General features: G+C 40.7%; 1 protein-coding gene across 1 annotated transcript; it reads left to right on the top strand.

Moving 5' to 3' along the window:
* Positions 1 to 62,789: 62,789 nt before the first annotated feature.
* On the top strand, positions 62,790 to 132,723 carry LOC117456107 (ephrin type-A receptor 5). The gene is made up of 19 exons (XM_034095848.1): positions 62,790 to 63,034; positions 68,046 to 68,110; positions 75,928 to 76,645; positions 94,348 to 94,503; positions 94,959 to 95,297; positions 104,774 to 104,898; positions 106,029 to 106,118; positions 106,705 to 106,774; positions 106,928 to 107,030; positions 111,553 to 111,620; positions 113,041 to 113,166; positions 115,180 to 115,365; positions 115,827 to 115,888; positions 118,945 to 119,012; positions 119,099 to 119,240; positions 121,037 to 121,186; positions 125,380 to 125,573; positions 126,673 to 126,837; positions 127,444 to 132,723. The coding sequence occupies exons 1-19, from the start codon at positions 62,935 to 62,937 to the stop codon at positions 127,553 to 127,555; spliced, it is 3,039 nt and encodes a 1,012-aa protein (XP_033951739.1). The 5' UTR covers positions 62,790 to 62,934; the 3' UTR covers positions 127,556 to 132,723.
* The last annotated feature ends 11,456 nt before the right edge of the window (positions 132,724 to 144,179 follow it).

Here is a 144,179-nt window from a genome sequence, read left to right as displayed (position 1 = left end):
CATCACAGCAGCGCACCATTAGCTTGTACTGACTTACAGTGGTGGATTAGTAACAACATTTTTACTCACGTACCATAATTAAGTACTATTGAAACATTCTACTTTACTTGAGTATATCCAATTATCTTAAATTGGACTCACATTGACGATATAAAACATTAAAATGCCCTGACATGTATATGTTAGTGTTTAAAAACAGGATAATATCGTATAAAATATATATTATTGTGAAGGGGCCATTGTGCATATTGGATACCTTTACTTTACTTTTAAGTATATTTTTCACATATTATTGATGTACTTCTACTTAACCTTTTGCATTCAATATTTGTACTATAAGTATTTTAAGACCATACTATTTTTACTTACTAAAGGATCTGAGTACTTCTTCCACCCTGGATTACAGATAACTGTTGTGTAAGGGGTTCAAATTTGGAATTCAGTAGGCATTAGAGTTGCTTCATCTGGCCTAGATTTATTTTGCTGTCTCCGTGAGTTTCACTGAGGGTTGATATTAAATCAGTGTATTCTGTATCGACTGGTCCTGGACCTGTAAGTGTGGTGTCTGTGCAGGTGGTTTTGTGGAGGCGGAGGCAAAATGCTTTCCACGTTGGGTCTTATTAAGTTGCTTGTTAATGTAAGCGGTAAGCTTACATTGAGAAGTCTCCCGAGTGTTCACAGCTTTTAAGGGTGTGTGAACCCTGCAGCTTCCCTGTGAGGGCCGCACTTGTGATGTGCTGCATGCAATTAATGTTAAGTAAGCAGAACCTCCCGCCTGCAGCCTGACTGCTACTACATAACACTTATTGATATTCTCTACATGTTCCATATTCAAACGTTTTTTATAATATATTTCACAGTGATATAAAAGATTGTTGAGTGTTTAGGCATCTTTTTTCCTGAGCTGTGTTGGCTCATAATAAGTAATTTAACACATTACTTTTTTCTTTGGAGTTATTATTCAGGTTATGTCATGACATAACTGTTTAGTTTTCTCTTTAGTTTTTGTATTACTGATGCAATTCACTAGACTGCCAGAGTCTCAGAAATATATTCATAACTGCAAATTACGTGTCCTCTAACCACTATTAAATACACTGAATATCTGGGTATATTCAATAAACGGCAAAATGTCTGAAAACATATTTGCTCCTTTTGAAAAAGAGGTATTTTGATATATCCAAAAGGATGAGCATCAGGAAGTCCACACAATATTCATATTGGTATCAGAGTTGAAATTCCATGGTATATGTCAAGTTTGATTGATTCAAATCAGAACACATAGCCTGAGAACAATTAATACCTATGATAAAATTAGTAATGAGTTCAAGTTTGTCTCCTTGACCTGTTAGAGCTGAGACTGACAGCAAATATGAGCCAAACAGCATGAGATTAAAACAGAAACAGATCTTTTCTATATGAGATATCTGACATTTCTGGAAATGAAAAGCGATGTGATTCATTGCATCCATTAAAAAAAAGTAATTAAAACAAATGGTGCACCTTCACTTGCCAATGTATGACTTTTTCAGATTAATTCCCTAGGATTTTCAGGATACTTCAATAAGAACTCTAATTAGGGCCTGTCATTTTGGATATAAACTATTATAAATACTGCATTTCATAAAGCAGAAGGGTTGTACACTGTTCTGCTACCATCTGTGTAAACAGTTGTTACGCTGACTTAACGCTAAGCAGTTTGGCTTCTGCAGCCATTACCAGCTGGTGACTAATGGACCTAGTATGGTTGCTAATGAGAATTGACTTCTTACTGGGGAAACTGTTGCACTGTGGTAGCTGTGTGTATGTTTTTGAGCTTTAGCGGGTGATCTACACATGTGGCCAAGCATGTTTCAATCCCACATATTGGAATTTTGTTCGGAATACCAATATTTCCACAGATACTGTAACTCCAATTGTAGGTTATGCCAAAATTAAAGGGAAATGCATGTACAAGTAATGGACAAAAGATCCAAAAGTGTCCAATACGTTTAGACAAGAAGCAAAAACAAGGGCTTATCAAATCAATTGTGTGTGATCTATTCCTAACAGTATCAAACAGACCTGGATGTAAAAGTCACATTTAAGCTTTTGTAATTAAAGTGAAGCTCTAACAGAGACATCTTGTGACGGGGTGGATTTGAAAAATGGGAACCCCCTTGAGTTCTGTTCAGGTTGGGCTCAGCTGATTGAAACTTCACAATCACATTTTGCAATTTGAATTATCTGCAATATCCAAAACATTTTACCCTTACAAATTGAAAGAAATGGCTTTATCCAGGAAAACATCAACACCGTCAGTAGTAATGCGATAACGCACTGCTTATTTCTTTTGGATTAAACATCTTATTAAGGCCAGGCACATTTTTTGGTAAAAGAAAAAAACCATGATTTGCTGATACAATGACAAAAAATAACCTCTTAATAACATTGCATTTTCCCTGTAAGCTTCGATTATCATGATTGTTCTTAGATCTTTGGTTTCCAAATAGTTATAAAGGATGTTTTCCTGATAAATAAGTGTTTCTAGGAAAGGGGTTGGAATACATTTATCTTTCCCTTTTTTTCTTTTATACCCTTCTGTGTTAAAATCCTCGTCATTCATTTTCATTTCCCCATATTTTTATTTCCTTTTTGTCTGTTGGTCCTAGTGACAGAGCTGCAGTGTTCACATTCTCCACATGTCCACATCTGCTTTACTGTATGACTGACCCACATAATCTCTCACATGTGAAACCCTCAAGATTTAATCCGGCAAGTGCTTCCCTTTTCAATGCATGCAAATGTCCAATTTGTCGTTGCACATGATGTGCAATTAAAGTCAAATGTGTCTGTTTTTGTGCCAGACAACTACAGTTATGACATGCACATTCCAAATCGGACGGAAGCAGTGAATAGATTTCTTGAGGGGAATTTGCTGTCATAAAACATGACTCAGTCAGGGCTAGTCCTTGAAGTCCACAAAGGGAACCAGGCCACCGGTTGATCTGCTGTTCAAATCTGATAAACTGGCTGGGTCTGACATCTAGTGGTGAACACAGCTGTAGCATTGTGTCTGATGTGTAAAGGTGGTTAGACAATTTACATATTAGTTGAATGGATGACAATAGATGGATGGATATATTCATCTGGGAATGGATGATGTGTGGACACAGAGCTGTCAGTTTGGAAAAGAGATGTAGGGAAGGAACATCTTTGTTCTCGTTGTTGTGGGTATTTTTTATTCAATGAGACTGATCTTTCTTAGACAAATGCTATAGACAAAAGTACAATTGTGGCTGAAATCAAAGTGACCTTTGCTTAAAAATAGCCTTTTTCTTTCTATAAAACTGAGATTATATTGTGGCAAGGTTTCCTTCTTTAAGCTATAGTTTTCTCGGAGAGGCTATCTAGAGTTTTAAAAGGTTATCGCCTAATTGGCCATCTACGTCATGTCACAGTTTATAAGTGATGTGCTCCATATTGTCCCTTCAAGTTGATCACCAGGCATTTTCCCAGCGAACTTCCCTTTAAGGCTTGGATCTAGAAGGCCCCAGCCTACCAATTCGGGTCAAAGTAGCTCTTACCAGTAGTCACAGATTCACATGGTTTACGAAAATGCTTCTGACCCCCTGCCTCAGACCAATTTGTCTTGGTTGACCCTAACTGGGAGAATGGTAGCTCCCAGGGTCATGTGGGTACACTTGAGGATGAGATTGAGGTGGTAGGCGCATGTTATTCAGGTTGCTCCTACATGCCTCCCTGTGGAGGTATTCCAGACATTAAATTAGTTTCATATAACTTTGACATGAACTAAATGTATTTGGTATACCTTCTTGGCATAAGGGCCACATTAAGCATATCATTGGAACAATATAGTCCAGCTAGTATTTATAATACAAACATGGAGGTCACAGGATATAGACTCCATCTAAATACAGGAGGCAGCAAGTTATATAAGCAGCTGTTGGTAATGTATGAGGTTTTTCCCCACTTAAGGACATATACTGTAGAGTTCAGATTAATGTTTTAATGGACAAAAAAGAAAATTCAAAAGCCAGTCAGTGCCACAAAGAGATGTATAGTTATTCGGAATCTATCTTCCACTCAAAACGGGAACGGGGTTTAGTTAAACCTTTCAAAGCAGTGTTGTATTTCTTAGAGCTATATGCACTGTGATGCACTTTGATGAACAACAGTTAATGTTTGGCTGTGGCTAATACTTTACCTAACTTAGGTCTACACGTAGGTCAATTTTAACACAATGATATAGGTCATTTGGAAATAAAACCCATAACATAGATTACATAACCCTAACCCAAAGCCTATAGTGTTCGAGCAGCAGGAAATTGTACTAGGGTGACTATAAAGAACCTTAAAGGCAAGACAGTAGTACAGCAAATGTATCGAACAGTGGAGTCTTTAGCAGGATTTCAGGTAAATATATATTTTTTTAAGGCACAGTCACTTGAGGCTTCTTACCAGAAGAGGGAGCTAGCTGCATGTGCTTGTATCTCCTCTCAGGCACCTACTTTTACCAATAATAGATATTTCTCACAGAGGTATAGATCACAGGTGTTTAAACTAAATTGATGATGGATGTATTCCTCTTTTAGCATTCTGGCTCACTGGCTTGGAAACTGAATGGACCTGAGCCAACCTTAATGTTATCAATATCACCTGTGCTTTTCCTACTGTGAAAAATGTATATTGTATATAATAGAAAACATAAAGATTTTTTTTCAGGATTCTTTAGTAACAATAGTGGTCAAATGACACATCAGCTAACATATTGGTTAAATACTTTTGCAATTACGTGTACAGCTACCAACTCGAAAAGATAATGTTTTGCCGTCCTTAAGATCCCTCATATAAAAAACAACAACAATCCTTGTCTAGAATATTATTTTGTATTTAAAAGTAACAATTCTGTCTGAAAATACAGCAGGTTTGGTGCCACATATTCTCATTGCCAACTACTCTCTTTGGCAGTTTAATCTCCATTCACACACGGACAGTATTATATTTTATTGTGTAGACTTTTTTTCCCCACCTCGTAGTAATTAGCCTTTAATATAAGAAAATGACCTCGGTGTAATGTACATGTACAATAGACCAAAATGACACATATATCCAACACTCTAGACAGACCATTTCATCGGCATGCATCTCACTGGACCGGGCTAATTAATGGATCTAATTAGTATTTTATGGTTAAAAGCGGGTCAGTGGCTGATCTTCTGAACAACGATCATGGACAATGAGCATCACTGTTTTAATGTTCTCAAGAGATCAGTTCTCGTGGTATATGGTGCCTTATAGTGGTAGGAAAATGATTCACGTCAAGTACTTTGAATAAAACATATGGTTAAAGCTACATTTTTATAATCTTTGTAAAGGGTTTTTGCTCTGTCAGACAATCGTCCCACTACTTCTCCTCCTCTGGAAGGTTTATCACCATAATAAGAATTTAAAATCACTAAATAACAACAAACTATATGCTACCGCATAAGTACAACTGGCAGAATAATAACGATTAAATTGTGTAATTAATTAAATGACAACTTAATATGACTTTTCAAATGTGTGCACGTTATTCTGCATTTACCTTAACATAGTGATTGCATCTTAAACGTCGTCTACACCCGTGATAAACACACATGTTTTTGCTTATTTTGAAATAAATTACTCTGGCTGTGTGTGTGTGTGTGTGTGTGTGTGTGTGTGTGTGTGTGTGTGGTGTGTGTGTGTGTGTGTGTGTGTGTGTGTGTGTGTGTGTGTGTGTGTGTGTGTGTGTGTGTGTGTGTGTGTGTGTGGGTATGTGTGTGTGTGTGTGTGTGTGTGTGTGTGTGTGTGTGTGTGTGTGTGTGTGTGTGTGTGTGTGTGTGTGTGTGTGTGTGTGTGTGTGTGTGTGTGTGTGTGTGTGTGTGTGTGTGTGTGTGTGTGTGTGTGTGTGTGTGGGTGTGTGTGGGTGGGTGGGTGTGTGTCGGTGCGTGTGGGTGCGTGTGTGTCTGAGGATGTCCATGTGTTTATGGTTTCAAGTGACAGTTAAAAGGCCCATTGAAGAACTCCATCTGGATGAATGACATATGAGCCAGTAAGTCTGTGTGTGTGTGTGTGTGTGTGTGTGTGTGTGTGTGTATGTGTGTGTGTGTGTGTGTGTGTGTGTGTGTGTGTGTGTGTGTGTGTGTGTGTGTGTGTGTGTGTGCGTGCATGCGTGCGTGCGTGCGTGCGTGCGTGCGTGCGTGCGTGCGTGCGTGCGTGCGTGCGTGCGTGCGTGCGTGCGTGTGTGTGTGTGTGTGTGTGTGTGTGTGTGTAGGCAATTAAACAGACCAGTTATTGCTAAATTGACTGATTGCTTTACACCCACAGACATATTGCAAGTTGAGAATTATAAAATCCATACATTAAGACATGCATCCGTTTGTCTTCTGCACAACACTATGCATAATAATCTCACGATGCATGTCTGAAGAAGGAGAAAAAAGAAAAACAGGGCATTCAATCATGAGCCGGGAGACATGGGATATGGGACTCAGACATATGAGCTCTGGAGACTGGGATGCATGATAAATGGAGAAAACTTGTTATATCTATTAATATACCTTTGATAGGAAATGTTCCTACCTGTTCATTTGTCCGACAATCCTGAGGGGTTAGAAGATAATTATGGCCTTACTGTTGGACAACGTGATTGGGAATGGGGGATTGCACACAAAATTGGAAGAGTGGCACAGAAATATATATATATATATAATATATATATATAAGATATTCAACCCTTTGGGTATCAGGACATTAATGACTACTGGGGTCACTCAGATCCACATACTACTATGTAATATATTCTACTTGGGGATGAATACACTAATCAGTCCACGGTCTCATTATCAGTTGATGAACCTTTCCGTTTGAACGCTCAATGGAGTTGACCCAGAAATCTTTTTAGAATACCATTAACAGTGGAGGAATAAAGTTTTCTTGACATAAGTTGAGTTTCAGACTAGTAGTTCTCAGCTTCATTAATGGTATGTGATACATTGTCATTGCCTTAATATGTTGTATGGCCTGGCCAGGGTTTGATTCTGATGCCAGGAGCTCTACTGTACCTCCTGGCATCAATATCACACCCTGTGGGAGCTCCTCGTCTCCTTCAGCCTCACAGCCATGCCTCACACCTTTGACTTGTGACACCCTCTTTCAGACACTGTCTCACACTGACTAAACACATGTAGAATTAAGGCTACTTTGATTCTATTAAATATCTCTGGCCATCACACTGAATCAAGATCAATGCGCATGTCTCCAAATTGAGTTACTGTGTCGATTTAAAGAAACCGTAACTAGGTTGATTAATCACCACCCTGTCACCTACAAAAGTACTTTTCATACATATAATTAAGTATCGGAAAAATGTATACATTTCTTTCAGTTTTATACATGAGGTTAACAGTGTACGTAAATGAATAAAAAACTGAAACGTAATGCTAAGGAAACAAAACCGGGTTATGTTTAGAAAAGACACCATGTAATCAACGTTAAGGGGGACCTATCATGCAAAATGCACTTTGTGATGTTTTTTATACATAAATATGGAAACTCACGCAGCTTCAGAAAATAAAACCCTTTTTCTGTTCCTCCGTACCCGTATCTTTTAAAAACGGGGGTACAACGAGCGGATACAGATTTGCTGCCGATATGACGTAATATCGGCGGCGGACCCACAGAAAGTTTCTATCAGAAACAATGCCTGACGTGTTTTGGACATAATATGGTATTAGCAAGCCTCGCTAACACTCAGAGCTAACCTGTACTGTAGAGCATGGGTTTCCAACCCCCGGTCCGCTGACCGGGAGGTGTTACTGCCAGGCCGCGAAATAGCTGTGAGTTTATCGTAATATTTGCAGAATTATAAACATATAAAAAAAATTATCATAATATTTTTTTTAAAAAGTGTTTAATTTTCGCACCTATAGGCCTACCAGTCATATTATTTCATCCAGTAGCCTAGTTAATCTTCCACCAGAAAACCGTTGAAAATGGCGTTTATGATGTTCCGAGGGATTCGGCGGCTCAGCCTGGTCTCAGCCTCTTGTGCACACGAGAAAGTTACCGGTGCGCAAAGTAGGAAGAGGAGCGCACACAGTGGCGGCGCCAGGGTATGGCTGGGGTAGGCTATAGCCATACCAAGATACAGTGGCGAGCCGTGACTTTTATACCTAGGCCCTCTGACCCCCCCTTCCCTCGAAAGAAAATAAGAGATATTACGTCACAGCGTATACTTCAGCGGAATATCAAAACAGCGGTCCGGGGTGCAAAACGCATCAATGACAGCGACCCTCTACCACACAAAACAACATCATTTATATAAACACCTATCATGACAGGGCACCCACAGCCAAGTAACAATTACAAATGAATGAAGTCGGCACGGCAGCCCACATTGAAAATGACTTAGGCCTACCTTTGATGATAAATCACTGAAACACAAAGTCCATCCTCCTGTCCTTTTGGATGAAGCTATTGCTGGTCATGCAGCTGATCCTTTGCCACTCCAGTTTATCATTGTAACTCAATCTTGAAAATGACTCGGTTAATAATTTCGCAACGATGTCACCACTATCACTGACATGAGCCATCAAGAACGAACTTATGCTAATCATAAATCTATCCATCATAAATCTATTGATTAGATTTATGATTCGAAAATAATAAAAATAGGGTAGACATGTGGATATTATCCGGCTGAACAAAACGTGCATTTATCTAACAGGTTAGTTTTCCACAGACCTTATTTCGAGCTATTTTCCAAAATCCTATGGAGAAATTCCATTGCTTTCTGTCGAGGGAATCCGAGCGTAGCTTACTTCCGGGTTTTAGGGCGCGTCACTGCACCCCTTGCATAGACCTCACAGCGGGCGGAACTTGTCATAAAGTCCGCGAAAATAAAGCCCGCCCATTTAGAGGGAAGATATGATTGGTCAATTGTACTGTCATTTGACATTACTCTCTCATTGAGTTACTATAGCGGGCCCTCTGTGAATGTAGAGAGGGACCAACAAGCTCTCCCGTCTTCACAGTAACGGAGCGTCCACACTACAGCTTCAAAAAAAGCTTGGAGCTGAGCGTGTCTGGAGCTTGGGGATTTTATTCAAGCAACACGACCAACAACCAATCACATGCATCTCCCGCCCCCGACATACAAAGCAAAAAACCCCGGGGATTTTATGGGAGCAATATATATATAAACTCCCCAAACAGGCGAAAACCTACCAGTTTCACCCACTGTCTCTGCCACCTCCCTCCATGCCTGGTTCCTCTGGTTTGTATCCCGGTAGGTGAAGAGGGTCTGGTCATACAAAACCGGGTGATTGCTACGGCGATAGTTAGTTTCTCCTCCAACTTTTTTTGAAATATAGAAATGAACGGCGGGATATCTCTCCCAGCTTAGACGCGGTTTGATTGGCTACGGCTTCAGCTGTCAGATTTTCAGAAACGGGATTTGATTGGCTGGCGCTGGCTACTCCGGCGTCTCCGGCGTCAGAAGTTGAACATTGTTCAACTTCTGACGCCGGAGACGGCGGAGACGGACCGCTCTGCTACCCACAATTCAGTTCGGCGAAAAAGCGAGGCAAAGTGACGTCACCCCATTGAAAGTGAATGGGCAGATTGGAGTTTTCGACGCTGTCGACGCTGTCGACGCTGTCGACGCTGTAGTGTAGACGGGCCGTAACTCGCAGAGATGGCATTTAACCCTTCACATTCCAACAGAAACTGAACAGGCAGATTCGAAGGATTTATTTCTTTGGAAATATTATTTTAAATATAATTAAATCAAGTTATTTTGGTAAAACTAATGAAAAATGTAACAACAAAAAAATATGTAATGTAATTTTTTGAATATCTTAGGCCCTCACAGAGGGCCTAGAGGGCCCTGACGGCTCGCCACTATGGCTTAGCCCCACCTTAGCCCCACCATGAACAATTATGTTAAAGTAAGCAAAATAAAGTCCACCAACTCGCACGGAGTAAATTGCACAGACGGCAGTTAGTAAGATTGATTTCAGTAGCCACTTGTCTGGAAATACCGAAGCCCAGAAACGGTTTTGAAAACTTTTGTCACGTAGTGATCGTCTTCTCGATAGAACATCTTTGATAATGTCTTCTGGCCAATCAGAATCAAGATAACGGCGTGGTGTTGTTGCAGGAAGTCCCGACGGAGAATACTTTTGCGGTAGTACATCTCTATATACATCGATACAACATTACGTGTTGATAGAAATCAACACGTAATGAAATAAGACCCCACGGTTTGATAATTGATAGGTGTGTGGACCGTCTTTCATTTTGACACACAGAACAATGTGGGCTATCCACCCTTATCCAGAATGTAAGTAATTCACACAGCCTCTTCCCTCTTCTCTCTGTGAGGAGCAGCAGGTTCAGCTTTCAGAACAAAGTAACAAAAAACTAAAATGGCATTCATTTTTTTAAATATGTCGTGTAGTAATAGATTTATTTATTTTTCTTCTCAAGAGAGAATGTGTATTTTATATTAGTATTTCAAAAAATCTCCTGGGGGAGAATCCCCCCAGACCCCCCTGCAGGGGTTGGGTTTTCAGCATGTCAACTCTTTCACCTGTGGGTAAATTGCAGGATTGGCTCCAGGTCGCCCTTTTTATGTACTACAAGACAAATGTGCCGTTCTATTTCATACAGTTCAATTTGGATTGAGACAGGGAAATAATCTAAACCTCACGCGTGGCGTTTCACTGTCACGGGGGCGATATAGTGTGTATGTAATTACATTGCATTACATTACATTACATTGACTTGAGCCCCACCACTGTATGGGTTAGCCCTACCATAGATTACCCAACAAAAATACCCTGGCGCCGCCACTGAGCGCACAGGAGACAACCGTTTAATTACAGACTGTTATGTTAATGTGGGGAAATGGCAGTGCATACATTATTTGAGATATATTCCAAACTCGGACTTATAGAAGGAAAGCCTCCTTCACTTCATGAAATGGCTGCAGCATCAGGAGGCAGCGGGACGTATACTCCGCCTCTGAGAAGTGCAGCACCAGCGGGTAAAGAGCTGTGCCTTTTTACGCACCGCCTTCACTGTGTTTACCTTCATCAGAACAGCGAGTGACTGCAGGGTGCTACGTGTTAACCACACACACCTCTACACACATCTCTACGCACATCTCTACACACATCGAACTGCCCGATTACTGCCCCTTTTAATAGTTTTATGAAGGAGATGTCCAGTCACCAAGGCGCATGATGTGTGTGTGTGTGTGTGTGTGTGTGTGTGTGTGTGTGTGTGTGTGTGTGTGTGTGTGTGTGTGTGTGTGTGTGTGTGTGTGTGTGTGTGTGTGTGTGTGTGTGTGTGTGTGTGTGTGTGTGTGTGTGTGTGTGTGTGTGTGTGTGTGTGTGTGTGTGTGTGTGTGTGTGTGTGTGTGTGCTCAGCTCAGCTCTGTGTGTTCGGTGTGTTTGTGTCTGTCCGACACCGGCATTTGTTTTCAAATGACCATGAACAGTAATCTCCATAGGTATATGCGGGTGTTCCCATAAGAAGTTAGTTTAATCTTAATCTCGATGTAGTGCTAAATGCTGTCGGAGTGCACCGGAACGAACGACACTATCATAATATCTTCTGAAAACAAATGCCAGTGTCACACAGACACAGACACACACACACACACACACACCCTGGCGACCAGACATGTCCTTCATAATGCGCCTTCTCCTCGTTTTTCCTTCACTGGATTATCCGTAAATCATACAAACAAAACCAAAACGTTGATTTATCTGTTTTCCCGTTTTGGTTTAAAAACTGAATAACGTCGGTTTTTTAGTTTTCCGTTTTTCAGAAAAAACAAAAAATATGGAGTTGTTAATATGTTTTGGATTGTAGTGCCGAGATATATGGAGTCAGAGGCGGTGCAAGGAAGGTGCAAGAATAGTAATTTATTCACAAGCTGCAAAGGACATGTTGTCGGGTCGCAGCCCGGGTCGACAAGAGAGAGAGCCAAGAGGGCACACACTATTTATAGGTAACCCATAACATGTCGGTGTGGGAACAATAACCGCAACTGTAGTTCCAAGTTTGAATTATGTCCCAGTGGTTAAATAGGTGGTCACCACACAAGCCCCCCCAGAATTCAAACATGGCAAACAAATATATCCCCACGTCCGTGGAGGAAGCACCACAAGGGCCGAGGAGGGTGGGGCCGCAGGTGAGGACCGGGCCATGGAACGGGCCATGGAACGGGCCATGGAACGGGCCACGAAAGGGGGCCACAGGAGAGGGCAGGGGCCCTAATGAGGGCGAGGGCACCCCCACCGGGGGTGGCGGCCGCAAGCAGACGCACAACGGCGGCGGACACGAAGTCCTCGGCAGGCGTCGAGGTATCCCCGGAAGAGAGGAGCAGTCCCCCCGGGAGGAAGGAGCGCAACCCGGCTGCAGGCAGACGTGCAACGGCGGCGGGCACGAAGTCCTCGGCAGGCGTCGAGGTATCCCCGGGAAGCAGGAGAGCAACCCGGTAGCAGGCAGACGTGCCGCGGCGGCGGGCATGAAGTCCTCAGCAGGCGCTGAGGCATCCCCGGGAAGCAGGAGAGGCCAGACAGGATCCCGGAGCGCGCCACCCATGGGCCGATGGAGCATGGGCGACGTCCGGAACTGTCGAGGCGAGAGGAGGTCCAGGAGTGCGCCACCCATGCGCCGATGAACGTGAATGGCGTCTGGATATCCCCGGAAGGCAGGAGAAGCCAGACAGGCTCCGGAGCGTGCCACCCACGGGCCGATGGCAGCATGGGCGATGTCCAAAACCGTTGAGGCGAGACGGGGTCCAGGAGTGCACCACCCAGGCATCGATGAAAACGTGAGTGGCGTCTGGAACCGCCGTCGAGGTGGTGAAAAAGGTGAGAGTGTCCACATGAGGTCAACCGGCTGGTCGAACCTCCTCTCCGGCACCAGAAAAAAAAAACTCAAAAGGGCCGATAGCCGTTAGCACTAGCCGTCGTTAGCCCCATGTGGTTAGCCGCTAGCTGGCAGCCAGGGGAACTGCCAGCCATCGTTAGTCCCACGTGGTTAGCAGCCGGGACATGCAGCCGCACGCCCTGAAGAACAAACCCACGAGGTAGCAATGGGGTTGCTGGTCGACCCAGCAGGTCGTGCATCGTCCCCCCGTTGGATAGAAAGCCGATGCGGGAACGGCGAGCAACGTCCGTTGCACCGAGCCTCAATCCGCGTGCCGGTGGCAGCCACGGACGTCTCCAATCAAACCCCGGCATTTCGAGAAAGGAACTCAAGTTCCTTTTGCCGTGTTCGGCTCCGTCCCGGAAACTTCTCAAGACGTATCAGGGTCACAAGTGTAGTGTCGAGACATATGGAGTCAGAGGCGGTGCAAGGAAGGTGCAAGAATAGTAATTTATTCACAAGCTGCAAAGGACATGTTGTCGGGTCGCAGCCCGGGTCGACAAGAGAGAGAGCCAAGAGGGCACACACTATTTATAGGTAACCCATAACATCTCCGTGTGGGAACAATAACCGCAACTGTAGTTCCAAGTTTGAATTATGTCCCAGTGGTTAAATAGGTGGTCACCACAGGATGCATATTGTTCTAGTATTTGTTCAGGCTGTTACATAAAATTAGCCTCTGTTGCTACCTGCTGGTGGTGAGTAAATATTAAAATCAGTTAATATTGACAATCGGTCCGCGATTTTTTTTTTATTGGATCTGCCGGTCCTTGTTACAATAAAGGTTTGGAACCCCTGCTGTAGAGCATGTGTTTAAAAAGCAGGAAATAAAAAAAGAACTCACCTTGTGATAAACCCGCAAGAGAAAAAGCATTTGAGCTCCATATGTTTCAGAAATAATCTTTGATGTGGTTTAGAACAGGATGGCGTTTTATCACAGCAGAATTTAACTTTATCTCCGGTAGAATTCTGATCAGGCATTAGCTCCGCCTCCTCTTTTTCTTTTTTTTTTAGCTAATATGCATTTCTCTAACAGGGCTGCAAAAGAGGGGTATGAGCAGTCTGAGCCATGGCTACAATGGGTGATCTGTTTGGTATTTGAAACAAAAAACTTCACAGACATGTTTTGTATAGGTATGGCCCTATAATATATGTTTCCAATATAGCATAATAGGTCCACTTTAACTTATGGACGTAAATTAGAAAAGCCTACATTGACTTGTTTTGGCTCGTGATTTTTTATTTTTTTATTTAACCTTTCTTTAACCAGATAAAAGCATTGAGATAAAATCTCATTTACAATGCTGACCTGGCCAAGAAGGCAGAAACGTTACACATTATTACAAATAACACAGACATGTAACATACAGAGAACACAACTAAGTAAACAAAAGACAAAAAGCAGTCACTACGACTTAAACTGGTTAGTTGCCTGTTCATTTCATGAGGACTTCTGCTGGCTGATTATAAAAGTATCTGGAAAAGTTCAACTGCATTGTCAATCACGTTGTGTGGGAATCAATTGTGTCCTTGACTACATTTGTTGTTATTTGTATGGGATTGTAGTTTATAGGAGACCAAGCTGGGCATTTGGGGCTTATGGTGGCCCTATATAGCTAAATGCCAGGAAACAGGTTGAAAAAGTTGTGAAACCATTGGGCACAAGGCACATCCCAACACAACTAAACCCAGACTGACCAACACCTTAATTAGACAAAAGTTACACCAAATTTATAATAATTATAGTGTCTGTATTTGAGAATACTACTACTCTTTAAATGTGTCAATCGCCAGAATTTACTAAACCCGAATGTTTGTTCCCATCCACAGTTTTTTGATGTGTAGACTTGCATTAGCCCTCATTAGAAGGTTTGACTCATCACCCTGACAACAACAACACCACCATTTGACATAATCTGTCATCATTATCCAAGTCTCCGTTGTCGTCTAGGAAACGCCTCTCTGGTCAAAGTGGAATGACGGCATTGTGTAGAGACAAAAGACCCGAGATGAAACGCAACATCAATTATGCAGACTCTCATTTTGATGTTTTGGAAGTCCATACATTTGTCATATATTTTAAAATAAGTGCAATTTCTGGATTCTGACAATATAAATTAGCAGCTTAATATGTGTATTAAAGCCGTGACACATGTTTTAATACATTCCTTTAATACTAATATGATGTTGCCATGTTTTACAGAGATTAACACCATTCTGTTCCCTAGATAAAAATGTTGCAAAGTCTAAAAATAACACGTTTGTTTTCAGTAGATCACAACCTAATAAGTTAATTGGAAAATGGCAACATTGTGTAATTATCTTGAAATACCAGGCTCGAGATGAAAATAATTGCAGTAGAATGATAAGTATTCGGTCACTTTATTGCAAGACAGAAGACAGACACACAAAACTGAATTGTAATTACATGTGTGGCCTCTTCAGGCTTCCATAGATGGTGTTCATAGAAAAAAACAAATAACGAGCAAAAGAAAACCCGCCAACAATAACAATTGCTACACTGAATGAGCATCTGCTATGATGAATACAGGCCTATTTAATGAACACTGATCAGTGTCCAGAAGCAATTAACATATTCCGAGAGAGAGGCGGAGGGTCTTACAAAGGGAAGAAGAGAGGAGGCGATTGCCAAGCCCACTGAAGGAGACCGCTCTCACCTGAGACCCAGCACAACACACGGTGGAGGAAATTCACGGTTCACACTCTCAGATGACAAGAAATGAGGCGAGGAGGGTAGAAAAACAGAGGAAGTTAGGGGATGAAAGAAAAAAGAAGCAGATAAAGAGGCTGGGAGAGGGAGAACAGAAGGATGAAACAAAGGGAGGAGAAAACGTCCCCAGATGGCGGGGCATACGGTGAGATGTGTAGAAGACAAAGCTGGCAAGCTTCGGAGAGGAATAAAGGGACAGGAGTGTGTGTGTGTGTGTGTGTGTGTGTGTGTGTGTGTGTGCGTGTGTGTGTGTGTGTGTGTGTGTGTGTGTGTGTGTGTGTGTGTGTGTGTGTGTGTGTGTGTAGGACTGGGTAAGTGAAGGTCTTTCATCGCTCCTCAAAGAGTTATCACTCACTTTAATGAAGATATTCACAGAAATAGACATCATATTCACAATGCAGGATAATCCATATAAACCCAACCCTATATATTATTATATTTATGTTGATCTAAAACGTATTAATTGTCTTTTATGTATTTCATTTTAATTAGCCTGCAGAGGGCAATGAAACACTACCCTCTTCCCACAATGTGTTTAAGCTCAAGAGATATTTCACACAGGAAAAATACACATAACAATTGTTTTTGAGCTTTCTATTTGCCAATATATGTGGTTACATGCAAGTATGCATCCGTGTGTAGGAATAGGTTTAAGGACTCTATCCTCTTGACTCATGACAGCAGAGAGTTTCTTGGCAACAAGGTTTGATCCCTTTGAAATGCCAACAAAATGTAGAATGTTCTTCTTCTATGGTGTCTATTTCTCTCTTGTCTCCCTTTCCTTGATCTCTCTCTGGGGTATATTTACCAGCTTGGTCTGACTGACAGCTGTACTGTAAAGACAGAACCCCTAATCGATCCAACACTGATCGAGCTGCTGCCTAATTAATAATATATCAAATTTTGGTCAACTGGAATGCTCTTAGGTGCTCTGGTTTGCCTGACTGAGAACAGATCACAGAACCAAAGTTGAGATAGAACATATTTTATCATCGGACCCCATGTTTACTTTTTTATTTTATGGCAGGTTTTCTGATCCAGCATGTGTTATAGCAAAGATAATTAACAAAAAATATACCTTTTTCTGACCGAATACCACTAAGGTTTAGGTTTTTGTTGCTGGTTTGGGATCAAAAAGAATGTTTAGTTTGAATTTAGTTGTGAAACATCGTTTGAGTTCAGTAAGTATTTCTTTTTTTTTAGCAGACTATTTTGGCTTCTTCTCCATGCTGGTCCCCCACATCTCTGGGGTGTCCAAAAGTGGTCTTCATTAATCTAAAAGTGGAACAAAGCTTAGACAAAAGGTCAAGTGGTGTCAATGTGGCCAGGAAGTGGTGTAACAGAAGTCAATTATTGATTAACCCAGTGTATTGATATGGAGACAGACACCTCACACTGTCTGACATCCAGCTTGTTTGTCAAGTGCGTGTGTATGTCTTCTATTTTTACTTTATAGTAACAATAGAAGAGGTATTTTCTATTTTTCTATTGTATTCCGTTAGTTTGAATATGTCTTGTGGTCCCCCGTTTGTGTATTTATTTTCCTCTATTGAGGTTTTTTTCGAACAGAAATGTACGTACTCATTATAATCAAGATTTGATTGGAAACAGTCATTAAACACGGTGCAGCGAGAGATCGTCTGTATCCTCACTGCAGCTTGAGTCGTTTAATGACACTCCACACCAGATGGAGCACCATGCAGATCTAATTGTTAAGTATTGTCTTTGAGGTCACTGCTTGGCACTTATATAAATAAACACCAGCAAGACAGTCTAGAGACCCGTTCTGATCCATACTGCAAATGAGCCGAGGAATGTGGAACGTGATTGAAATTCGCAAAAGATTCCCACTTAATACGTCCAACCTCTGTCCTCTCCAGTAATTCAGCCAGGAAGTAACATGAGTGCTTTTGAGATTCTGAGCAGCTGTGCTTGCCAACTCATGTAAAGCTGATATTTTGTGACAAAACCCAGATGGTTTCACACCTGCAAGCATAACAGGTTTCATTATCATGTAGTGAAATAAATTGGAGTCAACAACACATTGCGATACTAATCTTAACAGTAAACAAGCCAAACTGTTTCTTTTGGCTATGAATTGGCAGATTTTGATTTGGTTGACATGCAATTCTCAAACCAATACAATATATACTCAACATATTACAGGGTTTTATTTCAATATGTTTCCATAGGCAGGAAACCAGGTTGTATGATGCCAAACTGAGCAGCTGTGAGCATCTTGCAAACCATGCAACAACATTTAAGAATCAGGAAGAAGATCAGTGTGTGAACAAACATGTAAGGCAGGGGGTTTGTGGGTGTGTTTCTGTTGAATTCACTAGACATCTGGCATCCCTGAACCTCCCTGCCCTTTATCCCAACATAAACATACACACACACACACACACACACACACACACACACACACACACACACACACACACACACACACACACAAACACATACACGCACGCACAGCCAGAACTGAATAATGAGGTGTCATGTCTCCCTCACACCCTGGGACCCCCACTCACGCCTCATCCATTCACTTCATCTTCTAAATCCATCTCTTGTGCTGTAACTCTCCAGTGGTACATGCTCGTTCTCCCCCTATCACACACACACACACACACACACACACACACACACACACACACACACACACACACACACACACACACACACACACACACACACACACACACACACACACACACATACAGTGTCGGGATGGAGGTCAGGTCATGGTGCTGAGATGAGACTTCTATTGAGAATAATTACAGTTGAGGATTGGCCACCCCCATGGTCTCTTCAGTATAAACATCTCCTATTGGCCAGTCTGGCTCATGTCTGGCCAACCAGCTGCCCTGTTTGTCTCAGTCAGTAAAAGCGATTATTATGACAAATGAAGATATTATTTATCATAGCAGATCATTTGACAGCAGAGCCGGCTCTAGCTGTTTGGCCACAATGGCCGCTATTGTTGAGTTTCTCATAATTAATCTACTCCGCATCTGTCTTGCGTGCTCGTGTGAAAATAACCAAACACTGAGGTGAAAGGGGAGTCATTTTACAACTATTTCTGAAATAGAACATGGGTATATCTTTGTGTTTGGTTATTTAGCGTACATGCAACAATTTGAATGAATGAGTCTTATTGTAGAGCTGCTTCAGCAGAAAGCTAACAGATGATTACACTACAAATGTGCCTCGACTGATTGTGATGACTCATTTCATCCATGAGCTTTCAGACATTATCATGAGACCAACCAGTTACTGTAACACAGTTGCATTTAGAAGGATGTCATTGTAAGTGTTTTTTAGAAGGGTAATGCAATGGGTACAGCATTAAATAAAGAAGTGGTTGTGATGAGAATGGATTCACATACAGTATCGCATCGCGTCCCTACAGATTATAAAGTACAGCGTCTTCCAAAGTCTTCCAAATGTAACTACAGGATACCTCGTTAATGCCTAAAGTTAGACATTTAAATGATAAATATTTTTCGATGTGACTATCGGAAAGGATGATCATCGTAGTTGTTAGCATTTTTCTTTAAACACAAATCCACCAAATAACTTGTTTTGAATCACTTCTAACACTTATCCTGTTGTTAAAATATTAAGCTTTTTCAACATAAAAAAATCATAAATAATGATTTAAAACTATACTGAGTGCGAAGTTATAAGGATAGCTTTGTGTTCTCTCATTAAAATATTAGGAATGTTCCTCGCGAGCATCAACATATTCCCTGTTTTCCCTTCGAAGTTAGATATAGACTTTTTTATCACATGCCAGTGACATCACTATGTTACAATCGCGCATGGGCTAGTGGTTGACCAATTTAACAGAGCTAGTCAACAAGCTATATAAAAAATATAGCACATTTTGGAACAATAAAGCATGTAAACATGTCCCAGTACAAGCACAAAATACAATATGAACCCGGAAATGAGCAGAATAAGGCCCTTTAAATTAATATATTCTCAGATCCCTTTTCCTTGCAACACAAGGAGGTAAAGCATTCACAGGTGAAGAAGGGTTTTGTATGGAGGATAATTTATTCCAACCGAATGTAAATAGTGTGAACTATAATGCTATTAACTGTGATTATATTAGACAGCTATTTCAGGAGAGAATCTGCACCCAGCTGCTATCACAGATGTGAAAGGAGAGAAGGGAAGGAAAGGAAAGAGAGGAGAAGAAAAAGAAGAGAGGAGAGGGAATGCTTGATTTAAATTATGTTGCATGCAACCAAAGGATTTATTTAAGTCAGGCAAGCCATATATAGTCCGTAGGGGAATTGATGTTATTTATTGTGGCCATGCTCATAAATAAAAACTGTGCACTTGCATCTCTTTAAAAGGAAAATGCCCTGTGCCATGGGTAACTACGTGTGTTTGCATCCCTTATTGTTCTATGAAGTTGTGTGTCTTCTGTGTGCATCCTCCCATAACAGCATCCATACAAACCATGCATTTACACACAAGCTTGCACATCCAGTACGTGTGTGTGAGAGTGTGTCTATGTGAGCGTGCACCCTCACCACGTCTTCCCAGCCCTCTTTCCCCCCTCTGTTCCTGTGTTGAGGTATCCTTCTTCTCTGTATTGTGATGTTTTTATCTGTGTATGATTGCTACAGTTCCCCTCAGCCAAAACACACAGCTCTCCGAAGGCACACACAGTGCCAGCTTTAGCCGCCCTCCGAGGAGTGCACGTCAATAAAATATGAGCCGCGGCATACACACAGCCTAACACTCATGCTAACCCACACACTAGTACACACACGGAGGCCTGCCTCAGCCTGCGCGTTTACACTGCTGTGAACATGAACACTAAGTGGAAGTTTGCACGCAAACATGGCGGCCACGGGAGTTACCTCAGGCCAGCTGCTCTGTCATCCAGTGAATCAAGCGTACCCTTGTGTTCCCTGCCCATCATCGCTGATTCTGATTTGACTGTGGGAGATGTTTAATTAATGAGCACCGTTTGTCCTTTTTATATCCGGGCCTGATCTTCAAGACCTTCCCATCACTCCCTAACCCACAACAAAGAAAAAGGAAAGAGGAAGGAAGAGTGACACGTGTAACAGAGAGTGCTTCTCACATGGGAATGTGTTGCGTGTTGTGTTCGCGTGGGAACTGTTGGTGCAGCAGGCTTGTTTGTTGGTGCATCAAGTGACAGCAACAAACTTCATGTGAAAGTCCTTCAAGCTGAAAGGCTTTAAGTGGGCATCTCGGCACAGCAGAGGGCCAGAGCGATGAGGGCACACACGGCATGCACACGCACACTGCAGCCGCTGTAAATGAGTTTGCCTCTGAACTGTCTGTGGATAGGACAAAAGAGGAAAACCGATGTGATCACGCAACAAAAGGAGATCCTTGAAACTGTTTTGCCAAGGTTGGCTTTAGATGCTCATCTTCAAAGCTTTGGTACAAGGACTGAAGGGATGTAAGAGAGAAACCAAGTTGGAGAAATATAGTTAACCAGATTTTTTTGTATATCTTTATACATATGATACAAGGTTTCTTTCCATTTCTTTGCTACACATTTCCAAACAATTCTTCCTAGAACGCCTATAAAGCCACGTTCAGTTTTTTTTAAAAGCAAAGCAGAACGACCTCCTTGGATCAATCCACGCCAGAACTGGACTACAGAGAATAATAATATCAAAGTGTCACCACATGTGTTTGCCTTGATCTCCGTCCTGCTGTCACTCGCTGGCTTTATTGTCAGGAATGGAACTGCCTCTGATCCCTTCATACAGAGAGCCCACAGAGAGCTCCAAGAGGGTTCTCTGCAATCAAATCACAACTCCCAGAACAACTCAAAGGTCGCCATTGTTCAATTTTGTTCAATCTCAATTTACCAAATGCTCCACATATGGGTTCCATATAGCCTGAGGAGAGAGTCTTTGGTCTATGCGCAAACTTTGCTGAGTTCCTAGCGGCGAGAGACAAGGTCATGATTGGCTTTCCACACTTTTTTATTTTTCCTGACACTTTAGTGTCACACTTACTTTGGTTATCAAATGGTTTTGGATTATAATCCATTTAGTCTACACATTTAGTCAATCTCACCTCTTATATAACAGATGAAATATCTATTTATATATTCTAACGGTGTGTATACTTAAGCAACACACCCAATTCATCTAACTTAGGACCCATTGAACAGCAGTAAGCTTTGCCTTATAAGTTTGAAGCTCTGTGTGCTGTAACACTTCTGTCAAACTTTGCTAATTAGTATTGACAATGAGAATTGGATTTATATTAATGAGTGTGTTATCACCTTAGATCCAGACTATTGGGGTATTTCATGGTCTGGCTGGGGGGACATCAAGCGTGGATTGACGTCGGCAGACCTTTATGAGCTTGATGCTCAGACGCAATTAAACCAGAGTCGATATGAACAGGGACGGTTTCCTTACCATGAGTAAAACTTTATAGATTACATACTTTTCTCATAGTTAATAATAGCCATTTTAAAAATGACTTATTGCTTTTGTTTACTGATGCAAAACTCATCTCAATACAGCTGCCACACATCTTTTTGCTAAACTTCATTCCTTCCTTTTCTACCCATTTGTCTTCTGCACCTGCGTCTTTACGTCCCCCCTTTATTCTTTCTCACCTCTCTGAGAATGTACGGAGGTGCTCATTAAAGCCATTCTTTATCATTTAATGAAGCCATTGGATTAGAGGTGATGCACTGACCAGTCAAAGGGGGAAAGTGAAGCAGGGAGTAGGGAGGAAGTTAAGGAAATCAGCTGCTGGCGGCACCAAGTGTATTTGATCGAGTTTGTACAAAAAAGTTTGACACCTTTATTTAATAACTTTTACTATGGAGACAAAAGGATAACAACATTCTTCATTTTATAATTCTCCATGTTGGGATTAAACTGCCCAAGAAATGTGACAATCATTGACTTTCAGTTCTCCAAAAGTACAATGTTATCCCTTTATTGCATATCTGTAGTGCTCTATAAAAAAGAATGAGTACAACTTTAATACAGTTTATCACAATGTTCCCCTTTTTGACATTGCAGTTCATTTCCGCACACTGAAGTGAAGAATGACAGATACATTTTTGTCGCTGATTGTGAGAAAATGACACCTCTTTCTGTGACTTTGGTTGCCTCTGAGAAGGTGAGGAAATACATCATATTTAGACCACATAATAAAAAGTTTTGATATTCAGTTTGAAGAAGAGCAGGACTTTGTCCTGATGTCGATACTCGGGGGGGAAAGGAACATCAATGAGGTGTTGGAGCTTTTAAGTATCAATGCAGGCTGAGCTTGTATCCTCCTGACTCCATCCAAGGAGACTGTACTGTTTGCAGCTAGCTGAGTCAATATTGAGACATCTAAGCTTAAAGAGACAAGAGAGCAGGCAGGCTAATTTTCTCTTTGTTCCTCTTCCTCTTTGTTGCTTTTTCTTTTCAATTGTTTCCACTTGTCGCCATTAATGTTCCCCTTTTAGAAGTGTAGTTATGGTCATTTGTTCTGGAAATGTCATTTTCGAGCCTGAGATCTGAAAAACAGGCTTGGGGTCTAACAGGTTAACCTAGGCCCTCTTTCTTTCTGTCTCCACTTCTGTCTTCGTTCGTCTCACTTAAACCATATGTAAGGTTTCAGCGTGAGAGTTCTTTTAGTTTATTGTTTTATGTTTATTATTGTGGCCTTGCATTTTATTTTGATATTGACTCTACCCTCTCTTTTCAGGTGTCTACACTTCCTGTCGTTGTGTGTCACCTGCCAGCTTAATTGTGGTCTCCTGCTCATGATTGTTTCCACCTGTGCCCCATTAACCGTTGTGTGTGTATATGTAGCCCTGCTCTCCTTTTGTCTTTTGTCGGTTCGTCTTGTCTCCACGTCGAGTCCATGTCTGTGATCACTAGTGATCTGTTGAGCAACCTAGTTGAACCTAGAGATCTTGTGAGAATCCTAGTAGAACCTAGTGATCTTTTGTTTTGAAAAGTCTTTTATAAATAAAAGATATTTTTGAAGTCAACCGAATCGTGCATCTGAGTTTGTGTGAGTCCTTCGTGTCACCATAGTCATAATGGACATCTCACTCACTTTCTTGAGTACTTTCTATTTGCCTGGCAATTTCTTTCTTTTCTTCTTCTATTTCTTGTACAAAGAAAAAAACAAGAGGAATGGAATCAGAATCAAAATTGTTTTATTCTAAGACTTCCTGTGTAGGACGGGTATGCAGTCAGTCGGTTGAGACCAGCAGGTGTCCAAGCCTCCTGTTACCAAAAATCAGGGAAACTGTGAAGCTTCACTTTGGCAATCTGTCTATGATGGAACCATTGTCTCAAAACTGTTGGCTGCTCTGCAAAACTTGGTTGTTTCACACAAAGTAAAGCAATGAAACTATTTCAATAAAATGTAATACAAATTGGAACTCCAAGTGTTAATAAAGAATACAACAATTTTAAAATAACAAATTCCAATACTTAGCTAGCAGGGAAAATGTCCCACTTGAGCCTCCGTAGAGCTAGACAGGTTTTTAGCACCACTGTAATTTAATCTATGTCCTGATAATGGCGTGATCTAAAGCCATTATTGTGTCAAAAAAGCAAATGACAGTTGGGCATAACAGCTTTTTCCTTTGTCTCACGCATTGTGTAGACACCATGACGAAACCCAAATAACCTTGACAGAAAGACAGCAGGTCAGAACATTTGAAACTTTCCCAATAATCTTTGACAATCATGCAAAGTGGGAGAAACCTACAACTTCCCCAGGGCTTCAGTGTAAAGGAATTGAAGGTACAATAATAACTGAAGATGATTTAGTGACTCAGGCCAGATTCATTGATGGAAGAAGCACTGTAGAAGGCCGGATCACATGCAGTGGTTGGCTGAATGGGGTGAATTGGGGGTGTGAAGGGAAGAAAAGAGGCTGTACCAGAGTGAATGAGCCTCACTTGGTCTCATTGTTGAACCTCAATCAACTTCTAGTAATCTTTATAAAACGTCATTATTAGCGCTTGTTCTGTCACCATGAAGGGCACAGCTTGCTCTTTTGTTGTGCGTTCTGCCATTAATTATTTGAACTGTGCTTTCTTCTACCCTGTCTGCTTTTAAATCACTGCTGAGTGCACATTGACTGCACACGACTGACTTCATTAGCCCACTGAGAAAAGCCACATGTTGGTTTAGTGAAACTGATCTCATAGACCATGAAGCCATGCTTAATGAAGTAGGGCTCCAAAGTGGGTCTTGCTTATCCAACCATTCCTCTATGAACATGACAATGCCAGCTGCTTAAGGCAAGACATGTACCGTGATGTGAGGCATTCATGTTGTGGTCTTTACTTATAGTGTTGGGAAGTGGCATTTGTTGCACTTTTGAGAAACTTCTCTGTTTTAAGGTGTGTGTTGCCAGGCGCCAGTGCATCCCTCAACTCTGTTCTGTATGTACATAAAGCACTTTCTTTGCTGCTCCATTATTTTAAATTAGACACCAGCAGCTATATGGCACACCATTTATCTTTCTTGTAACCTCTTACAACACTGCTTTACATTAAAAGTTAGTATTGTATAATAGAAAAAGTATTATTACATTTATTCTCTTTATTTCTTTGGTAATGTTGTTCTAGGGTGGAGGAGGTACGGTAAATGTTATATCGGCCCAATGTGTTAATGTCAGTATTAAATGAAGATATCACTTAATTACTGTTTTACATTTTGTACCACTTTTCCATCTCACATTTTCTCCCCATCACGTCTTTCTGTATTTCTCCTCCTCCTCTCTTCTCCTCCCTTCCTACTCCCCTTCCCCCACTTCTTCGATTCTGCTCTCTCTTTCCTCCTCATGAACCTCCTCTTTTCTGTTTCTCCCGCCTTTTTGTTTCTCTCCCTGACGCTCTCTTCTCACGCTTCCTATTCTTTCTCTCTCCCCCTTAAATCGTTTCTTTCTCTCCTTCTCTGCTACCTCTTCCTCTCTCACCCACCCTTCCCCCCGCACCCTATAGGGATGGAGACTCAGTAGAATTACCATCCTCTTGATCTATAATTACCACACAACTTTCTCTACCCCTGGCTCTCTTTCTCCTTGCCGGCTTTCGTGCCAGTCTCCGAATGTACACAGGATACATCATCATCATTTAAAGATTGTCCTTCCGATAACAGCCTCATCCTGTTTGTGTGAACAAATATACGAAACGTTGAGATGTTCAAAAGAGGATGTTGAACACACACCGAATAACATATGCATGACAGCATGACCTATTTATTGGATGATGTTTCACGTCACGCCTTTTCACCTTTATAACAGGTGCTCTTGATAAAAGAGATTGTTGAGTGTGACAATTTAGAACAGCAGCTTTCTCTTAAATTGTGTTGAGTATATATGTGCCTCTCTCTCTTGCTAATATTTGACAGCTTGGGTGTAATAGCAGGACTTGTACAGTTTTGGGATAAGTGTGCATTTTGTTGCTGACATCGAAACATGCAGCATGCAAGGATTCATCATTGGCTAGTGCACAGAAAAGAGTGTATCTTCTGCAGTATCTCTTGTGGAGACTGAAACATTTGTTAAAGACAAGACTGTCTAGCTCTCAAAACTGTCAGGTTATGGATAATAGGCCTGGGATAAAAAAGGGAAACCATCAAGATTTGTTAATGAATGTTAGGCAGCTCAGAAAACGTTGTGGCCCTTGTTGCTCACAGCTGCGTATGTGTGTATTCCACATTTGAAAAGTCAGAAAAAGGTGAGTTGACCAGACATCTGTAGCCCACTCCCCATCTTTGCTTGTGGCTAGCTGCTTAAGGCTCCATTAGCCGCTACTAGCATACCCAAACCTCCAACCAATCAAATAATTGTTTTACCTTTTATCGTCATAGCTTTACAATTTGCTCCATATTTACTTTTTCACTCACTAATTGCAGGAAGCTACCATCCCGACCTTACTGTTGAGAGCAATTTGGTGTTCAGTGTCTTGCTTAAGGCCACTTCCTGTGAGGTAGGAGCACAGGTTCAAACTGCCAACACTGAGATCAGTAAACAACCTGCTACTTCTGCTGAGCCTCATCTGCACTTAGGTGAAAGGTAGAACAAAATAAGTGGTAACACTGTACCAGTAATTGATAACAACGGGTGATTCTGGAAGATGTCATGTGCTGTGACTTTAAATGGGTGTCGGACAACAGAGGGTCAGTAGTTTGATCCCCGTCCTTTGCAGCAAACATGTCTCAGTGTCCTAAGGCAATATACAGTAGTACTTAACTACAAATTGCTCCCCTGGGCTACAATATTGTAGTGTATAAATTGTAAGTCACTTTGAATAAAAGCATTTTCTAAATAACATGATATAATGAAATGATGCCAAAATAGTGAGGGAGGACCAATATGCCTGGAAACAAAACTGAATTCCTAAATCTACGGGTGTTTTTAGATGTTAGACACAATAAAATGAGTGAGACCTTTGTATGATGGAATCAATAAAGCAGTGTGAAGCAGTGACCCATAGGAGTACTTCCCACACTAGCTGGCTGTTTCTAACTAGCCTTCTTGCTTGATGAAATGTGTCAGTCAGTCAGTTGTTTAACTATGATGAAATTAATAAGGCAGTAGATGAGGCAGCGAGGGTAAACACAGTTTGTAACCTACACTTCTATTCTCCTCAACATCCATTATTCATCGTCCAAGATGATTCTTTCATGAGGGCCGCTAGTTGCACATAATTCATAACGCAGGCTGTGGAAACTAGGACAGAGTGAGATACAGGCAGAGAAGGGGGAGGGGGAAGAGGAAGAAGGATGAGAGGGCTGAGTGAGAAAGAGGGTGACGAAAAGGATATAGACAGAGAGAGTGTCGGGATGAGGATGTGAGAGAAAAGAAGAGGCTACAGGATTTGGGTTTTACAGAAGTGCAATTGAATGAGGGGAAACATGCTGCAGAGTGTTCAAGTTCACGGAGAAAAAGATGGAAAGGGCATGAAAGAGGGAGAGAGATGGTGATGAGAGAAACATATAGGAGGGAAAGACACTCTCACTCTTTGGTGGGGGGGAAAAGAGAGTTTAAGACAGGGAAGAGGAGTGATAGACATCTCTATCAGGCGGAGGGGGAGGAGTCTGCACTAAAGAGAGAAGTTTATCATTGGTCCTTTGTCTTACCACAGAAAGAGGAGAATACATTTGTTGAAGTGTAACTGTGCTTCCTAGTGGGGAGACAAATGTCTTCCCGTCAATAGATGTTACAAGGGGAGTCCATTTTGGAAAATATAATATGAGTACAAGCTCTATTATCCTCATTATCTTTCGATTATGCAGCACTTTTAGTTAACCCTGCATGTTTCATCAAGTTGGTGAAAATGTTTCTTCATTTGCATGTTTTTAAACACATTTGGGTTTTCATATTTGCATAGTTTTTAGAAATGCAGTACATTTCTCCTCAAGGAAGTGATGTGGGCCGTTGCAGCGCGTTGGCACCTTTCGGCTAAAATGTATTCCAAAATGCTGCCTGTAAAACTTGTTTCAAAATGTCTGTTTGGTATGAAACATTTCACTTACTGTTTCGTGTGACCAAACCTGCCAAAAGCTGAGAGAAAGACAGCAAGAAGGGAAGATGAAAATGAGGAGATAGGTAGGTGTAATTCTCTAGATGGAGAGGTGAAACATCAAGACCAATCTGTGCTGTTGTATTTGCTGTAAAGTGTCTCTACTGTAGGCTATTTTTATTATATGTACAGCACGTTGGCTCGACCAAAAATGGTTTATAAATGTGCTATATAAATAAAACTTGATTTGATTTGACAAAGGTTTGGACTGCTTCTCTTTGGTCTGATGCTGCGAGCGAAATTATCTGAATTCAAACATCATTTAGCATCTGTGTGATAGAGAGAGAAGGTAGGCAGAGGGACTGACAGACGGACGGAAAAAGAGGGAGAGATATCACAGAGAGAGTGTGCACTTTCTCCCCTTTTTTATAGCTCTGGGCCGTGTACACTGGAGAAAGTCACGACCCTAAAGCAAAGAGCATGGTGTGAATAACAATGACTTTTGGACTGAGATGGAGCATTTGTGATGGTGCATGTGTGTCTCTTAGTCTTTGTTTGTATGCTGGAGGACGGGCTCGTGTTAACGTATGGAGCACAGTATTCCTTTGGGAACTGAGCGGAGAAAAAAACCCAGAATGCTGAATTGCGACAATGACACACAACCCTGATACACAGCAAACCACCCTTGGAAGAAGTGCAAGTGTAGGGCAGAGCAAGGTGACCATGTTTAGAGCTGGAAAAGGCTAAGCATCTTGGCACCTGCTTCCATATTGCCATGCCATTGTGTTGGAAAGAAGTGCATAAAAACGCTTGGAGATGTCCTCGGAACGTCTTGTTTTCATGTCTGACAATCCAGCTTGAAGAGGTGCTCTCTTCAACAGGCTGAAAAATAAATAGCAGCCACCATCTTGAGGTGTTGTAAAGCACAGACACAGTTGACTCATGTATCACATCCTCCATATAATTATTCAAACTTAGATGTACCTTCATACTGTATGTTTGAGTCTGACTCCATGTTGTTTTGCCCAGACACATTGCAACATGTTATCGCCACCTAATCGTCTCAAACGGACATTTGGGCAGGACCTGTTGGCGACATCTTTTAACGCATTGCACCTTTCAACGTGCAGATCAACACATGGTTGTGGTGTTATGTTTCTCGGGTGCCAAACAGAAAATACTTACTAAATGGATAGTCATTACTTCATGGTTTAGTTATTCCGCACCAAGACCTGCTTAGTAAGAGACCATGGCATTGTAATCCCATGAGCACATCTCTGTGGTTTGCAAAAGCTTCCTGATTCCTGATCTCTTTTCCATTTAATATGTTTCCATGTATACACGTATTATTCTATGCCCTGTATTGTATTTTGAATGCATGCATATTGTATAAGTCCTCGCCTGTGTGCTATGCAATATGAAGACACTGTTCCACATTTGAATATTTCCATTTTCTGTTTATGATAATGTGTGTGTGAGACACAGTGAAGCATTAGGGAAAGTGCACTGTGTTTTTCGCTCATATTACAGTGTTAGTTACACATAACAGCGCTGAAAGTAAGCAGTGTCAGGTGGCTTCACTGAATGCCATTAAAACAAAGCAAACAATAATTACTGTGATCAATAATCCTACATGACAATTAAATAGTCTTTGAATCCTATGGGAAATAGGAAAATATACATATAGATTTTAACATGTAGCAATCCTGCATTATATCTGCTATCGTAGCTTTCTTATGATGTCTAAGGTTATATGCCAGGGGGCTGTAATTATTTATGTTGGTGTTTTTGGGCTTGCTATTAAATTATAATTTTACAATGCTTTCATCAATAATTGTCAAGGACACTCATTACAGTAGGTCATCTCCAAAAGAGGCAGATCTTGGGGTCATCGTGGGTCATTAATCCTTAGAAAAGGTCACATGGAGAGACAGAATGCACCTTAGGTCACGAGTAAAACTCCAACCTTCACTTGATTTCTCTTGTGTCATTTGAGAAGTGCTGTTTCTTCCGTCATTTACCTAAAAACCCTCGGATCTGCACTCAGCTGAAACTTTAGAGGATCCTCTGCCCGCATACCCATTTGGAATCAATAGCAGGAGACACTGCCACTAGATCAATAGAGGCACTTAATGGAGGCTTTTGGTGAGGTCTTATTTTAAGTTTGGCGCTCCATCCTTTTTTGCATTTTTGCAGAAAAAAAGACTGAAGTAAATATATATATAACAACCAATGATAATTGAAAACTAATTCAATGTATGCAGATGTGTATGGTTTGGGATATACATCTTATTTTTTTCATTATACTAGACTCTATATTTCACGTTTTATGACCAATAACCAATGCATTGAAAATGTGACATACAGTAATGTTCTTTGAAATGGAGTTGGCTGCCCTCCAAACTCTGCTACAGACTATAACCCCAGCAGGGCATGTATTGCACTTCATAGGGAGTGAGAACACAGCTTTAATGTAATATGCTAGGTAAAATAAGAGTTTATTCTCTCACCCTCAGATTCATTTAAACAGATTTGCCTTTGCATCAGTGTATCCACTCAGACAGGAGAAAGAGCTGATGGCGAACACCATACTGGCTCCTGCAGGGCTTTACTTGGTTGAGCTTTAGAGCGAAGATTGTAAATGTAACCACTAAGAACACTCACATTTGAACATAGATATGGAGCAAAATGTGCACGCTGTAGATTATAGTGATGATCGCTCTCAAATGATATGTATAATAACAAAAAAACACACATAATACAACATGATAAACAAAAGACATAACAAAAGACATGATTAAGAAGTGTTGACGTTTCATTTATTGAGCAACCAAGTGTCAACCTCCAGGTTTGAAAAGTGGAGAAAATACAGAAGTGCGTTACAATTGCATTGTTTGTTTTTTTAATAAGTGATTACAGTGAAGACACATACAGGGTCACAAATACAGACAAAAGAGAATGTTACGAAATACCAATTGGCACCTAAGACATCCGAACAATATAACATGGACTCGGACTAATTGGTGTGTAGTATGAGGTTTGTGTGCTTGTGTTTTTGTGTGTTTGCGTGTATACAGGTGAGGGCCTTTGGTTTTTAATTTGGAAAAATGCGTTTTTTAAGGTGCAATCTTTCAGACAGCCAGCAGGGGGCGACTCATTTGGTGCAGAACAAAGTCTGAGTGTAAAGAAGTCAATGAAAAAGGACTAAAAACTAAATACTTTCACAATGAGTTTATAGTCTCAATTGGTAGTTTCTAGTCTTACAGTATATATATATCCTATAGTCATATTACGAGAAAAATAAAGAAGTATAAGGGGATTTGCTTTAATGGCATGAACTTCTAAATGTAGAAAAAAGTATATACACAGAGCTTCTTCATATCACGGCACAGTTGCGTTGAATCGTCGCCTCACTCTCACTTTCAGCTCTTTAGTGATGTTGTGTTTCTTCTTGTTGCATGATCTGCTTGGCTTCTCTGTCTTTGTTGTCTCTTTCCTTCTGTTTCAGTTATTTCCTCCCTGATCCCTGTGTAGAAGTCGGTTGGCACCCCCTCAGAGGAAACTTCATGTAGCATTTCAAATGATGACTCAGTTGTCAGAAGAAAAAATACTCCCTTCTGTGTGTGTCAGTGAAGCACATGCACAGTGCAGTATGGATGTGTGTGACTGAGGTTGTTTTAATATGAGTGTGTGTGTGTGTGTGTGTGTGTGTGTGTGTGTGTGTGTGTGTGTGTGTGTGTGTGTGTGTGTGTGTGTGCGTGTGTGTGCATGCGTGCGTGCGTGCGTGCGTGCGTGCGTGTGTGTGTGTGTGTGTGTGTGTGTGTGTGTGTGTGTGTGTGTGTGTGTGTGTGTGTGTGTGTGTGTGTGTGTGTGTGTTCATCCTTAATGAAGCTGTCACCAAACCCAGTGACTTTTCACTCTCGCAAAAAATATTTTATCTTTTACCGACTCAACATCTCTGCATGATCAACAATGTTCTGTCGCATGTCTTGTCGTCTGTTTTTCTTTGAACCTACAGATGGGTTACCCTTTTTCTTTTCAAGTCAATCTACTGTACCTCCTCTCCTGCTTCGTTTTGGTTTGTTATCTCATCTCTGACTTGATCTAATCCATCTCATGCCTTCCTCTCCCCACCATCATCTTCCTCTCAAAACCCCTCACTTTCAATGTCTATCGTTTGCTTTTTTGTTCAGTCTCTCCCTCTGCCTGACACTCAGACTCTCTCTGCCTCTCCTCCCTTTAGGAAAGGAGGGATTATGGAGATGAGAATGTGTATTGTTCGGGACAGGCCCTGTCTGTGATCCTCTGGTAAACAAATGTCTCAATGCAACAATCCAAATGGAGAAAGCTGCATCACCAGGATAAACAGCGTGTGGCTGTCAGACATGCAAACACACATACTCATTATTATGCTGCTGTTAATGTAACCTCATATTCAAAAAAGCGAAAATCATGCATATAAATCCAAGTATGGGTATAATGTATACGCACCAAGACTTCATTTACATACTTATGACAGTGAAATGTATACTAAAATAAACATACGTAAACAAACACCTCCTGCTAACAAAGCTGTCAGAGTGGCATAACTAGATGTGGCAACAACCGTGGGGGTATCAGACCACATGGGGCGGTTCTCTCTCCCTGCATTAACTCTTTTGAAGTTTTAATGTCCCTCTCCTCATGTGTGCTTCTGTGCACATGGGAGAGGAAACAAGGGAAGCAAACAGACAGAGAAATTATTTAGATGTAGTGTGTTTTATTTAGTTACAGTTACAGGCGCCACTCATGTTATGCTGTATTTTGTATATAATGTATATATAATGTTGGATGATTAAAGACGATACACGGAACATGAATCTATAACCTTTGTAATTAGGTGTGGGGCTATTCTAAAAGCCATGAAACTGAATGTGATTGTACAGGAACATAAAAGGCCTCTAACAAAACATAAAAAGTTAAACAAATTGTACGCATTCACCAGAATTGGGCAAAGGATAAAATATGGAACACCATCTTCCAAAAATAAAAGACAAAATGGGGTAAAGTGAGTTAGAATAAAGGTATACGTTCAGGATGGAAATGAACAGTCAGAAATGCATTTGGTTATATTGCATTATTTCTTAGTCTAAAGTACCTAACATTATTGAAAAAAGAGAAAGCTCATTAGAGTCTGCACACAGTTTTGTCTGAAGTGTCTAAGGAATGTAATAAGTAACCTTCTCACAAATATCTGTAAAGCTCAATTGCATGTCTTTTTGAGACGGCCCCTTACTGTACATCAGCACACAAGTTCCCATGATCTACTGTCAAGTCATCAAGGCTCCAACATCAGAACCGTAGGTAAAGAATAAAGCTCACTCATGTGTTGTATAATATATGAAAAGTAGGAAAATAGAATATATACCTTACATTTTCCCCAAAACAGTCAACAGTGTAACAGGAAGTTGATATTAATGTCCTGGCCACAGTGTGTCTTTTGGACTCAACTGCCTTATGTTAGACTCAAGGCCTAAATGTGGCACTTCCATTTGATTCTACACATAATGACTAGTTAGTGTTATTGACACATTGGATCCATGGTTTGTAATACAGATGAATGTTCCCCTGGTGTTCAACAACTCTTTGTGCAACAGGAAGTGTATAGTAAATCGGTTTCTGCACAACTGACTCGTTTTATGAGAGCGTTTGGTAGCTGCAGAGCAAAACATAATAGAGGGCGACATAAGAGGGTCCAAGCTGGTATGTGAATTGTTGATGAGGCATTTCATCTTCTTCTCTCCTGTTCTTGTCAAAATGATGGAAATGAGCATGACATTCCAATTTGGTTTACATATAAGGATCAATAATATAATCTGGCATGCTTAGACTTTTAATTTTTCTACGCTCAGACACGGTTTAATTCCACATGCACCCCTAATTAGAACAAGTAGAACCATCTATCTGTCCATTTTCTAATCCACATATCCTGTTCAGGACACACACACAACCAGTGGCAATGTTCTTTGTTGTTTTTGTTATTTATTAAGAACATATTGGACGGTAAATTGGAAGGAGAGCTCATCAGCCACCTCTTTTATACTTGGGTAGCGAGGACAGATCCCTGCAGAGGTTACATCGAGGGGATTGGAATAAGCTGAGAGAGGAGTATGGACTGTTGTAGCTGTGAAACGTTATTCTTGTATGCATTATTCCTGGCCCTGTGCGTATCTAATTCTGTTAATAATGGAGCTTAGATGTTGATTTTATTGCAAACCGCACTGCACCACATCATTGTGCAAAGTCAGGGTAAGGAAATGTCTCAGCTATCTTTGCGGAAAGTAGATCAATAAACATTTTATCTGTATTTTCTTGGTTTAAAGGGTCTGTACGAGGGGTGAGAACCAGAGGGGCGTAAGTGACATTTTGGTCAAAAATGAGTTATATATATCAAATGAAAGCTCTCAATGAGCTCTTTCTACTGCCAAAAGGGTGCATGTGAATTCTAAACCGATCCAGAGTTATTCATCAAAAACCAAAAGACCTAACACAGAACACACTGAACTATTTGGGGCCAAAAGGACGTAAGTGCACTTACGCCCTTTTGGCCCTGAGAAATGTATTATGGGTGTGGTTATGGATTGCACTTGAGTCAAAATGGCTGACACCATATGTAAGCCAGGGTTGCCATCTCTCACGCATCTGGCGTGTGACACACGCTTTCACTCTCAATCTCACGCTCTCACGCTGCCCAAACTATTCTCACGCCAAAAAACAAGAATACCGAAGACTAGAAACGGTTTTGAAAAAACTTTTGTCAGGTAGTGATCGTCTTCTCAATAGATCTTTGATAATGTCTTCTGGCCAATCAGAATCAAGACGGCGTGGTGTTTTTGCAAGAAGTCCCCACGGAGAATACTTTTGCTGTAGTACATCTCTATAGGTCGATACATCAACACGTAATGCAATAAGACCCCACGGTTTGATGATTGATAGGTGTGTGGGCTGTCTTTCATTTTGACACACAGAACAATGGGGGCTAACCACCCTTATCCACAATGTAAAGTAATTCACACAGCTTCTTCCCTCTTCTCTCTGTGAGGACCAGCAGGTTCAGCTTTCAGAACAAAGTAACAAAAAACTAAAATGGCATTCATTTTTTTAAATATGTCGTGTAGTAATAGATTTATTTATTTTTCTTCTCAAGAGAGTACCAGAATGTGTATTTTATGTTAGTATTTCAAAAAATCACGTGGGGGAGAATCCCCCCAGACCCCCCTGCAGGGATTGGGCTTTCAGCATGTCAACTCTTTCACCTGTGGGGAAATTGCGGGATTGGCTCCAGGTCGCCCTTTTTATTTACTACAAGACAAATGTGCCTTTTTATTTCATACAGTTCAATTTGGATTGAGACAGGGAAATAATCTAAACCTCACGCGTGGCGTTTCACTGTCAAGGGTTAGCCCTACCATAGATTACCCAACAAAAATACTCTTGCAGTCGCAACTGCCGACCCGTATTGCGCAAGCGCAGATCTAAGATCCAGTAGAAATGATAAAAAAGTAAAAGTCTGCTACTTATTGTTCTACTAGGCCAAAATAGAGTGTGTTAATTAATATGTTTGGCAGTTTGGAGTAAGTCTGTAGATTTGTTTGTGTGTGTGTGTGTTTCATGTATAGGCCTCTCACGATAATTAATTTTGTTGGATAGATTTTCCCGGAAATTTTTGCGATAAACGATAATATTGTCGGCACCGTTGTATGACCATTTTAGACCCCTGACATAATGATAATATATAATAATAATTCAAGTACATCATTTCAAACTGCTAGTCACATCCTCATGTAAATGGCAATTTATCGAGTACATTTTTATTTATATAAGTCAATTAATTGCTTATCAGGCACACAATAAAATAGTGGAAACAACATACATGTGTTTGACTTTCATTAGTGAATGAAACTTTGTGCCCTTTATAGTCTATGTCCAATATTGTGTATTTGTATATATTGTATATATATCCTATATATATGCTAAGGTCCCGCTGCTGACACGATAGCAGTCATTTCGTGCGCATATGTGTAATTAAACCCATGATATTAAAATCTCACTCCAGCCAGGTACCCAAAGTTGGCAACCCTGATGTAAGCAAGCTAGGTCAACCATGAGAAGAAAGCTTTTCACTGCTGAAGAAGTGTTACTAAGCTTATTTCAAGATGCAGAAGAGCTTGATGAAGAGAATGAAATAATCCAGGATTCAAAGTCAATGCTGAGTGACAAAGGAAACTTAGTTTCTACAGATCCATCTTCAACAGAGAATTCAACTCATCAGAGATCAGCACATGCATGTTCCAGTATCTGTCAACTCTTTCAGGTACTGAGCATGGTGCTGTACTCTGACACATGTGGTGGGCAGAACAGGAATGCTGGTTTTAGTGCCATGTGTCTCTCCATGCAGTTAAAACCTTGCCCATCTCCATTATTGACCATACATTCATGAAGTCTGGACACAGCAAGATGGAATGTGACAGTGTTCATGATGCAGCCATTGAGACCGACAGAAAAAAGGCCCTTTGTATAGTTCGGAGGGGTACTACTGTACACTCTTGTGAGGATGGCAAGGAGGAACAGGCCATAGAAGGTGATTGAGCTTGGGCACAGTGACTTTCTGGATTTCAAGTCCTTCTCACAACAAACTAGGGCTGCTCAATTATGGCAAAAATCATAATTATTTTGGTCAATATTGATATCACGATTATTAACAGTTGATTACCCTGAACTTTAAGTATAACTCAACTGCAAAGTATTCAGCTAAAGCCACATCTTTTTTAACTTCCCCACGACATTTGTCATATAGGGCAGGCAGTGCAGATCTGGTGAAATGATGCCGAGATGGCATCACGTAACGCTTGTCCATAGTGTTAGCCAGTTGCTTAAACCCCTGGTTGCTAACCGGGCGGGCACATGTCTTTAGCTTTGTATAATGTGATGGCATGTGTTATATCTTTGTGTCCTTGCGAGCTGGTTGAGTAGGCCGTTGCACTGTAAAGCACGTTCTTAATTGGTGATGTGGTGGATGAAGTCGAGGGGGCACGCTCGTAAACTGTCAACAGGGGGGCGGGGGGGGGCCTCGCTGCGGGGAAACTGTGGACCTCGTTGCAAGCCAAAATCGTAATCGAGATTAAAATACGATTAATTGCACAGCCCTACAACACACGGTCCGAAACAGAACCAAAGACACAGAGGGACAAACAGTTATTTGGCAGAAAATGAAATGGCTGCGCCTGTGCTACACAAAAGAGGATCCGAAAAGGATTCAGTTCAAATATGAGCTGTCCGACCAAGCTGCAAGTTGGAAAGCAGGAGACCAGAGGTGCTCATGCAACTGAACCAAAGAAGATGCACACAGGTCCACCTGGGATCACTGCTGTGAAAAAGAAAGACGTACTCACACAAATGGGAGTATCCCTCACTCCTATGTGGACTTCTACCAGTCTTTGCAAGTCATTCAGGCAGAGTAGGCTAGTTTGTAGTTTCAAATCAATCTGAAACGTACATGATCTGCATGAAATATGCTGTTGTCGTACATAATTATATTGCTATATTTGACATTCCCAATGTTCTAAAGTCTTTTTTGATTTGCCAAACAGTTATTAGGCCAGGTTTAATGTAATTTATTGTTATTCAGTGAACTAATGTGATATTGATATGTTATATGATCACAATGGACTCTGTAGCCTATTTTCAATCGGTTATTTGGGGAAATGGCTAAATAATTAACTATTTGGCAAAATGGTTATTAATGTTTTTTTTTATTTAAATAATTACATTCAATGAACTAATATGATATAAGGATATTTTCATATAATATTATTATAACAATTGATTACTGTTACTTTTGACCTCATTAATGTAAAGCCTTTTTCCTATTTTTATCAGATACGCCCTTTTTCTTAGTTCATAAAATCTTAGTTCCAAAAAGGCGCATGTGACTTTATTCCGAATAAAAAAAAAAATAGAAGAATATTTTTTTCAATGACAAAAAAAATATTGTTCATTAAGTATATTTTCATCCACATGTTTATGAAGTTTTCATATTAAAGATTGAATTTAATAAACAAAGTCAGGACAAAGTATGGTCATTTTTTGTTTTGGCTCTCCTGTAAAGTTGGTCAAATGTCACTTACACCCCTCTGGTTCTCACCCTTCGTGTAGGTAATGTAAAAGTTTCATTTTTCTCAATGTAAATACAGTTTCAATGTGCTATTTGCCATTTTGCTGTATTAGTCGTCCCTGAAAGACCCAATTCATCTCATCTGGGTCAATGAAGGTTCCAATTGAAACCAGTGGTTTCAGCATTTTTGGGCCACGGTGTCTCCCAGCACATGAAAGAAACATAAAGCCATGAGGCATTTTTATGTCTCTTTTCATTGCTGTCCTATATGTCTGGGTGCAAGCTGTTCACCCGGCACCGCTGCAGTGTAGCCAGCTGTGCCGTTGCTCCCCTGGTACCGGACTGACGAGGCCTGATGAGACCAGATAGCGTCGTAACAGTGAGCTTTTTAAGTAAAAATGTGTTTTGCATCCCAAGTAGCTTAATTTGAATAATATATGGGTAATATAATGTGTTATGGCATATGGCATAAAGACAATATCAGAAACATGAGAGAAATCACCCTGTTGACCTTCAGGAATCCTTGACATGGCAAATAGACCAGTTAGTTGAAGCAATGGATTTCATTGCTGAAAAGACACTCCTGGAGAACAATGCCGTGCATAGTTTAATTATTTATTGTAGTGTTGAGTGTTTTCCAAGCCAATTCTCACCTTCAAAATAATCACATTTCTTTATGAGCCCTGTAGCAGCTTGTTCGACTATCTGTAAAGCAGCTGAATGCCAAGTAATGAATGACCTCTTGAGCACAACAGCCGTAATTGTTGGGTGCAATGAGAATCCATTGAGCCCATATACAATCTGCTGTGAGAGAGCCTCTAAAGTGTCAAGCAGCTGTAACAGCTCTTTTCAGGCAGGCGGCATACAGTCACAAAACCATCTGTGTCTGCGGGCATCAGGCAGCGACACTAGCACTATATATATGTCCGCCTTTACACTGGCATGGTACCATTAATCCTCCACAGCCAGGGAGATAGAACAAATGCATTTGTTCATGCTGCTTAAAAAGTCAAACAGTTAAGTACTGGCTCTGTCTTTTCTATTTTGGTTCAAGAACATTTCATATTTTTCACATTACATCATCAGATCAAGTGCAGTTTTAACCCGAAGTGCTGAGACGAATATCCTCGTCCTTCTTATTTCTGGCAATGTAAGGTGGATTGAAATAATAAAACTGCACGGCAAATAAGATCAGTTTTATTATACATGAAAGAAGAGAGGGAATGTTTCAAAAGCAATGCTGGGAGGTAATCTGCTGAAAAAGATAGCCCCTGACCTGGCTATAGTGGCCTTAATTACCGGAACTCTTTGCTACACAAAGGCGTGATGAATTCATTTTGCAAGGTGTGGAAAATATGGGACCCATGTAGAAACGACAGACAATCCTGGATATGAGATTGGAGTTAAATCCCAGACTGTGACAAATTGTAGTCTGTTGTACTCAGGAGGCTGTATATCTTATGCAATTGAGGCAATTTGTGTTAACCTTTTTTAAACAGCGGTCCCAAGTCTCCACATTGGGCGTCTGTGAAATGATAATGGGGGAAGGTGTGAGGGTGTCTTTTTATAATGGAAGGTGGGGCTTACTTATGGAGAAATTAGGTGATACATTTGAAACGAGTCAATCAATTGCAAAAATAGATGTAATATGTGGGCGCTTTACGCGTGTCATCTTCTAAACAACAGCTGTTCATCTCCTCCCATCAACTCCCCTCACCTCAATTTATGACTATAATTATGCACACAGGTCTACAAGCACTGGTGGGAAATACAAAAGACCCTCGTGTGGGACTGGAAGGCTATACTATGATATATGTTTATTCCCCAGGGAACCTCTTTCACACTCTCCCACCTTCATCTGCACACACACACACACACACACACACACACACACACACACACACACACACACACACACACACACACACACACACACACACACACACACACACACACACACACACACACACATACACACATACACGCCCACACACACATCACACCTTCTCAATAAAGGCCCGCATGTGTATGTAACATTCAAATTAAGCCGCATGTATTAGCAGGGGGTCACTATGGGAGATAAATACTGGGAATGTATTTACGTGAATTCTGTAGGAGTTAGAGGTTTGTGAAAAAATGACAGATGTGACTGGTCGGACAGAATATGCGTTTTTTTATATAGAATAAGGTTTCTGATGCTTGCATATGAAAATGAGTCCAGATAGTTACTCTACTATCACCAGTTATAAACACATGGAAACATACATATCACTTTGTCATTAGCAATATTAGCTCTTTTATGTGCTATTATGTCACCACTGTATTGCCACATTATACTATATAAAGACATCATTATGGTTACGTTTATCTGCAGTAAACTCTATTGATTGTATTTATTTTTTGGGATTCCTCTTGATGCAGATACTCTTGCTGGCATCAATTGATAAAGGAAGCTACTAAGCCAAATTAGCTTGTAAGGAAAATCTTTAAAATCAATGTGTTGTGTGGAAAGATGTCTATCGTTACTAGCCGGCGGCTAGTAAGTGTTTTGACTTAGGTGATTGTCAATTCAAGGCTTTGTTTTGCATCCACCTCATCCCCTCTGAAGCTTGTTTGGGGATGATTTCCAGCCCTTTGTACATTCTTACCTGTATATCGTATAGCCTTACTGTGTGAAGTGAAGGAGTTCCATCTGTTTGGCAGCATTCAACTGTAGAGACATTGTCAAAGTAGTGGAGCAGTGTATCCACACGTTCTCTTGGTACCTCTCAAAATCTTATGATGTACTTCAATGTACAAATCTGCTGTTTGCTGTCTGCCTCATACCTGGAAACCTAAAGCTAAGGATGCATCTGTTTGTTATATTTTCCAAAAAATATGGTATTTTGTTGAAAAGGTTTTGCCTAGAGACTGAGATGGACAGAAATGGAAAAAAAAACATTTTTTAACTCTTTATTTTAAGAGAGAAGTCAACATTATGCTAACACTATTGAACTGAACAAACATTTCATTGGATTGCCCTAGACCACCAGGGTGTGTGTACGTCCCCAGCATCATGTGGAAGTTGTAGGTTAATAGGAAGAGGAAATACAGGTCTATAGGAATGGGAGGGTGTGTGTGTATGCTTGTGTGCACTCATGAGGGCTAAACGTCCTCTCAAAGGGCTCAAATGGTGTAAATTATACACAGCGGCATAAAATGAAATGCTCAGCCTTTCCAAGATGAAGATAAAGTAAATCTACATTTACAAGATTAAAAAAAACTGCATATTCTTCGAGATTCAAGTGGTAAATTGAAAAGAAGAAACTGCTTATTTGTCAAGTTTTCAAGGTTTGCACTTTGCCACATCATCACACCCCAGACTGCTTATGGTGTATTACACTGAACAAAAATATAAACGCAACACTTTTTGCTCCCATTTTTCATGAGATGAACGCAAAGATCTAAAACATTTTCTATATACACAAAATAACCATTTCTCTCAAATATTGTTCACAAATCTGAAAAAATCTGTGATAGTGAGCACTTCTCCTTTGCCGAGATAATCCATCCCACCTCACAGGTGTGGCATATCAAGATGCTGATTTGACAGCATGATTATTGCACAGGTGTGCCTTAGAATGGCCACAATAAAAGGCGACTCTGAAACGTGCATTTTTGCTTTATTGGGGGGGTCTGGGGGGGTCCGAAAACCTGTCAGTATCTGGTGTGAGGGTTAGGGTTAGGGTTAGGGTTAGGGTAATGTTGTGAATCGAGTGGCCTGTGTTCGTCGTCCATAACATACGCCTGCCCATACCATAACCCCACCACCACCATGGGCCACTCGATTCACAACATTACCCTAACCCTAACCCTCACACCAGATACTGACTGGTTTTCGGACCCCCCAGACCCCCCCAGACCCCCCCAATAAAGCAAAACTGCACGTTTCAGAGTGGCCTTTTATTGTGGCCAGACTAAGGCACACCTGTGCAATAATCATGCTGTCTAATCAGCATCTTGATATGCCACACCTGTGAGGTGGGATGGATTATCTCGGCAAAGGAGAAGTGCTCACTATCACAGATCTTTTCAGATTTGTGAACAATATTTGAGAGAAATGGTTATTTTGTGTATATAGAAAATGTTTTAGATCTTTGAGTTCATCTCATGAAAAATGGGAGCAAAAACAAAAGTGTTGCGTTTATATTTTTGTTCAGTGTATATGCACAGGATGAACTAGTGACATTTAACAATAAGGAAATATAAATATATATTATTAGCATATTTAAGCTCAGAGAAGATTCAATTGTTTTTTTCTGAAAAGTGAGAGTTTTCTTCTTGTATATTATATATGCCACTTTAATCCCATACAAGGAATTGTGATTTTTCTTTCTATCTGAATATGACCCCTGTTTCACCGCTTTAATCTCATTGGCCTCAATATGATATAAAATGATAAAATCCCATGTATATATTTCTTAATTCCCATTATTGAATTGGAACATGAGCCAAGCTGTGCTTACATATATATATATATATAATTAAAAGAGCCTTTTATTATACGATGGATAAGAACGGTGGATAAGAAAGGTTGGCATACAGTATGAGCTAAAAATGTATTGTACGATTTCTTTTTCTAGAAAAAGCTAACTGGGAGCGAAGCAAAATGGCAGAAAAGTGCAGGGATGGAAGGGAGGGGGTTGCTGGTTGAGGAGAGGGGTTAGCTTGGAGGAGACAACAATTATTAAACAGATAAAAAGGCTGCGAGAGCGGGGCATGCCTTTGGGAAATGGAGGCAATCGATGGAAAAAGATGCCAAAGTGTTAGGGAGGAACAGAAAGGGGGAGGATTTGAGTTATATAACTTCAAAATGGCTGCCCTGAATTTTAAAGTGTTCTGTATTCAGGAGCACACACACCCCAACCGAAGTTGACTCGCATCTAATCAAACCTCACTGTCTCGTGTAAACCCCCTGAACCTGAGGCTCAGCAGAAGCAATGTTTATGCGTCACATGATGTTACTAAGGCATGCTTGACAACATTTATACAATGAGGGATTTCTGTATGGTAAATATTAAGGGGTCTGTATCAACTCTAATAGATCAATTTGATCTCACGTGTCTATGAAATGTGTTGAGCGATTGAGCAATAGATATTTTTTTCTTTATTTACATTTAAATCCAGCTCAGAAGAGTTTGGATTCTGTCTTTTCTTCACATTTTCTTTGAAAATCAAACCAACAAGCAGAATTTACCTGACATACATATTATACATTTTACTATAGTATCTACATTAAACTCACATTTGGTATACGGTTATATTTAGATATAGTGCACTTTTTTCCAATATAGGACATTTCTTACATAAAATATAAGAAAAGGGTACGAAAAATAGAACATGTTCCCGTTATTGCCGATTAAAGGAATCCACCAGTATTCATGCCGTGGCTGTTGCCCTCAGGAGTTTTTTTTTTTCTCTCCACGGATTGCACTTAGAATATGTTTCCCATCAGCCCCTTCACCCTCTTTTTCATTTAAAGTATACATTCTGTAGGTCCTGAGTTGGGAGATAAAATGTGTGAAAAGAGAGCTGTAGGATTTGGAGCAGCATGCAGAGGGGAGCAGCCAAAATAGAGAGAGAATATCAGCGGCGCTGCCTGCCAGCCTCACTGAGCGGCTAAGCAGGGCTTAACGACGCCCAGGGGGTTGTGTATGTCGGTCTACGACGTGCATGCCAGTGTAAGTGTGTGTACGTGCGAGTGTGTGTAATTTTTTGGGGTGCTTTCCGTCTTTATAAGCCCAAAACAAGAGCTTCATGTTTTGGGGTCAAATGGAGGCCAGAATCTGAAATGTAGAACTTTGTTTGAGGGATGATAACACGTCAAGTAGTTAGTAGGCTACACTGTAGTCGAGGCAATTTATTTTAATAACGGCAAGATGATGAAATGAAGACGTCCTTGTTAAATACTTAATTTCTACCTGCTATGGAGTCTAGTGCATGATTTTCCTTGGCTCGACTCGATGCAACTACTGTATATTTTCTCTATTTCGGCGGATTGCTCATCTGATCTCCATAGCGACAGGATGTAAAACAGCTGAATCCTGTAATCGGTAACTAAACAGGGAAAATGCACTGTTATTCAATATGCAATTGTGCAGTTTGTGGGTCGCCATTTTTAACAAATCTGGGTCAAGTAGATAAAGAAATTGCAGTTGCTATTGGCCGCAACTTGAATATTGAAGTTATACTGTGACGGTTATCTCTGACTAATCATTGGCCTGGTGTGTTTTTACCCTTGAGTTATTGGCATAGCTTTCTTGAAACCTTAACCAAGGTGACCTAAAGTGCAGTTAGTATCCACTACTTTTGTAAATGGAAAACCAAAAAGAGCAAAGTTGAGTTGCGTCAAGCAGTGCCATACCATGCAGTGGAAATACGGCTTTAGATTACATGGCGCCATATGGTGTCTTGCTGTGTAATCTTACAAAGAAGGTGTTTTTCACTGCAGAGACATGTTAGATTGACAGGAAAGACTTTCACAATGAGATCTGGTCAAATAATGATGTCATCTCCACGATCACCTCTTGTGTTCTCAATGAACCGTCGACAGGACCAACCAGTAGGAGTTGCAAGATATTTTTCTGAGTTCCCACTGCCATCACATCCTTTTCACGTAAGGTATTTTCTCTCAAAAAGCACAGGTGTAGCTTACAACGTGAATGATGGCTCTTTTTATTTTTAATTGCTCCAATAAACCCTGCCAGTGAGCCAGCATGCACAATAGCAGGGTTCTGCAATTGCAATGGGAATGGAAAGCTGCCACTATTCATGTTAGTAATTAGACACATGCTTTTCCTCCTATGAAATGCCAACATGTCTGCCAACAAAAGAGGTCCATCATGCTCTCTTGGAAAAAACAGGTTTGTAAACGTTTTCTCTGTCGTGCCACCCAAATATAACTCATTCAGGCTCAAATGATTAAAGCTGTGTTAGACCCAACTTGTTTCCAGTTCATTTAACTTGTTTAACTGTGAATTAAAATGTAAGCTCTGAACACTGACAGCTGATTTAATTCAGTTGTCATATCAAGCAAATGAAGGAATAATGGTAAAGAATCAGGTATGATTAGTGAAATGAATGGTATTTTTACAGTTTAAACCCTAACATGCTGATGCCTCCTGGGCCCGAGAGGAACTCTTAACCCTCTGGAGTCTAAGGGTATTTTCTCGATTTTTAGATGTTTTCTTAAATCACCTTTTAAATGTATTTCTTCTAACATGGCACCCCATGTGTTACATATCAAAATGTTCAGGACAATCTCTGGTCTTGCTATATATGATGTTGCTCACCTTAGAGCACTGTTTGATTAGATAAGTAGCTCAAAAGCTTAAAATTTGACAAACCCGATTTTCAGAAAATCTTCAAAATTCTTGTGAAAACACAAATTTACTCATGTGACCGAATTGTTTTGGTGTTTTAGATGTGGTTGGCAAAGTCTTAGGATCACAAAAGCAGTGGAATATTTGAATTACACTGTATATAAATGTGTTATTCATGTCTAAAATTAAAATTAAAAATTTGAATTTTGAGTAAAATAGGTGTTTATCACTCTACTTTCACCACAGCAGGGAATGAGATACATTAGGACTGAATAATGACGTCATATTACATACCAAGGTTCATGTGATGTGTACAAATTAGTGCTGTCAAAATGATCGCGTTAAGAAAAAAAATGAACGCCAATAATTATTTTAACCCGATTAACGCATGTGTATTTTTTTTCCTCGGCCGCCACGTAGTTTCAGAGCGCATCGAGTTTAAAATACCATCTACAAGCTGATGCTGACAGCCCCGCTCCTGCTGCCTGCTTGCGGCAGACCACACTTCCACGCTCACCGGCAGGCACCGACTGGCCATCTGGAGGACCGGGAGGGTGTGTGTATGTGTGGCCCGAGCGAGCGAGAGAGAGACCTTACGTGTATTGTTGTTGTTAGCATCTGGTGCTAGCTAGCTGCGCTAACGGATATAAGGAGCTGTTTAAATGAAAACAGAGGAGCGCTCTATCCACACAACTGCACCGAGCACTTGACTTTATGCAGGAAGCCAGACAGTGGGACATTGTACGAAAAGTCAGCACACTCAGCACGGGTAGTGCAACATGATTGCAGCGTCCAGGCAGCTCCCGTTCGAGCATATGCCTTGAGTTGCACATAGCTCCAACGATCCATCACACACACACACACACACACACACACACACACACACACACACACACACACACACACACACACACACACACACACACACACACACACACACACACACACACCATGTGTATTGTATGAGAGAGGTTCCAGGTTGAATTGAGGCGAATATTTGTAATGTTCAGAGGTTGTTGTGTTTAATATTCATGAGAATATTTGTCATTGTTCAAATGATAATAAACATTAGCATAAAGCATATTTGTCCACTCATATGTTGATAAGAGTATTCCAAACTTGAAAAATATGCCTCTAAGGTACATTTAGAACGGATCAAAAATGTGCGATTAATTTGCGATTAGTCGTGATTAACAATGGACAATCATGCGATTAATCGCGATTAAATATTTTAATCGACTTGACAGCCCTAGTATAAATACATATTGAGCATTCAACCTTTTTTTTTCAACCAACAATTTATTATAAATATGTTTTTTTCAACCAACTATTTATATAAATATAAGAAACTGGAAAATCTAACTATTTACAATATTGAACATCATAACTTTCAACCAACTATTCATTGTAAATGTCATGACAGTGTCAAGGTCTTTGTCTGTCTTCCAAGACAGTGGGTCTGGCTGCTGTGTAGGTGGGGGTGATGGTGCATGGGCTGCTGTGTAGGTGGGGTGTACAAGTGCTATACGAGACCTCCTTGCTGGCTGGGTTGAAGGTGATGGCTGTGGTGGAGCCTTTGTGCTGAGGTGTATCTTGACCTGGTGGCAGCCGCAGATGGAGGTGGAGGCAGCTGTAGTGATGCTGGTCTGCTGGTCCTTGGTGGTGATGGCTCTGGTGAAGGCCCTTGAGTCACAGTAGATCTTGACCTGGGGGCCGGCACAGATGGATGTTCTGGCTGCTGGATAAACGCCGCCTGTGGGCCACTAGGCCCAGACAGCTGTGAAACCTCTCTATAAAACAAATTAAAATGTAGGACAATAATTACAACTAATTTCATTGAAATAAAGTTCAAGTAAAATGTTGCTCAGCCTCAAGCACAAATAACAATGCACACATAAAAAGAAAGTTTGAGTGGTTGGAGAAGGAGTCTCTCTCGATCTCTCTCTCTCTCACACACACACACAGGTATTTCCAGTTACTTTACATTCAGTATACAATCACAGACACACATATACATAGGCTACATCTGATTACAAAGTCTCATCTGTAGAGGACGGTAAAATAATAACAGGCACACATCAATAAATCTATGACAAAGTCTCATCTGTACAGAACAGTATGATAAAATAATCGATGGCAAAAACATGTCACTGTAAATGTCTCCGTTGTGGGACGAATAAATGATTAATTTAAGGTTTAGGTTCTGAGGCTCTATCTTCACTGTTGCTAGCGAAAAAAATCTCTAGCGAAGTCGGCAACTGTAAAGTTTTTTTAAGCCATTTTATCTGTCTCTCTCTCTCCTCACAGGTAAACGGATGGGAGACACGTGGTTTATGTTTTGGTGGGTAGGCCCTTAGTGATTTCTCGATGTCCATTGGTCATTTCAGACTATGATGGCTGCCGGCCGAGATTTCCTTGACGGACACACAAATCCACCAATCCCACACAGTGTAAAGTCAAGCTGCTTTGAGCGGCCATATTGGCTGCTGTGCCCTGGTTACAGTCTCACAGGAGATACCGCTGGAAAGCTACTCTTCCAGCGATTCCGCGGATATCTGAATCATATTTCTACTCCTTATAATCGAAAATATATGATTAATTACGTAAAATTATGCGCACCTGGACGCGCCGGTGCATCCAACGACTCCAGAGGGTTTTAAAGCATCTGATTCAGAGAAATAAGAGCAGACTTTTATCTGCAGGCCTTAACACATATTGGAGTTTTGGAAAATCCAAGATTTCCTAGCATCAGAGGCCAGCTGGTCAAGCCCCAAAGCTGATTATTTTGGGAATGGGGGTGCAGTGATTGTGTGTATGTGTGTGTTAAGAGGGGTGTTGGGATTCCTCAACTCAAGGCCCATTTCTCCCCAGGGCTGGCTGATCTGAAGGAGTAGGAGTTATTGATCACTTCACTATCACACTCCCACAACATTTACTATTTCATAGAGGAATGTGTAACATAAGTCAAAAATAAGTCAAAAATAAAATGGCAATAAAATGTGCAATATTCCAACAAGGCCTATGTTTACTTTATGTGGGTTGTTACCCTTCAACTTACTACATTAAAATCGGGCTTGTAGTATTCACATATGTTTGCTGACAGGCAAATAAAGTTGAAAAACAAAGCTTCCTTTGTGGATGCATGTAAATGAATTATTGCTTAAAAATACTATTGCGTTTATAATAGAAACCTTTTGAAGTACATAGTAAAAGCTTAGATATGTCAACATATACAGTAGACATGATTTCATGGTATTGCTATGTTACATTGGATTTCTCAAAAGACAAGAATATGACAATAGAAATGTTAAAAAATCATGTATGTGTGTGAAGTGTTCTCAGTTGGGGGACTGGGTCAGTTTTGACTTCATTCTTATGCCACAGCCATAGATGTCCTTACTGCCAGAAACAAGGTTCTCCCTGGTACAAATGTGTGTGTTTGTGTGTGTGTTTGACAGAGGGGGAGCTGCTTGTGTACTCCACTGCCCCTGCCTGACCTTGCTCTTCCATTTCCTCCTGTCATGAGTGGGCAGACACAAAATCACAGCTGACTGTTCAGCCCTCAAGGTACCAGCTCATCTGATTGCACAAACCCTATAGGTTTTGGGAAATGTTGCTGCTGGGTCTTATAATGAAAAATATAAAATCCTTCAGTCATTTTAGCAGCAAATAAAAGGGAAATGTAATGGGTAACATTTATTTTGAAAGGCATGCAGATTTCAATTTGAAATAATAATTGTTCAAATCCCAAAAATGCATGATATGACCCTGGGTCGCCTTTATTTTTCTCATACTGCCTGTGCTGCAGCACCTATTTTCACCCTCTGTCTGAAACCAGAGCCCAGTCTGCTCTGATTGGTTAGCTGTGGCCGGCTCTGTTGTGATTGGTCAACCGCTAAGAGAGGTCCCGCCACTTAGCCTATCATCAATGTGATGAAGCGCTTGCCAAAGTGCCAGTGTTACTTAGTGATCTCGTTATGTTACAGAAGTAAACAAAGGACTACAATGATGGCACTTCAGGCAGGGGGAAAGTGTGCGGTAGAGAAACTCCCTCTGGAGGGAAAATTTGGAATTTAGCCTATGCAAACCATTCAAAAAAACTATATAACACATTACAGTAAAGGGAACAAATATAAATCACATGAGGGCCTCTTTAATATTTGGGTTGACTGCTCTTATATCGTTTTTGGTCACCAAATGCAGTCAAACAACTGAATGTAACTTGCCCAAAATGGCTTTTCACTAATACAGATATTGACATTTTACAACATTGGTATCACCACTGTTATCATGAGTCATCAGGTTTTTGATGTTGAATGCAGTCAGATAAGAGGTTTTGCTGTATGGTTTTATGATGTACCCTTGATCATGTATCTCCAACACACTCTCACTCCATAATCGCCCAGGAGCGACGTTTGGTCAGTGTCCGTGGCGTGCAGTTGTGGCGCTCCTAGGCTCCTTCAGCTTCATAAAGGGACACAAATAGCTTTCAACTGATTGCAATGTATTCCCATCTGCGGCGGGATTTGACGCTCATGGAAGCACGGCATTCGTTTGTGTCGGCTGCCCTTAAAGGCAATGTGAGCGTTCATTCTCATTGGATAATGGAGAATTGTACACCCGGAAGTAAGTATTCCCCTTACTGTCGATTGATTTTACAGTAATATCTGCACTACTCATCGACTAAAAAACACCAGATTATCCTTGTTAATTACACAACATTGATTGGTTTAAATTGTGTGCAATGCTTTTGTATTTTTCCTCTTCGATTCGGAGAGACAAATATTTTTTCGGAGAAAAGGATGGCAGAAGACGCTACACTACCCAGAATCCCCAGCTATCGTTTGGACTACACCATGTGCTCTGTTTGACAAACCCCGTGATATTCCTCAAGCTCTGTGATTGGAGTAGTAGTAGTAGTAGAACCTTTATTTATCCAGGAAAATCAATTAAGAACAAATTCTTGTTCTTGAGAGTGTGCTCCGAGGGTTACACCGAGCCTCGAACAGCACTTGAAATGGAATGGAACCACGGCAGACTGTCCAAAACTGGATTTGAACAACACACTATCACTCCCTAAGCATCCAGGAGCGACGTTAGGTCAGTGTCCGTGGCGTCCAATTGTGACGCTCCTAGGCTCCTTCAGCGTCATAAAGGGATGCAAATAGCTTTCAACTGATTGCAATGTATTCCCATCTGCGTCGGGATTTGACGCTCATGGAAGCACGGCATTCGTTTGTGTCGGCTCCCCTTAAAGGCAATGTGAGCGTCCATTCCCATTGGATAACGGAGAATTGTACACCCGGATGTAAGTATTCCTCTTACGGCCCGTCCACACAGCGGCGTGCGTGTCTGAAACTCGACCAACAACCAATCACATGAATCTCCCGCCCCTGACACACAAGCAGCGGTTTGATTGGCTAGAGCTTGTACTGGCATATGATTCGATTGGCTGACGCTTCTGCCGAGGCGTCAAAAGTTGAACATTGCTCAACTTTTGCAGCGAGCCACGCCAGCTACGCTCCGCGTCGCTTCCCACGATGCATTTCGGCTAAAAGTGACGTCACCCCATTCAAAGTGAATGGTGAAGCGTCAACGCACGCCGCTGTGTGGACGGGCCGTTACTGTCGATTGATTTTACAGTGATATCTGCACTACTCATTGACTAAAAAACACCGGATTATCCTTGTTAATTACACAACATTGATTGGTTTAAATTGTGTGCAATACTTTTATATTTTTCCCCTTCGATTCAGAGAAACAAATGTTTTTTCGGAGTAAAGGATGGCAGAAGACACTACACTACCCAGAATCCCCAGCTATCGTTTGGACTACACCATGTGCTCTGTTTGACAAATCCCGTGATAGTCCTCAAGTTCTGTGATTGGAGAGTGTGCTCCGAGGGTTAAACCGATTCTCGAACAGCACTTGAAATGGGATGGAACCACGGCACACTGTCCAAAACTGGATTTGAACGGGTCCACCGCGTCCCCCCCTCCCCCACCCCGTCCCCAGAACTACACATGCTGGCTATTCTGTTTCGCAACATGTTCTCTATGGCACGTCTCTACTGGGAGTTGTAGTTTTAAAAGACGTTTTCGTATTTCCCATAATAAGAAGTTGCCAGTATTAAACTGTGTACATCCCTGGAGGTTTAGGGGATAGGAAACACTCACATTTAAAACATATAATTAATAAATAGGTGAAAATTGCTTGTGCCCATAATGGGCAGCATTAATATATACCCACACGACAGCTAAGGTCAGAAGAGCTTTATTTAACAGCTGGTCTTATGCTTGTGACCCCTGTTGTTAATTGATAACATTACATTACATTACATTACATTAATTGATAAGCCTGAAACATGCACTTGTCAAGGTTCAGAGGCACATTTTGCAAATATGGCAGTAGCCATCGATCAGCTTAAGATAAGATATACTTTATTGATCCCAAGTTGGAACATTTGCGTTACATCAGCATGTGTAACAGTTGTATGCAGTGGTGTTTATTTTTAAATCATTTAGTATAATCACACAAATTCTGTGTTTTATATTCAACAATTCTGTGTTCTTTATTTATTGATTGTTCAATACCTGACAAGGCCGGAGATGAAATATCTACATACATCTTATAAGAGTATAATACATTATGTATAATATCAGTTAAAATAAGTGCTTCAACATAGTTAACATTGCTGGAGGTATGCACAAATATTGATAGATGTCTTGTAATGCACTATTGAGGAACCTGCGACCCAAGTTTTTCATTCAGTGCAGAACTACACCATTGTAAGGGTTTAGCCAGCATGCTGATGTTTTTGTTATTGTTCCTGTTCTCATTGTGTTTCTCTCATTTCAGTCTCAGCTTTCCTGCCCTTGATTGAACTCCACCTGCTTCCCTTCCCTAATTAGCCTCACCTGTGCCCCATTATCATCTCTCCCTCTGTCTATTTAGTCTGCATCCACAGTCCCTTCAGTGCCAGTTCGTCTTTGTTATTCCTAGCGTTCCAGCAGTGTTTTTCTAGTATCTGATTCCCGTGTACCGAACCTTGGATATAAAGACCTTTTTGCATCCTAATCCTCTGTCTCCGAGTCGTGCTATTGAGTCCTCCACTTGTGTTCATTCAGTCGTTACAGTACGAACTGGCCAGAACCATGGACTCAGCCGACTCTGAGAATTTGCGGTCTGCTATTCGATCCCAGGGGGCTCGTCTTAACCTACAAGATGAACAACTTACCGCTGTCTGCCAGGGAGTACGAGAATTGTCGGATCGGCAGGAGGGTTTCCAGTCATCCATCGGCAGCAAGGTTTGCCAGCTGGCAGATCAGATCCAGCAGCTGGTGGCACATCTCAATCCACAACGCTCTGCTACTCCGCTTCCAGCGTCGGATCCGGCTACAGCTCCCGGTCCTGTTCCTGCCACCGTGCCGACACCGCTGCCTTCGGTTCCTCACCTCTCCAGACCAGAGCGTTTTTCCGGAGACTCGGATAACTGTCGTGCGTTCCTGGTCCAGTGTGGGTTGCACTTCGAGCTGCAAGCCGCTTCCTTCCAGTCTGAACGGGCTAAGGTAGCCTACATCGTTTCCCACCTCACCGGCAGAGCGGAGGCGTGGGCTACGGCGGAGTGGGCTCGAGATTCCCCAGTCTGTAATTCCCTGAGAGGTTTTACAGAGACTTTAAGCAAAGTATTTGATCACACAACTCCAGGCAGGGAAGCAGCGAGAGCTCTAATGGATTTACACCAGAGAGGGAGACGTGTCCCCGTCTACGCCGTGGAGTTCCGCACTTTGTCTGCAGACAGCGGCTGGAATGATTCATCCCACTTCGACGCTTTTCGCCATGGACTGTCTGGCCCCATCAAGGACCAGTTGGCTCCTCTAGAGCTTCCCTCTGACCTGGATAGTTTCATTGCTATGGCAATAAGAATTGACACTCGCCTCGTAGAGAGAGAAAGGGAGAAGTCGAGAGCTGTGTTTTCTCCGCCAGGCCAGAGAGGGCAGTCTCAGGCCAGTCCTTTTTTCTCCAAGCAGCGTTTCCAGACGACCGACTCTCCAGCGCCGCCTACTGCCCAGGAGGAACCCATGCAGTTGGGAAGAGCAAAGCTGACTCCTGAGGAGCGCCAGCGCCGCCTACGGGAGGGGAGGTGCATTTACTGCTCACAGAGGGGTCACTTTGTAGCCAGATGCCCAGTAAAAGACCAGGCTCATCAGTAAGTAGGAGGGTCCTGGTGAGTGGAACTGTTTCTTTTAGTCCCTCTCGTACTCTTACCTCTGCTCAGCTAATTACTCCTGCTCAGACTTTGTCGCATGCTGCTCTAATTGACTCCGGAGCAGATGAGTTTCATTGATTGGAGATTAGCCAAGAGACTTGGACTTCATTTTGTTCCCCTGTTGACGCCTCTTGTAGCAAAGGCTCTGGATGGACGTTTATTGTGCCGAGTCACTCACTGTACTCGGCCCCTTAAACTAATCATCGCTAACGGCCACACTGAATCCCTGAGTTTTCATCTTTTTAACTCTCCTTCACACCCTCTTATTTTGGGCTACCCATGGCTGGTAAAACACAATCCCCACATGGACTGGTCCACCGGGAGAGTTTTGGGTTGGCATAAGGATTGTTTGGCCACATGTTTCCCTTCTGCTCCTGCTCCAGAGAGAGCTCTGCCCTCCACCCATGTGACTGTTGCCCTAACTACTGCTGTCTCTACCCCTCTCCAAGCTGCAGCAGACTCTGATTTTCCGGATCTTAGCAGGGTGCCCACCTGTTACCGGGACCTGAAGGAGGTTTTCAATAAGACTCGTGCTTCCACCCTGCCTCCCCATCGACCCTATGACTGCTCCATTGACTTGTTCCCTTGGACCTCTCCCTCTAAGGGACATCTTTTCTCCGGATGAGACGACCCACATCCAACATGTCCGCCAGGTGTTGCAGCGTCTCTTGGATAATCTACTCTTTGTGAAGGCAGAGAAGTGCGAGTTCCACGTCTCCACCGTCTCTTTCCTGGGATTTGTCATTTCGGAGAACAGCATTCAGATGGACCCAGCAAAGGTTAGTGCAGTCACTGAGTGGCCTACACCTTCCAATCAGAAACTCATGCAACGATTTTTGGGCTTTGCAAATTTCTACAGACGTTTCATCAAACTATAGTTCTGTGGCTGCCCCACTGCATGCTTTAACCTCCCCCAAGGTGAAGTTCCAATGGTCCCCCCTAGCAGAACAGGCTTTTCAGAGGCTTAAGAAGAGCTTCACTTCAGCCCCTATTCTCACGCTTCCTGATCCACTTCAGCAGTTTGTGGTCGAAGTGGACGCTTCAGATGTGGGCGTTGGGGCAGTCATCTCTCAAAGGTCAAAGAAGGACAACAAGCTCCACCCCTGTGCTTTCCTGTCTCGGAAACTCTCCCCAGCCGAGAGAAACTATGATGTGGGTAACAGGGAGCTTTGGAGGAGTGGCGCCACTGGCTGGAGGGAACTGAGCACCCTTTCCTAGTCTGGACCGATCATAAGAACCTTCAGTACATCAGATCTGCAAGACGCCTCAACTCCAGACAAGCCAGGTGGGCCCTATTCTTTACCCGATTCAACTTCACCCTGTCATACCGTCCCGGTTCTAAGAACGCTAAAGCTGATGCTCTATCCCGCCTGTTTGATTCCGATCCAGCTCCTCGCACTCCCTCACTAATCATTCCCCCCTCTTGTGTAGTGGGGGCAGTCACATGGGACATTGAGGAGAGGGTCAGGCAGGCGAGTGCTAATGTTTTGGTTCCCGACGGTTGCCCACAGAACCGGTTGTTTGTTCCTGACCCTCTTCTCTCACAGGTCATCCACTGGGCACATACTTCCCTCCTCTCCTGCCATCCTGGTGTTCGCCGCACCATGTTCTTCATTAAGCAGCGGTTCTGGTGGCCCTCCATGGAGAGGTCGGTCAAGGAGTACGTGGCAGCCTGTTCAGTTTGTGCCCGGAACAAGACTTCCCGTCAGCCCCCTTCTGGTCTTCTGCGCCCGCTCCCAGTGCCACATCGCCCCTGGTCTGACATCTCGTTGGATTTCGTCACAGGGTTGCCGCCGTCTCAAGGTAACACCACTATTTTGACAATTGTGGATAGATTTTCGAAGATGGTCCACTTTGTCCCGCTGCCTAAATTGCCATCTGCCAGAGACAGCAGAGGCAGTGTTGTTCCATGTTTTCCGTCTCCATGGTTTCCCTAGGGATGTTGTGTCAGACCGGGGCCCACAGTTTACCTCACAGTTTTGGAAGGCTTTCTGCTCACTCATCGGTGCCACAGTCAGCCTCTCTTCTGGACATCATCCGCAGTCTAACGGCCAGACGGAGCGGCTGAATCAGGAGCTTGAGACCTGTCTACGCTGCCTGGTGTCTCAGAACCCTGCCACGTGGAGCACGCATCTGATTTGGGTGGAGTACGCACACAACACTTTGCCTAGTTCTGCTACTGGTCTCTCACCTTTTCAGTGTGCCAATGGATACCAACCACCATTGTTCCCCGACCTGGAGAAGGAGGTCAGTGTTCCATCTGCACAAGCCCTCATCCGCCGATGTCATCGCACTTGGAGCCGGGCCCGCCAGGTGCTACTACGGAGTTCAGCCCGTTATAAAAGGATGGCCGATCGCCGACGTATCTCTGCTCCTGCCTACCAACCTGGACAAAGTGTGTGGCTCTCTACTCGAGACCTGCCCCTTCGAGTGGAGTCTCGCAAACTGGCTCCTCGTTTTGTGGGTCCCTTCCCGGTATCCAAGGTCATAAATCCTGTGGCAGTACGGCTTCGACTACCTCGATCCTTGAGGGCCTATCCTACATTCCATGTGTCACGCATCAAACCAGTTAAAGTGAGTCCACTGGTCCCCACCTCCAGACCCCCTCCACCCCCCCGGTTTATTGATGGTGGACCTGTATATACTGTGAAACGCCTCTTGGCAGTTCGACCTAGAGGCCGGGGACGTCAGTACCTGGTTGACTGGGAGGGCTACGGTCCTGAGGAGAGGTCATGGGTCTCCACCAGTAATGTCAGTAAGGACCTCATCCAAGACTTTCAACGTCAACATCCTGAACAACCTGGGACGTCAGGTGCCGTCCCTAGAGGGGGGGGGGTACTGTAAGAGTTTAGCCAGCATGCTGATGTTTTTGTTATTGTTCCTGTTCTCATTGTGTTTCTCTCATTTCAGTCTCAGCTTTCCTGCCCTTGATTGAACTCCACCTGCTTCCCTTCCCTAATTAGCATCACCTGTGCCCCATTATCATCTCTCCCTCTGTCTATTTAGTCTGCATCCACAGTCCCTTCAGTGCCAGTTCGTCTTTGTTATTCCTAGCGTTCCAGCAGTGTTTTTCTAGTATCTGATTCCCGTGTACCGAACCTTGGATATAAAGACCTTTTTGCATCCTAATCCTCTGTCTCCGAGTCGTGCTATTGAGTCCTCAACTTGTGTTCATTCAGTCGTTACAACCATAGTTGTGTAGGCCAATATGATATGTCAATACACCTTAGAAAATCTTGAAATCTTGAAAGGGATGTGCAAAATAGTCATTATATACAGTCTTTAGTTAACTATTAGTAGAGAGTAACGAGTAATGAATATACTTTATAGGATATCCTATTAATATCTAATAATAAAAATAATGAAATTCAATAACATGCTTTAACCACTAGGTGTCCCTTTATATCAGCTGTGCACCTTTATGGTTTAAATACAGCCTATCTACCAATTGTATCAAATATAAAAGTGAGCCGAATTAGTGTTGATACTGCAAGGAGACGTATTGTGTGAAAATAAATGTAAGATGTTGTTTAATGGCTGATATATTTATGATCCACGTCACGTTTTCAGTTCCTCATGTTTGTCTAGAAGTCTTCTCATCAGGGCTCTATAAATACAGAACTACGGCAGATATGTAATATTTAATGCAGCCGAACCGTGTATTACAATGCCGTTATGTGATGACTTTCAAAGAGAAAAGCAAGCACACTCGGAATAAAGTGTTATTATTATTTTTTTAAATGTTTTCGGTCTGTTTCCGGTATTTGTTAATGACGATGTGCTGTGAGATGTGAGACTGGAATTGCACAGGGGAAATAACGTAGGCTATCTTTAGATGCGGATTTTGTTAAACTAATATGTTTGCGCTGTGGACCAACACTATACATTGACGGGGAAGGGGGTAGCAATAAAGATAACACCATTAAACAGTTACACAACATAACAGAAATAATATCGATAGCAGCGTCCCTAGCAACCACCTTGGTAACAATAAAAACATCGCGATTTCCTGAAGTAATCTTCGTAATAACTAGCAAACTAAAGATCATGTACATCCACTGCACACATAATCTGAAATAACAACTCATATTTCTCGCATCAAATGACATCAAAACGCATTTTAATGGTCAAACTAACTTTAAAATAGGCATTTTCCACCGAGAATAAAACGAAGTTCGGCCATATTTTTTTTTTCTGCAGGGAGAAATTTGAAGATCACGTGACATAGCCAGCCATTGGAATGAATGGTGAAAAAAAACGGGGTTTGTCAAACAGAGCACATGGTGTAGTCCAAACGATAGCTGGGGATTCTGGGTAGTGTAGTGTCTTCTGCCATCCTTTACTCCGAAAAAATATTTGTTTCTCCGAATCAAAGGGGAAAAATACAAAAGCATTGCACACAATTTAAACCAATCAATGTTGTGTAATTAACAAGGATAATCTGGTGTTTTTTAGTCGATGAGTAGTGCAGATATCACTGTGAAATCAATCGACAGTAAGGGGAATACTTACTTCCGGGTGTACAATTCTCCGTTATCCAATGAGAATGGACGCTCACATTGCCTTTAAGGGCAGCCGACACAAACGAATGCCGTGCTTCCATGAGCGTCAAATCCCGCCACAGATCGGAATACATTGCAATCAGTTGAAAGCTATTTGCGTCCCTTTATGAAGCTGAAGGAGCCTAGGAGCGTCACAACTGCACGCCACGGACACTGACCAAACGTCGCTCCTGGACGATTATGGAGTGAGAGTGTGTTGGTATCTCCTATTTCGTAGTGAGTTCCTATCTTTACCACCTGCCTTCAAAGTCAATTTAAAACTAATACCGTCAAACTTCATTGTAGCAGATCTTGAAATAGAAACAACCCAAACATACAAAAGAACAACAAAAACACATCCCTGAAAAATAGAAAAACAAGATACTTCACAGATATCTGACTTGGTCGGGGGTGGTTTGAAGTTTGGGGGTGGAATTTTTATTGCACTTTTTCTCCGCAGACATTTTCATAGAATTAAGCTGATGACACCTCCACGAGACAACAACAGCTTCTGGCATCCCAGAACCACCTCCACACCCGCTGTCAGTGCTGATCAGACCCCTACAATATACCAGCACCACCTCGGCAATACACCTACACTTATGGTTGCTCGCAAGTGTTTAGCATTTACTGCGAAAAAGGCAACATCTGAGATTTGGAGATGCTTTAAAAAAAGAGGAGATGGGGATTTTAGCATCTATTGAGGTTGACAAGGAAGATTGCATTTGCACCCTAACCCTAACCCTAACCCCGAGCTCTCAGTGATCAACTTAATGAAGGATGAAAAATGGGGAAAAGCTGGGAGAATGACATAAAGACAAATAGAGAGGAAGACAGAAAGAAAGGCTATAGGAAAGAGAGATGTAAAAAGAGACAAAATAACTGTGTGCAATTACTTTAATGTGAATTACAGGCTCAGTTAGATGGTATGAAATGAGAGAACAGAAAGATTGAAGAGAGATTGAGATCAAAGACAAGATGCAATCACAGAATCATCCAACATCATCTTACAGATTTATGATGCCATAAATAAAAACGAATTGAACACACTTTGAGGAAACGTGAGGATAAAACACTCCCTAACGGAGACTTAAAGTGGCAAGAGTATTTTTACTTCAACACGTATTTAACAAGAAGAAAGCAGACAAAGAAGACAAGGGCATTCACAGTTATGGTGTGAAGAGTTGGCAGAAGGTATATGTGTGTTGGGGACGGGGGTGGAGGTGTATATTTAATTCATATTCACACTTCATAGATGCGTGCACCTACACTGTTATATAAAATTATCAAATGAGCCTTTGTGGGCACATTTAGTTTACTGTTAAAACATTTGAGAATAAATCATTTAGGTAATCATACAGAAGTGTATATTCACTTTTATATTAGTTTGCACTTAGTTACAGATATCTCTGTCCCAATGTGAAGAGTCTTCTTGAGTCCAATGGCATCACAGGAAAGACCCGGATGTAATTCCATGGTTTGGCCTCAATTTTGTTTCAAAATCCAACACTTTGGGATCTAGGGATCACAATTAAATGGGGTTTGCCTCAAAGCTTACTTCACAATGCAGTAAGTTAGAAAAAACAATAATCATTTTTTTTGTTTTGGATTGACTGTTAAGGGGCCTACACCCCAAACTGACATCAAATAACACGTCCCGAACAGCCAATCAGAGTGAGTTCTTTGGCTGACGGCCTGTAGCCGACAGCCTCCCGATTCAACATGTTGAATCGACTGCGGAAGGTGAAAACTACACAGCAAAACCTCTTATCTGACTGCATTCAACATCAAAAACCTGATGACCGGCAGAAAAGACACGATGGGGCGGGACACACCAATCTGAGTAGGGCGACAGGACGCTCATCGACGGCCAGACATCTATCGACGCCGAAAATCGGCTTGGTGTTTAAGGACTTTTAAGCGCTAACACACCAGGCCGAAATCGGCCGTTTTCGTTAGTCGGACGACAAAGCGTGCCCTGTCGCCCAAACTCAATTTGGTGTCTCCCGCACCGCGTCGGCCACAGGCAGTCGGACAAATAAATCACTCTGATTGGCTGTTCAGCTAGCGAATCAGTGCATGAGAAGCAAAACGGTTGCTTGAGAATGTCTTCCACAAGCAACACTCCAATGGTTGATAGCTGCAGTACCGCACAAAACATGTTTTCGATGGACGAGAGTGAAAATGGAACGCACACGCTATTTGTTGTTTGTTTATATCACGCAGTCTGTTCTTCTTCTCTGTCTTCCGGTTGTTGCCTCTTTTGAATGACGAATACACACTACCGCCGCCTGCTGGTAAGGAGAGTTATTGCCACTCACGCATGCGCAGTTCGTACGTGCTTGGCTGAAGTCTTTGCGGTGTGTTCCAGTGCGACACATGGCCAAGACGCAGGAGAACACGCCGACGCAACAGTCGGCATCGGCGAGTTCTCTGGTGACTGCTTGGTGTGTCAGGGCCTTTACACATACAAATAATTTAAATGTAAATTATACAGTGTCATTATATTGTGCCTTCATACACCAATTTGCTGCCATAGGCAAGCACGTGCACGGTTGTGGCATGATCACCAAAACAGAAAGATATGGACACAAGATGTGTGCAACTGTATTTAGTATCCTATCCATGTGAGCATGATTTAAGTGGGTGGGGGGGGGGGGGCTAACCTCCTCTAGGGGCCCTGGAAAGATTTTATTTTTAATATTGAAGTTAAAAGCATCAATCTGGTGCACTTTGAGAGCAACATGAAGAGCTCTACGGATACATCTCTCAACACCCATATGAAACAGAACTGTAAGCAGATTTTCTTTTTCTTTATGGATATTTTACAAATCACTCCCCTTTCAAACTGTATTCTTGTTTATTAATAACAACTTTTTTGTACTGTCATATCGTATTTTATACCTGTTTTTCATCTATTCTCTTATTTTTTTATAACTATAATGATCATATAAAGGTGTGCCTTTACCTCACTGAGCTGAGGTTATCAGTGCCTCTCAGTCTTTCAGGAGAGAGCTCTCTAAAGCTCTCCCCCCGCGGCCGCTTACACAGTAAATTCCAATGTTAATAAAAGCACACATAAGCTGTGTACGAGTTTGATTTATTTTAAATGAACACAAATACAAAATGAAAACCTATAATTGCACACGAAAACCATTATTTCAAAAAAAGAACAATTTCACATAAACCTCTGGTTTTTACTGGGGCTGGAGCAATATAGGCGTAGTTCTATTAGTATAAGTTAATAAGATGTACTTTGTTGATCCAAAATTGGGAAATTGTGTTGTTACGAAATTTCCCAAAAAATATTTTTTTCATTTCTAACTTTTTTTTCTTCTTTTTTCTCCCCAATTTTCGGCGCCCCCGATGGGTTGATGCGCCCTTAGCATTCGCCTGTATACTGCCTATGCCAAGGGCATGCCTTCATATATTCGAACAAACAATGAAATCCAATTAAGAGGACAGTATGAAGCATTTTACCGTGACTGCACTTCAAATTCGCCTCCTGAGGTGACATCGGTTGAAAGTAAAGACAACAACAAACAGTGAAAATGATTAAGGGAGACAGAAAATGCTGCTTCAGATGTTTTTTTCCAAATATTAGATAACAGCTTTACGTCAATGATTATTTAAAAGACTTCACGACTCATGTCTAATCTCTTTTTACTGAGTCTTACCACTATAGATGACATGTTATTGCTCCCTGGGAATTAGTTCTGCATTCAAGCAATAATTATCCTGCAATGTAGGTGACTGTCCGTCAGGGGTCCATTAAGGAATCATTTTTCTGAGTGATATTCCAATTACTGATTAAATGCTGTAGCAGTTCATTGTTTGGTTAATCTCTTCTAACCTAATCTGATGGTAATGAAATTGTAAATGTAAAAAAACAAACAAACAAAAACTCAAAAGTTTAAACATTTTTAAAGGACCAATCCCCATCTAACCAGTCAGGTGGGGGCGTGAACCTGTCAGTGCAAGGCTGTTCAAATGTCTCATATTTGTAACAAGGTTTGTAAGAAACAACCCTAACTCGTGCGTATAAGTGCAATGTAAGGAGCTTGAAAAAGTAATGTCGTTACATTTGGAACGAAAGAGGAGTATTGGACTATCATTTGGGGTTCACCTGTGGACACTGTGAATGGAGAGACCTGAGCTTCACTCCGCCCCCCTCCCTCCGGCGGGCTCCCCGCCTCCCCAAACCCAGAGCGTACTCCGCTCTCACTTGCTTCCTCTACCCGCCGCAGAACATGAGCTCCCTTCTCTCTGAGCCGACGCACACCAATACAGATGGTTTCATTACGGCGTCCCGCTTCATGCTGACCGAAACTGCTGTTGTTTAGGATAGAAGCTCCCCCCTGCCCTGTGACCGGTTGTGATTTTTGGATGCGCCATGCAATCTCGCTGGTGGAGTTGTGGAATTCGGCTGGTGGCATGGACGTGGGTTTGGAGTCTGGCGTTGCACGGAGCATGGTGCATCCCCGCAAATGAAGGTAAAACACGCACGGACACTTTGGGGTTGATGGCAGTTGTTCGGTGACACGTCTTGCCACTTTAATTGCCACTGACAGGCACGAGTGGAGGTTAAGGGTCCGTGTCTGGTGCTCCAGCCCCCCGGTCTCTTCTATCCTGGCTGACACGGCTCTGACGCTGTCTGGCCGAAAAGGAGGTCGCCTATACAATACATTTAAGCAGATAATGTTTATGACAGCTGTGTCCCCGAAGTGTTTAATGACTGTTTGTTCCGAAATAGTAAAGGCTGAGATAAAAAGAGGACCTTTGATCAGAACATGCGTCTATCCAGATAACCGGTCCTTGGAGAACCGACGGACGCACAGTGCGCTGCAGACATTCACTGTGAAGATCTTACACATCTTCCGTTGCAACTCAAACTGCTCACTTGACGTTGAAGCACCCTGTGGTGGTGTTATAAAATAAGGTTTCTCGTGTGGAATTCCAATTGCCTTGCTTTGGCAATGAGTTTTAATTTACCTCAGGTTTCTAATAATAATATAACTTTAAGCGTTTCACTGAGACATTTCTCTGCATTCCCTTTTAAAGCTTATTTTTGGTTCAGTATTTTGATACATTCTGTATTTTTACATATTCGCATTGAATCCTTTTAACCTCTGATACTGTTGAAATGGCTGACAGCTAGTGAGTTCAGACTGTAGCTTGCAGTAAAGCTACTTATCTTGTCACATATTAACAGTTTCATTTGGCACCCCCTCGTAATTTGGCACAACATTTCCATAATGGTCGGTTCAAATTGGGATTTAATCAATGTTGATGTCTGAACTATAATGCACCTGCAGCCCCCTGCACTAGATATACAATATGGACATTTACAGTCCTTACACTTTCAGGTCTCCCTTGAAAAAGAGATCATTGATCTCAATGGGATTTTACCTGGATAAATAAAGGTTTTGAATTGAATTGAATTGGTTTAAAATAAGAAAAAATACAATATTCCAATATTGTCCGCAGACTTGATATTGTAATGGCTCAAGATGAGTGCCATTGTTTAGGGCTATTTAGACAGCATTTACATCCATCAAACAGCTTATACTTCATGTGGCAGATTTATTTGGTCAAATGTACAATCACAAAAGTGTGACCACTCAGGGGTCCTAGAGCGGTTCCCAGGGCAGCCTTGGGGCAACATGGAAAAGAGTTAAAGTTTACCCAGGATGTATAGGTTCCTGTTTGGGACAGTGTCCTCTGAATTAAATAACCTCCCTAGGGATTTGTATTCTGGGCTTTATGAGATATAGCACATCAATATACTGGTGCAGACTGGCATATAGGTTCCCAAAAGGTGTGAAAAGTCGACATAACTTCTAAAAAGTGTTTGACATAAAATCCACGATAACTAAACACTCATAAGGTTTGTTGTCTGCAGCAGAAATATCCGTACTTTAAAACACTTGAATTCCTGCCTTGTTAAAGCCAAGCTTGAGGCTGTGAGAAAAAAATCAATGGCAGACTGAATCACAACTTTGTGTTTTGACTCCAGTGATGAAAAGAGATATGTCCTTTATATCCACATGATCCTCTGCTGTCTTTATTTATCACACCTATTCTTTGTTTGCTCTGCAACAGCACTTGTTTAAAATCTATTGTCTCTAAAGTGCTCCCAGTTAAATGTAACTGAAAAAAACATGTGCATAGACACCTTTCTTAAGACGCTTAAAGAGCCAAAGGCTTCAACCTTATGCACATTTTAGATTCATTTGGCTCATATTTGCATTGCATTGGATAATCATTGCATGCATAATTGGAGAGTATGGTGAAGCCCATAATTAAAACAGCCAATATTCTCTCATTGGGCTAATTTATTGTAATTGAAAAAGTAGGATTAAACAATTTTTCGGATCTTCTTAAACATCTTGGGAGGAATCATTAGGGACATTTCCCACTTACCCATCTCACATTTTGTTTTAGGCTATGCTGCATAATCTGTCCTCACATCACACTGCAGACTTACCTCGTACGACTGTTCCAGGTTGAATTGTACCTTGCATTTGCGTTGATATACTAGAAGTGTTTCCTGAAGTGAAGGGGAAATAAGTGAACAAAGAAAACTCCTGACACTTCCTTAATTATATTAAAATGACCTGCAGTACGGTTTCTGCGCTAATGGCAGACACTGAGGAAAACTGCACACACTATGCCACTTTGATTAATTTCCTCTCTTGAGGCTAATCCATTCTTATTTAAATCGATCAATTTCTGCGAACATCTCCTCGATGCAGAGCCAGGTGCCTCACATCTGTTTTAGAGATTGTCATTCTGTTCGATTAATAATAATAATGTCTGGCTAATGAGGGGTTTGTGAGCAGACACTTTAGGGAGTCCTTCACTTTTTCTTTTTGTGGGTAATGGCGTTGATCAAATGAGGGGTGGTAGATACAGTTAAACGCTTTGAAATGAAGTGCATATCTGCCCGCTGGCCTGTGGGTCTGTTTTAGAGAGACAATCCATGTAAATGCCACGTTCAAACACTTAAGATGGAAATGCGTTAAGGAAATACAAGTGGTTTGATTTAACCATTGGTTTCAAAACTAGAAGGTAAGATATGGCTTCAGACAACATTGTAGGGGTCACTGAAGTCAAGTTGGACCTTAAACCCATCACCTTAGAGTGCTTGAAAATAATAAAAAAAAGCTGCCTCAGAGCAGATATTCCATTATCAATCAAAAAAGAATTGTATTCCCAATGCTAAAAATCCACTTACTTTTGAGCACCCTTGTAATATTTCCTTGAAGTAATGTCACCTTTCATTTGATGGTGATGACTTTTAATAATAAGTTCTGTAGATCATTGTCACGGCTGAGCTCCAACTTGTTAGGTGGTTTGATCCTTAGAGAGAACGCTAGAGAGTGAAAGAGGTAACGTATCCCTTATGATCGTTCAGCATCACTTATCTCTTCTTTATGGCCTAATTAGTTGTCTAATCGCCTCCTAAGGACATCTTTTATTTTTCTCTGCAGAGCAGCGGAGACAGTAAGACTAGTGGAGTGTGTGTGTCTTTGTGTTGGGAGGGGTTTACACAGCGATTGTGTCTCAGTTAGCTAGCTAGCTTCCGCCTCAGATTATGTTCTGCCAACTGTGGATGTTCTATTCTTTAGTTGACAAGTCAAGGTTTATATGAGGATTGGCGTTTTTATGACATGGCTTATCAATGAAATAATGCACTCAACAGCTGCTTTAAGACATGGAAAGCATTTATGATACTGAACCTTTGGACGATTGATTTAATCTCTTCCATTAAGTATTATTGTTTGCTCTTCATTAATGTTTCACAGGACTTTCTTGTTGGCAGTTCCAAACAGAAATACACAAGAACATCTTCAAGGCTTATAGCTGGAAAGATGATCACTGGTTTATACCAATATGCCTTGTTTGTGATGCTTAATTACATTCAAGGGAAAATAGAAAGCAGATAGATATCTAATAATGTGAAGTCCATTGTCCTCTGTAATTAGCTGTCACTCACAGTTTTTCATTTGTCAGAACACATTTCAAAAGTGTGAAATACACACCAGTTATCGTGGATGAGGCGTAGGGCTGCTCAATTAATTTTATTTTAATCACAATTACGATTATGGCTTGCAAAGATTACGAAAACAACGTAATCGAAATAAAACGATTATTTTTGTATTGGTTTTTCAGTTGAATTATACTTAAAGTTCAGGGTGATGAACTGTTCAAAACATACTGTTCACATTTTTTTCTCCAATAAATTGATGTTTTCAAAGTAAATGGATAATCATTTTTAATAATCGTGATATCAATTATTGACCAAAATAATCAAGATTATGATTTTTGCCATAATCGAGCAGCCCTAATGAGGTTAGGCATCTTAGATTTGATAGGGAAATAAAGTCACATTATTGAGCACGTGTTTGCATATAAGATGTTTTGAATGAGAACCCTTTGCATATTTTTTCTTTGTAGTTTTTTATCCCAGCATTTGAGAGCTTTATGAACCAAGTTATGACAACAGCTACAGTTTCAAATGAACAGTGGTTAAAAACCTTTTGCACAACTTCAGGAGAAAGAGTGCCTGTACCAAGCCCCTTAGCTGGATATACCATTAGAGGAACCTATAAGTGAAAGCATGCCGTTGCTGATCAGAGTTGACTACATCACAGAGGGTTGGCTGTTGCTGTTGTAGACAAACCCAAACAACATATAACGCAGGAAAATGTCTGTTCTTCTAAGAAAGCGTTCTCCAAGTCCCTTGATTGTTTCCTTGTAAGATTGAAAAGATATGCTATAATATGCTTTTATTGGTGGTTTGCTCAATGTTTTTGCTCAAATTACAAGTAGGGTAGATTGACATTGGAGCAACCAGTTTGACTTTCTCTTTTATTGTTTGAGCACACTGTGAAAGACTAAGAACAAACCAAGCGTTATCACGGATGAGATAAAGAAAACTGAACTCCGGCCTGAAAAAACTTGAGTTTAATTTATGACAGTGCATGTCGTTGCAAACTCAGACGGGCTTTAAAGCTGTTGCAAGACAGATACACCATATGTTCACTCATGTGATTGACTGTGTTCAATGTCTGTGAAAATGCTGTCGAGGTATCTTTCATGTAAATGCAGAGAGAAATACCATCCAGTTGATGAAACGTACTTTGGAACAATTGTTATTTAGTCATAATTAACATTTTTGTGAACAGAAAATCTGTGGTAAAACGCATGTTTAAAGTGTTTCCAAAGATTCTCCTCACAGTTTCCTGTGGGATACACTTGACATTTACAATGGGACTTTGTTGTGAAAGGAGCATTTGGACACACGGATAATACAGAACTCGGGAGACTACATCGTCACCATTGCTGGAAAAGATGAGAAGGAAACATGTTCTGAGGAGTGCACTGGTCAGGATATTGCACTTGCTTACATCACAAGAAAACCTCTCAGACGTGTCCTTTTTTGTTTTGATTTATGTTTTTTTGCCTAAACTTAAGACTTTCTTTTTTTTCTTTTAACAGTGAACCTGCTGGATTCTCGCTCTGTGGTGGGTGACCTAGGATGGGTGGCCTATCCTAACAATGGGGTGAGTACAACCATTGTAAGATGTTTCAATTGTTGGCTGCATTTGGCAAATACCACACATTTATATTTTTCTTAGTTGATGTTGTCAGCGAACATAATGTCATTATTTCTTGATTGGTTGTCTTTTTAGAAACACATAGTTAGTCTTGTTTAGACATGGTTGCTACTGTAGTACTAATACCATTGCTATCAAACCACAACAACGCTTTTTTAAATATTGTTGTAGTCTTTCAATAGTTCCGTAAGACCCAGTAACCCATCATCAATGATCGAAATGAAGTGACCAAATCATTTTAAACTATACAATTATAAGCCCAGGGTTGGGGTTAGGGTGAACAAATCTGCTACTGCTGGTTAGCACAGTTGAGGTTGTTAACTCACTGTATGTGTATGACCAACGACACCTATGACTTTATTATTTTACACTTAAGCACATTTCTTTTATCAAGGTTATAGTTCATTCAATTTCCAATCCCTCTCAGTTCATTATCGGGGTCAATTGAATTCATGAGTAAGATATTGAAAGTCATGAAGGAATATATTATTCTCAAACCAGCAGTTGAGTTTCCATTACCATGTATTCCCAGGGCGAAGGCTAATAGGAGAATGACTTACTGGAGTTGGGAAATAGTTGGAATTATGTATTTTAAAGAAAAAAATAACTGGTGTTTAGTTTAGAAAATGTCTTCTGGAGTTCCAACACCACCTCCACTCGTGAGACAGTAATCTGCCACCTTTCCTGCGAACAATTTAATTCCCCATCCTCCGGGGGGTTGATTGTGTTACGGTTGGTTTTGTGCATCTATTTTATCCACATGGAAAATCTCTCATATAGTCACAACTGTTGGAAAACATTCAGCTGTACACGCCAGACCAATAGTGCTGACCGTGGCGTTTTTTCTCGGCTCTGGGTATTCAAATCACAGTCTGCTCTGTGGCTGTATGTAGATCTGAGAGATAGTGCTGACAAAAGCAGCTGTATGCGCAATCATATTAATGAAGATGTAATTATGGCCCGTGGTTTCCACAATGCAAGTGCATAAATAACTGCATTCAGGCTGGACCAATAGGAAATAAAAGACGTGATAAGGATCTCATTATGACATCCTCTCTTATTAGCTGTTGTGTTTTTATTCAGCTACAGCTTAAGGTTATTAAAATGTGTTTTTTCTTCCTTCTATTAAACCTGTCTGACAATGAAATGACAAACATGTCCCATAAAATAAATAATTGAATCACTGTTTGTCATTTTAAATAACAGATGTTATCAATGAAGACCATTATAATTCCTATCATGTTCAGCATATATTGGACAGAACCCAATCTGCAGCAAGCTCACACACACACACACACACACACACACACACACACACACACACACACACACACACACACACACACACAGACACAGACACAGACACAGACACAGACACAGACACAGACACACACACACACACACACACACACACACACACTGACATTCACACCCGGTGGCAGCAGTCTTCTGTGGCTAAATAAGATGTTGAAGAGGCACAGATTCTTTTTTTCTCTCATGTTCCAGATGGTTTTCCCCATCCCTCCTTTTCTCCTCCTCCAACCCCCCTTCGTCCCCATCATCATCTCTTCTGTCATCCTTCACTTTTTTTCTGGCTCACTGCCCATCCTTCCTTGTCATCGAACATTCATCTTACTCCTTATCCCCATTTTATTCTCATTCTTGTAATCTCCTTGTCTTTTTATCTCACTATCTCCTTTCCGCTGCTTTTCCTCTTCTCCCAGAGCTTCATTGTGCTTTTGAAAGATGAATTTAAGCAAAAAGCAGATTGAGTAAAATAAGGGGTTTTAAAAAGTGTTTCAGATTTGATGGACGACCTTGAAATGTTATGACACATTTCAATGAGCAGCATGACACTGACATAGTAGCTGAACTTGAAGACTGTAGATTAGGTTGTCACTGAAAACACTTCTCTCCTCGTCTATGACAAGCTCCTTGGAACAATATAAACGAAATGAAAATATGTCCTTTTTTAAGTCTACTTCAGAAGTCTGTCTTGAAGTTATAGCAAGCAGGAGGCCAGGGTAAATGTGGCTATGAAGCCTAGCAGGTTAGTTGAACAATCTGGAGACAGGTGTGTCAGAGGTAGAGATTGGAAAAAGACGAAGGGCTGCAGGCAGTCAGACAGCAAAAGCTTAAGACGGACAAAGTGTCAGTGTCAGAGAGAACTTGGAGAAAATCAGACTCGCTGTAACCTCTTGAGAACAGAAGTACTCATGGGCAAGGAGCTTCTGATGAACTGGAGAAAGAGACAAGATTTTTTATTTTGTACCAAGTTAAAAGAAGAGGCAATGTGTTCTGTCTCTGTCTCATTGTTGGTAGCATTAGGGCTGATGAGGTCGGAAATAGTTGTGTACAGACTAGAGTTGAATGCAATAATTACAGCTTGAAGATTTTCTGTAGATTATTCACAAGTTGTTTTGCTGAATGCTGATACAGAAATGTTAGGACGAAAACCACCAACAAAATTCAAGAACGTAACACAAGTCTTTATTTGAGCTATAGTTGGAAGACTCATGAGTTGGTAATAATTGGAATGTATGTTAGTTAATGAAAGGCTTAGCATTCATATTAATGTAGTGATGGAAAGGAAAGGGGACAAAGGGGATACAAATAAAGGTGAAGGAAAAAAACATAGCCAAATGTTGGTTCCTTGCCCATTTTGGACCATTTGGCTGTCAAGCCTTTGTCATCTAATAACTCCATTACTTCCTGTTCCAATTGCATTGGAAAGAGTGCTTGTTCGTAGATTGTGTGAGCTGCCAATCACATGTAATTTGGTGGATGCTTTTATCTGCTGCCTCCTCAAGCATCTTCAAGGGACAAGAATACAGAAAGAAAAGTCAGCATGAAAAGATGCCATTTAAAGAGATGGACCCCACAATATGGATCATTTTAGTGTCCATCTATCTCAATGACCCCCCATTTTGCTCGATCTTTATCCCTGCATTAGTAGGCAAAGTCCACTGGGCCTATAAGGATGCACACCAAGCCGAACTCAAAGAACCTCCCACTGATAAAGGATGGCTGTTGGATGGCTGTTAAAATGCTTTTAAATGTCTTGTTTTGTCCAACAACACTCGACCACACAAAGTTGTTGGTCAGTTTACAATCATACAAAACAGATACAAGCAGCAACTTGGCACATGCTAAGCACAGCCAAATAATACTTTATATTTTTACTTTTAAAAAACGACTTAACTGAGGACTTTTCCTAATAGAAGACAGTTCATTATCTGACAACAAATGGAGTAATTGTTGCAGCTGTAACTGCGACAAATATTGAGAATGCAATTTAATTGGGATTAGTTTAAACATTTTTAAATAATTGAACCCCAGTCATAGTTGTGGTTGACATATTTGTCCGTGTGTAGTAAGGGTAATGCTGCTGGGTTTGGCCTAGTGTGTCTTTGAATAATGTCTTATGACATAGTAAAACTAAGCTAAAACAAGAATGGTTGACGACAGCATTAAGATAACAAATTGGAGACCCCTAGTGATACAGTGGACAGTGGCACTTCTGCACTTAAAGTTGCTCAGACTGAAAGCTGATGAGCTCAAAGAACACTATCAAGTGCTATTAAATATTTGTCTGACAACTGTATCTGCCAGCTGTCTGTCTCTCTCCAATAAATCAACACCGGCTGAAATCGGTCATCATTTGGCCCTACTTTCACAACAGGCTAAAGTTTGTGCGATAGAACAAAAAAACTTAAAATTGTGAAATTGGTGTAATTGGATAGTCTTAAGAGTCGATAAGAAAGCTATCAAAAAAACAAAAGGGCAATCTAGCATCCAAGGTGCTAAGCATATACTCAACAATGGCCTAATTATGGCTTTTTTGGTGCAGGATCCTAAAGTGTCTGTCCCTAATGATTAAGAGAAGAGGCTCATCTGTTTGTGTTAGAGATTTGTTGTTTTGCAGCTTATATGCTTTTTAGTTGACTTTTCCCCTCGTTACACTACAGTACCATGAAGGTAGGAGGACAGGTTAGGCTAAAAGAGACAGTAGAGGAGGATTATATGAAAACGTGGAACTTAGCTTTAGAAGTTCTGACAGGAAGGCGGGAAGAAGGAGACATTGGGGACAAGGAAGAAGACGGGAGGAATTTAGGAGCTGCAATTGAACATGGTTAAAGGAAAAAGGGGACCAAAGGAAGATAGGCTAGACTTAAGATTAAATAATTAAGAAAAGAATAAAGGACAGAAAAAAATGATGATAGACATGGATGACGTGAAAAGGCATGAAGCATGAGAACTGGGATCTTGGTAGTTATTGTATAGAGGCAGGGATTGGGGGTAGAGCATGGGGGAAGGGTTCTTCCATGGATAAGGAGTGACAGGGACAGTTCTGTCACAGTGCCATGATGGTCAGCGGTAATGAGCTGAGTTGGAGACAGCTTTATAGACTTAGAGCCAGGAGGCCACTCAGCAAAGCCACATGGGGTCGGCTGAGTTGTGGGACACGCGGACGCACAGCACACCCACACACATTGTAGTCAACAAAACAAACATGCACACTAATGAGTAGCTGGGAGGATGCCTGTAGGGACAGTTCAGTTTGGAGGTGAAGTAGAGAAAAAAGTGGTGCAGAGGGTAAATATACACTAGGGCTGTGGGATCAGGACTAAAAGGAATGATACTCAGAACTTCTAATTATTAAGACTATTTCATTACCAGTGATTGAGACTGAAAACGTTCAATGTGTTGGCTTCTTGGTTTATCAGAGAAAAGCAGTAATTCACCCAAATCGCAACAAAACATTTGTTCTACTTTTCTTTTCTATGCAGTTTTCGTTTGTCGATGTGAGATATTTGCATCGTGTTCAACGTGATGTGAGCGAATCACATCTTGATCAACCTTTGAAAAACATATATCAGAAACATTCCTACTAGGAAACAATGTCCCAAACGTCACACTATGTGATCCCAACCATTTCTATAGGAGCTGCCCACAGCAAACTGGTCATTATCCTGAGAAACTGGGATATTGTTTTCTTGGAATTGGGTGAACTGACCCTTATGAAGAGGTTGTGAGAATTGCATGGTAGTGAGCAGGGCACACTGAAGCTTTTGAAATCTTTTTTATTTTAAACAAATGGATTGTGAATTAAGATAAAGAGGCTAAGCCTAACTTGACGTACTGTACAATTAACTCCAAAACATTAGGGTTTAAAATGTTGACTATTAGTGCATGCTTTTGCTTCTTCAGTGCCTCATGATAGCATGGGTGGTCCTGACCCTACAGTGTTAGTATTTTACTCGCTTAACCGAACCTTATGTTTGACCTCAGGAGGCCCCTACTTAAATCCAAGTACAATAGTTTAAAACACTGAGTGGAATAAGCGCTTGATCTTCCAATAGAGCAGCTCATGCGTGGAAAACCAGGCTCAAAGTTATCACAATCCCTTCTTTCTGCCTGTCTTCTGTACCAAATCCGACCATTTCTCCATAAATATTAACTTTTGGTTAATTCATAAAACGGGAATGGAGGCAATGAGTTAATGAGACGCGAACATGGCAAGTGGCAAACACAAATAACTGTGGGAAACAAAATGCAGCATGTCCAGTGTTGATACTGATGGTTAAGTTCTGAAAAAAAAGGAACGGGATCCGGTTGTCTTTGCGAGCGTTGCGCCAACAATAATACAGCTTCAAAATGCTAAGGATGGGTGGGGGGAAAAGTTGTTCATTTTTTTAAAAAGAAATACAACGATGAAGTAGGAATGTCATTTTGTTTCATCTCTTTAAAGCTTTAAATGTGTGAAATCCGTGCTTAAACTAACATTAATAGTGTAGTTAAAAGTGTGTGCTTCAGTGCTCTTTTCCAAGGGTATTTATATATTCACAACCAGTTCCATGATAGTTTGATGACTGATCAGTTGAATGAGTTAGCTTAAGCAAGAGTGATGTCAATCAACATTAGCAATCAAACAGTTAATACAGTAAAGCTGCATAGTAGGGGACTTCTCAGTGCAGACAACAGAAACCACGCTTTCTACACATACTGAATATTTGCTCCCAGGCAAACTTGGAGAAGGTCACCTCTTTAACTCCCTGCTGGACTAGCAACAATGATTGGTGTGTGTATGTGTTGTGTGGTGTGTGTGTTAAGCTGTGTAAAGCTCAGAGCAGGCTGGTGGATCTGTGTGATCTAACCAGTAAGAGGCTTAAGGTCTGCACTGGGACTGACTGGGCTGGACTCTTGGAGCGATAGGAAAAAGTCACACACAGATCTGTCTGTGCATCTACAGTATTCTTGTGAGGACCCTGGACAAACTGCATTTACTTTAACCCTAAGCTATGTCTAACCTCTACTCTCAAAACCAGGTGTCAACCCTGAAACAGCCTTTAAAAAGTATGAAGGTTTGTGGAAGTGACTTCAAATTGGACTGCTAAAAGATTGAAGTGTAAGAACACACTATAATCATATCAACATGGAGGCATTGAACAACAAACATGCTGTCTAATAACACAGAACTATGAGCCAAAAAAAGAAAAGTCAGACTGAAATAGGGAGGTACGAAAAAGACAGATTGAGAACAAGACAGAAGGTTTTACACAACGGCTACAGCATTGAGTAATATGGGCTATTAAGCTATAACACCAGATCATAGACTGGTCCCTCTGGCCGTATTACAGTGACATGATGAAGCGCCTGTATTAGCCATGGGAGAGTGCTAGTGATGCAGATAATAGCCACGTCCCAGGAGACCTGCAGATGGAATTAATGCTGCTGTCTGACACACACACACACACACACACACACACACACACACACACACACACACACAGGCAGGGTTGCAGACACACACAAGCTTGAACACTGACGGAATCATTTGCATATATGCACACACAGGCAGGAATTGATAGACACCGCACACACACACAGACATTATAAAGGTATGGCTACAGTACCCAGAGATAAACACACTTTTAAGTTCCTGTTAATTATATGTTTTGCTGACAAGAACTCCTCCCCTTATTCATGATAAATGCATATAAATTATATAACACTATCTCATTATATGCTGTCTGTTGCAATAGGATGAATCAAGGTGGAAAGGATGAGGATTATTCTGCCATCTATACTGTACCTAGCGACACACACACCACACCACACCACACACACCACACACACCACACACACCACACCACACCACACACACGCTTTCTGATTTCCTTGTCACTGTTAAGCCTTTCAACAAGGTTACTGTTGCTCATTCTTAGTCATTTCCCATGGTTCTCAATTCTCTGTTTGTCAGGGTGTGTGGTAGTATTCCAATACTAGCACAGATTTGACAAGACAGTTTTTCGCATTTATACTTTTCAGTATACATTTTCTCTTTCTCACCAGCATTTAAAAATACTATAAACATGTTTTAGTAAACTAAATCTTTTTTTTTTTACAAAAACAGAGAGAACAATCTGAAATCTGCCAAATGATGATATAGTCTGAAATGATTTGATGAAAACATTTAAAGAAGATTTCACATCATAGCAAATGTTATGTTTTGGTCAGGGGTGGTGGAACGCAATCAAAAAAATGTGTTCAAGTACTATAGTACAATTTTGAGTACAACATTTCTCAAATATTTTTAATTTAAATGAAGGTCCAAGGTACACAGCGATCAATGCATCCACCTAGTTGCTTACTTATATTTATATTTATATTTATATTACCTAAGGGAAGGCATCCATATGTGTTTCACCATTACCTTTTTTGGCACTCTCTTAATAATCTCCCTCTGTTCTTTGCCTCAGTGGGAGGAGATCGGGGAAGTAGACGAAGACTACGCTCCCATCCACACCTACCAAGTGTGCCGGGTGATGGAGCAGAACCAGAATAACTGGCTCCACACCAACTGGATCCTGACTGAGGGCGCCCAGCGGGTCTTCATCGAGCTCAAGTTCACCCTGAGAGACTGCAACAGCCTGCCCGGGGGGGTCGGGACCTGCAAGGAGACGTTTAACATGTACTACTACGAAACGGACGAGGGCGACGAGGAAATTGACGGAGAGATGAACGATGGGACGGGGATGACGGAGGAGGTGGACAGGGCGATGAAGGAGAGCAGATACTTCAAAGTGGACACCATAGCAGCTGATGAGAGCTTCACAGAGCTGGACCTCGGGGACCGCGTGATGAAGCTCAATACCGAAGTCCGCGATTTAGGCCCCCTGACCCAGAAGGGCTTCTACCTGGCATTTCAGGATCTGGGGGCCTGCATCGCTTTGGTCTCGGTGCGTGTTTTCTACAAACGCTGCCCGTTTTTGGTGAAGAGTTTGGCCGAGTTCCCCGACACCATCCCGGGCTCAGAAGCCTCGCAGCTGGTGGAGGTGGTGGGCCGCTGCGTCAATAACTCTCTGCCTTTATATGAGCCTCCCAGGATGCACTGCAGCACGGAGGGCGAATGGCTGGTGCCGATAGGGAAGTGTGTGTGCCAGCCGGGATTTGAGGAAGTCAACGGATCCTGTCAAGGTAAGAGGGAAACACTTGAGCGTGGAGTACTGCTTAAATAATCAAAGTCAGTTAATGATTGATACAAAAATGGTAATTTTCATAATCAGTTATTCATTTATCCAAGAAAAAAGCCAAATTAATAATTTGACGTGAGAATTGCTTAGTTTTGACCCCCTTAAATCATTACCCAGTGTTAGCATTTTGGTCTTTCTTTAGGTTTCAGGGTACACAGGCCTGTGTGTTTGCTTGTGGGTTGCCATCTTCCTCCAGTTGGTTATTTTTATACCCATGAACATGTTTGTTTTTAGTATCGTGTGCGCTCAGATCTGTTTTATTCTTTTACTTGGAGTGTTTCTCGCTGTGTCTCTGTGTGTGTGTTTCTCCCTAGCTTAGTGGAGGGTATTCCCTCGAGCCCTGCAGCACTTTGCTGCTCTCACACAGCCGTTGTTCTCCGACTCGAGGCCAAACATCCCCCCTGCCGACCTTAACTGCCATTTCCACGGGCACCCAGAGCCTCTCTGTTTTTCCTCTCCTTCACTCCTCTCCAATCTTCCTCTGCGCCGTCTGTAATTACTCAATTTTCAGACTCTACTACTCACTAGACGCTAGAGAAGCTCTGAGTGGCGTGGCGAAATTTCAGAAAAATACCAGACTTTAAAATGTGTGATTATTTGCTAGCACTCCAGTGTTTCATCTGGTCACACAGAGCCTTACCAATCGAGTGTCAGGCAATGAACTAAAAGATTGATGCTCAACCACAAATAGCAAACTGTTGAAGAGTACATGAAGAGAGATTATATTTTGCTTTTCAATTTTGCACGTCTATGAGTTGGTATGTGCACTATTGTTCTGAATTCTATAAATATACTCCATTATAAAAAAAAAACATTATGTTTCGGCTTCTGTACTCAAAGCCCATAGTTTTAGCTCAAAACTGGACCTCAAGTATTAAAGGGGCCCTATTATGCTCATTTTCAGGTTCATATTTGTATGTTTACTGTCAAATGTGTCCATGCTTTAATGTTCAAAAAGTGCAGCACCTCTTTTCCCCCTCAGTCTGAAACCAGAGCCCAGTCTACTCTGATTGGTTAGCTCTGCTGGCGGTAGCAGCGTGTACAGCGCCAGCTCTGTTACGATTGGTCTACCGCTTAGAGATGTCCCGCCCCTTACCCTATCATGTACAATGTGTTGGCCCGCTAGAACATAGGAGCGGTGTCACCATGTTGCAGAAGTAAACCAAGGTGTCCAATCAAGGCATTTCACGCAGGGGGTAGTATTAGCCTTTGCAGACCTGACGTGCATGGCAGAAGTGGTTTTCCATAGAATTTGTCACACAATGCCTGCAGAATTAAATCATTGCCTTTTTAAAACAGCACCTCTCTTATTAGCTCAGTAACTTGTAATCACATGGTAACACATAGAAGCTGTGTAACAAAGTGCGCACTATCTCTAGCTTAACTTAGTCAGACATGGAGTCTCTGTGGGGAGATCATTAGCAGTAGCTGCCAGTGGCCTGCCCGGAGTCATGCTGCCACCGACAGTACAGTCACATAGACTGTCACATATCTGATGCTGACAGGGCTAAAATATAACTCTGGTGTTCAGCAGTAATAAACAAGAGCTCATTCTGTACTGGGTATATCAGCACTGCATGGCAACAGGTTTTGGTCTTGAGTATTTAAAAATGATGACTATATTTGTGCAATTTAGGAAAGGGACCTGTGTTGTGTGTTGCACATAGACTGCATGGTATTGCACCACTGGATGAATAATATACTTATTATGTAAATACCCAAGAATAAAAAAGCGTAAACTTCAGAATAACTTATAACACAACAGGTACTGTGGATTGATTACAAAATAATGCAATCTTGTGACTTTTTGCTGTATTGGACTTGTCTTACTACATTATTGGACATATGATTTCAACTTCTTCCACAATAATATGATTTGGTCTTAAAATGGAAAACTTTTCCTACATTTATGCCTAGAAGCCACATTATTTGTGGTGTTTCCTTACTTAGACGGAAACATTCAATAACACTATTGTTACTATTTTAGTTTGAAAGCTCCAGGTTTGCTTTTTAGTCTGGACGGACAGAACCTGACCCCTTTAAAAAAAAGGATCACCCCTTGTTTTCGATTCTTTACAACGTGTCTTCCCTTCTTCATCATCACGTTAAACTTCTCCATAATAATTTAAACAACATCATGACTACTCATGGTTAACATGGATACCAATCTACAGATGTCGCTGACTTTGTTGCCAGTAATTCTCCAATAACAGGTTAGCTATTAGCATAATATCAATAAGCTTAATGCTAATGCTAAAATAAAAAATGTGGACTGCAATTTCTCTTTCTCTTAAAGGATGAACCACAATGGCCGTGTTTAACATCATGCCTTTCATACTTTGACATGGTAGATATCTAATATCTATAAATACAGCATCACAGAGCTGCTAGCATGGCTGTAGACTTTTAGTCTCGGTCGTTCTTAAGAGTATGATTCTTTGAAGTAAAGGGAACATACTTTGATGGTGCCAACATTCATGCATTATTTACCGTACATCAGCTGCATTGCATCATCAGCATGTCAGCAGCGTGTGCACTGCCTGTGTAGACTGAGGTGCAGTTTAAGAAATATGTGTTTTAAGAAACTCTACAAACTATGAAATCAAGCAATTAAATTAAGATGAACTTATTTTAACAAGGATATTGACAGTATTTTGAGTAAGTGTATATTTTTTTGGGGTAAATGTGATGTATTATCAACATTATCATCTGCAAACTGTGCAAATATGTGTCAAAGATCATGGAAGAAACCATGTGTCCCTTGTTTTTAAGTGGGAAGACGCTTAATAATTGGAATTCACAAGGTTTTGTAGTTTGTGTGAAATCTGTTTCCACTTAGCTCTGGACAAAAAAAGAGTGAAGGGCTTTTTGCATAGACAGCAGCGAAGTATTTTCTGGTGTAGACCAACCAAGCATAAAAGAGAGAGACACAAGTGGCATTCCCTTTGTACTCCTGTAGCAACAGAACAAAGTTAGAGGTGCTTTAACTGATTCCCATTTAAATGATTTCAGACTGTTGTGCATACTGTGAAGATGAAGTTGTGTGATATGCTAATTTTCCATCCAATGGTTAAACGTTTTAGAATAAAAAAACATCTCCTCCAGTGCTCACAGATTGATTGAGTTTTGTGTATAATGGTCCTCTAAAAGGAAGTCAACAAGCTCAGTAGAACACACTCCCAGCAATTAATGAAGATTTTGCTTTTTTTCCAATTTTGCATGCAGATGAAACTGATCTTTGAAGTGTCTACAGAGAGAAACATGGCAGCACTTCCTCTCTTTCTTCAGCTTTGTAACCAAACATGCTCGCTGCTTTGGAAAACACTTTTTCATGTTCATTTCAATCAGTAACGGCGGAATTCAGTGTTGAATTCTGTTTGTGAGACGTGGCTCTCATTGCTGTCACTGAGGAACTGCATACTGCCAAAGCAACATCCCTCTCCTCTGTCATCATCCTTTTGGACCTGTCTGCTGCATTCGACACGGTGAACCATCAGATCCTCCTTCGCACTCTCCAAGAACTTGGAGTTTCAGGCTCTGCACTTTCCCTCCTCACCTCATACCTCAAAGACCGTACCTACAGGGTAACTTGGAGAGGGTCCGAGTCCGACCCTTGTCAATTAATTACAGGGGTCCCTCAGGGCTCTGTTCTTGGTCCCCTCCTCTTCTCCCAGTACACAAACTCGCTCGGATCTGTCATTAGCCCGCATGGTTTTTCATACCACTGCTACGCTAACGACACCCAATTAATTCGGTCCTTTCCCCGCTCAGAGACCCAGGTCGTCGCACGCATCTCTGCTTGTCTAGCTGACATCTCTCAGTGGATATCCGCTCATCACCTCAAGCTCAACCTTGACAAGACTGAACTGCTTTTCCTTCCGGGAAAAGATTGTCCCACTCTTGACCTGACTATCAACATCGGCACCTCTGTTGTTTCCCCGACTCAGACTGCAAGGAATCTGGGTGTGATCCTAGATAACAACCTGTCCTTCACTGCAAACATTGCTGCTACAACCCGTTGCTGCAGATACACGCTTTACAACATCAGGAAGATACGTCCCCAGCTGACCCAGAAAGCGACGCAGCTTCTGGTCCAGGCTTTCGTCACCTCACGCCTAGACTACTGCAACTCCCTCCTGGCTGGTCTACCTGCATGTGCCATCCGACCTCTGCAGCTCATCCAGAATGCAGCGGCTCGTCTGGTCTTCAACCTTCCTAAATTTTCCCACACCACTCCGCTCCTCCGCTCCCTTCACTGGCTTCCGGTAACTGCTAGAATTCACTTCAAGACACTGGTACTTACGTACCATGCTGCCAATGGATCTGGCCCTTCCTACATCCAGGACATGGTTAAACTGTACACCCCAGCGTGTGCACTACGCTCTGCATCAGCCAAACGACTCGCTGCACCCTCGCTGCGAGGGGGACCCAAGTTCCCATCAGCAAAAACACGTGGGTTTGCTATCCTGGCTCCAAAATGGTGGAATGAGCTCCCCATTGACATCAAGACAGCAGAAAGCTTACACACCTTCCGGCGCAGACTGAAAACTCATCTCTTTCGACTCCACCTCGGCGATATAATTACTAACAAAGAACTGCTAACAAAGCACTTATATACTAATAAAGGACTGGCTTATCTATAGCCAGTTGAGTAGCACTTAAAATGCTTGGCTCTGTGAAACCTGATGTACTTATATGATTCTGTTTTCTTCAAGGTCGTGTCTTCCTGGTAGAATGTACTTATTGTAAGTTGCTTTGGATAAAAGCGTCAGCTAAATGCAATGTAATGTAATGTTTAAAACGTGCCTGGAATACATACCCAAGGCATTCTAATATTGGGGCTTTTTATATTTGTTTGGCTGTCCGATGTTCTGGTACTAAATATCCAGCAATATGGATGTGAGAACATGTACCAGGTTTTTAATGTCCACTCTATTATGTCAACTTTACCCTCTCTGTGCATGTCAGTGGGATGTTCCAAAGGGTAGAGCTCTTTTTAAAAAGACTCCATTGTTAATAGCCACATTTTATTTGATGGCCTGTTTTGTTGTGGGTTTTTAAGCATGTAGATGTTGTAACAGTGAGTTGCAGGTCATACTACATTACAATGTGAGAGAAAACGTCTATATCAGTGGATCCTGGCTGAATTAACGCAGCCATTGTGAATGTAGGACAAAACTCGTTACGGACAGCTATTTCCCCCCCCCCCCCTCTTTGTCTTTTTTCTTCCCGTCATTTGTACATCTCCTGTTCTTTGTCTCATTTGTTTTCTCTTTTTTTCAGTCTTTCCCTTCCTTTTCCTTTGCTCATCTTGTCTTTAAGTGACTGCCATTGCCTCTCCCTCCTTCTTTCTTTCTATTCCTCTTTATTACTGCCACCTAAATCAGCACTCTCCTGTCTTTTATACACGTCTGGCCTCATTCTTCTCCTCTTTAAGTCTCTGAATGATCCCTCAATTGTTCTCCGTCAACAATACAATTCTGTCTTATTAGCCTCCTTCCCTTCTCCCATAAACTCACTATGTTGTCACATTGGGGAAATATTGGAAAAAGGCTAAACAATACATTTTCCAACAACTGTACAGAAATGCATTGTTGGATTTGGGTTGTTATTCATTGCTTTGTTTTGCTAGGTATTTTGTCTTAACTTGAGTTTTTTGTTTATTTATATGACATTATAGGAAATGAATGACCTGTTTCCATATCATTTGTTCACGGTTAAGAGTCACGTGGTGGTCCTGTCTCGTTACGGAGATTTATGATTTTGTGTCGGGTGACATCTAAAGATATTGTATGTGCTTGTGTGAGATGTATAGACGCAGGCACAACTTTAGCTGGGATAATTGGTGCTAGCTTACAGCACTGTCAGCACAGAGAGAGTGAAGAGAGAGGCATGGGGGAGGAGGGGAGCGTCTCCGTGGGTACATAGATGGATGGAGAGAAGTAAAGATTGGAGGATTACAGAGAGCAGAAGTGATGGCAAAACAAGGGGACAGAAGATAAATGGAAGGTTTCTCGCCACAGGGTGTGAGGGCAGAGAGACACAGAGATGGATGAGTGTTGTTTCAGTGGTGATTGCGATAAAGAAAAGGATAACTGAGGATAGAATTGGCCAGATGGATGAGGAGATGGATGAGAAGGAAGGGAGCGGCGGGACTGGAGATTGAGTTCAGCCTCGCAGATGTGATTTAGGCTGAATGAAGTGAATACTAGAAAGAATGTGAGAATAATGGCTGAAAGGAACATTGGAGTAATGTTTGAATTGAATGTGGAGGAAAAAGATCGAATGGCATTTGCATGGCACTTGAGAAATGTGGCTATTTATAACGTTTTGTACATCGATGCGAGCCATTTTCTGCCATTTACTACTCATTTGTGTTTGCTGAGCAGTTTTGAGCATGTAATATGACAGTATTTTCAGGCCATTATAGGAAGCATTTCATATACATTAAAGAGCCAGAGGGGAATGGGGGTTCTATTCGGAGAGACACAGAAATGTCTTGATTGAAGTTGTACATTTCTGAGAGGAAAACACATTGATATTCCCTGAGGAAAAAAGTGGTAAACCTAAGGGAAAAAAACATCAAATTTACGAGGAAAAAAAGGATGTACAAAAGCTATTGCCCCACCCAAATCAGTATGTCATTTTCTTCAAATAGTACGGATGCTTATGCTGAAATCACTAAGCTAAAAATGTAATGTTCTATTGCTGAATGCTATGTAATGTATAATTTGATAAGTTGTCCATAAGTAAACCTCTATGATGTGTTGAGGTTGTTCCTACCTTAAGATAAGTCATGTGGTTATTTGACTCTTTATGACTATTCTTTGTGATACATTTGTGACTTTGAACTAAGAGAATATCCAAGTACATTTACAAGGCAAACTCTACTTTATAACTTAAGGATATTTTCTCTTAAAGAGGGCAAATAATGCTCATTTTCAGGTTCATATTTGTATTTTGTGTCTCTATTGTGACATTTTTTCGCCCTCTGTCTGAAACCAGAGACCAGTTTGCTCTGATTGGTTAGCTGGCCGGCTCTGTTGTGATTAGACTATCACACAGTAGAGGTTTCTCAATACTCTAATTTCCCCTCCTCGACTCCTATCCTCGACTCCTATGCTCGACTCCTTTCCTCGACTCCTATCCTCGAGACTTAGTGCCGCCCACAGGAGATGTGAGCGGAGGACTGAGGAGGGGAACCGAGGAGAGAGGAGGGGAAGCAGCAGGCGGTTAGAGAAATGAGAACTCCTCTCCTCTGAGCGGTCATTTTAAAGAGACGTCCATTAATGATGACACGAGGCACAGCAGCCCTCTGTCTGATGGACAGATGTGTTCATGATGACTTATATATTTACTTTGATTCATTCACAGTGCGGTATAATGAGACAATAACAGGCTACAGATGCGGACATACATGTATACACACAAATATTTATATAAATATATACAATTTCAGAATCAACAAGTATGAGAGCACTCTCATAATAACGTAACACAATCAGAGACTGGCTATATCCCCCCCCTCTCTCTGGTCACTGAAATGGGGAATTGCAATTACAGGCCAAAAGTTGTATTTTGGCCCATATTTGTATGTACTTTGTACGTACTTGGAAGTAAGCATAGGACACCAAACCAACTGAGACCCGTATGTTCGCCGCATCTATGCACACACACACACCTACGCACTGTACCACACACACACCTACACACTGTACCACACACACACACACACACATACCTACACACTGTACCACACACACCTACAGCTCCTAAAGCATAATCACGCTACAGCCGTTGTGTATTTTATTATGTGAAGCACTAAATGATCTTAGAAAAAGATCGACTCTTTCTTTGTAGTTATCTACTAAACTACAGCATACAAATACAGAGAGTAATGTAGGCCTGTTATACTGAGTGATATATATTATACACACTGCTCTGCTTTCTGCACGGACCTCACAGCTGTTCTCTCTGGAAACATTGCGTCGCGATGAAAGCAGTTTCTAAATGGATGCATGCAGAGCTGTCATTGGCTGAGATAAGTCAGGCCGTGCGTCACGCCTCCACCGTTCCTAGAAATGCATCCGTGGAGGACCGTGGAGGAACCATCAGTGTCTCCTCGGTTATAGCTCCTCCAGAGAGCATCCTCGATGCTCGATCCTCGGCCCTCGAAATGCATTTAGAGAAATGAGATGTCCTTCAACATGGCGCGCTGAAATCCATTTCCGGGTCACTACCGGAGGACTGAGGAGTCGAGGAGGGGAAATTAGAGTATTGAGAAACCTCTAGTGTGTTGAATAGTGGTTGGTCAGAACTAATGTAAGATATTTGAAAGTGAAAGCAGCATAGTATGTTTGCATTTACTAAAAAAATCCTTCGAAATCATACAGAACATTATAACGAGGTGGAATAAGAATGTAAATGATTGTTTGACGATAGACTATAGTTGGAAATAGTGCTGCTATAATGGAAGAAGAAGCGAGAAGAGTGAACAATAAGGGTTTCTTGAGTGATTCAATAATGGCGTATGATAGTAAAGGAGCTAAGTGACACACTTGAATGATGGAATAAGGGCTGGATTTAATGCGGGAATAAGGACTCAATTATATATTCGGAAGTTGAGCTGAATGTCATGTTGGGAAGATGAAATAAAGGCTGAATGGAATCCTGGGATTGACAGCTTTGTGATGTTAGAAATCAGGCTGAGATGAATTCATGTGACAAAAGAAAAGACTTGGAGGTATAAGATGGGCAGCGAAGTAGGGGGAAGAGAAGTGGGGGAAGTTGGGGGAGGGTTGACAGAGAAGAAGAAAAAAGGACGACAGAAGATGAGGAACACAATGGGAAGAGGACGACTGATGTTATCATCAATTAAAAGAATTGTGTGGCATGATGAACTGCCGCTCAATGGTAGGATAATAACACCGTAGGGTTTCGTTCCTCGAGTGTCGCGTAAGTGTGTCATGGGTAGTGCTGCATTTCCCATGGCAATACTTTGTTTGGGTGTCAGGACTCCCCCGATGTTCCTCTGTTTGCCTGCCTGTCAGATGTCACTGCAGCACATGTCAAACTCGATCTGATCACGGTGCCGGTGGTGCCATCACAAACTCTCTCTGGCGTCGTAATGCGAGGAAGCTTTCTGGCTTCACCCTCGAGGGAATTATGAAATAGCGAACAGGCAGCTCACACTTGCAATGTGGGGCTTGTGGTGGATGGTGAATAGAGACTTACAGTAGCTTGCGTAATAGAGATTGTGACAGCATCAGCTAATTCGAAATGATTACGTGTTTGCTGATAAGGATCCACTTAGTTCTATAACCTCTTGATTTATTTTTCTTTGTGTGGAAATTTGACTTTGACTTGACGGAGATCCAAATAGATTTGAAATCTTTGCATAGACTTCTGTAGAATGGAGAATCTTTCTGCTTAATTGACACCGTTTTAATATAGCATTGCACCTTTGTGATGTCACAAGCAATGCATTCCTTTTGTGAAAGATGTGGCCCATTCCTCAGGGGATTTACAAGACACAGTAGTGGAAGACATCTCCCAGCAACTACAAAACTTAAATGGCGGGAGTAAAAATTACAGTAGTAAAAATGTAACTTTCCTTTTTTTATTTATTTTCCAATTCAACCATCATAAATGTTTGATGATTATATATTTAATCAAATCAATATAAATGTTTGACCCGCTGCCATACATGAAGGCCTAATCGATTGATGCTCCATTTTGATATCAACTAACTGAGCTTTAATCACGTCGCCAGTCAGATATTTGCTCCCCTCTACCTTTTGCATTTTATCATTCGAGTTATCAGTATTCAGAAAGGCTTACTCATCCCTGAGTTGCTCGAGCGACAGAGCAGCACGGTGAATGATGGCGCCAAAATCTGCAAGTGGCAGGAAGCCTTTTTGATTCCGTCATCTCCTGAAATATGAATCGACTGGATCTATTGCCGAAAGAGCCGCCATTCATCTTTCCAGATCCTGTTCAATATGAAGCTGCTGCTCCTGCTGACTTCTTTCACTACATTCTCTCCTCCTCCATCTTCCTCCCTACCCCCCTCTCCATCACCCCATCATCTCAACGTGGCGATGCTGTCATGACAACTAAAGTGCTTCCTGAGTGCTTGTTGGGTAAACTGACTTTCCCAGAAGTGCTTCCTCCCTTTTTACCCTTCCCCCTGCCAACGTGCACACATATTCACATGTTTTTTTTATACTTGCGAGGGGCGTTCTTGACACAGCCAAGCCCCCCCCACCTCAAGACATAACCAACATACCTAGGTGCTTAACCCCATTTTCCCCAACCTTGACCCAAACCTAATCCTAACCCTCAACCCCTCAAACACCCCTTTGAAGAAATATGGGCCAGTCACAATGCCCTCACAAAGATATAAACACACACACACACACACACACACACACACACACACACACACACACACACACACACACACACACACACACACACACACACACACACACATTCCTGCAGTCGGTGAAATATTAATAAAATGCTTCACTCAGCAAAGCCAGCGTCTTTCCATGAAAGCACGGTGGTCTCTAGAGGTGGCTGCTAGGACTGGTTAGACTGGTTGTTGTGAACCCTTTCGTTGTATTTAGGTCAGGTGACAAGTTTCTCAATGATTCAGTTTCACAGCAGTCTCACATCAGCAATATGTTTTTCTTTGCAGTCTCTCTAGGAGTCTGGAAAGACGAGATGGTGGGTTCATGCAGACATAGTTGGAGATGGAGCATGAATTGTGTGTGTTAATGTGAGATCGTCAAAATTGTATGTACAGAACAGTACTGTGTCATTTACACTAACTATATCAATTATCAAAAATCATGCATGAACTGATCACTTAATAAAGAATATCTTTCAACAATAACTTTTGTTGTTGTTGCTATGTTGGCCAATTATTGGTAATGATCTACTCTGACCTCAAACTGATCTCCAATTAGATTGAAGGAAATGGTACACCATTTCAATATCTTATGACCCCCCCCTAATTCCCCACCACACTGCATATATTGTATAATTCATATTCTTCAATGCACAGTTTACAGAAAAAAACAAATAACTAATTTGTTTAGCTAATTTCAAATAATAGATTAATCTTTGAAGTACGTTTTTATACAAAACATGACAGAAAATAATAAATAGCAGCCCTAGAAGAATATATCGCCGCTGTAAAATCATCTCAAACCATTAAATCCTGGCTATATTTTTTCCAACGTCAGAGAGAAAATTGTATTTCAAAACCTGTAAATAACCCCATCATGTCTTTATTTATGGAGCATCTGGTGAATTGAAGGCATGAATTATACACAAACCACATCTGCAAGGGAAATAGAACAATATAATATAAAGGTGCACACGTAAACAGATTATTTTATTCATTCTTGTATTTAAATAGGTCAAAAGAAATGTGATTCACCACCATTTTATGCACACTCCACATGTCTCACGAGTATTTCAATGGCGCGACATCCTGACCCTTTTTCACCTCATGTATGTGCTTGCAATTTGTGTTTGCATGTGTACATCCATCAAGTAAATACAAATGCATTTAATAGCAATATATTATGTAGTGTCATTGATATTCAGCATAGTTTGACACTTGATGTATCGTTATGATGTATGGGTTATGTTTGACCTCCGCCACCAGACTCTGACCGGGCCGATAAATTGATTTATGTTCGAAAGCCATTGTGACCAGTTTGACCTCTTTGTGTCAGCTGGTGGCCTGAGAATAATTGGGTGCTGAACAATGACCCTCCTCTGCCACCCATCAGACAGGAAAACCCCATTGACTGGGTTGTATATTGTTATGGTATTATCACCTGGCTGTGATTGTGTTCTCATACAAGCATATACAAATATGAGTATACTTGGCCACATACACACAGCAATAATGCATGAAGGCATGACACCATCATGCATGCACACACACACAAACAGACACACACATTCAGTGTTTATGTTCCTTTAGGCCAGTAGCTCGCTGTGGGACAAATACAGGAAGAGGATATTTACTGTGTTTCCTTGCCTTGCTTATTGGTTCACAATACTATCTGTTCACAGAATAAGCATTGTGTTGAAATTCAACTGTTCCATTTTTGTGTTTCTGCTGTCAAAGTTTACTCATGTCAATCCTGATGATTCTGTGTACAGCTGGAAGAGTCACAGGAAAAGAGGAAATATAAGTGGATGTCACGTCGGGCAAAAACTGTGCCATTTGGCTTTTTAGTCATATTTAGTAAAATCTTGTTGTGGTGGAACGTAGCTGCAGTAAGAATGCTTTAGGTGTAGTTACTCAGGAAGTTTAATTAGGAAAATGTTGATCTTGCATTTCCTTGGGTAGTTGCAATTTATCTTCTTCATAATTCGACTCTCCTAACTATCATTCAAAACCTGCACAAAAATGGCATTACTTTTGATAACAGTACCAAACATAATGCATGAGACCACTTACAACATAAACACGCTACTTACCTTATAGTTCATAAGTAGGGCATTGGGAAACAAAGAGGCTGTTTCAAAAAGTGAAAAATAATGTGTGTTCCCATCCTGTGAATCAGTTCTTTCTTGGTCCATATTACGCCCTTTCAAAAAGCTGGCAAATCATTTTCCCAAATCCAGCTTTCAGGCAAATACAAATAAAAAAACAACAACAATATTTTCGTTGCATTTTGCATCTGGATATCAGATTAACACAGAAACCAAAATATTCAAGTAACTTGTGGGAAAGGTGTGGCGCAGATTTGAAAGACAGGCAACATAATTCAACGCATTATTTTTCAATTATGACACTTTTCTCTTGATACACAGTATGGGGCCCTTAACTTCTGTTTTATACGCCCCTCCCCCCTTTGGAGTATGTCCCTCTCCCTCTGCCTTAATTGCTTTCTCCCCTAATCCCACCAAATGACAGCCAGTCATATAAATCAACATGTTTACAGTTAAATGTTTCCAATTAAAGAGGACGCTCGTTAAGAAGCATCAATGGACACCGCTGGATCCTTAATTGCCTGGGATGCCAGTGTGTGATGCATATTAATTACGTATTAACCTCACACACACAAACGGGCACACGCACACACAAGTGCATAACAGAGCATTAAGTGTGTATTGCATATTAATTACCTATTACCCTTTGTGCTGTGCTTTAAGTGCTGCGTGGCATCAGAAAGACAGCTTGCCCAAGGGCACACACACACACACACACACACACACACACACACACACACACACACACACACAATACCACCAATGCGGCCTACTCACTTGCATTCACAATGAGGAATGAGCCATTTCAGTCAGTCAGCCAGCCATGACCATAACTAATCGGTTACACAGGTGTGTGTGTGTGTGTGTGTGTGTGTGTGTGTGTGTGTGTGTGTGTGTGTGTGTGTGTGTGTGTGTGTGTGTGTGTGTGTGTGGTGTGTGTGTGTGTGTGTGTGTGTGGGTGTGTGTGTGTGTGTGTGTGTGTGTGTGTGTGTGTGTGTGTGTGTGTGTGTGTGTGTGTGTGTGTGTGTGTGTGTGTGTGTGTGTGTGTGTGTGTGTGTGTGTGTGTGTGTGTGTGTGTGTGTGTGTGTGTGTGTGTGTGTGTGTATAGATATGAAGATGTATGTGGGAGTGTATAGATATGAAGATGTATGTGTGAGTGGGAGTGTCTTTTAAAGATTATTTAACGAGTAAAGCACCTGATCTAACAGCCTGACTGTCCTTGCATCTGGAGAGCCTTCATCGTAGGACATCTATTAAAATAAAAAATGAAAAGATGATTCAATTAAAAAAAGAAAGTAGTCACTGAAAAAGGAGATTATTTTTAACGCTTTCCAAAAGTAGATATGTTTAATAGCGACTTAAAGGTTGGAGTGTATGGTAGACTCTATTATAGAGATATATTATTCATTATTGAAAATGGTTTAATTCATTTCCTGGTTTTGCTAAAAAACAAATGGGGAATGTCTCAATCAACTTATTTGTACAAGTATACAGCTATGCTAACAGCTTAATTAACACTGCATGTTTAGCTTCATGCTGTATGTACAGTGACAACATTTTTATTAGCATTTGTTTACCGTTCCCCCTTCTGGGTGTTTAGCGTGTTAGCATGCGGACATTTGTTAATGACGCGCAAAGTATGTTCTTTTTTTGGGGGAAATAACCTTTCATTCTTAAATCTTTGTTTAAGTTTACATTAATGCTAACTGCTTCATTCACGATGTATATATATGTTTTACTTAATGCTATACTCGCGTGTTTATCAGCATATGTTAGCTAGCTCACTCCCTTAGGGGCGGTGGAGGTGAAGTCGATAGGAACTTGGCTTGGCAACTGGAAGGTCACCAGTTCAAGTCCCGGCAAGACCAAGTGCTACCGAGGTGTCCCTGAGCAAGGCACCGTTCCCTACACTGCTCCCCAGGCGCCGTTCAAAATGGCAGCACACTGCTCCTAACACAGGGTGGGTCAAATGCAGAGAAACAATTTCCCCACGGGGATTAATAAAGTATATCAACTCAAATCACTTCTTGGTACGTAGCGTGTTAGCATGCACAGATTTCCTAATGACGAACAAAGAAGCTGAAGCTTATGGTAATTTCATTATTTTTGCTATGATGATGCCTTTAGATACCATTCACAGAGCTACACAAAAATAGAACTCAAAACGAAATGTTTTCTTTATATTTAAGCATACACATTTGACCATGTATGTATCTCTATCATTTCTATTAACAACTGTTTATTTCGCTGTGGCGGATGGTGTGTACAGTTTCTTGTAATCACTTATTCACATGTGCACTAATTCAGTTGCCATTTAAGTGGCATTTAGTCAACTTACATGTTTTTGTCCTATCTTGTCCTGACAGCCACACCATTGGCTTTAAGGCCTACCCTTCAGCTTTTTAGAGTCCATACTGAACACACATGTTCTCTTTCACTCTCTGTGGCATTGTAATCGCTTTATCCTAGTTTCTGGCTGCCCTGACCTTCATGTCCCCTTTTGCCTGCATGTGGTACATCTTTAAAATGGAGAAAAAACATCCAAAAAGACGCATGATATAACCATGTAATCACTCACACTCATGCTGTCAAGTCATGTCCAACAATACATGCTTACAGTTGATTACCACACATATTCATTTTTCCTTCAGAGCATGTGTAATCTATGTAGCCTGAATGGAAATGAGCTGGAATTAATGGTAATAAATAACCTAACATGTACGCTGTTGGTGCATGTTATGCACTGGAATTGGTTTTCATTAAAGTGGCATGCGATGGATTTTTTTTTGACACCAATTTGTACATTTTAATTACAAATGTTTATATCATTCTCATGATCATGTGCAGATTCCAGAGGAAATGGATGCATTATATTAATTTCATCAAAACCTGTCATATAATCGTTGACACCACATTATTAGCCAATGTGTATTTGTCTATTTACATTTTTACTTCTATCAGGCTAGCTGTGTCTTTATTCAGCAATGCAGTTTGGTTTTTACATACTGTATGCCACATTTGTACTAATCCGTCGTTTCATTCTCTAGGATTGTATAGTTACTATATTGCCTCATACAGTATATGTTCCTGTTGTATGTGGAATAAATACTAAGTAGTTACCCTCTGCAACAGACAACAAATAAACAAAAAATCCAAAACAATAACAGGATATCCAAAAAAGGAGCCACCATATAGTACCATTAGCATTATGTGCCCACAGCATGCTGTTTGATTGACAGGTGGTATTTGGTATTGCACCATCGAAGTATAAGGAAGTAAATGTAAATGTGTTGGGATCCATTTTACTGTATTCTACGAAAAATATAATGGCAGCAACAACAAAAAAAGTCCACATCTTTTCACATCTGAAAACACCTAACCCCCAGGGCATACGATACTGTCAGCGTGCTGTTGAGCCTAAAATTATGTCATTAGCTGTATCTGCTCATTCAAAATTAGGTCATCTTCACAAATGCCTCCACATCCTAGTTGTGTGTGTGTGTGTGTGTGTGTGTGTGTGTGTGTGTGTGTGTGTGTGTGTGTGTGTGTGTGTGTGTGTGTGTGTGTGTGTGTGTGTGTGTGTGTGTGTGTGTGTGTGTGTGTGTGTGTGTGTGTGTGTGTGTGTGTGTGTGTGTGTGTGTGTGTGTGTGTGTGTGTGTGTGTGTGTGTGTGTGTGTGTGTGTGTGTGTGTGTGTGTGTGTGTGTGTGTGTGTGTGTGTGTGTGTGTGGTGTCAGAGGTGAGAAACAGAGCGATTCAGGGCAGAGGGAGAATTTTTCAGGCCTAATGTTCCATGACAAAGGACCAAGGTTCTGTCAAGGGGAATCAGAGCCATTCCCGCCAAACGCCTGAAACACACACACACAGACACACCCAAATCTCCCCTTATATTCCTCCTTTGTCTCCTCCCCTCTACTCTTTTTATCACCGTCCTTGCTCGTAAACTTGTCTCCCTTCTTCCTTCCCTCTCTCCCGGCATCATTTCCTTTTTACCTTCCCCTTGTATCCCGTTGTCGTCTTACCTGCAGTTTAATTATGTAGTTGTTAATCCCAGTTGCAGCCTGGATGGGCTTTACAGCAGGCACATTTATAAAACAACAGCTCCTAACCTTTAAGCCCTTGGAGGACAAATACATCGCCTCTATTTTGTCTTATACTACTCTCCCTCCCTGTCTTCTCCTTATGAAACATTAATTTATCTCTGACTATAGAAAATCTATGGGCATCTTTGCAGCCCTTCTTGTAAAAAGTCAAAACGCATCATAATTTATTCATGTGTCGATTTCTATCTGCATGGGTGCAATGGCAAAAATCAGCAGGAACAACAATGCGACGATAAGTCAGTCATTGATTGGCTTTGGGGCGTAACCATGGAGACGGAGGTTGATTAGGTATGCTTGTTAACAATGTGTGTGTGTGTAACCCCGCTGTTTACCTACTCCACTTAGATCTGTGATCTGAGTGTATGTGTGTGTGGGAGGAAGAAAGATTATGTCTGTCTGTTTGTATATGTGTCACATATGGGGGCTCGGTGGGGACAATATTGTGCAGCAGATGCACACAATTCTCACTAAGGTTACAGTACATTAGATGTCACTTATCTAAAGCGACAAACAAAACAAAAAACAAGATTCCTGCATTCACTTTTTAATAAGCAAAAGCACTGACGGGATGCTCCACGAAAGGAAATAAAAAAGTCAGAAAAGTGTTTTCTTTGTTAAGATAATACAACTTGAAGACGAGAGCAGGGTTTCACAGGTTGGATAAAAGCAATACTCCCTAGAGGGGAGATAAAAAGACATCAAAAGGAACAAAGAAGGAAATACAAATGCGACACAAACTAGGTGACAAATGATTCTTTTAAATTCAACACCGGTATCTCTGATGAGGAACCTCAAAACAACCAGAACCATCCAGGCAAATTGTTTTTGGTTTTGATGCTGACCTCCTTTTTTTCAAAGGAACTAACCATGCTGTCTTGCTTGTTCTCTTCCCCCACTTTTCTTTTTTTTACCTCTCTCCCCATGACCCTCTTCCCTTTCGTATTTGTATGTCTCCTCTTATCATCTCATCTCTTCTTTATTCCACTCCATGCCACCCGCCCCCCTCCCCTCCTCCTCTATCAGTCTGCAAAGTGGGGTTTTACCGCTCGCTGCTGGAGTCTCCGGCCTGCAGTAAATGTCCCCCGCACAGTGTGGCCAGGCAGACGGGAGCCACCGCCTGCAGTTGTGAGGATGGATGGTATAAGATCGACTCCGACCCTCCCAACATGGCCTGCACACGTGAGGATAAAGCTCCTTTATATTTGCACATGCTTAAGTCTTATTTATTTTTGGACATAGAGTTGCAGAAATAACATCACGTTTTTAAAGTTTCTTGACTGTTTTACAAGACGTTGACTTTGGGGCTCCCGAGGTAGAGCTGCCGTCCACCAATCAGAAAAGTAGGTGGTCTGATCCCCAGACCCTGCAGCCAACATGTTGAAGATACATGACCCTACATTTGTCCAAGTGGAATCCAAAGCCATGGCAATGTTTATGGGAGCAATTCAGGTTTAGAAGACCAATTTCCACGTATTCTTTTCAGGGGTTTGGATTGAACCACTGGCCCTCTGATTGGTAGATCAGTCATTAAGCCCCTGAGCCATAGCTGCCCCTGCACTTTTAAGAAAGACGAGATAAGTGCTATAGAAATGCAGTCCATTTACCATTAACATGATTGGTCCTTCTTCTCTCAGGCCCTCCATCTGCTCCACGCAACGCTATCTCCAACGTCAACGAGACCAGCGTCTTCCTGGAGTGGTCCGTCCCCATGGAAACGGGTAACAGGAAGGACGTGCGCTACAACATCCTGTGCAGACAGGTCCTGCCAGAGGGGAGGGGCTTGGAAGAATGCGGCCCAAACGTGCGTTTCCTGCCCCGACGCGTCGGCCTGTCAAATACGTCGGTCATGGTGGCCGACCTGCAGTCACACACCAACTACAGCTTCCTGCTGGAGGCCGTCAACGGGGTGTCAGAGCTGGCAAAAGAGCACGCCAAGCAGTATGTGTCACTCAATGTGACAACCAATCAAGCAGGTATGTTGCAAGCGATTTGTCACATATGTCAATACTTGCTTTTTCTTTCCCCCAACCACAGCCTCCCATGAGTTCTCCAATCTGCACCACAGCTGTCCTATTGTAGCAACTGAATTTCACAACAAATATCTCCAACTGACTCTTTTTCTCCTTATTGAGACTTCCACAGACCAACCTGATGTGTCAGATTCCTGGCGCGAATATCTGGGTCTGAGAACAAAGACGCCAGATGATCATATTATAACAGCATTTGTGCAAAACGTCGCTTCTATTATTGTTTTTTTCTTGTGCGCCATCCATGCTGTGAATGAGGGAACATTGCACAGTGGAAAGCTTCTTTGTTTTTGCTTTTGCATCCAGATTTATTATTGAAAAAGCAGCTTGCCCCCCTCGACTAGTCGGTGCATTTCATCAACAAGATTTGCAGGAATCTGGGTTGTAGTGAAAGCGCTTGATTTGCAGGCTGCTGCTGGTGTGTGGGGTGCGTTGTTTGGTAGCAGGTGTCATTCTGCATGCCTATCAAAGTTTAATCAAGCTGATGACATTTTATTTTTAGAATGGGAGGTGTAATCAACTCTGAGCAAAAAAGAAAACTTGAGCTGGTATAATGTGTTGTAGCTGCTGGCAATATGCTGTTATCTGCAAGCCAGAGTGATTTAGAAAATCTGTGTGGCTATAAAGTATAATTGAGCAAGGCACTAAACTCACTACACTAAAGTGAGCAGCACAGTGGCCAAACATAAAGACCACTCTAATATTAGACAATGAAAGACTCCAGCTACTCCCCATAGCTGTAAATATTGGAATGTTTGCAGGCTGGCTGTTTTTAAAATGGAGATAAAAATTCACATGGGCTTTGGGAGACCATTTTCATGTTTACGGGAGTTGTTTTATCTGCTCGTAATGAAATGGTAGCACACGGTGGAATTAAATGAGAAATATACAAGATTAATGCTTTCCTTCCCAAGGCTTCCATCTGTAGAAAAATGTTTCTGAAGGACTGTGTCTGTTCCTGTTTTTTTAACAAATGGTTCATTGGCAGTCAAGTCATAGTAAGGAGTAGTGGGATGGGCAGGCAGATGGTGGTCTGACAGTGGAGGGTACTGCCGGCCCTTTAACTGTGTTGTCATTGTGGCTGTCAGCAGACTGAGTGGATTACACCACCCAACAGCACCCACATTCAGTTTATTAGAGATGCAGCTCGATTAAAGTTATCCAGTCACTGGGCCCAATGGAGATTAGGGATTACAGATTAGATTACACATGGCTGGCAGAGTCACAGACAGGAAAACCGGGCTTCCCTTTGCCATGCCATGCCAGGGCATTTCTTTTTCTGTTGTATTCTAGTGATATATTGGACAGATAGACAAGCTTACATTTGAAAATATAGTCAAAAATATCCCATACATCCAGGAACTGTTGAAAAAAACATCCACATGAATTCCTAAAAACATAAAAGTGCTATCAAGGCCAAAAGAAACATTTGTTCCTAAATATAGTGGAAGAGTAACTGCTCATTAATGTGTAAACAAGTTTTTTTTTTAAAGCCCTGTTTGTAAGGTTAAAAGTTATGAAGCCTCACAAAGGAGGTTAGATTAGATTGATTGTATTCATCCCAAATTGAGAATTGTTTTTGTTATAGCAGCATGTCAACAGGGCATTGCACATATGTTTATAATACAATAAAATATAACGGCAAACCCTCTGACGTTAAATCGGGAAAGCAACGTTTTTGCCATGATTTTATTCCATTTAGTGACCTATAAAGCCATTACAGAATAGTATAGTAGCATGTTTAGCCAACGATTTAAAATCATATTATTTTAACTCTCTTTCGCTGTCCTTTTAATTATGCCTATCAATATGGGCTATCATTTCAAAAATGTTCTTAAGAGACTATAATAGCAATTGATTCAATTGTCTTTTGGGGTAATCATTTTATTTTAGGAAGGGTAAATAAAGCAAATGAAAAAGAAAGATAAATACTTGATTGGATAATAAACCGAAGCATTGGAAGCCTGTTTTAAACAGCTGAGCCAGCAGTGATGTTAGGCTGTTCCAAATGTCGAAAATACAGATTGCAGAACATATGTGCAAACATATGTGCTGACATTCAAATGTTTAGAAGGTTCAGTCGAGTCATTTACACTTAACTCTAAATATTATAAAGTATGTGCTGTTAAAAAAAAAAGAAGGTATTACAACTGTAAGACTGCTAATTTCTCACCTGTGGTGTTACCCATCAGTTCAGTTTCCAGATGGTGTCCAGACTGTTTGAGTAGAAACGTTATATGAATATTCAATTAATGTTTTAATTATTACAATTTCTCAAGTTATTTTATCTGATCCATTGGGACCTCTCCAAGGGTCACAATATAATGTAAATGTAGGGGGACCAGTTGTCCCACTTTTTGACAGTCACCCGTCTAAAACCTGGCTGTTTAGCTATTCATCATAAGCTGTTTCGGATGTTAATCAATCAACAACGGCTCGAAATGTATTTACTAATGAGTGTAGACGGTGGAGGGCGATTCCCAGAAATGTCTTTGTGACATTTACCATAGTTTATTTTTCAATCATGCATGGACTGGAGGTGAATACGATTTAAAGCAACACTGCATGAAACTCACAAGAAATGCCTGGCTCAAGACAAATATTGATCTATGGATACATTCTTACTGAAACCAAAACAGGATTACCAAACACATAAGGTTTTAGCAGCTGAAATAATGAACATTTCCCACTCTGTAATCTTTTCAGACATAGTAAAAAAATACGGACATGTTGGCGATGATTGTTTGTTGTAAAAAAGAATCCACTCAAACCGAATATATTTAAGTATTTTACTATTGTTGCAAACAATAAACCTAGTCAAGCGTTGTCAAAAATACTTATAAGCTAATAGTTTCATTTTTTTTTTTTCATTTTCAGTCTTTATTTCGAACAGATTAAAAAATAACAAATCAAAAATAATAACAAATGTGAAAAACAGAATACCCTATTGTTATAATACAGTATTTATCCACATTCATGGTAATAGTTGTATGTTCAACAAAAAAAACAAATTCTTCATATTAATAATAATAATAATAAATCATATGTGTCCGAAAGGGAGTAGGAGGAAGCAAATGCTTATTACTGTAATTCCCACCCCTTACTTGATCAATGATTGTCCTTTTAAATCATTATGCAAGTTATTCCTACATACATTTACATTTACACATACATATACAATAATTTCTCATCTTCAATCACCTTTCTTCATTCTCATATCTTTCCAAAAAAGTGTTTCTGTACTTCCTTTTAAACTGAATTATGCTTGTGCTTTGTTTTAACTCCTGCTCCAAACCATTCCATAAAATCACCCTTTTTTTTTGGATTGATTATTGATTGATTTGATGATTGTTATACTCATACCAGTTTCAATATCATTTTGTATTTGTAAGGGTTAGATGGACAAACAGCATTGTTCCACATGCGGCTTGTTGGAACCTGGTCACTCTATGTAATGATACACCTGGAAAGATAAAGCATGAAAACTAAATTAATTCATTTTTTTCTAAATGTCCCGAAATATTTATTTTAGTTTTTTACCCCTATAGACCTCCAGAAATATGCAAATGAAACGATCTGATAATGAAAAAGCACTCACTACTCAATGACATACATTCACAAGTAGCAACTTCTTAATATTAAGCAGCACTTACACTACAACACTAAATGTACCTGATATGACTTATGATCATATCAACTTTTGCTCCCATCTTGCTTCAAGTTACTCCTCCCCAAATCCATTATAGTGCCTGGTGAACATATCCAGTGTCATTGACAGATGTTGCTAGAAGTTCTGCTGCACTTTTAACCACCCAGCCATGATTTTGAGGTGTTCACACCCTGAGTGCATTTATAGAAATCACTGTAGCGAGGTTAGGACTTCAACCACCGGGGGTCTTTCCTATCAAATGATTTCGCAAAGTAATCCTAACAATCCTGTTAACAATAATCCCGAAGCATTACTCGTAATGAACAGTTTAACACCCTGCCTCGCCTCTGTGTCACACATGTAATTACCCAATGAGGGCTTTGATGAGCGCTGTAAACATCTGCATTGTGTGACTGTGCTTCTGCGTGTGAGGGTAAAAAGGTTGAAAGAAGATGGAGGGACGGGGGCGGCGGGGGGAACTCAGACAGACGGAGACTGAGAGAAAGAGGATCTGCCGTTTGATGTGTGGGAAGTGTCACATTCCATAAGGGATCCGTGAAGTAGGTGATTTCACAGTGTCCCTGCGAAGCCCTGCTGAATAATAAAGTGTTGGTACTCGTGGAGAGGTGAAAGGAAGGAGGGAAGGACAGAACAACAGGACGGAGGTAGAGTTAGAAACTGAAGAAGTAGTTGGGGAAGTTGTGATAAAAGGTGAGGGAAGAAGCAGTAAAGTAACATGATATAAATATAAGTTTCACAGTTGCTTTGTGTTAGTTCAAAACACACATACTGTAGAGGTGTGGTGTAGCTTGGCAATTTAATAATGGAAGTCATATATTTTGCTCCACTTTGATGTTTTTGTAAACAGAAAACACATTTTTGATAAGGTAGCTCGCTAGCAGCCACTATTAGGTTCATGCATTTATTTAAAGTTGCCCTATTATGCTCATTTTCAGGTTTCATAATTGTATATTTGCCTCTACTGTGACATGTTTCCATATTTTGATGTTCAAAAAGCTCTTTCCTCTTTTCACCCTCTGTCCGTTAGCATTTCATTTATAATGTGTTGGAGCGCGATACTGAAGTGCGAGTGTTACATCGTGATGTCACTATGTCAGGGAAGTAAACAAAGGACTACGATTGAGGAGGGGGAGGGAGTGTGTGGGAGAGAAACTCCCACTTCAGGGAACTTTGGGATTTTAGCCTTTGCAGACCATTTACATGCACTAAAAGCTATAACACACTACAGGAAAGGGAAAAAGCATAATAGGGCCCCTTTAAGAATTCTCCCATTAGTCTCTTTATTTTAGATATGTCGTCGTGCCTTGTGAATAGATCTTTAAAATGAATAAGCTTTATATTGAGAACATACATGAGAAAATGTCAATTCTCAGTGGAAATCAGAAGAACAAAATAATGTACTCTAATTGACCATTAATCGCCAATAATCATGGACAATTCAGTCTTTGCTAGTCAATGATTATTATTTATGTGACAAATGACTTCCTGCGGTAGCTGAGCTCCCTGAGGCCTTTTATTTCTGCCTGTTTGTTTCTCTTGGTGTGCACAGTGTGGGAGCACTGTGTGGTTACTGCACACTAAATGCTCCCATACGTTATGTTTGCTGTTGTTGGCTATTAATCAAATGATTCGTGATACATTACCTTGTGGGAGGTGTACAATAAAAGCAGTGCACAGCCTGGAGCCTTACTTTGGTTTTTAGATATACTGTACAAGTGGTGGGTTTTTTTCTCTTTTAACTGAGATGAATTGAGCATGGAAGTTCTATTGAGTTATTTTAACCATCATTTTGGAAATATATCATCTTTAGAGACATGTGTTTTTTCGAGTCTACAATTGTCCTTTTGAGGTCATTTGTTGTTTTTAAGAAGTTAAACTTTGATACTTTCTCAATAAACTTTAGTAAGTTTGTTTTGGGCGTCTGATTTCTTCATATTGTCAGTGTGGTTCAGCCATTTTTTACTTTGGGTGTGACAGCTCAAATGTGTTTTCTCTCAAACAGGTTGAGAGGAAGACGTTAAAGAAGATAGATGAGACACTTTGTAGCTCAGAGAAGATGTGAAAGGATTGTGTCTTGGAAAGAAGCTGACTGTTGGCCACATAGTCGTTGTGTTCTTCAATTTGACTTTTAACATTCAACGTGTTTTGGTAACTTTCCACTTGCTGATATATTCTTCTGTTAAAAATCCACCTGCTTAAGTTTCAGTATGCTTTTTAAATGCATTATTGAAAATTAAATAGTATAAGGGCAGTGAAGAGATGACGGGAAATGAGGGGAGAAATAAGGAGCGATCATTCAATAAAGTTCATGGTCCACCACTTAAACAGCTATCAATTGGTGATTACAGGACGGAGACCAAGAGGATCATGGGAAATCAGAAATACATACAGGTCTGCGGTTTAATTAGACAACTAACTGATTACTCGATTGATACATTATAATTAGCAGGGAGAACATTGCGTTGTTGGCATCTCAGGTATGGAGATTCCCTGCTTTTGTGTGTTGTATACCATATTACTCACTTTAGATTTTGGACTGACAAAACACACATTCAAAGACATCACATTCGACATTAGATAGACCAAATGATAAATCTCGGAAAAGATCTGAAGATCATCAATGAAAATGATCCGGATTTGCAGCCCTACGACTGTATCAGTTGCTGGCCGATTGTTGGTGGGGGGGCTCGAGGGGGTTGCGGTTTACATTTCCCTTCAGACATGCCCCTGACCCATAGGCCAAAACAGTTTGTCATTGTCCTTTATCTTTCTGTTACAACTTATGAATTCCTGATTGTGAACATTTCTAATGATGTAATGCAATATGTTCAGATGTGAAATCACAGTGTCAATGAATGAAAGTCCCATAAAGTGAGCAGGTAGGTAGTGAGTATAACAACAAATAATATGAGAGTACTTTACAACCCTGATAAAGCTATCTCTTTCTATCCCTGTGTCTCCTATCTCTCTTCCATTCTGTAGCTGTGTCTCTCTTTCTGTCATTCTCCGGGGGTAGTTAAAGGATAATAAAGCCGATGGCTGAAGGTCTGTATTGATTCTGGGGATGCTTCAGACAGATTGTGTTCTGAGAGGCTTATGTTCTGCACGGTGATAACGGTGGCTCTTATCTGAGGCCAGAGTTGTCACACTGCAGGGCTGCACTCCCTTTTTATTTTTAACCTCTCTCAGCATGGCATGGAAGTTTTCAGACAGAACATGGCACCACAAGCATTAGGAGTGAATGTGTGTTCTGTATTACCGTACTGCGGGTGCTCATTAGCAGATGTAGCACGCACGGGAAGTGTTTCAAACAGCGAGTGTGATTCCACTATCTTCGCTGAGGCTAAAATAAAAGTGTTGCTGGGGCGCAGTCGAAACACTTTCGTCATGTCTTCCATTCTTTGTCTCATCTCTCAGATTTTTTCTTTTTTGTCAACCTTCTCGCTTGTCTTCCATTGTCCTCCCCCTCCTTTAGCACCCTTCTGTCTGCTCCATCGCCTCCCGTTCTCTCGCTGCCGCTGCGTTTCTCAGATTCGTCAGGTTTTAAAACACTTGTTTGTTTAGTCTCAGTCGTCAAGTGGTGGCAGTACAAGTTATCACATTGTGAAGCTCCTGTTGACTAAAGCGTTGCGTTGGGTGTTATCTGTGGACGTCGTACGGTAAATGCAAGATTATAGCTGAGAAGAAATGGGCAGAAATGATCTGAAGACCCTTGCTTTTGTTTGTTAATGTGCTTTAAATATATACTTTAGTACAAGTGTCTTCCATGCACAGAAAACAGCACAGTAAAAGTGCATTTAATCAAAAATGATGGTAGCTTCAAACTTGCAACCTAAAAACTTTATTTTTTCAACTTTTTGAAAATAATGTTTTTGAATACAAGACAAAAACATATGCCTTATTTTATGGTATGTCTTAAATCACTAATCTTTTTTTAAACATGAATTGAAGAAATATATAAATAAATATGATAATAATTAAAAACCAACAAATATTAAACTAATACACTTAAAATACATTTAAATTAATAAAATGACTGTTCTTGTGATTTTCTCACAATAAGGAATGGGAATAGGCATGGATTTCTGGAATGTAATTAGAATAAAAAAATATTAAAAGATAAATTAAACAGACTAATCATTCAAGTCATTTTTAGCTTCTCAAATGTCAGGATTTGTGATTTTAACATATCTGTTAGGTACGCTTTTTGGTTTTGAAGACATTCAATCAGGTTCTTGGAAATGTATTGTATTTTTCATTATTTTCTGACATTTACTAGCAGTTAAATCCATTATCTAAAACAAAATATTACTTGCAGCTTGACTTGTTAAAACATAAACACATTTTAGATGTGCAATACCACATACGGTTTGTTTATACGACTCTAAATCCTAAGTGTATAGACCAGATTCCTTATGAACCCTCAAGGCTTTGATTAAATATAGCAGCATGGCGAACTGCATCCATTTTTGGAGGATTTCAACTTAGATGTTGGTGTATTGTTACCCGTTAAGCTGCTGGGAAAGGAAAATAAGCCCTCTTTCATCATCGCACCCTACGTAGCATTTACTGTATACCATTTAAACATTGAGTGTGTGTGTGTGTGTTTGATTCGGTCTCTGGTTTCAGGCTTTTAAGATGTTGCAGATAACACTTCTGTGCGACCATCCACTCAGGATACAGTTACTCTGTTTGTAGCGATGATTTATTCTCTGTGGAGTTCTGCTGAGGCTATTGAAACCCAAACGCTGTTTTGCATTTGCAGTAGAGGCACACACACACACACACACACACACACACACACACACACACACACAATCAGGATATTGCCTGAGGGAGCGTTTTACCCAGTGAAAAGCTCTTTATGTGTCGGAGACTCTCCAACTGTCCCTCTGAGAGATTGGCCCTCAGTTCAGGTTACAAAAAGATGGCTCTGTGATTGATGCAAACAACAGCGCTCACTTGACTTCAGACTTTTCGTAATAACATCTTACAATGAAAATGGAAACTTTGCAAAGACCCAAAAGCGAACAATAAGTACTCTAACATGTCTTAAAATCTGGATATTGCCAATATTTGTCCTGTAAAAAGGCGTGTGGCAGATGTGTGGAGTCGTAGCTGACTTCATGGGCTCCTCTGCCAGCCTCGACTGAATAGCCTGATATAAAGGGATGGTTTAATTAGGCACAGGTGCACCTTGTTGCCAGATTGCAGACATTTCTTTGGAGGCGAAGCTGCTTTGGATCCAGAAATAATCTCAGTTGTTGAGTCGCAGCTCAATGGACTGCGCCAAATAACCTCGGAGGAACTTCGGTAACTAACAAACATGAATTCCAAAGAAGAAACTCTGGGGGAAATATGTTGTTTTCTTCACCTAACTTGACAGAAACATAAAAGACACATGTACATCACATCATGTGACATAGTGAGCCCCCTTCTTCCCCACAGTCATTTTCCATCTTTCTTTTGCGATTTTCTTCTTTGATCATCAGTTTAATATTTCATAATGTACAACAACCACAGAAAGAGTTACAATTAGCTCTGCGCTTGTAAACATGAAAGCATGAGGAGTCCCTAAAATAAGTTTTTCTTCTAGATGCTGATGGTACCCTACATATTTCATAAGCATTTCTATTGTTTTAATCGCTATTCATTGCAATTGTATGTTAGATATGTTATACATTGGAATAGAATAATGCACTACAAATACATTTTGGTGCCTGAAGTTGTATTATGTCTCGTGTGTGTGCAGCGCCGTCCCCGGTGAGCGTGGTGAGGAAAGGTGTGACGGGGAAGAGCAGCATCGCCATTTCTTGGGCGGAGCCTGACCGCCCCAACGGCATCATCCTGGAGTATGAGATCAAGTATTTTGAAAAGGTAAACAACAGTTTACTATATATAATATATTATTATATGTTCGTATAAGAAGTTGCTCTGGTCTCAGGCTCACGTTCTCATATTCTCAAGTCTCTAGGTTTTGTATGCACTCTTAAGCTTAGTTTATTTAATATACAGTAAACCAAGCTGGAAGTATGCCAATCCAGCTTTATAATTTTCCTTTTGGGAAACTTTTAACTACCACGTAAAATAAATCCATACAATAAATGCTGCATATAAAATATATATAAATGTGATTAAGATTTAAAGTACTTTTTCATTTGGTGAAAATGGTCAATGCTATGTTCCACATGCAGTACCACACAACAACTGTGTACTCAGTTGTGCATGAAGAAGATATCTGGTTGAAAGTTAGTTAAATAAAGGTTATAAGACTCCACTCTTGAATGGATGTATGCTTATATCAACCCTGTGCTCCACAATTCAAAAACGTTATATATTTTCAGAAACGTATTGATTAAGATGAATTCAATTGGCCCTCAGAGATACATCTGAATAAACATTGAATTCATTTTTATTTTACAGACTCTTTCATGTGGCAGAGAAAAGGAACACTCGGATTAAGCTCTCTTCTTTAAAACTAAGACTTAGGCAGAGACGGCAATGTGATGCTTCTATTCAGGTCATTGTTCCTGTGCCCTTCCTCTTGTCTCTCTTTAGTCCTCCGATGTCTTCTTTCCTGGGAAGGTCAGAATACATGTATACAGGGGATCAGAGCAGAGAGAGCAGAGCAGGGTTTGTGGTCAGTGGTTAGCTAATGGCTTCTGGCTAATGGAGGGGCATTTAGCTTCGTTTAAACCTGATGCGGTTACAGTCGTGAAATTGATCCTTACACACATGCAACCACACACACACACACACACACACACACACACACACACACACACACACACACATACACACACACACACACACACACACACACACACACACACACACACTCACATACTACAGGTTGTTTAGACATACAAATGTGTGGGAGAAAAAGGGGAAATTGTGCCTATCATAAGAAAAATGTGCAAAATCTGAAACAAAAAAACATTCTAAAATCTACAAATATGTTACAAAAGTGAATGTATTATAATAACTTCTCCACCTTTCTTCTACAGGAGCAGGACTCCAGTTATACCATTATAAAATCCAAGGAGACTGAGATGGTGGTGGAAGGCCTGAAGCCCTCTTCAGCCTACATCTTCCAGGTCAAACATGGGTTAAAAAATGTTTTTTTAAAAGGAATTGATTAATAGTTAACATTGTGCAGAACAAAAGCCCTTTAGTGTAGTCTGAGAGGAGAAGTTATGAATAAGAAATTAGAAAGACATGTTTAAATCAATGTCATGTATAACCAGTCGTGGAATATAAATAAGCATACTTCCAAGTATTGTTTTTAAGCACAATTACATGTTTGACTTTATGTTCCTTTATACTCTTGCTTATATTCACTATTCAAGACAACAGAAACATATATGTAGTATTTCCCCTTTCCTTTAGTGTATTGTATATGTTTCTCTGCGTGTCAAAGGTACATTTTCAAACATTAAAGTATTTAAACATGTCATAGTCAAATAAAATAAATGCAAATATTAACCTGAACATTTGCATAATATGGCCCTTTAAACATATTTTGCTCATCATATTTCTATACCTTCAATATTTTAGAGTTCTTTTAAACCATGGTATTTCTACTTTTATATTAGATTTGAGTTCTTTGTTCCTCCCTGTGGGTAAAACATTTGAATATACAGTATATAAAACTATGGTGTTATTATATGTGTTGCATTACAGGTGAGAGCCAGGACCTCGGCAGGCTACGGCGCATTTAGCCGACGTTTTGAATTCCAGACCAGCCCTTACTGTGAGTACACCTCAGAGAGAGAGCCTGAGCGTATCATTTCAACTTGTACACGACTCCTATAGACTTTCTGGAGGCTGCACCAACAACAGATCCCAGGTGTGCTTTTGTGTGTTTGTACTATTTGTGTCTTATCCCACCTCTTCTCTTTGGCAGTAACTGCAACCAGTGAGCGTGCTCAAGCCTCGATCGTAGCGGTGGCCATCACGTTGGCTCTGGTCCTGCTGGCGGTGGTCGCTGGATTCCTGCTAAGTGGACGGTAGGACATAAATACACACCAGAACGAACATAGACACAACCTGGGAAGCATGATATCCAATCTCTGTGCAGGTGTAAGACAACATTTTACCTAGATGAGACATCATGAAATCCTCGAGAAATTGCCATCGAAGATACTTTGTTTTTAGCACAAGCCTCAAATGTTGACATAATATATAATTATAGTAGGGTGATGCGTGGAGTTTCTTGAAAGACCTACAATCTTTGAGCAGATACAATATTTGAGCAGATAAGGGGGTCTTTACATAGCGAAACCCTAATTTCTTTGTTCTATATATTAATTTGTCCTTCGTCAGAGGCCATCCCTTTGTCCTAATCTGACCTCTTGATGACTAACAAAATGACCAGATGTCAAATCTCCTTTGTGACCCAGATATTTCTGTGTTGAAAAGCAGCATTATGGGATTAAACGCAATGGTTTGAGGCCTGTGTGTAAGAGGTTAGGATTAAGTTTGGCTTTTTTAGGTTGTGGCTTCAGGGTTAATGCTTGATTTGTGAATCAGGAGGTCCTGAATCACAGAGGAACAAAGCACACAATGCATGAATCCACAGTGCCTTGAGTACATTTAACAATGCCTTAGTGCTGGCTGTTGAGACTTAACATAACTGTCATCACAAACAAGCAAAAAGCATTATTTATTTACATGTGTTTATTAATCAGAGCATTCACAATAATCATGTGAAATCAGCAAGTTTGTATCTGTCTCACTTCTGTGTGTAGATTGCTACAACGGGGGGGAAATGGAAATACCCAGGCTTGCTAAAAAACAGTGGGATATTCTGTCTTTCTTTCTGTCCAACAAGCTCTTTGACTAATTTACCTAATTACGCTATACTAATTTTACCATTTTACAACGCTAACACCTTCTAATTGCAAGAGGTGCCAGATTCACGCAAATAAGTGTAGCTTTCAAATTGCTCCATACATTACACTCTGCGTTCATGTTGTATTTGCATGCCTCCAGATTAATACAACATTCAATTAACCTCGTCTTGTAATTGTTACAAGCATATTTTAATATGATATGACAAGATTCCTTCCTTCCTTCCAGATCTAACTCAGCTAATCTACTTATTTCAAATATACTGACAAAACACTTAATAAAACAAACCAACTCTGCCAACATTTACAGTTGGCCAACTTTACAATGTTTCAGATGTATTTTGAGCTTCTTGCAGCATTTTTTTATTGGCAACGTTTTATTTATTTTTTATTTATGTGTTGATAATTCTTAATTCTCATGTGTTTTGGCACATTTCTTGTCATTTTTTAAACTGCAGCACATTTCTCCTAATGGAAGTGTTTTGGGCCTTTGAAACACGTTTTCACCTGTCGGCCACCGTAGAAATGCAAAATATGTATATTAGAAACGCATGCAAAGAACGCAATCACTCTGTAGTTTTGAGAAGACAGTCAAACTATTTTCGTCAGATGAAATCCTTTGTCTCTAAATAAAGTCCCTAAATTCAATGTACTATTTAACTTTTTAGCCTGAATATTCTGCTTAACAGCATTATCTGTGATATGTAAGTTAATTACGAGATATATGCCTGAATGCCTTTAGTGAACCATAACTAACAAAGCTAAAGGCACTTTTAAAAAACTCAGGGTGATTGGTGAACATCCTGCCGTCTCCCCATTCATTAATTTGTAATATTGATCCTCAACCCATCTATACATGGGGCTGATCATTCACTTTTTTCACCCATGCTTACACTTCAATTTGAACTCTTCCCCTTTAACTCTTAGGTCATCATTTTAGTAATTTATTTCATACTGTATTCGATGATTTATTCATATGCTGGTGAATATATTTGACAGAATGATCAGATGGATGGACAGTGGAGGATCTGGTGAGGATTAAAAAAGGAAATCGGAAATACCCAGTGGTGGTTTTGGTTTAGCCGAAACAGGGGATGAGGATCGCTCTAGTTTTCGTGTGGGGGAGGAGACATGGAGGAATGCCAGATTTTCCATTGATTTGGAACACAAGCACCACAACCCCCCTCCAACCACTGTATCCCCCCCTGCCCGACCCTCCAGACTCCACCCGCATGCATAGACATCCAGCACACATACGCGCAGAAGCATCGTACGCATGGGTTAACGCACACACATAGGAAGTAGGAGGGGTCTGGCTGGGCATGAGTGTTATCAAACCCCTTGGCTCAACAGATCCACCAAACTAAACTCCCCCCCCCAGGCATACACACATCCAGACTCCCCTCCCCCAGACTATACAGCTGCCCACACCAAACCCCTCTAGCCAAGCTGGGCTATCCTACAGAGAGTCTGGATGGCAAAGTGTGTGTGTGTGTGTGTGTGTGTGTGTGTGTGTGTGTGTGTGTGTGTGTGTGTGTGTGTGTGTGTGTGTGTGTGTGTGTGTGTGTGTGTGTGTGTGTGTGTGTGTGTGTGTGTGTGTGTGTGTGTGTGTGTGTGTGTGTGTGTGTGTGTGTGTGTGTGTGTGTGTGTGTGTGTGTGTGTGTGTGTGTGTGTGTGTGTGTGTGTGTGTGTGTGTGTGTGTGTGTGTGTGTGTGTGTGTGTGTGTGTGTGTGTGTGTGTGTGTGTGTGTGTGTGTGTGTGTGTGTGTGTGTGTGTGTGTGTGTGTGTGTGTGTGTGTGTGTGTGTGTGTGTGTGTGTGTGTGTGTGTGTGTGTGTGTGTGTGTGTGTGTGTGTGATTATCTTTCGATCCCGTTTGAATTGTGCCACGAATTACACATGGTGTTTGTCAATTTAAAAGATAATTTTGCAAGTCAAAAAATATAAAAATGTGCCGTAAAGCTGTGAAGTAACACATTTTGTTGTGTGTTCTCCCGTCTCGCACCAACACCAAGCACATTTCACTTCTTCCTTTCAGAATGAAGCGAAAAATATTAAAAGAGGTGAAAATCACTACAAGTCTGGGCATGTTGAGAACTGTACATACACACAAGGGGAGTTAGTTGGTTCCGTAAGAGCCATCATGCGGGACCGGGATTATGGGATTTGTAGTCTTTCTAGTTGCGTATTGTTCATAGTCTTATATTTCAACAGTGTTACGACAAACTGTGACTTTTTTGACATGGAAATAATTCTTTAAGACAGACAGACAAACATCATTATGTGTAATTCATGGCACAATTCAAACGGGATCAAAAGATAATCTTTCTCTCCCCATTGACTTCAATACATAATTTTTCCGAAATAAGGTCCCATGGGGCGGAAGTAGATGGGCGTGACTTCGCCTCTCTATAAAGACATGGGCATCAGAGAGAATGATATCATGGATGCAGACAACGTTTATTTAATTTCTCTTAATGTTGCTCTTTCCTTTGGTGCTTCCTCCTCTGCAAAGTGGTCAGAGTTGATCTGTTGACAAGGCTTTTGTTAGAAAATGCTTTTTTATAAACTGCACTCCTTTGCTAATATCTAAAAGGCTGGTGGTGTTCAGTATTTTCAGCAACCTACGAGGAAATTAAATGCTTAGTTTGCACTTGGATCCAAATATGATTTTGCCATGTGCTAGCTTTTTATTGTCTGGGTCATTTGTGGTGCCTTTACTGGGATCTCTGCCTGTTGATGTTTCTTCCCTCTCACTGAAAATGTAACTATATGCTCCCTAGAATGTAAGGCAATATTTTGTGTTTTTTCATACTATAAATGTGGTAATTTGTGTGAGAAAAATTACATCTCTGGCTTTCAACAGCAGGTCAATGTAATGAAGTGTTCTCGTTTGTTGTTGGTGATTTGCAATTCAAACAAACGTAATTGTAGGATCCTCTGCAAAGACAAAACACTAAAGTGCCGTAAAATTACCTATATTAATTCATATAACACCTTTTGTTCAAACTTGATTAACAACGTGCTTTAACAAAACTACTATACAACAATATGATGATTATAGAGTAGTTAGAGAGGGTAGATACAGATTATAATGTGTCAGGTGATTAATAAAATGCCAAAACAAACATGTATGTTTTAGGACTTTTGTTTTTTAAACTATCCACAGATTTGTTATGCCATTTGCTCCTTTTGACAGGCTATTCCAACACTACCTCCCTATATGTCTTTGTCCTCGCCCTTGGAATAATACAAAATGTGTTGTTGGAGGACCTGAGTGATCTGGGGTTAGCATACATTTAGAGCTTGTAATCCGTTAAAGGATCGTAAAATCTATTCTCAAATTGGCAGGCAATCAATTAAGAGATGATGTAACACCCACATGTTGATATGCATTGAACTAGGTTATCATTAGGGCTAATGGGATTGGGTGATGAGGAGAGGTAAAGTTGTGTATCATAGTCATAGCTAGTAAAATGTTACTGTGTTTGCCCTTGATATTTCCCAGTGGAAGCATATAAAGACTAAACCTCACACGTCCCAGGATAGAGCCTTGAGGAACCCTACACATTACGCTAGTGTCAGTCAAAGAGTTGTAACTAAGGGCGACAGAATAATCTATAGTTTTGACATACAAATGTTTTTGACATTGATTGATGTACTTGTGTGTTCTGCCTCTCAGGCGATGTGGCTACAGCAAAGCAAAGCAGGATCCCGAAGAGGAGAAAATGCACTTCCATAATGGTCACAGTAAGTGTGTGTGTGTGTGTGTGTGTGTGTGTGTGTGTGTGTGTGTGTGTGTGTGTGTGTGTGTGTGTGTGTGTGTGTGTGTGTGTGTGTGTGTGTGTGTGTGTGTGTGTGTGTGTGTGTGTGTGTGTGTGTGTGTGTGTGTGTGTGTGTGTGTGTGTGTGTGTGTGTGTGTGTGTGTGTGTGTGTGTGTGTGTGTGTGTGTGTGTGTGTGTGTGTGTGTGTGTGTGTGTGTGTGTGTGTGTGTGTGTGTGTGTGTGTGTGTGTGTGTGTGTGTGTGTGTGTGTGTGTGTGTGTGTGTGTGTGTGTGTGTGTGGCTTGTTGGCGGGTGGGCAAGTTCATCCTGAGTTTCCACAACAGGTCATGTACAGTAGAGGGTTCAGACAGCGGTCATGTCTGTAGTACTTTGTTTCATCCCTGTCGGCCTACACACGTGTTTGTGTTCAGTTGATAGTGTTTTGCACTCGGAGCTATTCTTTAAATGACACAGCTACAGGTCAGACCAATGGCAGCCATGTTGGCAGAGGAAACACAAAAGCTATGATGATTTATAAGGGGTGACAGCCTAATATATTTGGCTGAATTTCGGCCGTTGCAGCATGCCATCCATCTGCTGGCATCAGAAGCCACCGTGACGGGTACATCAGTGTATAGCAGTGCCAGGATGTGTGGTACACTGTCATATTGATTCATGTCATGAAAGAAAATAAATGTTATTTACTTATCATGGCCACAAAAAGTGACTGAAATAGTATTTAGCGTTGGGATGATTAAAAGATATGAATCATTGTCAAAATGTTTACATTTATATAGAATAGGCACCAATTCTTACATCATTTCTCATAAAATATGTTTAATAAAAGAGAGAGAGAAAGGGCAAATACGGGAAAGTGGAAATATTTTTTTAGCAAAATACATTCACCTGCCCACCAGCAATGCTTGTCATTTTTTAGATTGTCTATAATAAGTGTTATTTTTACTTTATATATTTTGAAATGCTTCAGTTTATCGTAAAAGATAATTATTTCTAGGTGGAATTTCTCCTGTTTTGCTGCAGCCAATAGGAGACAATGGTTGTTGAGAAGCATTCAATTGATCGTTTGCCTTTGATATTTCCTGTAAAATCAGTTTTAAGATTTATAAGGACTTTTTGAGTTAGACTTCTTATATTGCAATTACAATATAAGAAGCTAGAAATGATGTTGATCAAATTAGAATGACATCTTTTATCACAGATTTGATTATTTAATGTATTAATATCATAATATAGAACATTAAGTAGAAATGTATTTGAAAAACAAACAAATCAAGCTACTCTTGAATTCAATAGGGATGTATTCTGATGTGAATACAAGCCTGAATAAATGTTAATGATGGTAAATCACATCTAAATGGTAATGAAGCAATGCCTGTGTGTTCACAGTAAAGTTCCCTGGCGTGCGCACCTACATTGACCCGCTCACCTATGAAGATCCCAACCAGGCGGTGCATGAATTTGCTCAGGAGATCGACGTCTCGTTCATCTCCATAGAGAGGATCATCGGAGCTGGTGAGTGCCTGCCTGCGTGCGTGCGTGTTCTGATCCTGAGCATCGTCTGGGGCTGATTTGGCCAGAATAATGTATCACAAAATATATTATTGTTCATTTTAAACTGAATCTTTGTAGTCAAGCAGGTAAAAAATACATTATAATCTTTATTTTAAACCATGCTATATTTACACACACTCAATGTACAGTTGTAACTGTAATTCATTAAGCCTAATTGTGTCATGTCAAAATGCAACCATTTTCTCATAACCTATACTGAATAAAAAGGCATCATATACAGTTGCAAGAAAAAGTATGTGAACCCTTTGGAATTACCTGGATTTCTGCATAAGTTGATCATAAAATGTGTTCTGATCTTCATCTAAGTCACAACAACAGACAAACAGTCTGCTTAAACTAATACCACACAAACAATTATATGTTTTTATTGAACACACCATGTAAACATTCACAGTGCAGGGTGGGAAAAGTATGTGAACCCCTAGGCTAAAGACTTCTTCAAGAGCTAATTGGAGTCAGGAGTCAGCCAACCTGGAGTCCAATCAATGAGACGAGATTGGAGGTGTTGGTTAAAGCTGCCCTGCTCTATAGAAAATACACACCAGTTTTGAATTTGCTATTCTTAAGAAGCATTGCCAGATGTGAACCATGCCTCGCACAAAAGAGCTCTCAGAAGACCTACGATTAAGAATTGTTGACTTGCATAAAGCTGGAAAGGGTTCCAAAAGTATCTCTGAAAGCCTTGATGTTCATCAGTCCACGGTAAGACAAATTGTCTATAAATGGAGAAAGTTCAGCACTGTTGCTACTCTCCCTAGGCCGTCCTGTAAAGATGACTGCAAGAGCACAGCGCAGAATGCTCAATGAGGTGAAGAAGAATCCTAGAGTGTCAGCTACTTAAAGAAATCTCTGGCGCATGCTAACATCTCTGTTGACGAATCTACGATACGTAAAACACTGAACAAGAATGGAGTTCATGGGAGGACACCACGGAGGAAGCCACTGCTGTCCAGAAAAAACATTGCTGCCCGTTTGAAGTTTACAAAAGAGCACCTGGATGTTCCACAGCACCACTAGCAAAATATTCTGTGGACAGATTAAACCAAAGTTGAGTTGTTTGGAAGAAACACACAACGCTATGTGTGGAGAATCCAAAGGGTCACTTTTTCTTGCAACTGTATTCTTCAACCTGTCACATTTATAATTGGGCATCATTGTATAGTAAGCTAAGCACTGTAAGAAAGTGACAGCTCGTAAGGCTATAAATGGTGTTTGTACTCTGTTGAAAAAGGTTTTCATTTGCAACATCTTTAAGCTTTCTTGCTGAGCAGCAGTGAAATAGATCCACTTAGTAAAACATTTCATTTGCTTTCCATGCTCCTATCTGTAGTAACAATGACATTTTTGTTCAGTGGTGCTTGCCCAGTACAGAAGTCAAACATTTGGTTGTTTTGCGATTCTGATGCCAAACAACATAAACTACGGTGGCCGACAGGTCAGGAAAAACATTTCCTGCCTGAAGCTCAAGACACAACGGAAATCAGGGGACACTTAAAAGTGATGCACACAGCTGGGACCGGAAAGCTAGTTGACGTTTGTGATTATATTTGAATTGATTCTGAAGTTAAAGCACCTTTCTCCTAATGGAAATGTTTTGGGCTGTGGTAGCACGTTAACCTCTGTCAGCAACCATTATAAACAATGGACAGCCATAGATGGAGATGTTAAATTAAATATATATTAGTTTAGAAATAACTGAAGATGCCCTCATAAGAAAATTAGCATTGTTCATTATTTTGAAACCTAAACATTTTTGTTTATGTATTTTGTTTTTGTTCTTCTGAGATTCTATAGAGAACTGATCAGCAGTCGCAACTCAAATTCAAGATTAGGTTTGCCGCCTTAAAATTCAATGTATTAGTTTTAAGTTACTATGAAAGCTTTGGTTTTAACTGAAGGACTGCACTTCTGCGACGTGTGAGACCAAAGTCACGCTCCATCTCTTTGCCTCAGGGGAGTTTGGTGAGGTGTGCAGCGGACCACTGAGGCTTCCCGGGAAAAGAGAGATCCAGGTTGCCATCAAGACCTTGAAAGTAGGCTACACGGAACAGCAGAGGCGCGACTTCCTGTGGGAAGCGTCCATCATGGGCCAGTTCAACCATCCGAACATCATCCGTCTGGAGGGCGTGGTCACCAAGAGTGAGTCATCAGCATGTCTGTTTCTCGTTTGGAGCCCAATGTTCACCTTGTGAGATTTATAACACATGTCACACTGCAGATTACTGGGACTTCTCATGTGGCAGTTGTACTGTGTAGCTGTAGAAGAATCTGAAACTCTACTTCAGTCTTTAAGCTGGTCTTTGTCACGGTTTTTCAACATCCATCAGACTCAGCTGCTCTTCATCAGTCAGGCTCACATGTTTCTCTGACAGCTTCGACTGTGCTTTATCAAGCTCAGTTGTACTTCTGAAATGAACTTTTACTGACTTGTACATACCATATGTGTTCAAGTGGTACAGTACCACATTTAATTGCATATGTAAAACAATATAATATAAATAGCTGATACCTAAGTGAGAAAATAATACAATTAAAAATGATTTTATTTAATGTATTATTGTGTTTGTGATTAAATTAATTCAGAATATTTGTCTTCTTAGGCAAGCCAGTGATGATCATCACTGAATACATGGAGAACGGATCACTGGACACTTTTCTCAAGGTAGGAACAAGGATGTTTGTGGGGAATCTAGGGAGAAGGATGTTATGAGTGAAATAGGATGAAAGGTGGCGGGGATAATGAGGGAAAGTCAGATAATAATTATATGAAGGAGACAGTTGATAAAGAGAAGGATGAGAGGGAGAAAAGGGAAACAGAAGGGGAAGCAGAGGAGGAAAGTTAACAGACACAATTGATTCTCAAAAATCAATACAAAAATAATTGTTACGCAGCATATTTGTGGTACATGAAAATTAAGTGGAGTGGGCTCTCCGACATAGATAAGTAGTGGTCTGTACTGAGGTACATGGCACAGGGAGAAGAGTCACTAATGCCAAATTAGAAGTAACAATCACAGGGGTGAAAGAGATGTTTAATCCTCTGAAAGGAAACATATTTATAAGAGCTGTTTTTAGAGTTGATATACCACGGAGGGAGAATATGTCCACCAAAGCAATCATTAGTCCAATTCAATACCTCATCATTCTACACATCCAAGCAGAAATATGCGGGGAAAGAATATGTTATGGATAGACACATTTTTGAGTGTAAACAACACAGATGGACTGAAGTTGGTAGGTGCTGCATTGACGTCTTTCAAGGGGAAAGCAATGTTACATTTTGCATTGAAGTTGGCACGATTCCTCTTTCTCTAAAGCATTTAAGACAGAATTAAATCTTACTGAACAATCCGAGGAGCCCGGACGCGTCTACATGCTTCAGTTTTTAAAACACTTTTTGAAATGTGTATTAACTCCATCGACAAGACGGATCACTTTGCCAGAAAATATGAAAGACATCTGAGTACTCAGGGTCTGGAATCATGTCCTCACTGTCTAGACAATTTGGACTTCGCTGAGAGGGAGAAGGTAATGAAGGCTGGCAAACCACCTGAATGGAGTGATCCCTCTCCAGAGCACTTAAGTCCATTCACTGGTTGCAATTGCAAGATGCTCAGTTGGCGGACAAGGCTAAATCCTGCATGAAAAAGACTCGACCTCCGGCAGCAGATGGCTAATGGAGAGATGATAGAAATATGGTCGTACGATTGCATGAAGGTAAGGGCATATTTCAGAGCATGGAAACTTAGGAAAGGTGAGAATAATATGGGGGTGTGCTTGTAAGAGAATGCAGACTGGAACGAGGAAAGTACTTTGCCTTAACAAAATGTTCTGCGATGGGAGGAAGCTGCGAGACAAAAGAGGAAGGATGTTCTGTGGTCACTTGGAAAACTGCTGACGTAACTGCCCTGTGTGCCATGGGGAGTAATCAGGGATGGCAAAGTGAGGCAGAAGAGTTGCAGACCAGCAGGCGGAGCAGCATGGACAACCCTGTGAAGTAATTACATGGATGGCTGGTATATTGAGGCCGGTGCAAATGACACAGCCATGAGAGAACCAGTGGTTGGACTGGCTCCCGGATTAAGGGTCACAGCTATGGACAATGAAGTATGAGGCTCATAACTCACATCTTTGGCTTAACATCTCATTTCCCATGTTAGTGGCACGCTCTGCTGCTGGGGATGAATGGGGAAAGAAGTAGTTGCATTAGTGAGAGAAAACATGAGAAGGGAAGAGAGCTACATTTCTACTGTGGACATGTGGGAAAAGGATGAGTGGAAGGTTGGATCGTTGACATTTGGATTGGCCGAAGCTTGGGCTTTAAAAAGTCAGAGAGCTGTCATTGAGAGAAAACTCTGATTGGAGTCAGCCTGGTGGAAAGGTTTTCCATGGGAGAGGAACAAGGGTTTGCCATGATTTTAAATGTGATTTCATCAACGTTTTGTTGTACGGCTAACACCTTCTTATTAGCTGTTTATTGGGCAGAAAAACCTCATTTCATTTGCGGCAGTGGGTTCTGCCAGCTATTCCAAAACCCAATAGTCGAAGAAATGTCTCAATTTAAGGAAAACCCATTTTCTTATCAGCCGATAATCCCGAATAAGGTGGCCATTGTTACGCAATTTCACACTCTACCTGCAGTGAGCAAATGGCTATATTATAATCGTCAATACGTTTTTCTGGCTATGGTGAAGGCATAACCTGATCTATTTGGCCTCTGGTTGGCTTACCCTGGCTTCCTGTTTGAGGTTAATGGTTCAAAGCTACATTAGCTGTAACTAGCATAACACCCTAAAACGGGTTGCATTCAGTTGCATTGTGGGTGTTGGTATTGACAAGAAAGAAGAATGTCTGGGATAAAAAAGACTTAAGAAATCTTACGTTCTGCTGCATCAATTTCTTTAAAAGAGTAACAGTGTTATAAGAGTGCAATGCTAAATCATGAGTGGAGAACTCGTTTACATCCCTTCAAGGAAATACCTCCTGACAAGCATACAGTGGCAGAGAGAAAGAACATTCTGTCCTTGGCAAAAGGTTCTTTGCTCCATAATCATTTTTTGCTTAGTTATTAAAAAGCCCTAATTACTAACTTGGGGTATGGAGATTTGAAGGTCCCACTAGAGGGAAAGAAGGAATGAGAAAGTGGCCGCGACTTGCTCGAGGGCAGGGCGATTTAATAAAACATGGTGTGACTCTGGACAGCAGAGCAGCAACGACCTTTGTCTGTATTTGTAATTATTTGATTATTTGTAATTTTTGATAATGAGAGGCAAGGAGAGTAAGATGCAATAATGTGTTCCCCCGATACAATCTTTCACTCCCATAAAGCTGTGAGTTGAAGTTGGATGTTTTTGCAGAGGTCTGTGTTGCGATACTATTACTTACAGTAATTGGCTTTGTGGCTGTGTGGCTTTATAGCTTGAAGGCACTTTTTAAACGTCGATAATGGAATGCTTGGCCATCATTTCCCCAGAGGTCATACATGATCTTTTTTTCTTTTTATATTCCAAGTTGAGCTTTGCAGGCTAAACATGGGAAACATTATAGAAAATAACCTGCATTGATCCACATGGTTACCCAGCAGTTTTCCAAACAATTCTGATGTCAAACCACTTTTGAACTCATTATCATGACGTGGCCATTACTTTGAACTGTTTTCATAGACTGTATGAAGTTGTTTATCTAAAGAAACAGTTTTCTTTCTGTTCTTACCTTCAGAAAAACGATGGCCAGTTTACTGTAATCCAGCTGGTTGGGATGCTGCGGGGAATTGCCTCTGGCATGAGGTACGCAAACACACAATGTATTCCTAAATGCATCCTTAGGTCACAGTGCTTGGATTTAAACCTCTCCTTTGTCTGTATACATGCAGATACCTCTCCGACATGGGCTACGTTCACCGTGATCTCGCGGCCCGTAACATCCTGGTCAACAGTAACCTGGTGTCTAAAGTGTCAGATTTCGGCCTGTCCCGAGTCCTGGAAGATGACGCAGAGGCTACGTACACCACACGGGTAAGACTGAGCATGTTGGTGTATGTATAATAGGGCGGCAACTACTTGTTATTTTCATTGTCAATTTATCCATACATGATTTTTCAGGTAATCCAGCCTACAAATCTCTGACCAAGTTTGATCCCAATTCAGCAGGACATCAAAGTTCTGAAGTTCATTGTAGAGATGCATCAATTGCAATCTTCTTGTCCAGTTCCCCTTTTTGAGATTTTAAAGTCCTACCTGCAGATACAGATTATTTCCAAGAGCTATATTTGTTATAGACAAACATTTTTGAAACATTTCTGTGAGTAAGGACAGCTTTTTTTCAACTTGCAGGTGTTTTAAACTGTGGACTTTATTACATTTAATTTCATTCTTTAGCTTTTATCCAAAGTGACTCAAACTCAAAGCAAGAGTCCAGCAGGTACATTTCCTATCTATAAACCCAACCAGATTAATTTCTGCAGCATTAACTCCACTAAAGTCAAACCGTTATAATTACAGTAGAGAGTTTTTGTTTTTTTCTGTTTTCTTTACTCGCACTCGAGCTCTTTTACACTAAGTTGAAGAATTTGATTGGCATGCAAGTACATTTTTGAGACTAATGTATAGATCTGCACATCAATCATTTTTGAGCACTCGTCGTACAGAGAGAACAAGTCGAAGTACACTACACGACCCCATGTTGTGTCTTCGAGGTCATTTTATATATATTGGGGCGGTCGTGCATGGCGAAGTCGATAGGTACTTGGCTTGGCAACTGGAAGGTCACCAGTTCAAGTCCCGGCAAGACCATGTGCTACCGAGGTGTCCCTGAGCAAGGCACCGTTCCCCACACTGCTCCCCGGTTGCCGTTCAAAATGGCAGCACACTGCTCTAGGATGGGTCAAATGCAGAGAAACAATTTCCCCACGAGGGATTAATAAAAGTCCATCTTATCTTATCTTATCTTATTCAATCTGTATGTGTACAGTGAATTGTGATATAACAAACTTTGAAAACTACAAACAACACACACATATATTTGCATTCACACATACACACTCAAAGGCGGCAGCAGCGGGTTTTAAATGAAGCTGTGTGTCCCAGGCCTAGTCCTGTCAGCCAGAGACCAGCTGCTTCCTGCAGGAGGATGGCCAATTGGTGCTCGCTCGGTCTCTGCAACTCTCAATTAGCACCGAGTCGTGCTGCCTTAGCGCCAAATATCCTGTCATTCACCTCTCACTGTGGCGTGCTACATCTCTTCTTCTCCTCTCCCACTCTCTGACAGAGCAGTGCGAATAACGTAATTCACACACTTCAAATAGTCAGACCCTGAGATATCCCGCTGCTGTGTTCATCAATACTGCATCAAGCTAATTTCACCACTCATCAGCCGAACACACATATTCTTCTGGAAACTCAGCAGTCATCCTGTGAACTTTTCTATCTTTCCAATGAAAGAGCGATAATGAAGCAGAGGAATGTCACACCCCCCCGACAGTTGGGACAGGGAATTTGAAAGTGAATCTCTGCTTCATGAATGTGTTCCTTAATTGGTATTCATTAGTGTAATCGTCAGTTGGACCACATGCAGCAGAAGTGTCTCAATTAAGGTCTGTTCTTTGTGCAACAAAATGTGAAAATGTTCAATGCCTGCAGCTGTATGTCTTTACCAAAAGATCGTTTTTGTTGTATAGCACTGAGTTGATGTCGATGTAAACTTATCAGAGCTATTCATTTCAAGCACCAAAACACGTAAGAGTTACATTTTCTAAACCCAGTTTCAGTATTTTTTTTTTTTTTTAAAGTCATCTCGTTCAATTTTTTCAAAGGGTGGGAAGATTCCTATTCGCTGGACGGCTCCTGAGGCGATCGCTTACAGGAAGTTCACCTCGGCCAGCGACGTTTGGAGTTACGGGATCGTCATGTGGGAAGTGATGTCATATGGAGAGAGGCCATACTGGGAGATGTCCAATCAAGATGTAAGTTTGATTTGATTTCGCAGTATGATTCTTCAGTTTGAACTATTCACCCCATAATTCAAAATCGAAAGCAAGTGTTCAACCAGGGGTGCATGCAAAAAAGCAGGATTATACAATAGCCATGAAACATTTTAGTTACTGTTTTGCTGCTTTTCAATCCAACCAGATCTTCATTGGCATTGTCTTTCCTCTAATTAACACAATATCTTGTTAGTTTAATCCATAGAAATTCATTATCAATTTCACGTTTTACATGGGGATTATGTACCGGACTATACTATATAACTTCCTGGAGTTGCCTGGCAACCTTTCAAGAGCCAAAAAGACATGGTCTGGCAATTAGCAAATGAAATATATGGTATATCTCATTAGTCACTTTCAGAGGTGCTGGTAGACACTTGTTACCATTTGACAGAGCCAATTTCACTCGATCTTCTCATCTAATTCTCCGCTAGTAAACGAACGAGTATATTTCCTGAAATGTAAAACTTGTTCCTGAAGTCTCTTTCAAAAGACGTTGAGGAAAAAAATCTGCTGTTTTCAGCGAATTAAGTTTGATCCTCAACCTAGTCCTAAATAACAAAAAAACAATAATGACTCTTGTCTCAACCCCAAGGCTAAAAAGCCTTGGGGTTGAGACAAGAGTCATTATTGTTTTTTTTATTATTACAAAGATTTTCACAGTGCGTACCAAAAGTATCTAGAAAACAAAAAGTATTTACAACAAACATAAGTAATACTTACAAATAAAAAAAGAAAAATCCATCAATCAATCAAAGACAAAAACGAGGAAAATCAAGTCTTTGTTTTTCATGATTACAGGTATATTGGTATTTGTTATATAGTTATCATTAAATAAAATGTTTAAGCTACTGTTATAGTGAAATTAGTTTGTTATATTATAATGATGCATGGGACCATTTGAAAATGTCTTATGACAATAAACCTGGCTGCAATTTAATATATTATCCCAAAAAACATCCAAATATACTTTAAAAAACGATATATAGTGGAAAATATATATTTATTCAACAAACAATTATCAAGTTATTGTGTTAAGTCTTTTTTGATCTGCGATACAATGATAAATCACTTATTCAAAACTAAATCAGTTTATAAGTTGACAACATCAAATGATTTATTTCTATAAAAGTAAAAAAAATTACGCACAACTCCATGCAATGTTTTATTGGGAACTTATGAATTGCCGACGGAGACATAGGAAGAAAAATACCTGTAAGGTGAAATATAACGTGTTTCCTGGCAGAAATGGAGGTTGAAATAGGGAGGGCTATGCGGGAAGCTGTTATTATAAATATATTACTGCAAAGTGTGGACAATGAGGAGGAAAAACCTTAATGGAAACAAACAGCGAGACATGGCAGGGTGTAGGGAAAGGTGTGCGTAAGCAAAAGGATGGAGACAGGTGAAAACACATGGAGGTGCTGAGCTAAGCAGAAAACCATGAGCAGGGGAAATAACAGGCTTTCTATATATATATTATACCCATTATCCTTATGGGCAAACCTGTAGGTAAAATGGAACAGGAGGCCTTTCTTTCATCCAGTGGGTATTTTGGAACAGGAGGTAAAATGGAACAGGAGGCCTTTCTTTCATCCAGTGGGTATTTTGGAACAGGAGGTAAAATGGAACAGGAGGCCTTTCTTTCATCCAGTGGGTATTTTGGAACAGGAGGTAAAATGGAACAGGAGGCCTTTCTTTCATCCAGTGGGTATTTTTGTTGTTTACAGCATAGCAGACACACATGAATGCTTTTTACACCCAGGCATACATTTGATTATGTTTTGATTTTATCGGTATTTTTGGAAATGGCATTCACCTTTAATAACTTGTATCGGATACATCTCTTTTTTTTTATCATGTTGTGTTTTTGTAAGCCTCACATATTTTGGAATGTTGTGTTTTTTTACCTTGATTTTTATTCATGCAAAGTAAAAAAAAAAAGGTTTTCTCACAACTTCATATTTTTTCATAAAATCTCCCACATTTTATTTTTAAATATATACATTCTTTACCATATATTATGTTATACAACATTTGTGCATTCTCTAAAGGTGTGTATGCTCGTTTATGTGGGTTAAATATAAAAAAATATATATAAATAATAGGTTTATATAACACATTAGGATCTAAGGACAGAGGGTGTCGTATTGTCATACTGATATTCTGTACAAACTGTGAAGTCCACTGAGACAAATGTAACATTTGTGATATTGGCTATATAAATAAACATTGATTGATTGATTGATTGATTGATTGATTGACATTAGAGCCTAAGGTTTCAAGAGGCAGCAATTTAAGAAATATTTGGCAAAATGAATAAAATGTAAATGTGTGGTTACTGCTGGCAGTTAGTTACTCAGCAATATGAAGAAGAGAAGGTGATGAAGACAAACAGGGGGGGGCAGGTAGCACCTACCTCAATTTGCAGCCCTGAGGTCATTTTAATGAGGAAAACTGCCATCCTCTCACTAACCGATGAGTGAGAATGTAGCATTTCCCACCCACCCACCCACACACACTCATATGTACGCATACCCCTCCGGTGACCTCCTCATCCCCTCCTTCAGGCCCCTCCCTCCTCCTTCTGGTTATTAGGCCGTCTGTCTGAGAGAAGTCTGGAGAGGAGCTGAAGATGAGAGGAGAGCAGAGGAGAAGGCGTTTGATGTTTAATTGAAAGCGTTATGCTGGATTTTCTCTGATCTGCGGCAGAAAGTCTCTGGCTCTCACACTCTCTTTCCCTAAGCTCTCTCCTTCTGTTTCCCATTTCTACCCCTTTTTCCTCCTCTCCTTCACCCTCTCTTTTGTCTCCTAAAATGTGCAATCTCTGTCTGTTTTCTTTTCCTTCCTTCTCGCCCACTCTGTCTTTTCTTTACCTCCTCTGATCTTTCCTCCCTGCCAGTCAGCATGTGTAGTTCTTCTCCTCTCTCCGCACGATGTGATGCCTCTCTCTCGTGCGCGCCTTCCTTCAAGCTTACGTTCCCTTTCATTTCGTGTGTGAGAGTCCTATCACGTCTGTCTTTTGTGAGAATTTGACTCAAGCAAAGGCTGTCATGAACTCGACAAATCAATTCCCTGCAGTGTCTTGCTCTGGCAGAACTAGGCTGAAATAACTCCAGCCGTGCTATCCAATGCGGGGTCTAACAGAGAGAGCCGCGGTTTATTTATTATTCATCTAAACTCAATTTTAGACCCCCTCCAAAAAAAAAAACATTTCTGTGATTCAGTGCTGCATCTTGCGGAAATGATTAACTGGGCCATGCAACGGATCAAATACACGAATGATGCTTTGTTGATCCTCGCAGGGGAGTTGGTTTTAACTTCACGGAGGTTTCAGCGTAGGGTCAGATAGAAGGCAGCAGCAGCCCTGAAGCAAAATACCCGGATTCAGAGGAGATTTGGAAGTAACTTTACTTTACTAGTTTGTTGTGGTCCTGCTGGGAAAAAGTTATTACATGGTTAATGCGTCAAACAAGATCGGTCCTCTCCATGCAGTAGATTTCTCAAACTCTTTTTCTTTCATCTTTTCAAAGGTAATAATGGAGGTCTCTCTGGTGCATGTTGCATCATCGTATGCCCTCAAAAACACACGATGCAGACTCAAATTGGGGACACTTCTTCTCTTAAATCCCAAGTTTTAAACACGCTTTAAAATCCTTTTGTCAGATTTGAAAGATGTAACGGCTGCATGGCTAAATATTGCTCTATGATGATAACACCCTGTTTGGTTTAAGTTGAACAGTGAACAATTAGTATGTTGCAGTTACAGATACTATTAAATGCCTTTTTATATTATAGATTTTATCAGATTTATTTATGAACTATTGACGCAAGAGAAATGCTATTGTTTTTATTTCATTTGGGTTTGTTGATATTGTGTGTAAGTGTTGTTTTTAATGTAGACCCGAGGAAGCATATATGTTAATGTGGTAATAAATAATGGGAATCCGAAGTATAATTGTTTTTTGTAAATACATAATATGTTTGGAGGAGAGGGTGGAGACATGACAATTGAGGTTTCACGGATATGTCCAACTGAGTGTTACTCTTTATCCTTCTTAGCTTGAATGACGACTCATTTGTTAGCACTTCTTTCCTGATTTATTGTACCACTTTTTCTTTTTAAATCCTAACCTCTATTTGTGTCTCTCCATCCCATTTTTCTCTCGCAGGTAATAAAGGCAGTGGAGGAGAGCTATAGGTTGCCGGGTCCTATGGACTGCCCCGAGGCTCTGTACCATCTAATGATGGACTGCTGGCAGCGAGAGCGCAGCAACCGGCCCAAGTTTGATGAAATCGTCTGTCTACTAGACAAACTCATACGCAATCCCAGCTCATTAAAAAAACTGGTCAACTCCTCACACAGGTAAGGTTTGCCCGCACAAATTATATACAAATATAATATGATATTTGAATTACATATAAATGTCTTTAAATGTTAGCCTTTTTGTGAATATTTTTTAATATTTCAGGACTTATTTATCACTCGCACTTCTAGTCAAAAATCCTTTCAAGAAAATATGAATTTTTGTTTTTTCACAGTCTTTTTTATCTTAGAAAATGCATTGTTTGAATTGAACTTTTCATTCTTAAACCCAGGTCTGCAAGCTCATAGATGTAACAATTCAAATTAAATGTAAAATTAGTCTCCATTGAAGACTTGTGTGGCTGCATAATAAAATTGGATGGACATAGTCTCTAACGGCAGCATGCCGGCAAAGAAGAGGAGAGAAATAAATGAAAATTGCTCAATTTCTCAGCAACTCCACATTAGTGTGAATTGGATGTGTGTTGTATTCAGTGGGGTATCTTCTGATAATCGTAACAGTGGAATATTCAATTAGTATTTCCCCACTATGTACATGCATTACATTAGTGTATAATGGCATGAAACGGCTATAAACGCTAGGCAGTAGACATTTAGCCAGACTGCCTCATTACTATATTTCCTTTGTACAGATAATGAAGTGATGTGAAATGTTTCTCTTTCCCACTTACACACACCAACAGACTCAGGAACAGGGTTAATAATGTAATGCCATATATAACAGCCCATGCAATAACATGTAACAGTTAGCCAGATTAAAGAGACGCCTGTCCGTGTTCCACACTTCTCTCCTGTCCTAGCTACAGCGTGGAGAATGCTGTTAGCTTGCGTGAGCGTGTCTCTTTGATAGCGTGGAGAGTGAGCGGAATCACAAAGACTTTTGAGTGGACAGCGTTTTCAGCTTTGCGTGATGGTGCATAACTAGCATAATGAAGCATCACTGTCAGGACTTCGGAGCTCAGCCCTGGGCCTCAAAATGTATTTGATTGCACCGTTCCTTAGTATTTGTATGATGATGTTAAACAGGGCTGGTGCGAATGAAGTCTTTAAATTGTGCCAATGAATACTCCCTGAAAAAAAGCATGCTTACATTTGATTACTGTCTTACGCTTTCTTTTTCTGCTCTTCATCTTCTCAGGGTTTCCAACCTGTTAGTGGAGCATGCCAGTGTGGAGGGGAGCTGCAGCGCTCGGAGTCAGACGGTGGGCGAGTGGCTCGACTCCATCAAGATGGGGCGCTACACTGAGCTCTTCATGGAAGGAGGTTACTCTTCACTGGAGACAGTGGCTCAGATGACTTCAGAGTAAGGCCACTTATACAAATACAAGCATGAAGAAGCACTAGTATGTATTTTTAAATAAGCTAATACACCTCTTTGTCATAATCTTTTATAGGGACTATTTATTTGTGGAAAGAAGTTGATTTTAGAAGTCAATTAGCATGATACAGACTAAAATGCAGCACTTAGAAAAACTGAAGTAATTTATCATTGCTGCTTTTTTTATGTAGAGGAGCAATAAACATTGTCAAAAAAAGGTTTCTGAAGGTCGGAACAATATGCACAATGTACAGATAGCTACAGTTACTCAGAATGACTTATCAATAAGTTGATAACTATGATAACTAAGTCTCAGTATGACTTATAAATAATGGCATTATTTTATATTGCTATTATCCCGATATCTGAGAGCTTGCCTTGTGAGTAAATAACACATTTATTCTCTTGCTTTTAAAAACACTGTGCTACAACATCAATACAAATAGTATCAAAATGCTGAGTGTATAAAACCTTTACATCACTTTTTTTGTAAGTAAAGGGATTTTCTTATCACTTGCATTCTGTTGTTTTGTATTTGTTAGCAGACTGCTTGATAAATAAGGGCCTTGTTTTTTCTGTGCTGTTTTTCAGGGATCTCCGAAGAGTAGGAGTGAGCCTTGCCGGTCATCAAAAAAAAATCATCACTAGCATTCAAGAGATGAGAGTCCATATGAACAGCACCAACTCTACTGTAAACATCTGAAGCATATGTACAGGCATGCGCACACACACAAATACACACAGTATATGGACCTAGTATGTGACGAAAAAGACTGAGATTTGCTGTTGGACCTAAAGCAGCTTAGCACTTTCTACGGACAAAGGCACCCGATGTTTATGGATCTAAACTGGAGAATCCACACATTTGTGGTTGGTGTGTGTGGAGTTTGCTTGTGGTGTCATCGGGGGGGATTTGACATTGCAGCAGTTAAACCAAACTGAACTGAACTGAGTGGTGCTTCACCGAGGAAAGAGAGCGTGGGGCAACATTTTTCATTTTAAATATTCAGTTTCTGTGACTCTTGAGCATTGTGAAGTCTCTGTTTGGATTCTCTCAGATCAAACATAAATCATAGCCTGCAGATCTGGCTCTGAGAGCAACCAGCACTTTTTGGCTCTCTAACAAATATGGGAGTTTCACGCAGCAGGCTCAAACTGAACTTTCTCAGCCTGTTTCAGGTGATTTGAACCCAGTGGATCTGAACATTTTGTCTGACAATTCTCTCTGGAAATGGAGTTCCATCACGAGTCATTGAGCTGGTCAGGTGGGGAAAATGTAATAATGCATCAAGAGCAACGTGATCATTAGCTTCAGTCTTTGCTTTGCCATGCTGATGTGCTTTGGATTTTGTTTTCCTGACTCAGGCAGGTCTTCATGCGACAGGACTTCATTTTTAACACAGCTGTACCAGACTCATATTTAGCATCATATACGCTATTATCTTCTAAAGCAAGACAAGATTACAAAATGAACAACTTCGCTGTTGAAAGAGACTGAATATATAATAGAACAGTCTTTGACAAGTGACCCGTCTTGGTCTAGCTTTGTCCAGAAAAGTTTCGGTTTTATCGAAACAAAGTTAGAAAAACCATGAGAAAATGCAGGTCTTTACGAATAATGACTCCTCTGGCTGAATGTATAGCACTACACAACACATTACGCTTGGTTGCAGCATCAACTTGGTATTCAAATGCTATCGAATAGGGCTAGAATGTGAGGATAGAACCATTCTGGTCCTAAATCTAGCTTCTTAATGAAGCTGATGATTGTAGAAGACATTGAGCTGGCATCCCGTCATCTTTGCTCTGAGACTGTAGAAATTCCCAAAAAGACCTTGATGGGTTTTTGAAAAACTCATTAAGTTATCAAGTCCTAAACCACACAGATTCTGATTTAAAATGACTTCATCTAAGTGTATACTTTACGCATGTTTCATTGGGAATTTCACTCGGATGCCGGTCAACCCTTCGTTCTAGCAACATCATCAAAATCAGTCAGCTTCACCTCGAGGTATAGAAAGAAATTAGATCTACTGGAACCAATTCTCTGATACTGATAGATCCTTCTCCTAGATTCTGATAGACCTTCATACACGTTCTACAATGGACATTGAAAATGCCATGTTCTAATGGAAATATCACGTCATGTTTCAAGGAACTTCAAGGAGGATTCAGCTGGGAGATTCATATGGAAAGTACTGTTTGATCAATCCGGATGGACGATTGCTCGAGTGATTGATTAAGGAACTTCCATTCAGATTCTCATGGAAAGGATCGCCCCGATTCTGGTGGTACTGTTTACTGTCATGTTTATGGAACCCTTCGCTCAGATTTGAATGATATCTCTACTAGGATTCCAATGCAGCCTTCACTCAAGAGTGCACTCAGATTTTATCGAGCCTTCACTTACAACCGACAACCTTCAGGTACCGCAGGAAACCCTCAGCAATCTGTTCAGTTCACCAAGCCGTAGTCTCTCTCCACTACCTGTCTGACACATCACAATACACCTCATTCTTATGGAACTGCTGAAGAAAAAGGAGGCAATATTGATAATCATTTATTTATTTATAATTGTTTAAAAAAAATGAGTAAAATGGTGTTTGTTTCATCGTTATACTCTCTCTTGGACTACTGAGCAGCTCTGCCTACATGTCTTTCATGTATATAATGTATTATATATTTAAAGCAGGGAGCATTGTTCTTCTGTCTACCATCCTGTGGACAAGTTGGTATTGATCAAGCATCTCATTAGTAAATAGTGACAATTATTCTGAATCAGCATTCCTGCTACTCTGGCACTCTGAGGTGGGGGCAACCAGCACATCTGTCTTCATATATGGGTGCCCAAAAGGGTAGCAGAATTATCAAATATTCATGTTTTGTTGATGGTAATTGTGTTTCATTTCAAGTTTTGGTGAAAGACCTAGAAATATTTCCAGAGGCCCTCAATGAGACATATTTGCAGGTGTGGGCACAGGGATGGATATGTACTTCTGGTATGGTTTAAGGGTATACAATGATGTCAATGACCAATCCCTTGCTTTACTTCTCTTTGGTATGTCAAACATTGCTACTCGGTACTTTATTGATAAAACTTAACCCTTCCCCCTTTTGTTCACCTGAGCGACAAATTAGTTCTGACGGTATATTTATCTTCTTTGCAGATGACATACTAATATTTTTCTTGGTAATACGCAGTGTACTGCTAGTGCTGTGGCTTAAGAGTGGAAACGAAATGAGATTGTAAAGTTAGTTTTTTAAGAAGTGGTTTCTCCTGACTGTTTGAAGAGTATAGAAAAGCACAGAAGAAGATTGTAAGGTTTTAAAGGGGGTATTTCACTTTTTTTGGAGGAAATGTCCCTCGAGGAGTTAAATAGAAGGCCTCATTGGTGGAAAAAAGCCACCTTACTTGCCACCTGATCAAGACCATGATCATGTTTCTTGACTGGTTTTACAACAGATTGTCAGTGAGGAATGGTCACAATTCGTATTCTTTATGGGCATCTGTTTTTAAAAGTCAAAATGTTCTACCAAAGTGAAAGTTTGCTTGAAAGATAAACATCTGCATAGTCATTTTAGTCTAGAAGTATCACTTTGGAGGTTTGGGGCCAATGTGTGTGGGATTGTACTAGATCCTGGGAAAAATGGCTGCCAAAATAGCTATTTAGCATCAAAATATGTGGGTATGTCCCTCTATTAAGCCAAATTGTACATTTGTATTCAACCAAGTGTAACAGGCCGGGGCAGATAAAGGGAAAAGTGGTAGTGAAGCAGTCACGACAGAGGCAGTGTTCAAATAAAAAAAGAGGCTTTATTGCTGTTCAACTAAATAATACCTTTTACGATAGAAAGGCTAACGTAGCCGGGCCGCTAACCGACTTGCCAGCTTACAAACTGTTTCCTCACGCTGGGAGTCTCCTGCTCCCTCCATGTGCCACACACAACTGAGCAACTCTAGGTGCTTTTGTCTCCCTTGAGGGAGTGATTAGCACCAGGTGTGAGGTCTCCCCACCTGCTCCCAATACTGTTAATTGGCAGCGGGTGGAGCCACCTATTGGGAATGTAGGTGTCTCCCACTACTCTGCCTCTCAGTCCCTTACACAAGTTTCCTTCCAAGACTCAAAAGTGAGTCCTACTTTTGGCATTCAAACATGTATCATGGTTATGCAGATCTTTAATTGGGCGGGGAAAGCATCAACAATATGGTGAATCTTTTATAGACAGTAATAGGCATGTACAGAGAAAGTAATTGTGCTGGCTGATCAATACCGCAGGCGTTAGATGACGTTTTCACAGTGTTCTGATCCCTCCCAAATGTCATGTTATTGGCTTTTTTACAACAAACTTAATTTTCAACTTAAAGCCCACACCTGGGTTATGAACAATTGGTGAATAGTACACACTTATAAGTGCCTCTCATCTTACGAGCACCATTTATTTTCCTCCCCTGCCAAAATGCTATGCCCCAATTGTGCCCCAACTTTCTATGTAATTTGCTTTTTGCCAACAATATCTACAGGCAATAAGAAGAATGTCAGACAATGTGTATGTTGGAACTAATTTAATTTGCACTTTATTAGAAATCTTGTGCCCTTTTTGTTTGACTAAAAATGTCTATAGGTGACTGAATTTTCAGTGTCAAAGTTTTTCTTAATGATTTAATATATAGATATAATTACAGTATTCCCACTTCATATTCTCAATGCTTCCCATAGTTTTAAATTTGACAGTTAAGCACAAAGCATTGGTGATATTTTTTAAAGACAAATCAGAGCTATATATATGGAAAAGTGTTATTGATGTAGAGCACCATTTTCTTGTGTACGGCACAACGATACACCTTCAGAACGTAAGCACAGGGTCGGATAGGAATCTTAAAGGACGGTGAACCAACGATATGACTTTGTACACGCGTCAATAGCACTAGCCCTCGATGTCAATAAACTGTGGTGTTTGGCATTTTTTGCATTACCACTTGTAAAAAGCAGGTGTTGATGTGTCACTGGAAACAATTCAGCTTAGTTGATACTTGTTGCTGCGTGAGACATCTTCATTAATTCAAGTGATTTACTGTCAGCACTTTTGCAACGACGTGATTTTATTCTGGTCGTCTCTTTGTTAAACAACTGGAAGAAACAAAGCACAGCCAACCAGCAGAGACTTGTAAAGATTGTTGGTGTGTTGTTTCTCTACAATGACTTCCAGCTGTATCTCTCATCAAACATGCAGTAAGGTGTTATGCAGGAGCCCGTTTGTAGTGTCAAATGTTTAATGTTACATCTGATTCAACAACTTTGTAGTTTGAATATGAATTTCAGAAGAGGGTAATCTAATTTATTCACACCAATATAAACAGACATTTCCAGAACAAGTACTTGCAGGTGTACTTATTGACATTTTTGATTGAAAGCACCGCATAAACCGTCGAATAGGAGGTTTGACTGGATTCTAGCAAATGTAAAAAAGCAATACTTAATTTCTTGTCTTTCAAAAAACATATATGCACACACAAGTGCATGGCAATTTAACAACCATAAAAGGTTGCACTGACATCTGACTGGATTTTAAAATAATAGTGTTGGTATCTTTAAAAAATGTTAAAAATGGGTACATTTATTGGCTCATGGAAATGTGGTCAAAGTGGAACATGTGCAGCTTTCACTCAAAATATCAACATGCTAAAGCAGGTTTGCAGTTATTAGGTTTTCCCCAGGTCAAAGACAACAATCAATTTATCAGTAATTCACTCATAAGGTTTTATGAATAACTGTTTTGTGATTCTTTGAAAGCACAGTAAAGATAATATTGGTGTGCTATTAGTTTGTCTTTGAGACTGTCATGTATTATGTTTGTGTTGATGTTTTTGTAGTGTGTTATAAAATTCTATATTTTTGCAATAAAACTTTTAAAACATCAACTGTTGAGGTAGCTGTTATTGTCTTATAACCTGACATTTAGGGTCCCTGCATGATATACACAACAGGGGTTTCATTAGATATTGTTTTAATCTATGCATATGGAACCATCCTAACTAGGGCTAACATAACATAAAGAAATGTGTGCTCTGAAGTTGTACTAATATCTATTAAACACACAGATATGCCACTTGACAACAAGTCATTCTAGCAGCTTGGCTCTATGTTTGGTCACTTAACTTTGGAGCAGACTGAAATATTTTAACATCTGATGGATAGATTTTTGCTCAAATTGGGTACAGCCATTCGTGGTCTCCATTGGCTGAATGCAACTGACTTTGGTGGCCCATTGACTTTTCATCTAGTGCCACCAGAAGTTCAATTTGTGTACCTATCCAGTAAAATATCTTCTTGGAACAATTGGATGGTTCCCCCTAGGATTTTGTTCAGACATTCATATCATTTATATAATTGTATCATTAAATGTGATAACTTTGGTGATCCCTTCACTTCCAATTTAGTGCCAACATCAGGTCCACATTTAAATGTAATCGGCTGGGTGACATGCTGTTTGATACTCATAGTACCTGTCACTGTAAATAGAGTTTGTAAACTGTACCCTGTACATTATGTTGTATGTCATCCTTATTGTTGTTCTGTTGTTTTTATGTTACATGTGTAACTAATGTCCTGCAGGTCACCCTTTGTTTTATGACCAAATATTTTTAGAGCATTTTCTTCAACCTCAATAGTTATTTATTTGGTGCTAATTAGTAAATGGTGAGGTGATAGTAAGGTAATGTTTTATCCATTTAATGGTATATATGTGGATGCAGCTGAGTGCAAATCGTATCCCTGTTACTGTTCCGACTGTTCATTTTAACCAGTTAATAGACCAAACTACATAATGTAAACTGTTTTGAAGCCTAACATACTTTGTTGGGATTTGTGTTTCGTCTGTGTTTATATCCCTTGTTCGTTAGTATGTAATGAGCTATTCAGCTAAACAACATCATTCCGGAAAGACGTTTCCCGGCAATGCAATTAGGCATGTTGTATTGATCGAAATACCAAATTGTCAGGGTAACAAGGGAGCTAGTTAGCACTCTTTTTCTTTGTCTAAATTGAGACTGAAAGGGGAGGGCGGGATAGAGGGAGACAAATGGAGAATAAAACCCAGAGGCAGTTGTTGATCCACCAAGCAAATCCAATACTGCCCTGGTAAAGTAAAGAAGACTAGCCTCAATAACATCATCCCCATCTATGTGCTGAGCTATTTGGTGAAATGTATTGTCAACGGTGCTTCATAGCTGACAACACAATCGAGTAGAATACAGTTCATGGTGGGGTTACAGTGATTATAAGCAGTGAAGTATTGTAAAATGCATGATGTTTTAAACCTGATGATGCAAGACCCGGCAATGATGTGTCTGTCAGAGGCATTAGCTGCTGATGTCAGCAACTCGGGTTGTGTGCTCGCTCAAGGGTGAAAGCCTTGCTAACAATTAGCATACTATACAACACTGGTATATCTGATTTTGCATACAAATTCGTACCGTGTGGTTTATTGCCACTATGTAGGATTTCTTTTGGCAGGTTTTACAATAGAAAATAACCGCTTAATGGCCTTTGCGAGAAAGAAAATCTCAAAATCACACGTTTCATGATTTGAGCATTAACCTTGAATTATTTGTGAAGGTTCTTACAGTGCTACAGTAGTTTATATGTAAATATCAGCACCAAGTGTGTGTGCGTGTGTTTTTATGATGTCAAATCAAGCCTGGCTGATCTCTGGGGGAATCCGCTGGCTGTATGGCTCCAGGTGATTATTGCACTCACACACATACATGTATGAAGGTGAAATTAGCCATTGCACCATCAGTATGGCTATTACCAAAACCTCTGTATCAGCGACATGAGGAAAAGTGTGTGTGTGTGTGTGTGTGTGTGTGTGTGTGTGTGTGTGTGTGTGTGTGTGTGTGTGTGTGTGTGTGTGTGTGTGTGTGTGTGTGTGTGTGTGTGTGTGTGTGTGTGTGTGTGTGTGTGTGTGTGTGTGTGTGTGTGTGTGTGTGTGTGTGTGTGTGTGTGTGTGTGTGTGTGTGTGTGTGTGTGTGTGTGTGTGTGTGTGTGTGTGTGTGTGTGTGTGTGTGTGTGTGTGTGTGTGTGTGTGTGTGTGTGTGTGTGTGTGTGTGTGGAGATCGGGATTGCACTGGGGCCATATATTCCCACTGGTGCTGACTGGGATAGTTCTTGGATAGATGGACAGGCGTGTGTTTCCATACATGCCTGCTTGTTTGCCTCTGTGTTTTGACTGTCTCCGCCTGCTACATGCCTGTAAATCTTCATATCTGCATGACATTCTTTTTGTGACTCTATTAGGTCTCCCTGTCTGGCTTTGTGCTCTGTCGAAGTCTGCTGCTCTTTACGGTCTCGTTGTCTACGCCACCGTCACTGTGTCAGTCTAAAGTCAGGTATCCCAGGGCGTGATAAAGTAATTTTCTATTGAAGAGGTGTCAGTGGTCCACGCGTCCCCAGGGTCATTTGAAAATTCATTGCAGGGGTGTCTCTTTAATCATTATGAGTGACCTTCAGCAGAACCTTAGCTGTCAGTTTAGGCGTGATGGTGTGGGTGTCTGTGAATCTATGGGTCTTTGTGTAAGTATGTCAGAATGTAGGCGTGTCTGTGTGGGTGTGCTTTTCTCTGTCTGTATGCATTTGTAGTTATGCACATCTACACCTGTCTGCTTTGCTTGTTTGTTATATGTGGGCTGATTATGACATTTATGCTATTTGTATTTCTTAAGATGCAGGTTATCGTAGGAGTTGTGCAGGAAAGGGGGTGCAGGAAGTACTTTGCAGTCAAAAGATGGTGCTGATGCAGTATTTAGTGGGCTGGTTGTTTAAAATGGAAGTGCTCTTTTAAAGCAGGCTTCACCTTTTATATTGTTTTGGTGTTTTTTCAAAGAAGGAATCATCTCTGAGTTGAAATATTAACTGCTTCTCTTTGCTTTCCTACTGCAAAGATACCCTTAAGAGCAATTCCCTTTCATTACAATCTCAATTACAATACATATTTTTGAAATTGCAATGTTTTTGTCGTTGTTTTTTTCTTTTTAATCATCTTATAAATGGATTTTGGGAGTGTAAAAGTCCACTTTCCGTTTGATAGTTGTTATCAAAGTTGATATTGTTATTGATAGAAATGATCCTTTTCCACTTTAATAGCAAATATAGATTGTCTTTATATTCTCCTTATGTCCAGGTCCTGGCCTCCTGGCTGTCAAAAGGTAATGTTTTAAATCACTTTTGTGAGCTCAAGGTGCATATGGCCAGATAAAACTACTCGCTTTCTTTTTCCTCCGCGTAGCAGCCATCCTCTACACCCATTAAACTGTAACAGGGGGTATGACCCAGACCAAATAAGCTGCTGGTAAATAGCCTTATCCATTCTGCTACTGATCCAAGAAGGCTGCCATGAGAGGGCCGTGTGATGTCAAGTGGCTGGCAAGGACACACGTTTACACACATATACACACACAGACACACACTAGCAGTCTGGCAGGTCTTTGTGTAGCGCTGGAGATAACTCAACACACACATTGGCACTTGCTCTCACTGTCTCGCGCACACAGTATCTTTCTCCTTCATACGACGGCAGCCACAGGGACGTATTTGTCACTTGCCCAGATGTTTTTCCAAGGTCCTTTATTCGAAGCAGTCAATCATATGAGCAGAAATGCCCCTAATGTGAAGTCCCTGTGGTGCAATGGCCGTGTGGGTGTGTTAAAGTTTGTGTGTGTGCACCCATGCATGTGTGTGGAAGGTCCGTCAAGGTGAGATGAACGTGCATTTGACCTGAGACACAGGGGGGTAATATATTTATAACAACGACAATACAGCGTACACACTCATACAGTTGCTATTTCTCCGGCTTAATGAGGTCTGTCACTCCGAAACACACACACATATATACACACACGTTTTAAGTGACTTGGGCGGGCACACACTCTCTGTTGCTATTTCCTTCATGAAATCAAGCATCTTGAATGCTCACAAACCCATTTCCAGTGATGAAATCATGTGCAATGACTTAATGAAAATGCATGTGAGTTAATGCATAGAAGAATATGTCAAAATCATGGCTAACATGTCAGATCTGTAAATAAAAAACGTTGGTCATGTTATGGTGAGATCATATTTTTCTATTTTATGAATGCAAAAGAAACAAAAAATCTGCAAAAACTGAGAATAAAGGTGGAAAGCACTTCCCTGTCAAACCCTGCATGCATGATGTGCCACATTTGGAGGTTGTTAGCCCCCTCAACCTTGCTCCATAATGAAGAGGTGCTGTCTGCCCACTGGGCTGTCTCGTCTGATCATTATTTTGACATTACCCACTGAGAGCTGGAAGGGAATTATCCTCGGCAGTATCTACCTGCCATACAGTACATTCCACATAATCAGCCTCGCTATGCATGGGTTCATTTGTGCACGAGTACAAAGTGTGTGTGCATGTGGAGCAGTGTTGGGAATAGCATGTTACAAATGGACTGCAATCACTTTACTTTTTGTTGAAATAAATCATAGCAGTTACTTTTTAAATTGTGAAACTCAACACTTAAATCTGGAGGGTTTTTCAAAGAGGCCCTTTCATGCTTTTGGGGGTTTTCCCTTTCCTGCAGTGTGTTGTATATATTTGCGAGCATTTAAATGGTCTGCTAAGGCTAAAATCCCAAAGTTCACCCCAGAGGGAGTTTCTCTCCTACACAGCCCCCCACCCCCCTGCCTGAATCGCCTCAATTTGACTCCTTTGTTTACTTCCATAACATACTGACATCATTATGTAACATTCATGCTTCTATTGGCAAGCGCTCCAACATATTGTGCATTATAAGCCACTGGGCGGGACATTACTAAGCGGTCAACCAATCACAACCGAGCCGGCCAGCTAACCAATCAGAGCAGACTGGGCTCTGGTTTCAGACAGAGGGTGAAAAGAGGTGCTTCATGCAGCGTGAGAAAAATAAAGCATTAAAGCATGAAAACATGTGACAGTAGAGGCACAAAATACAATTATAAAAACTGGAAATTAGCACAATAGGGCCCCTTTTAAGCATATCCTTGCTCTCATCCAAATGAACTGCTACTTTCCACATGCAAAGCCCCAGAACTTTGTTTACCAAACATGTGTTATCCCTCACAGTGATGCTTGCACAGTGCATCTACTCATTATTCTGGCTGGGTTTAGCACGTCACATGCAGTAATGCAAAGCAGCAGCAACCCTCTGTGTAAGCACCCCGAGAGAGAGTACTGCCAGATGTTTCTCAGTTTGAACATGTCACAACATTTTTGGTTTGCGAAGCTGAAAATCTCTTTTTTTCTTTTGTAGAATTTAATTACTCTATGCAGTTTATGTAATAAATCTATGGATCTTTTTGGGAGCTTGAAATCTCCATAAATATGTTCAATTAACCCAATTTTTCCAGTTTAGATAAGTTCAGTGAATTGCTGTGAATAGTAATTAGGTTAATTTCTGTTTATTAAAATGCAATCAGTTCCAATCAGTAAATAACAAAGCCTTTGATCCCAGAAAGTGTTGAACTTAAAATTCGAATTTAAATAGAGCACAATAATATGAGGTAGAAAATCTATACCTTTTATGTTAAAATGCAATAACACAGAAAACAGGAAGCACCATTCTGAAGAACTTGATATGAGAATTTGTGGTTTTCCTCAGATATGTATAAAGTGGAGTTAATGAGTGTCTGGGGGACCGTGACAAACACTCAATTTATCTTAATATTCGCTGCGCTCTGCATAGACAAAATAATGACTGCAATGCATCACCTGGATATTGTATTTCAATGAAAAAAAAGCATGTATGTGTTTGAAAATGTTCTTTCTCAGTCAGTCTTCATGTATGTATGTTGCACTGTTGTATGAAACCTGCTCTATCATATCATATATGTGCAATGCATCATATATGTGTAATGAAGAGACTCGTAGTCCAACACTGTCTTGGAATTCCTTGCAATTAATTTAAATTGTGTGTTACATTCTATGGCCAATGCACATTATTGGCCAATGCAGAGCGTTTTGTGATACTCATGTAGCCCAGTCAATGAGTGCAATAACTCTACAAATAAGTATTTGAGCAGGACATATTAAATTCCATTAACCTCCATTACTTTGGGATGGCAGGAAACCTCGTAAAGAAAATAATTTTGAATCCAAAAACTAAATAATATGTGTGCATAAAGACACTTTGTATCCCACCAATTTAGCAATGAAAGGTTGACAAAAGCATGAATATCTGATCTGCTGAACCAGAGATATCTTGTCTTTTTTATTTCACAAATTCTTCTTTCTTGTGATAACTTGACACCTAGATAACCTCCATTGCAACTCAATCGCTAAAACTTTGGTTAGAGATTTAGTCGTGTTATTCTAGTAGCGCTAATGTTAGCTTTAGCTGCTACTAGGAGCATGCTACAGATGTCAGATTAGCTCACTTCTTTCAACACACCCAGGGGCGGACTGGGACAAAAAATCAGCCCGGGAAACTCGACTGGCCGACCGGCACAACTCGGTACCGCTAGTCATTTGTCAACGGAGTGAATTGTCCGACCGGCCCACTTCGGTACCGGCCCACCGAGATAACTCCTGGTATTCCCAATGGCCAGTCCGCCCCTGATCAGCCTTGACACAGATACCTATGCAGCATTTAAACGCTTGGTACTACTATGGTACAGTATACCATGGTTAATACTATAGTTTACCGTGGTAACATTTATTATGGGTTAACACGTCTTTTTCCATGCAGTAGTACCCGTGAGTGTGTCAAATCTGTGGATTTTCCAAACAAACAAATATGAACAAATATATATTCAGCTAATGCAAAATAGTTTAGTATTAACATAAATCTCTGAAAGATATATGCTCAATTTGACCTTTGCTTCAGAAGTAGTGCTCAATACCGTGTATAATCAGTCATTATTAAGTCATGTTTCTTAAATTAGCCTACTATTGATTTTGTCCCACAGCAGAGTGAATCACCATCGGCCAACTAAATCCACAGATAGAGATATGAGTGAAGAACACTCCCAGCAGACGATCAGTCATCATTCCACCACTGATGATGAATAACATTTCTATTCTTTGATCACCATGTACTTTTCCCTTTAGTGACATTCCCCTCAAGGTATTTTCTTCTTCTTCTGTCCTCTCTCAGACAGGAAAATCAATGAATGTTTGAATTACATTGAATGGCTGAATTTGTTTGAATTGATAAAGACTGAATGATTGATGAATAAGGTTAAGACGATATTTCAAAGGTCATCGGTCTTTATGCTTTTAACATGTGTCTGAAGTAGAGCAAAGAGAAAGTCTTGACTGCTTGACCTCATTTGGCACATCGGCTGATTTCTTCTCATGTTGTTGTGTCTTATTGCAGTCAAGTTTTTAATGTGGTTATTAAATACAAGTATGTACTGTATATGTGTGTGTGAACCATAGACTGTATATAAATGGTGTGAACCCATTTAGCTCAGTGACAGACCTTATGAAAGTGTGTGTTAAACATTCAAGTCCATTAATGGCTGGGAACTAAACAGAATACACACACACACACACACACACACACACACACACACACAGTGCTGTATGGCTCTGATAGCTTCTATTATCTAGGTCTCCCTCCTGGCTGCACATCAAACATGGATGAGCTCCAACCATAAAAGGCTCCATTTTCCTTTGATTTATACAAGGAATAAATATCGGAAAGGTGAAAAGTCCAACCCATGCATATTTTATCAGCTCGCTGACACCAAAGGCAAGACGAAACACATTTTAACATAGAGAAAAAGTTAAAATAGTCGAGATAGATCCAAACATGGAACTGCCAATAACGAACCTCCTGACCCCATTGGCCGTAAGCCTTCAAACCTCCAACAATAACGTGTGGGTAAATAAGTACATTTAAACATTTAACAAGCAAGTTTCACTTCTTTTGATTAATTATTGAAATTGTGAAATAATTTTTTCGTTATTGAGTAAACATAGTCTGTTTTATGGTTGTTTACAAGGAGAAGAACTTATAAAACTCTAGTCTAGACAGCAATATATACAGAACATTTTAAGCTTTTCTTGAAACAACAGAGATTGCAACGTAATTTCATCCCTTGTCATGTTTTGCCAAAACGTGATGTTTATCAAACAACATTTTTCTGTTAGGTTTAAGCGAGATTGTCACTTGGTGAGGTTCAGAAGAAAATATCATGGTTTGGGTTAATAAAAGGTACAGATGTGATGTCCTCAGTAAAGCCATTGAACCTTGGACCCTTGGGTGAAAGGCTTGTGTTGGTTTGACCCATCCCCTCCTCCCTTCCATCCTTAGGGGAATGTTGCCCTCTTTATCAATATCCATTGAACGTCTAACAATTACGTGGATGGCTTTACATCAGAGTTACTTGAAAGCCCTCATATAGGCACTAAAGGGTGCTTTGTGTCCAAGCGTCGGTGTTTGACGCCTTCGTAGTGAGACCAGGCCGGAGATGGAGCGAACAGATACAGCTTGAGCATCAAAAACCAGTCCTCAGGGCCCCGTTTGTCTTATTCCTTGTTAAAAGGCAGCGGTGATTACAGATCAGGACTCTGGAAATGATGGGCTTTATCTATGAGTCCTTATAGTGCTTCACTAATAGTTCCTATGGCAGCCAGTGGTGGGGCTTGTGTGTGTATGTGTGTGTGGCCAACCATAGATGAATAAATATTGTCAATTAAAGAGTTGCTACAGTAGCTGTGGTAGTAGATTGTAATCTGATTATCTGATAATGACACGTCACACAATTGGAGCAAATATGTACTTTGACAATGTACACTAAAAACGATTAATTTCTTATTGTATAGTTCATAAAATAAACATATACTGTATTTGTATTGTACCATTTTAAATGTCCCTATATTTCATAAAATAACCACCAAAATGTTGTTTTTTTTGTCAAATACCGTCCTACAAGTTGAATTGTGGTTAATAATGTAGCTAAATCACATGGTGTACTGGTTTTGTATTCGAAATATCATGATTATTAGTGCAATACTAATTTCTAATTAAGAAGTGCACCTTTTATATTTAAAAAATGAATCTTCTGTATTCTCGATATAGCTTACCGAATCACACAGATACCACCCACTACTGCACCACCCATGCAGACATCCTCACCTTTATTTTGTATTTGACCCTATCCACCATTTCTAACTCCATTACCAGCATTCATCTGTACTGTACATCCATCTGCCCTCCCTTCCCTTACCCCCTTTATTCCCATCCATAAATCGCTCTTTACGTACCCTCACTCCCATCCCCACTTTCCCTCACTGGTGTCATCCTTCCTTCCTGTCCCCACTCCCCATTTTCTCCCCTACCCCTTTCTTTCTCCCTCCATCCATCCATCCCATCTGAATTATGCAGTGGCCACGCAGCTGCAGTGCCATTGTTCTCGCTTCAATGTTAATGTTGTGTCCTTGTCACAATTATTGGGTCACTATCATCCATCACAGCTAATCATTGTCATACAGATACATGGACAAACAAAGCACCTTACGGAGAACAAAGGCGCACAAGTAGAGAACAAAGGCGCACATGGAAAAGAGAAACATGTTGCGGTTTATGCCGCTCGTGTTAAATTCAATCTGGTGCTTTGAAGAGGCAAAAACAGGCACTTTATTTTTGTCAATGATATCGATGCCATATGCCAAAATGTATCGTAGATGTTAATGCTAATACACACTTTTGTTTGTGTGTCCAGAGATTTTAGTTAACTTGGGGTGAGATCACAGAAATCCACAAAAATAAAGCTGTGTAGACATTTTTGGTTTTATGTGTTTTAAGATATTAAACAAAGGATGGCTGGAGCAAAGTGCAGCTTAGATCATTATATAATTAATTTCTTTAAAATTTGAATTGCAATTTGTCAACCCAGTACCGTTTTTGGGGCTGGCGACATTACCGTCAGAGCATCAGCAGGAAAAAACTATAGCCGAGGTACACTCTGTTTACTATAAAAGAGAATGTTAACCGGCCAACATTACATTTTTGTGTCTGTATACTAACAATATATTATATATGATGTATAGTTCCCAATAAAAAGTAATGTCAAAGGAAGTTCGGTAGTTGGTAACCCTAGATTTGCGGAAGGTCTTGCAAGACCATAGCTGCCCGATGACCAAGGGTCAATGCCTTATTTTGCAAATTAAGGGTTTCTATCTATCCACAAACATCCATGGCATGTACACTACTTTCCTGTCTGGAGATAACTATGCTATAGTGTGCCCACTCAAATGTATTGCGTGCATATGGAAAGTTCTTTGTGTACGTTGTCAGAATTTGTAACGCAAACGCTTAACATACGTGACGCGAATGTGACAAGCAAATTGTTTAAAAGCAAGTTTATCTCCAGCTTTACAATCCCACAATTGAATGTACATTATATAAATGCTTAAATCCCTGTTATGTTACATTTCATACTTCTGCAATAGTTGGAGATTACCCAAAATACTGTAAGTGCACACAATCTAAAGCTAGTAGTGACTCAGTGAATGAGGGAGAGATAACTTTACCAACCTGCATAATAACATAACATTAGGAATAAGTTGAAAAAGTATATTTTGGCCATCCGGGGGAATTGACAGTCACATTTTTTTAGATTTCTCTCTCAATTGGAATATTTACATTCCTGTGTGAGTATAATAACAATACAGATGAGTATCTAGTCTCAAATGACTCTCTTTTTGTCCTGAAATAATAACAGTCCGTGGCTCCACAAACAATCATGGATTCAGCTTCCATCCCCACAGTGATGACTGGCAGGTCACTTGTTTGTGGTTTACTTTTAGTTAGTCTGCTTTCCCCTAAGACACACTGACTTTCCCCAGAGCCACCAAGAGCAGTTTGTAAAAGAATGCAAAATCAGTTTTCTTGCTGTCGGCAACAACAGTCTCATTTTATAGAGTTATCGTCACAGTTTAATTTGTTGTGTAAGTCCTCGTTTAATTCAATATTTGTCCCTTCCTTTCAGTTGTGATCCGCCCTGTGGTTTGGCTTTGCTTCAGACTCATGCATCTAAAGAATGGCGTATGTGTTTGATGGAGGATGCATCTTTTGTGGGATCATCTGTTTGATTTTCATCAAACAAACACTTTCCAGTGAAGGACTCTGTGGTGGCGGGGGCTTGAAGGTTTAGGGCTAATGTGGATTAGGTTAAACAGACCCATTAAAACATGAAAGCTTGTTGATAGCTGATGTGGGAGTATCAGACATCTCCTCTTAGAGACCAGAGGCTTTAGGGTATCGAGCCTGTGCGCGCGAGCATGTGGAAATAAATCGATAGCGATGAGAGAAGGCTGGTTTC

Source organism: Pseudochaenichthys georgianus, chromosome 12, assembly GCF_902827115.2.
Source record: "Pseudochaenichthys georgianus chromosome 12, fPseGeo1.2, whole genome shotgun sequence".
Classification (NCBI taxonomy): domain Eukaryota; kingdom Metazoa; phylum Chordata; class Actinopteri; order Perciformes; family Channichthyidae; genus Pseudochaenichthys; species Pseudochaenichthys georgianus.
This window is presented reverse-complemented; position numbering and strand designations above follow the sequence as displayed.

Bases quoted from the DNA above. Each gene is read 5' to 3' on its own strand.
- LOC117456107 (XM_034095848.1), top strand. From the start codon at position 62,935: ATGCAATCTCGCTGGTGGAGTTGTGGAATTCGGCTGGTGGCATGGACG. The intron at 113,167-115,179 runs GTGAGTGCCTGC...TCTTTGCCTCAG, and splicing joins AGAGAGGATCATCGGAGCTG to GGGAGTTTGGTGAGGTGTGC. The intron at 119,013-119,098 runs GTACGCAAACAC...GTATACATGCAG, and splicing joins GGAATTGCCTCTGGCATGAG to ATACCTCTCCGACATGGGCT.